This window comes from Astyanax mexicanus, chromosome 14 (assembly GCF_023375975.1).
Source record: "Astyanax mexicanus isolate ESR-SI-001 chromosome 14, AstMex3_surface, whole genome shotgun sequence".
Taxonomy (NCBI): Eukaryota; Metazoa; Chordata; class Actinopteri; order Characiformes; family Acestrorhamphidae; genus Astyanax; species Astyanax mexicanus.
The window spans coordinates 34,927,717-35,071,895 of record NC_064421.1 but is presented as its reverse complement, the minus strand read 5'-3'; the positions used below and the strand labels follow the sequence as shown (position 1 = coordinate 35,071,895).

Here is a 144,179-nt window from a genome sequence, read left to right as displayed (position 1 = left end):
TGAATTCATCTCAAACCCCCACTCTAAATGAGTTAATCTCAAACCCCCACTCTGAATGAGTTCATCTTAAACCCCACTTTGAATGAGTTAATCTAAAATCCCCACTCTAAATGAGTTCATCTCAATCGCCCACTCTAAATGAATTAATCTCAAACCCCCACTCTAAATAAATTTATCTCAAACCCACACTCTAAATGAATTAATCTCAAACCCCCACTCTAAATAAATTTATCTCAAACCCACACTCTAAATGAGTTAATCTTAAACCCCCGCTCTAAATGAATTCATCTCAACCCCCCACTCTGAATGAATTAACCTAAAACCCCCACTCTGAATGAGTTAACCTAAAACCCCCACTCTAAATGAATTCATCTCAAACCCCCACTCGGAATGAGTTCATCTCAAACCCCCACTTTGAATGAGTTAATCTAAAACCCCCACTTTAAATGAGTTCATCTCAAACCCCCACTCTAAATGAATTAATCTCAAACCCCCACTCTAAATGAATTAATCTCAAACCCCCACTCTAAATGAGTTAATCTCAAACCCCCACTCTAAATGAATTAATCTCAAACCCCCACTCTAAAAGAGTTAATCTCAAACCCCCACTCTAAATGAGTTCATCTCAAACCCCCACTCTAAATGAATTAATCTCAAACCCCCACTGTAAGTGAGTTAATCTCAAACCCCCACTCTGAATGATTTCATCTCAAACCCCCACTCTAAATGAATTAATCTCAAACCCCCACTCTAAATGAATTAATCTCAAACCACCACTCTAAATGAATTAATCTCAAACCTCCACTCTGAATAAATTCATCTCAAACCCCCACTCTGAAGTAGTTCATCTTAAACCCCCACTCTAAATGAGTTAATCTCAAACCCCCACTCTAAATGAGTTAATCTCAAACCTCCACTCTGAATGAATTAATCTCAAACCCACACTCTAAATGATTTCGTCTTAAACCCCACTCTAAATGGATTAATCTCAAACCCCCACTCTAAATGAATTAATCTCAAACCCCCACTCTAAATGAATTAATCTCAAACCCCCACTCTAAATGAATTAATCTCAAACCTCACTCTAAATGAGTTAATCTCAAACACCCACTCTAAATGAATTAATCTCAAACCCCCACTCTAAATGAATTAATCTCAAACCCCCACTCTAAATGAATTAATCTCAAACCCCCACTGTAAGTGAGTTAATCTCAAACCCCCACTCTGAATGATTTCATCTCAAACCCCCACTCTAAATGAATTAATCTCAAACCCCCACTCTAAATGAATTAATCTCAAACCACCACTCTAAATGTATTAATCTCAAACCCAGACTCTAAATGAATTAATCTCAAACCTCCACTCTGAATAAATTCATCTCAAACCCCCACTCTGAAGTAGTTCATCTTAAACCCCCACTCTAAATTAGTTAATCTCAAACCCCCACTCTAAATGAGTTAATCTCAGACCCCCACTCTAAATGAGTTAATCTCAAACCTCCACTCTGAATGAATTAATCTCAAACCCACACTCTTAATGATTTCGTCTCAAACCCCACTCTAAATGGATTAATCTCAAACCCCCACTCTAAATGAATTAATCTCAAACCCCCACTCTAAATGAATTAATCTCAAACCCCCACTCTAAATGAATTAATCTCAAACCCCCACTCTAAATGAATTAATCTCAAACCCCCACTCTAAATGAATTAATCTCAAACCCCCACTCTAAATGAATTAATCTCAAACACCCACTCTAAATGAATTAATCTAAAACCCCCACTCTAAATGAGTTCATCTCAAACCCCCACTCTAAATGAGTTAATCTCAAACACCCACTCTAAATGAATTAATCTAAAACCCCCACTCTAAATGAGTTCATCTCAAACCCCCACTCTAAATGAATTAATCTCAAACCCCCACTCTAAATGAGTTAATCTCAAACCCCCACTCTAAATGAATTAATCTCAAACCCCCACTCTGAATTAGTTCATCTCAAACCCGCACTCTAAATGAGTTAATCTCAAACCCCCACTCTAAATGAGTTCATCTCAAACCCCCACTCTAAATGAATTAATCTCAAACCCCCACTCTAAATGAATTAATCTCAAACCCCCACTGTAAGTGAGTTAATCTCAAACCCCCACTCTGAATGATTTCATCTCAAACCCCCACTCTAAATGAATTAATCTCAAACCCCCACTCTAAATGAATTAATCTCAAACCACCACTCTAAATGAATTAATCTCAAACCCCGACTCTAAATGAATTAATCTCAAACCTCCACTCTGAATAAATTCATCTCAAACCCCCACTCTGAAGTAGTTCATCTTAAACCCCCACTCTAAATGAGTTAATCTCAAACCCCCACTCTAAATGAGTTAATCTCAGACCCCCACTCTAAATGAGTTAACCTCAAACCCACACTCTGAATGAATTAATCTCAAACCCACACGCTTAATGATTTCGTCTCAAACCCCACTCTAAATGGATTAATCTCAAACCCCCACTCTAAATGAATTAATCTCAAACCCCCACTCTAAATGAATTAATCTCAAACCCCCACTCTAAATGAATTAATCTCAAACCTCACTCTAAATGAATTAATCTGAAACCTCCACTCTGAATAAATTCATCTCAAACCCCCACTCTGAAGTAGTTCATCTTAAACCCCCACTCTAAATTAGTTAATCTCAAACCCCCACTCTAAATGAGTTAATCTCAAACCTCCACTCTGAATGAATTAATCTCAAACCCACACTCTTAATGATTTCGTCTCAAACCCCACTCTAAATGGATTAATCTCAAACCCCCACTCTAAATGAATTAATCTCAAACCCCCACTCTAAATGAATTAATCTCAAACCCCCACTCTAAATGAATTAATCTCAAACCCCCACTCTAAATGAATTAATCTCAAACCCCCACTCTAAATGAATTAATCTCAAACCTCACTCTAAATGAGTTAATCTCAAACACCCACTCTAAATGAATTAATCTAAAACCCCCACTCTAAATGAGTTCATCTCAAACCCCCACTCTAAATGAATTAATCTCAAACCCCCACTCTAAATGAGTTAATCTCAAACCCCCACTCTAAATGAATTAATCTCAAACCCCCACTCTGAATTAGTTCATCTCAAACCCGCACTCTAAATGAGTTAATCTCAAACCCCCACTCTAAATGAGTTCATCTCAAACCCCCACTCTAAATGAATTAATCTCAAACCCCCACTCTAAATGAATTAATCTCAAACCCCCACTCTAAATGAATTAATCTCAAACCCCCACTCTGAATGATTTCATCTCAAACCCCCACTCTAAATAAATTCATCACAAACCCACACTCTAAATGAATTAATCTCAAACCTCCACTCTGAATAAATTCATCTCAAACCCCCACTCTAAATGAATTAATCTCAAACCCCCACTCTAAATGGATTAATCTCAAACCCCCATTTTAAATGAATTAATCTCAAACCCCCACTCTAAATGAATTAATCTCAAACCCCCACTCTAAATGAATTAATCTCAAACCCCCACTCTAAATGAGTTAATCTCAAACCCCCACTCTAAATGAGTTCATCTCAAACCCCCACTCTAAATGAGTTAATCTCAAACCCCCACTCTAAATGAGTTAATCTCAAACCCCCACTCTAAATGAATTAATCTCAAACCCCCACTCTAAATACATTTATCTCACACATTGTGTTACAAATGTAGACAATTTGATGATGCATCTCCCCTTTAGCTCCCGTTTCATTTAGTGAATTGCCATCTTATATAGAAAATAATTAAAATAGGACTAACCAATATGTTTTAAATTTACCTCACATTTGAGGAAACAGATACATGCTCGTATATTTCCTTCCTGTATGTGGTATCTGTAGGTTTTAAAGAGTCATATTTGAATGTTCATCCATTACATGGAAAATGATAAATCAGTGATGAGCTGACATCTGCGGTGCCTTAAAATATTTCTCTAATGACAATTAATCATGGTTAATAATAGCTGTGTGTGTGTAAATGTGAAGAGCACACCCACACCACAACTCATTCCACCTGTAAAAAGGAGAAGAACATACCTTCCCTGAGGGTATCATCATGGGAGGAGTGCAGCTCCAGAGACGGATGGAGGGATGGAATGGTGTTGTTTTGTAATGCTGTTTATACTTATTGGCTTTCAGGTTGAGAGTAACAGCAGCGATAAATAAATACAATAATCAAAATATATCAAATGCATTGCCAATATTTACTTGTGCAAATATTGTCTTGTCATCTTTGATCATGAAGGTTTTTTAAGAATGCTGAGGTTGTATCATGCTGTGTTTGCCTCCTAATACCTGGAAACTCGGGGCATGGATCAGAATATAAAACACAATCTGTGTTTCCATGCATACAGACAATTCAAAGAAGAGCATAACGGCTGAAGCACTGCTGTTAACCCTTTCATTCATAGTAGGAGGAAACGGGTAAAAGAAATGGAGTAGAGGGGGAAAAAAAATGAGGTTGTTTCTGTTCAGCGATTAAACATTTCTCATTTGCAATGTGTCTTATGGCAGTGCATGTATGCATTTTTTTTGTGTAAGGAACTGCTCAATAAAAATATACATATAAAAAAAACCCTTTCAATCCTGGGTTATGTTTTAGTGATGGAAAAATATAAAAAGCTTTTTTGTATACCTGTAATGCACACAAAATAAGAAAGTAATACCATAAAATAAAGTCTAGTTAAATTTAATTAACTAAAATATATATTTGTTTTAATTGTCTTTGTCAATTGCCTGTGAAGCCTGTGTTTTACATTTTTATTTTATTTTTGATATTGACTTTGATTTTTATGTCACAGAGTATTCCTAAACTGTAAACATCTTTAAATTGTCTAAATCACATAAAATGCGTAAAAATGAGCTTTTTTTACTTTGCCTCGTTGGCTTTGGAGTGCTGCCACTCTCTAACGCCTGAGCTACCGTTTTTATCCAGTAAGGTGGGCGGGGCTAAGCTACTGTTTCATGGGCTAGTAAACTTATTTAATGGCTGGTTCATGCTCTAGTTTGATAGAAACTTGAAATAGAAATGTTAGTCTCTATTAGTGTTATATGCAACACAACATTAAAATAAAGGAAATATATGATGTAGGGTTTGAAAGGGTTAAGCGATGCCAGTGCTTATCCTAATCCTAATCATTTTAGTACAGAAAAATGGTCCTCGAAAGTCTAAACATGTGATATAAATATATAATATAAAGAACCTACCCAAACTTTTAGTTAAGTTTTAAAACCTTAATATTTTAGAAAATGTCTAGGTTAGTGATCAGTTACCTGTGGTGTGCTTAAACAGGAACAAAAACCTTTAACAATCAGATGATTTCATTTCCAAATACCATGGAGGGGAATTCATTCATGCCCTCACACATTTATTTTGTGTCCATGTTTAAAAGCTGCAGAGAGTTTTTTTTTTTTCAACAAACTCTGCAACACGTTTTCTCCAATTATATCTTGTTCATTGTGGCAAAAAATGTGAAAACACTAAACTCTTTTTATCACTTTCAATTTTATCACTACAAAATTCACTACACTGAATTTTGTAGTGATCATTTTGTAATGATTTTCTACAAAGATTGTATTAGTGCAGGTGTCGGTGCACAGTAGAAATTGGCACCACAACTCAAGAATGTCCATTATATTTGATATTTGAGTGTGAATTCCCTCCGCATAAACTAATATGAATGCTAACACACACACACACACCCCTGGGAATTTTACTGTCATAATGAATTTCCTGTAGATGTGGTGTGCTGTTTTATGTCACGCTTCCCTGGGACATTCCTGTCCTGCTGAACCTTTACTGCCATTTTCAGCCTTTACTGAGCTTCAGCTAGTCAACATGACTTAGGCTAATGAGTTATGCTGAACATTCCTATAACTGTACTGAATGTTATTGTTTTCTAGGTGCAGACCAAACACTAGATGTCATTACTTTCACAAACAATGCTGAACTCAGCAACAAACACACCATGCGTGCATTTAATAAATATAATATATATATATAGAGGTGCATAAATTTGGGCACTCCAACAGAAAAATTACATCAATATTTAGTAGATCCTCATTTTGCAGAAATAACAGCCTCTAAATGCTTCCTATAGCTTCCAGTGAGAGTCTGACTTCTGGTTGAAGGTATTTTGGACCATTCTTCTTTACAAAACATCTCCAGTTCAGTCAGGTTTGACGGTATCTTAGCATAAACAGCCTGCTTTAAGAATCTGTTGATATTGACTGGAATCCATGCAACCCTCAACTTTAGTAAGATTCCCAGTACCTGCAAGTGTTTATCATGGAATGATGTGTTATTTTTCCTTCATGCATACCGTCCTCCAAATAACTAGTTTTTGGATTTATCAGTCCACAGAACCTTATTCTTTCTTATTCACCTTAAAAATAAAGCTGTCTTGTCTAATTGTGTTTTAGCATACCTCAAGCGACTCAAAAAAAGGCTTCTTCTGCATTACTCTCCCATACAGCCTCTCCTTGTGTAAAGTGCGCTAAATAGCTAAAAGATGCACAGTGACTCATCTGCAGCAAAATGATGATGTAGATCTTTGGGATCCGTGGGTTGACTGTGACTGTGACTTCAGTCCTTAACTAGAACTGTGCCTGTGATTTCCTCACTATGTTCCTCACAGTGGAAACTGCAGCTGAAATCTCTGAAAGAGCTTTTTATTTTCTTCCACTAAACCATGATGTTGAACAATCTTTGTTTTCAGGTCATTTGAGAGTTGTGTTTTGAGGCTCACATGTTGCCACTCAGAGAAGATGCAAAGAGTTAAATTGCAATTGGTTCCTTAACACTTTCTCATAATTTGATTCACCTGTGTATGTAGGTTAAGGGTCAATGAGCTTACCAAACACATTTTCTGTTCAATAATTAGCGATAATTTATTTGAATCAATAAAACGACAAGGGTGCCTAAATTTATGCACCTGCCTAATTTAGTTTAAAGAATTATTGCACATTCTCTGTAAGTTGCATAAACTTCATTTTACTTCTCAAATATCTTTATCCTCATTTGCTTTATGATATATTTAACTGAAATTGAAAAAAGCACTAAAGCTAAAGAGGCCTATCAAAATACCAAATTTGTACTATTTGTATGTCATTTAGAGCACTTTTTTAGCATGTTTATTTTAGTGTTTAGGGATGGCTTGTGAACAGAAAAGGTGATCATCAAATCCAAAATAAAAATGTTAAGCACAGGCTTCCAATCCAATAGACATAAAAACTGTTACTTATTTTAGTAAACTGGATTTAATGTTAATATAGGTTTTATAATATAATTTTAGAGTCTTTCTTTGTGTGCACTGCGGACAGAAATGATTATTATTAATATTTAATATATAACACTGGCACATAATTCAGCACTGAAAGGGATATAGTAGGCATAAGGTGAATAGTCAGCTCTCTGAAGTTGATGTGTAAAAGCATACGAATCTGAAACACTTTGACAACATCCAAACTGTGATGTTCTAGAAGACTGGATCAGAATGTATGCAGTGGTCATTTTCTACCAAACATTCTCCAAGGAACAACAACCAGTAATCTGGTGATTATAAGGCTCATTGATACTCATGGAGGCTCCGCCCATCTCAAAGCTTACACGCCTTTACCGGGTCAGAGCTGTCATGGTGGCACGAGGGGCTAATACAAAATTTTGTGGAGACCCCTTTTACTGAATGCATTGAGCTGAGGAGCAGTGGAACTGTGTTCTCTGGAATGACGGAGCTCCATCCAGTACTTTGGAATGAGGTGCACTCTAAGAAATATAAGAACAGATTCGTACTTAAAAGAGTACAAAGCTTGTCGCTGGGGCTGTACCTTATATTGAGGTACAAAAAGTACCTTTCAGTGAAAGTCCTTTTTTGTACCCCTGGTTTTTGTGCCAGTAAAGATTATAAAGATTATAAACATTATCATCAACTAAATATGGCTCAAAAACTTGATGATCCAAAATTGTCTGGCTTTTTAAAAAAAATGGGCAATTAAAAAATATATTGTTTATTAGTGCAGTGATACAGAATACTGAATGTACCTTTTGGCCGAATAAATGGTACAATTTTGTACTTATTGCTGTTAGGAATGACTTTGTACAACAAAATCTGACCCTGTAAAGACCGATATTGTACCTTTGAGGGTACAATTATGAAGAGTGTACCCTTGACTACAAAAAAGTACTCATATCGTACCTCTGTTTTTTAGAGTGTGGGGTGGTGATCACCTAACATCCTGATCTCATTAATGCTTTTGTTGCTGAATGCAATCAACTCTCACAGCAATGCTCCAAAATCTAGTATAAAGCTTTTCCTCCACAGCAGAGCCAGATACTTACAAACAGAATAAACTATTTTCAAATTCCCCTAATATCAAAAGAAACAATAAATAATCATGTGTCAGTGAAATGTTTACCTAAACGTAACATTTACTGAATAAAACTCAGGTTTCTATGCTGGAACTGTTTAATGAAAATGTTTATTATGCAGCAGTGAGAAAATTTGGCTGCTTTCCATAAGGACTCAATAAGTTCTTTTTCTCCATAACCACAGCTTTTTTCACTAGTTTCTCTCTTTCTGTGTGTGTGTGTGTGTGTGTGTGTGTGAGTGTGTGAGTGTGTGTGTGTGTGTGTGTGTGTGAGTGTGTGTGTGAGTGAGTGTGTGTGTGTGTCTCACAGGGTCACTTATGAATGTAGTTGACAGGCCTGTTCTGGCCCACCCGCTCCACCTTGCTGTCTCTGCTGTGATTCACTGCGTTTCCGGATGAAGCTTTTGGTACCTCAGGCTGTGAGGAGCTCCAGTTCCCTCAGGTATTCCTTTATGGAAGTTTTACTAACTGTAATCCAGTCTATTCAAACTCTAACATTAACTCTATCAACCTACTGCTCAGGACTCTGTCCACTACTGTCATCCTCTACAGTGACCTTCGTGACCTTTATAGTATGCTGGTAAAATGTCCACTCAGCGTATATTGCAAAACCTACTTCTACAATACGACTGAACGAGCTGAATCAATAAAGCAAGAGTAACTAGTAATTACTTCGTTCACCATGTACGTTAAAAGTCAAATATAGCAAATTATGTTTAGGTTTAGATAATGTTTACATTATGTGCCCTTAAAATTATTTGATTTTTCCATCAGTGCGCCTTATATTCCAGTGCGCCTTATGCAGGAATTCTACTGTCAGGTTGTAAGGAGCAGTAAAGCCACTCAGTTGAAGTACAGCTTTATACAGGAGTTTCAGTGAAGTTTCTCCAGGCTGGAGCAGTTTAAACATTAGCTGCTAGCTCTATCGCTGTTTAGAGGCTATCATATCGGACTGTAATCTGTGTGTTTACCGTGTTAAAACAAGCTATGTGAGACAAACAGCTAGCTGATAGCGCCCTGAATTACTAGAGCACTCATCGCTCCTCAGTGATGTGCTGCTGAGCAGCATTAACTAGTGCTAAGCGCTGCTAACCTGTGCAGTTGAAAATATTAGAAATCTCTGTAGATTAACATCCAGTGTTTTTTTTTATAATTACAGTTTAATAATAATAATAATAATAATAATAATAATAATAATAAATATGGTATATCAAAAAGTAAAAAAATACAAAATTATATAAACGCTATTAGAAGTACCATAACATGATCTGGTTCCAGTTACTCCTGTCAGTGGGTGAATATATATTAGGCAGCGAATTTTAGTTTTTAAGGTTTTTTTTTAAGCTGATGTGTTAAAACAAGGCAAATGGAAAACTTTAAGAATCTGATATATTGAGCAATCACCTGGGATACCACAGCAACCACCTCCACAGCATATTGTCCAGTGGTAAAGTTAACAGTTTGCAATGTACTGATACATCAGCACTTGGAATCCACGTGGAATACTATTACAACCCCTAACAACCATTAAGCAACATTCTAGCAACCACCTTAAGAGACCTTAAGAGCCAATATTGCAAAGGCAGTGTAACCAAGGAAACCCCTAGCAATCATGACAGGTACCAGAGCAACCACAAAAAACATCCTAACCACCACAACAAAAGCTGAAATTGGCTTCCATGCAGGAAGTTTAATATAAACTATTGGGACACATCTCTTAATCATTGCACAAATCATTGTTTGGGGTTTCATTCAGCCCTGTTGAGATCACAGGTGTATTAAATCCAACCCCTAGTCATGCAGTCTGCCTTCACAAACATCACTGAAAGACTGGATGGTTGCAACAAGTCGGATATAGTAGTGAGTATAGTAAAAACCCCAGCAACGTCCGGTGTGTCCGAGTGCTGAGGAGTATAGTGCAGAAAAGTTCAGAAAAGTTTTTATTCAACACTCTTATGAATCAATAACTGCAGAGATCCACACCTGCACATACTTCACATTAATGCTTCTGGGTTCATCCTGCATTAAAATTATTTCTGAAGTCAGATTTCAGAGATGGAAAATTACCACCCACCTCCCATCTAGTTAAAACTTCTGATAATTTCACACTATTTTTAAACATGAAAAAAAGGGTTTTGATTTTAGCATTGTCCCAGATCCCAGCATTGTAAAATATACAGGTAATAACAACAAATTATTTTGTATTTTGCACATCCAAACTCCATAAAAAACATGTTTTAATTAGACACAAACATATAAAACTTAATAACATACTGTATGATAAAAGTTGATGACATAGTTATTGGGACAGGCCTTATTACAGTTACATTTCCTGCTTGAAACCTGGAAATTCCAACATCCGTGTTTCTTAATAAATGCTCCTGTAGGTGAAATGTAAGTGTGCCCAGAACTATAGAGTGTATATAGTCTTGGAAGCATTACAATATTTGATTGGGATTTCAGGGTTCAGGAGTGTCTCGTAAGACCTTTAGACCTGATTCCTGTATACATATATATATGCGTGCATGTGAGCGGGAGGGACATGCTTCATTTGAGAACTACAACACGGCTCTGTAACTCCAAGCAGGAGAATCATACAATCTCCATGCTTGACCTGTTCCTTCATTGAGGCTTTGTGTATATGTATGTGTGTATGTGTGCATGCCAGTCAGTCAAGTCTCCAGTCTCATCTAGCTATCTGTCTCTGTTTCTGTGCACAGATGTCATATTTCCTGTGTGTGTGTGTGTTTGTGTGTGTGTGTGTGTGGGTGGTAGTGATTGAACCCCTTCTCCAGAGGAATGCTAGAACGTTACTGGGGAAGTGAGCACATATCTGACAAACAGGTTTTTGAGAAAGGCACACAAGTGCTGTGGTCCATCATAAAGAAGGAATGTGTGAACGTTAGCGGCCGAGCGACACTGAGAGCTCCACACTTTTGTTCTCTCATCTTTCCCCGTCACAATCACGACAATCACAACAGTGGTGTACATTATTATGGACTATATTAGGATTATTATGGATTATATTATTATTATTATTGGTTATACTATTACATTATTATAATTAACTATATTATTTTATGGACTATATAATTATAATGTATTATAATATACAGGTTTTATTATTAATTTTATTATTAATATTATGGAATTAATTAATTATTTTGTACTGCATTCTTATATGGATTATATTATTGTATGGTCTATACTATTCTTATATTTATATTTATATTTATTTTTATATAAACTGTACTTTTTTACTAACCGTATTATTATTATAGACTATAGTATGTAGCTACTGTACTGTTATTTAATTTAGATTCTTTTTTTTCTATATTATTTTGTAAAAGTGTTTTAAGACATTGAAAACATTGCAATTCCATATTGATGGGTCTGATGGTGTTCTTGTATTCAGCTTTTTGACTGGACACACAGTTTTCACCAGGCAACACACTTTTTCCCTGGCTGGGATGCAAAGGTAAGTTAAATGTATTATTATTATTATTATTATTATTATTATTATTATTATTATTATTATTATTATTATTATTATTAGTAGTAGTAGTAGTAGTAGTAGTAGTAGTAGTAACAAGTCCCACTATTGTCTCCATAAAAAAGCATGCTTATAATGGAGCTCTGTGGATGTACAGAATCTTCCCCTCTCTCCATCAAGTGAAGGTTCTTTTGATTTTTAAAGGTTCTCACACTCACACATCTATTTTCACCATATAACCTTTTAAGACACATTTCTTCTTGAGCCTTTGAATCCTAAATATAAGTATAATAATCCAATAATTATCAAGAAAATTCCGATATTTAAACTTTCTTAAAAATTGATTTAATTTATTATTATTTTTTTTTAATTTCCCATATATTTATGACAATGTGTATATATTATATTTATATAATTATTTGAAATAATTCATTATTTAATCATAAAACTGATGTGTTAAAGTTTATAGTTTGCAGTTGTTGTTTTTTTATTATAACCATATACAGGATTTTTACCTGGAGAAAGAAATCCATGTATTTCTAAAAAAAAAAAAAAAAAAAAAAAAACATTTTTACATTTAAACAGTGATTTTACATGTCACTGTTCACTCTAAAAACAGAGGTACGATATGAGTACTTTTTTGTACTCAAAGGTACACTCTTCATAATTGTACCCTCAATGGTACAATATTGGTCTTTACAGGATCAGATTTGTTCCCTCTGAAGTACAAAGTCATTTCTAACAGCAATAAGTACAGATTTGTACCATTTAACCAGCCAAAGGGTACATTCAGTATTCTGTATCACTGTACTAATAAACAATATATATTTTAATTGCACATTTTTTTACTTGAAAGCCAAACGATTTTGGATCATCAAGTTTTTGAGCCATATTTAGTTGATGATAATGTTTATAATCTTTATAATATTTACTGGCACAAAAACCATGGGTACAAAAAAGATTTTCACTAAAAGGTACTTTTTTGTATCTCAATAAAAGGTACAACCCCAGCGACAAGCTTTGTACTCTTTTAAGTACAAATCTGTTCTTACTTTTCTTAGTGTGTTCTATATACTGTGGGATATGCAGTCTGTGTAAGCTGTATTTGTTAGTGTAAGTTACGTGAGTAAAAGATGACCTGATTTCCAGAAGGCATACAGTTAATAATGAAACATTCATTTTTTATTTAAGCAATGTAAATTTATATTATCATCTTGTACAGTTTCTAGATTTGGGATTCAAGAGTTTGTCACATGCACAGTGAAACAGGCAGCAACACGTGGTTGGTGTGGCACAGTGGATAACACCACTACCTGCTAGTGGGTTACCACCTCATTTGGGAGACTGGGGTTTAATTCCTGGTCTGGGTGACTATGCTGTGCTATACCAATACGAGTCCTTGGGCAAGAATCCTAACACTACATTGGCCTCTGTAATAGGAATAACCTTATAAGTCAATTTGACTAAAAGTATCGGCTAAGTACCATAAAAGTAATGTAATACACCTTACATACAGAGAAACTATGACATTTGACAGTACACAGTATTATGCTACAGTAGATGCATAATTACAACTGAATTAAGTTAAAGAGTAATTAATATATAAGAGACAGACATAAGAACATAATGGTAACACTTTACATTAAGTGTTGCCTAACTAACATGAATTAATGCATTCGTTTCCATAAATAAGACATGCATAGGTAATACATTAACAATGCTTAGGTAATGTTAATTAAACACGGAACAACAGCATTAATTAATGTTACTTTCACATTAAAAGTGGATCATTTGTTAAGATGAACAATACATCATATACTTTATTATCATATACTTTACTTAAGCTAGGTGAACAAGTAACAACTGCATTAGTTCATCTTGTCATTTGCTTGTGTTCTGCAGTTATGCATACGGTAATCGTTTAATATTTATTAAGTAAATATTAGTCTGGATGGTGCTTATGCTTCATTTCATCATATGTATGTGTGTGTGAGTGCGCAAGCTGCCTTTTTGGTTGGAATTCAACTTTGTGAATATTGTGAATACAAACCATGATTAACCAATAATGCCTTTTTCAGGCATTGTTAACATCTGTTAAATGTTACTAAGAATTCATACAGCTCTGTTCAGTAAAATAAATGTACCTGATTTAAAGTGAAAGTAAAATAATTTTATATACTATTATACAGTTAACGAATATTAGTAAATAAAACAAGTTACTGGCTACCACAGCATGAGTGTTATCACAGTCCATTATATTTATAACTAATATTTAATTGATAAATATTTAACAATGACAGTGTGCATAGCTGTGGCACAGAAGCAAATGACAAGAAGAGCAGTTGTTACTTGTTTACCGAACATTAGTTAACATTATTAATGAAGTGGATGATTTATTGTTCATTTTAAGATATGCTTCACTTCTAACGTTAGTCCATCTACATATCATGTGAAAATAATATTAATTAATGCTGTAGTTCCGTGTTTAATTAACCTTACATAAGCATTGTCAATATATTACCTCATGTCTTATTCATGGTAACTAATGCATTAATTCATGTTAGTTAGTCAACACTGAATGTAAAGTGTTACCGACATGATATATATATATATAGTCAGAATAAAAGTCATAATAAACCTGTAAACATTGCTCTTGGGTGTGAAAAGAACATGTTGTAGCTCCATAATAGTCATAAACTGTACTATGTTTTATTGCAACAGTACAAGGTAGCAGCAATAAATGCTGCTGCAATAAATTTCAAAATAATGAAAGGTTGGACACTGCAACACAGCTGTGAGTGATTAATTATCTTTAAAAAGTGGAAACAAAGTGTCTGACCTTGTAAAGTTACAGAGCGGCGTGTCCAAGTGCTGATGAGCACAGTGCAGAAAAACACTCAAACACTGCATCAGTAACTGCAGAGCTCCACAGCTGCAGAGTGGGACTTCACATTAATGCCACATTAATGGGTTTTGGATGGAATATAATTATAAAAGCTGCTATAGGTGTTTGTATCATATAAATAATATAATAAATAGGGAAAGTTTTGGACACTATGAAGGTGATATTAGTGTAGGTTTCACTGCACAGTAGAATAGTTCTCACTCTGGAGTCTGATCAGTCTTGCTGAAGCTCCAATGTAATTTATTTGGGGGAAATTTTTTATATAAAATGTTTACACACTAAATTATAATATATTTATGTTTGTTGCGTTTGAACTAGGGCGCCGCTATGTTGCCCGTGCAGCACCGGTGACGTCACGAGGTTGGTTGGTTGAAGAGTCCAGGTATAAAGCTAGAGGAAAAGAGCTTGTTGTTTGTGGAGATTATGGATGAAGACGAAGCTGAACTAGGCTAACGTGGAGCATTTACTCAGAGATCTTTCCTGTTTAAACCTGAGCAGAACTTTTTAGATGCTTTTCTGAGAGCAAGACATTTTGGAGGTGTCTATTCTCTCTCTACTGGAGGTCCGTGCAGGAAGCCTGCAGCCTGTCAACAGCAGGTACTGCCATCTCGTTAACTAGCTTGTTTATATAACTTACATTTAGCTATTTAGCATGTAATGTCCAGAGTTCATTAGGACTGAATGAAACATAACGTTACATGATTAAAGTGGATATTGAAACACCCAGGCACTGTTTTGTTAATTAACCGTTCAGTTTAGAAGTTAGAAGGCTTGCTGGGTAGCTAGCTTCATCTAGTTAGCGTAAGTTAGTTAGCTAGCGTTGGCTAGCTATGGTAAGATAGCTAGATAAGTAGCTAACGCTAGCTATGTTATCTTTTAACTGTCAGCTTATGTAGACTTTGGGTAAAGTTAACTCTCGCTGCTCTGCTGGGTGAGCGCATTGTTTGGCTCGTACAGTTGCTGCTTTCATAAGAACGTTACCCTTAGTCGGGTGGTCTGTACATCCCAGTTGTACAGAGGAAAAATTAAAACGAAGGATACGCAAAAACGGGTACTCAAAGTATTGAGACCACTTTACATTTTTACTCTTTGTTTCATTGCAGCCATTTGCTAAAATAAAAAAAGTTGATTTTATTTCTCATTCTCATGTCCACTCATCTCCTCATCAATTTTTGCAAATTTATTTAAAAAGAAAAGCTGAAGTATCATGTGGTAATAAGTATTCAGACCCTTTGCTGTGACACTCATATTTAACTCACATGCTGTCCATTTCATCTGATCCTTCTTGAGATGGTTCTACTCATTTATTGGAGTCCAGCTGTGTTTAATTAAACTGATTGGACTTGATTAGGAAAGGAACACACCTGTCTATATAAGACCTCACAGCTCACAGTGCAGTCAGAGCAAATGAGAATCATGAGGTCGAACAAACTGACCAAGGAGCTCAGAGACAGAACTGTGGTAAGGCACAGATCTTACATGGTGAAACATGGTGGTGGCAGCATCATGCTGAAGGTTCAACTTCCAACAAGATAATGAAAATAAGCACACAGCTAAAACAACAAAGGACTCACCACTACCAATGTGATTCACATCTGATCTCAAAAACACTAAAACAGTAAAACTATTAGAACATGAACATGATGTTAAATTAAAAAGCAGTTACTGCAAATAGAAATAAAACACTGTTTCATTCCTTCATCCAACCGTTTTTAGAAATGATATGGTGATGAAATGTAAAATGCTGATTCAAAAGGCAGAAGGTTGATTCAATGTTAAAATTTCAACGTTATCACAACCATTGAACATTAAATGTTGATTTTCAACGTTGACTTTAGTCATATTTCAACCACTTTTCAACGTTGAAGGTCGGTTGTGTTCCAGCTGGGCTAATAGTAATAATAATAGTGTATCGTGTTTGGTTAGCTACAGAGACTTTGTTGTATTTCTTAATAAAAACAAAAGACAGAATGAATCATTTGGCCAGGGGTGCAGAGACGTTTTGGCACATAGCATTGTTCTGAAACAGTGCAGGGTTGTATGAATGAAATGTGGAATATAAATAACCCCAGGTTTCTGGTGACACCTGATTTTTCAGGATGGAATGCGGGTTCGTTATGGGGCTGTGGCTCGGCATGCTGCTCCTAATCCAAACCACAAGCCTGGACCCGCCCAGCTCCGAGGTCAGGATTATATCGGCATTCATCCGCAGGGTGACAGGCGACAGCGACACTGTTGGATGAAATGGAGGTGAACGCTCGTGGGCGAGAGTTAGCATAGCGTGGTGCTGACTCAGTTCAGTACAGTGCAGGTTATTATAGCAGGAGGGGGTGTGAGCGCTCCTTTAAAGAAAGATCAATTCAACTTTCACTGAAAGAACTGTGTCGAAATCAAATCACAGTCGGAACACCTCGCCATATGTTTGATTACGTAAAATGGAAACTTGAGTTTGGCACCGACACAAAACACCAAATAAACAACAAAACACAATTCATGAGGGATTAAACCAATGCCTGTACAGACACATGCCTTATATATAGCCACTGGATTAAACACAGTGAATAGAAATGAATAGACAATTTAAATATTAAATTGGATAAAAAAAACTTTTTTAAACATCTTTTTCAAGCATATATTTGATATATGTAAAATTGTTCAAGGATTACACACTGCCTGGCCAAAAAAAAATAAAGTCACCATCTTTATTTAAGTAAGTTAATGCTGAAGTTGATCAGGTGTAGTGTATGTGCTAAAAGAATGAAGTCAGCTGACTACTGAATATACTGAAGATAGCATGATCCAGCATGATAATGACCCCAACACACCTCTAGGAGGCTGTGCGTAAAGGTGATGGACTGGCCAAGCATGTCTCCAGACCTAAACCCAATAAAAAATTTTCGGGGCATCCTCAAGCGGAAGGTGGAGGAGCTCAAAGTCATTAATATCCGCCAGCTCCGTGATGTCATCATGGAGGAGTGGAAAATCATTCCAGTGGAACCTGTGAAGCTCTGGTAAACTCCATGCCCAGGAGAGTTAAGGCAGTTCTGGAAAATAATTAACACAAAGTATTGACACTTCAGGAACTTTCACTAAGGGGTGTACTCACTTTTGTTGCCGGTGGTTTAGACATTAATGGCTGTATATTAAGGTATTTTAAGGGAAGAATAAATGTACACTGTTATATAAGCTGCACACAGACTACTTTCCATTGTGTTATAGTGTAATTTTGTCAGTGTTTTTACCTACCTTTAAGTGTGTTTAATAATTGCCCATGTCTTTTAAAAAATTGTTTGAACATATATTTGTTAAATTGGCAATACTCATCCCAAAAGCTTCAGATTTTATATTCCTCAAGCCCATACCTGGAATAAGTTTTATGTTTATCTATTCCACAGAGTCCTATTCTATTGGCAGTACTTCTCTACAGTGGCTTGTTCAAATTTATGCACCTGTCTAAATTAGTTTAAAGAGTTATTTCACACATTCTGTAAATCCTATAAACTTCATTTCACTTCTCAAATATCACTGTGTTCATCTGCTATATGATATATTATTATGAAATCGCTGATCTGAACAACCAGTGATTTATAAAGGAAAATCATGAAAATGATCAGGGGTACCCAAACCTTTTTATACCACTGTATAGAGCAATGGGGAAATCAATTTTACGCCTTTTTGTGGGCAAAACCCAGTGTCTAATCAGAACTGTAATCATTTACATGCAACTGCAACCTGTGCTGCCATAATGCCCGAGTCCACAGGGTTGATCACAGCAAAACACAATGAAAACACTAGTTTTGTGTTTGCAAGTGACTTGCTGCTTTGGAATTTTAACAAAGAATCCAGTAAAGGAATACGCTCTGACTCCTGCAGTGTTCAGATGCCTTCTCTGCATAGCTGTGAGGTGTAATTTTAGCAGATCTTCTGCTTTCTGCTAAACAGCTGCAACCTGAGCTGCTGTGTTTATGTGGAGATTATAACAGTAACCTCTCAGCACAGCTCGTACCGCTGGGAGCTGATGTGTTGTATTCGTCTGTAAGATGGATGCTAGGAGTAGACTGTGCATTTCCTAAAGGTAGAGTCAGATTTCATGAATGATGTCTGTTAAAAATAAGCCAATCCAATAAGCCAAAATCTAATTACCTATACCAAATATTCTGTTGATCTAAAAGAAAGGCCCATGGTCCGTGGAGATCCTAATCATTTAAATCCTGTAAAAGCCAATTAATTGATCCTTAATCTACATACACAGGTGAATCCAGTTATAAAAAAGAGTTTGCAATTGCAAGTTTTTCTCCTCTTTGCCTCTTCTCTAAAGAGCAGTAACATGGAATCCTCAAAACACAACTCTCAAATGACCTAAAAACAAAGATTGTTCAACATCATGGTTTAGAGGAAGAATACAAAAATCTCATATCTCAGAGATTTCAGCTGTCAGTTGCCACTGTGAGGACCATGGTGAGGAAATGGAAGACCACAGGCACAGTTCTAGTTAAGGTATGAAGTGGCAGAACAAGAAAAATCTCAGATAATCAGAGGAGAAGGATGGTGAGAACAGTTATAGTCGACCCACAGATCAGCTTGAAAGACCTACATCATCATCCTGCTGCAGATGGAGTCACTGTGCATCGTTCAACTATTTAGCTCACTTTACACAAGGAGAGGCTGTATGGGAGAGTAATGCAGAAGAAGCCTTTTCTGAGCCACAAACAGAGTCACTTAAGGTATGCTACAGCTAAAACACATTTGGACAAAACAGTTTCATTTTGGAATAAGGTGCTGTAGACTGATGATGTGGACTGATGTGTCTCTGTGATCTGTGACACAGATTAAACCCACTGCATAAACTGCAGCTGTGTTAGTGAGTTAGCTTAACTTTAGCTTGAATTAGCTAGATAGGGAGTCAAGATTTAAGAAACAAAACTATATATATAATGTTCAACTTGCCCTGTACCTGATCAGCTAATCACTATTTCATTAATTTAGGATTGCAGGACTTACTATAAGCTACAATGAAGGACAATTTGTTTAGCTAACTAGTTTGCTAAGGCTGAATGTAGAGGATAGCCAGAATTTTAAGCTAAAATTGTGTGTTTTCCAACAGATTTGACTGACCAGCTAATAAACAATTAACTGATTTCACCTGTTAAAATCCCTTAGCCCCTTATTAAGCCTAAGTCAATCGTTATCTTTTTCATGCCACCGTAAATGAAATAATCAACATGACTTTTATATAAAACAAGATCTGTCTGTATGTATTGTACTGCTCGACAAAGGGTTTTCAGTGTAACCGTTTACCCATTCGTTTCTACCAGTTATTGCTGGGTGTCAGTTCTTGATACAGTGCCTCTGAGGGATCAGAGATCATGCAAGTTCCATCCTATGATCATCTCTCTTCCTCAGATTACACTCACCTTTTCATAATTATAAGACTATAACTGCCCCTGTCCCAACTTCTTATGATGTGTTGCAGGCCTGAAAGGTGTAGGAATAGATGTATACAGTACCAGTCAAAAGTTTCTCATTTAGTGTGTTTTCTTTCTTTTTATGATTGTTTACATTGTAAATGTAATATTAAAGAGTAAAACTCTACAGTAACACATGCATAATTATTCTGTAAATAAAAGTGTCAAACAAAGCAGAACATGCTTTATAATTTAGATTCTTCTAAGTAGAACATTGCTCTTTGAGGACAGATCTGCACACTCTTGGTATTTTAATCTCAGTGTCTTCATAAGGGAGAGTCACCTGGAATAGTTTTCTCAGCGTCTTGAAGGAGATCCTGGAGGTGATGGACAATAGTTGCTGCTTTTCCTCCAGCTCCAGCTTTTTTGTAACACTTTTTTTACTGTCTACTACGTAATTCCATATGTGTCCCTTAATTGTCTTTAATATTAAACCACAATGTAGAAAGTAAAAAAGTAAATAAGAAAGTAGAAAATACATAATAAAATACAGAATGAAAATTGTGTTCAAACAAAGTTGTTCAGTCTGCAGTTAAATAAAAGTCAAATAAAGATAAATGGGTTTTTTTTCTGGGGTTGTACTTTAACCTGGTAACACATTTAACTGCCCACTCTGCCTGAGGTATTCACTGTTACTTAAGTAAGAAAAGCGTGACGTTTGTGCTGTACTGGGATGTTCAGAGCGTGTGAGTTCATATCAGTGTGCAAATGACTCATCATGGGTTTTCCTCCTCAGACACGTGAAAATGCCTTCTGTGGGCTGTTGCAAGACACAGCACTGATTCGTTCTTAGATGATGATGATGGATTAAAGTAGCAGATTTTGTGTGACACAAGTCACAGTGAGCTCACTTTGAGGTCACACTGCTAAAAATGAACACAGCGTAATGCACTGACAGTGGAATTAACATAGTATAAAAATGTGGAGTGTAGGTCAACATGATGAGCCTGTAACTGATTCCAGAGCAGTTTTTTTCAGTTACCCCAAATTAGTTTAGTCAAAACTTATCCCAAAAGATATGTTTACCTTTGCATCTGAGTTTGGTCTTAAAAGCAATAGTTACTAAGCTGCAACTGAAACTGAATTAACATGTGCAAATAAAGTTCCTTCTTACACCCTGCACACATCTACATTGATGGGTGTGGTGGTCTCAAAAAGAGGTGTGTTCAGGTAATTTTCTGGTGTTTTGTTATCTTGGCTAAGGGAAACACAGGTGCTCCACTGACCCAATACAACCTAGACAAACGGCACCCATCAGACAATCATTGCTGTCTTGGCATTGCAGTCAATCCTGCTTGTTACACACATATAGACATGCAGCAGTTTTTAAACCCAATTTTTACATCAACAAAAAACATAATACAAAATAAAAAAACAATGCTGTTCCCTTAAATGGCGCTGCGCCATTAAAATACCCATTTACCAAAGTCAGAGCACACCTGGCTCTTAAAGGGAATGGCAAGTGACACACTGATTGGTTTATTTCATGTTACACCCAAAACACAGCTACGATTCATTAAGACAATTAGTAAATTCCTTTTGCATATTTTAAGCCACGCAAGGCAGACTTTTCTTGTAACTGTGATCGCAAAAACACACTGATCAAGCTGCACAATTCACAGTTTCCGGCTCATCTGTAGATCAATAAAATTCACGTAAAGAAATGCCGTCCTGTTTACTGTACACACTAAGAAAAGTAAGTACAGATTTGTACTTAAAAGAGTACAAAGCTTGTCGCTGGAGCTGTACCTTATATTGAGGTACAAAAAGTACCTTTCAGTGAAAGTCCTTTTTTGTACCCCTGGGTTTTGTGCCAGTAAAGATCATAAAGATTATAAACATTATCATCAACTAAATATGGCTCAAAAACTTGATGATCCAAAATTGTCTGGCTTTCAAATAAAAAATGTGCAATTAAAATATATATACTGTTCATTAGTACAGTGATATAGAATACTGAATGTACCCTTTGGCTGGTTAAATGGTACAAATTTGTACTTATTGCTGTTAGAAATTACTTTGTACTTCAGAGGGAACAAATCTGACCCTGTAAAGACCAATATTGTACCTCTGAGTAAAAAAAAAAAGTACTTATATCGTACCTCTGTTTTTTAGAGTGTACAAATAAAAAAAAAAAAAATTACGGCAATTTTCTGTACTAGATTTTGGAGTTTAAGGCCTACTTAAAATAAAGACATATAGAAATTCTTTGTTTAGTTAATTTATCTTGTTCAGATCACTTATCTTACACATGAACTGTAAAACAATCTTACCAACTAAGAAAATCATATTGATTAAGAATAATAATTCCTCTAGTTCCTCATATTCCATCATTTCTTATATACTTGGCTAATATTAACTATCCTTTTCTCTCAAAACAAGCAGGCAGTTAGACAGTTGCACCACCTGTTATCTGTCAAACTATGCACATTTCTAACATCGTTATCTGGACATAATAAGCTCATCCTCGTCAGTATGACTCAGGTCTTCATGGTGCTGATTTCCCCATATCCACTGTGTTGAATAAAGGAGAAATTTACTCAGAGCTAAGTTTTTCTGAGACTCTATTCTATGCCTGGCTGACAGTCGAACCGCTGCTCATCAAGTGTAATCAAGTCAAAAGTTTACAATATAAGTCACAAGAGTAAATAATGTAAATACTAACTTTACAGTCTGACCCTTTTCTTCTCCTGCATCAAATCTACACTGTAGCACAACATGCACTTCCCACTATACGTGAGTCTGTATGAAACATATAAAACAAAACCTGTAAGAATTTTGTTGTCAAGAAATTGTTACTGAAAACTGTATAAGGGGCCGTTCCACTGAATGGGTGCCATTTTGGTCCCCTGGAAATTACATGTATAAATGTGCACACAAAATATTTTTAAAATACATTTTATTGGTGGTACATTGACCTAATGGCAAAAGTAAGATATGTAATTAAAAATATTAATAAAAACTACTTAAAAGACAAAAAATAGCATTTGTTACCTGTCCCCACTCTCTAACTATAAACTTTACCATGAAATATAGTTATTAAAATCCTTCAGAGATGTAATGTTTTTGCATTGTTGTGTGACTCCAAATCCCGTCTATGCTTTAAAAATATATTTTTACATGATAAATCCATAATATTTAATTTAAAAAACACATTTTAGTTGTGTCCCTCATTCCTGTTACTGTAACACATTACCCTGATCATCTGAAACATCTGGAACATTCTACAACAAGTCACATCTACAACAGGAAGTGACATCAGTTGGGTCTTCTGAAGATCATGAGAAGACCAATATTTCCCTCATTTGTTTTTCTGTATATTGATCTTATTGTAACTATTACTGAGGTGCTCAACACTCTCTCCTGTTTCCTAATTTAATTCTTAGAGCTTATTTATTTTTAAAATACACATTTTGGGAAAATGCTATTAGCTATTAGCATAGCCGCCATTTAGCTATTTTTCATGTTTTTGCAAATTCTATGCTAAAACCTCCTGTTACTTTCATTTCTTCTACTCAATACATAAAAAGTAACAGGAGTGAGTGCCAGTAACAGAAATGAGTGTCATTAATACTAATCAGTACCAGTAACAAGAATGAGTGCTAGTAACAGGAGTGAATTCCAGTAACAGGAATGAGTGCCAGTAACAGGAGTATTTTTTTGTCATAAATATCAATTATTTGAACATGCAGTCAATCATTTCTTTAAAATAAAGACTCTCTTGAAAAAAAGGAATTAGTGGACTTGCTTTTAAACATGCTTTTGAAATGCCAAATGAGTTTTGTAACCATCTTCAGCTTAGAAACATTGTATAAAATGAAGTGAAGCTGCCTGAGATTGAGCAGTACATGTTTTGAATAGTTAAATATATGTGTTATTAGATTCAGAGTTAAAAAAATATTAATGCCATAATGCCTGCAAAGCAATAATGCTAGAAATTAATCGCCCCCTCTAACAGAACCGCTGGCCCTACACTGCCCCCAGTTGAAATGGTCTAGAACTGCTACTGTGCTCCACTGTTTAAGGCCTCCCAGTCTTTTAACAGTGATGGGGTGCTCTATCCCTGACAGCAGATGACTCTGATCACAGTCACCTCAGGTTTTCTAATTTGGCCTGGATACAATACAGATAAATCTGTTACATATTAAATTGTTTTTCTCTTTTCCCTTTGCCCAGAATATAGAGGAAAAATATCTTAATATCTTAATAAAGCTTTAAAGCATACTTTTTGATTGACCTTAGGTTTTATTGCAAATACAATAAACATGACATTAGAAACTATATTTAACTTTGTAATTTATAGTAATATAGACACTAATTTTGCTGGAAGGACAAAATAAGGGGGGGGAAAGGGAAAGAGTTCCCCCCAAAAGCGAGGAAAATTAGCAGCTATTGTCCATGCAAGCTGTATTTTTAAAAGGATATTTTACATTACATTACATTACATTACATTTGGCAGACACTTTTGTCCAAAGTGACTTAGTCAAAATAAGTCAAAATAGTCGAAATAGTCATATTTATTAATTTGCTAAAGAAACAACACATGTGTAGCTAGCTGCACATTTTTACACTGAGAATTTGTTAGTTAGCTAAAGTGTTAATGCTAACAAACAAGCTAACTAGCTGTAGCATACAACAGCAGGCAAGGAAAATAGCACAGACACACAAGCACTTATTTACAGGAGCACTGTGTGTAATTTACTTTTTAAAACAGTTTATTATAGTGTTTTTTATCAATTACCCAATTTAAGTCATTTGTTGTCCTTCTTTTATTTGATTCAACTAATTGACTGGCAAGGGTTTTCTCACTTAAGCAATTTGCTAACTACACTAAAACGAGTTTACCCCACACACACGCACACGCACACACACACACACATACAGTCTAGAAAAGCCTTTATTATATACATGTATTTTTGTTCAACATTAAATATTTCTTAACATAACATGTTTGCTTCTGGAGTCGTAATAGTCATAATAGTCCCAAATTCAGATCAGATGTGCAAAATATACCTGTTCTGGTTTGGGCCCTTTATGTAAAAAAAAAAGAAAGAAAAGAAAACAGATGTTTTTACTGGTCTGGGCCAGCTTAGGATCAGAGTAAATTTGCTATCAGGGATTTTACAGATTGCAACAAATACTACAGACTAAGCATCTTACACAATATTAAATCAGTTTCCTGTAGCCCATTCCTGGTATTATATATGGTGCCAGTGAAAGGTTCATGTTTATCTGCTCCAGAGAGTCTATTCTCTAGAGATTATATTCTCCTAGCAGCACTTCTCTACAGGGAAATTGTGCATTTGCACATCTCTGTCAGCAAGAGGTGTGACTTAAAGTATATATAATAGTTTATATAATACTTGGCAGATGGAGTGTATGTAAAATAAGGTCATATTTGCATTGGACTGACTTTTTTTTACCTGACTATTTCTTTTACAAGGCCTGGTTTAGAGGGGCTTGGTGGCAGCTCCTTCATATTTTCAGCACCCCGTAATCAGTTTTGTTAGTTTTTGTTTCAGGTTAAACCTGTTGAGTTACCGCAGCACTCCCCCCCTTCCGTGCTCCACTCCTCCTCCTTCTCCTTCAGCCTCTTTCTCCTCATCCTGCACTCCTTTTCTTTTCATTTGCAGATTTGTTTTACGGACTGCTGAAGTCAGAATGACAGCTCTGTCTCTGAGGCAATAACCCCCTCCCTGCTTTACTGCCACCCTACTTCCTGCTCTCTCTCTCTCTCTCTCTCTCTGTCTGTCTGTCTTTTCTCCTCAGCAGCAGGTGTTTTCTTTGGGCTGATGGGAGGAACAGGTGCATTCCTTCACAGAAAGAGTCTCTCAGCCCAAATCCCCTAAAGCTGCGTCTGTTTTTAATTGTCTTAGTGTTATCTCTGCCCTCAGCCGGTTTGGGTGAAGTGTGCCTTTAGGCCTTTAGTGTTCTTTAACTAAAGAGTAAAATCTCAGACTAACTAGTTATTGTACTGATATACTGTGTATTACACACTGCCTGGACAAAAAAAGTCTCCACCTGGATTTAAATAAGCAAAAGATCTGGAGTTGCTGCAGTTGGTTAGGTCACACATGGATTGTTCACCACAGAGTCCCTGGACAGTAGAGACTTTTTAGAATTTTCTTTTTACTCTGCCATCATGGGATAACTTAACCCCTTTAAGAAAGTGTCTTAATACTGTTTTATTTTTAAGGGACTAAAGACACTTGCTGCATGTTTAGCAATAATAATCTAAATATACACACAGTGTATTACAGGGTGAGGAAAATAACAGACAATTAACATGGATGAGATCTGGAACACTTTTTTCAGTTTCCAGGATGCTGCTGAGAGTCCAATATAATCTGAGCTGGTAAAAAGTAAAGTGTGAAACAACTGCACCATAAATATAAGTACCTTATATCAGTTTATAGCAGCCTGGTGGCCACTCTTCATTAATTGCACATTGCACCAGTAAGAGCAGAGTGTGAAGGTTCAATTAGCAGGGTAAGAGCACAGTTCTGCTCTAAATATTGCAATGCACACAACATTATGGGTGACATACCAGAGTTCAAAAGAGGCCAAATTGTTGGTGCACGTTTTGCTGGCGCATCTGTGACCAAGACAGCAAGTCTTTGTGATGTATCAAGAGTCACGGTCTCCAGGCTAATGTCAGCATACCACCAAGAAAGACAAACCACATCTAACAGGATTAACTGTGGATGCAAGAGGATGTTCGGGTGCTAACTGTGATTGTATTAAAAAAACATAAAACCACGGATGCTCAAATCACATCAGAGTTCAATGTGCACCTCAACTCTCCTGTTTCCACCAGAACTGTCCGTCAAACCAGGTTTAAAACCAGGTGTTTCAGTTTCATTGTCCAACCCCTGTGTGTATGTATATATATATATATATATATATATATATATATATATATATATATATATATATATATATATACTGTACTGATTTTTAGAGAGTGATGAAGTTAGATAGAGATGTAGCTGCAGTGAAAAGAAGTTGCTTTACACCATTAAAGCATTAACTCTGCCAAAACAAGCACAGGGAAAGAAACACCATAACATATCATGCCTCCATCAGTGTCCCTGGCAGCATAGTGGCAACAGGGTCTGTTATTTGTGTTATTCAGTATGTGTGGTGTGGTCCTTTTTGTGTATTATTTAGCTAGTCCAATTGCCCCACTCATTCAGCTGTATATCACCATCACAGGTGATACCACAAGACAAGGAGGGTGAAGGCTAGCACATGCCACATTTGAATTCAGACTTTGTCTCTTTTCAAACTGCTGATGATGCAACATTGCCGAGTAGCATCACAGTGTGCTTGGAGGAAAGCGCAGCGACTCTGTTTCGATACATCAGCTCACAGACGCTCTGATCGACATCACCTTAAAAGTGATACGATGAAAAGTGTGCCATTTGCTGTACCCACCCAGGAAGAGCAAGGTAAATTGTGCTCTCTTGGGGCTCCAGCAGCTGATGGGATTTGAACCAGCAATCTCCCAAACATAGTGGCAGCGCTTTAGACTGCTGGACCACTCGGAGCCTGAATAACCTGCATATTTAAGAAAATATATGTATGTATGTATGAGTATTATGACAAACCAGCACACTGAACACTAAAAAACACAAGCTAGTAGTGTTTTCAGTTTATTTCATCAGTGTGTAGTTGTGGTATATTAAAAGCTGTTAATTTGATTGATGTGTGTAGAGTTTGGATTCAAAAATAGAATTTAAGTAAAAGTTTTCAGAGGTTTGGGTAAAGTGTTCAGCATGTTGTGTATGTGGAGTGCTCAGCTGTGTGTTAAGTTTGGACAAGAAAACAGACAGTTCCAGAAATCGAGCCTTTAAAAAAAATGTAAACTTAAAAAACTGTCATATGTATCACATTGTTTAATTACATACTGAGGTAAAAATTAAGCTGTCCACCACTTGATAGTAAAATATTAAGTAATTAAAATATTTTTAGAAAATTAAAATGTATCACTGAAACAGAACAAGCTCAAAAAGAACAATTTAAAATGTTTGCAACATTAGGCCAGTTATGATAAAAGTGATGAAAGTGATTTTGATAAAACGCTAAAATGAATGAATTTGCACTAATATTGTCCATCCTGACCTGCGGCTTCTCATTACAGGATGGGTGCTGTAGACTAGAAATCTTAAAATCTTTTTTTTTAGTTTTAAAGACCAAAAGGCACCGTATTCTGATAGTGACCCACCTGCTGCCTTTTGCTATAGTCAAGTCAAGAGGCTTTTATTGTCATTACATCAGAGTACAGGTACACAATTTAATAAAATGACGTTCCTCCAGAACCATGGGGCAACAGGGAGACAAACATAAAGTACAAAAGTGTAACAAATGTGCAACATAAAACTATAACACTACAATAAATACTGTAAATACAACAGACAAGACAATTTAACAGACAGAACAGTGCAGTGCCGATAAGGTACAATAAAATGTTTATGGTGAGAGTAAGGTGCAGAGATATGTAACATACTGTAACATTGTTTAGTACTTGACAATAGATGTGTAACAGTGGCGGATGCTGGTCTTTCAAGGAGGGGAAGCTCAATTTCGGCCTACATCTTAACATATGTAGTTTTATTTATACGTAAATTCTACTCTGCCTCTGTTTTTTTGTAAACAAAAGGCATTATTTTCAAGTTTTCACTACACAACAAAAAGGTACCCATTCTTTACATTGAACAATTACATAAAAAAGACACTATGACATGAATAAACATAAAATGATCATTAAAAAAACATTACGCAAAATCTTGTAAAGTTGGTAAAGGAAAAAATGCAGGTAAATTTATTTCCTTTTTGGACAGTTTTAATTTCCTTAAATAATCTCTTTATTAATGTCAATTATTTAAATTATTTTTAATGATAACACAATACTTACTACTTGCCCCTGTTCATTTATGTCCTGAGATAGTTTCATCAAGAGGAATGGCCATCAGTACATTTTATTTGTTACAGCACTTCCAGTCAGCCAGCTCACTTTATCATACCAGAACAGCTGAAAAGACCTGTTACTTTTCCCCACCTTTTACACTAACTTTGCTCCGCTATTGAAGTCTGTGGACTCTCAGCGTCCGCACTGTTTAAAGCAGCGCTGTGAAGCTGTGGGAATGAGTGAGAGGAAAGTCGCGGCGTTACCAGTGATAAGAAGCTGATTCTGAACTAAGTTCAGCGCGTTGTAGCGCATATTTAATCAGCGACATATACACACAACAGTATATATTTAATCACTTATTTTTTTACATTTTAGGGGAAGCTGAGCTTCCCTTGCAGTCTTAGAGCAATCACCACTGATGTGTAACCATTACACAACAATGCCGTTTTTGATTTAAATACACTACATAACTGTTCCCAGGGTTATGCTACACCTATGTCAAAAAGGCACTACATATTGTCACTGTTTAATGCTTAAAGGGCAGAAGGGAACACATTGATTATCACCCATTAGCCAGTAGGAAACCTTGTCATATTTTTGCCACTTTTGGGCTTGGAGGCAGTAGGCCTTTAATTGTTGCATATTTTTCTGACTATGACAGAAACTGTAGAGTTACAGTTGATCAGATGGTTATTTAGATTTACAGATAACTACATTTACATTTGATTAGATCTGATTCAGACCTGTAGTTCAGATTCAGACAAACTGAGATCTGCAGGAATCTTCATTCATTTCCGAGAGACTGATGTAATACTGAATATTTCTCAATACGACTGCACTGTGGAAAGATGATGAATGTGAGGGACACTAATGAAACACACACTCACACACACACTTCTGGCCATGTTCCAGTGTTCTGAGAGAGTTTCTCCTACAAGCTGGGACATGCAGACTGAAACTGGGTGCAAGTGTGTGTCTGCAGAACACGCGAGAGAGATAATGAGTGTGTGTGTGTGTGTGTGTTTGATTGATTGATTATGTGTCTTAAAGAACAACGAAGGTTTGATGGGGTGGTGGGTGGTTGTGTGTGTGTGTGTGTGTGTGTGTGTTTGAAAAGACATAAGTGTCACTCTGATTATTTTCTGTGTGTGTGTGTGTGTGTGTGTGCGGCTGAAAGTGTGTGAGGTGGTCCAGACATGTTACTCTCAATGTAGAAACACAACCTGGAAAACGATGGAGTCTTCCGATCCCACGGGAACATCCCAACTCATCCAGAAAAAAAGAGAGAGAGAGAGAGAGAGAGAGAGAGAGAGAGAGAGGGTGAGGTGGGAAAATAAAGCAGATGACTATCATCTGAGAAGAGAGGAGGAGAATATGAATGACTTTAACACACAAACAGACACACACACTTGGTTTTATACCATGTCAGGGCATGGGGTCATTCACAGTGCCTTAAAGACTCCATGCCCCTTGAACTTTACAACATTTTTCATGTTCTATGCAGAAAATTGTAAAAAATAATTATTAGGATTTTATTTGATAGAACAACAATGTTTTTCAACAATAAAAATCTGGAAAATGTGGCATGCATTTGTATTTAGTCACCCTATTTCAATACTTCATAATACAATCTTTCGCTGTAATTACAGCTACCAGTCTTTTGGGGTATGTCTCTATCAGCTTTGAGTGTCACTTGCACAGCAATTTTCAAGTCTTTTCACAGAATCACAAGGTGATTTATGTCAGACTTTGAGTGTGACGTTCTAATATTATTTGATCTAAACCATTCCTCTGTAGCTTGTTTGTTTAGGGTCATTGTCTTGTTGGAAGGTCTCATGTCTTTTTGTAACCAGGATTGCCCTGTATTTAGCTCAAGCCATTTCCCATCAACTCTGACCATCTTCCCTGTTCCTGCTTAAGAAAAGCATCCCCACAGCACAATGCTGCCACCACCATGTTTCACAGATGGAGTTGGTGTTCAGGGGCCACACATGGTGTTTAGCATTTAGACCAAAGCCTTGGTTTTTAATTTGATGTTCATCCACATGTTTGCTGTGTCCACTCCATGGCTTGTGACAATACTGTAAACTGGACCTCTCACGAGTTCTTTTTAAAAATAGCTTACTTTTTATTACTCTTTTATAAATGCCAAATTTGTGAAGTAGGTAATTAATAGTACTCCTGTGGACAGATTCTTCCAGAGTGACCATGAGTCTCCTGAATCCTTCTCTAGTTAGCACTTCTCTTGTCTGGGCTGTTAGTTTGGGTAAACATACAGTTATATATGATATAATATATGTTACACAGCAACACAAAGAGCATGTGTAGCCTAGGGTATAGGGTATGTGGCTACACAGAGAGCATGTATAGGCAGAATACATTTAACAAAGAAATATAAATTGGCATTCAGAGTTCAGTGCCTCCCTCTTCTTTTTGAATAATGTTTCCTGCAAGTGAGAAAACGTACCATTAAGGAAGCAGAAAAGGGCTGTGAACTGAACTGTAGCACTCAAAGATCAAAGGGCACCAAGAAATGAGATTAGACATGAGCCCTTCCAACAAATCAGTGAAAATATTTACTTTTAATATATTTAGCAGGTGTTTTAGTGTATTGTGCTGGTAGGAGTGTATCAGAAGCATTGCTGCTGGAGTTTTTAAACAGCTCATCACAGATCATCTGCACTGTGGAACTGTGTTCTTTGGAATGATGGTGCTCTATCTAATACTTTTGGGATGAGCTGGGGTACTGGAGATAAGGTTGGGCATGTAATGTAAGTTTCTTTTTTTTTTTTTATTAATCAGTGTGACCTTGGAATAGCCCTGTGGGAAAAGTGTGTATTTGTGTAGATGTATGTGTGTGTGTGTGTGTGTTAGTGTGTGTATGCATGCTTTGCCTCAGAGCCCCTATGACCAGGCCTGCAGGGTGTTTCCCTGAAGCATTCAGGAAACAGTGAGTGTACTCAGTGTTACATTACATTACCGTCTTAGTCTGACAAAAAGAAAAACACACCATGCATGGAAACATGAGACAAATGTTACTTACAGGAACGTGTTTGTTACAGTGAATGTGTTTCTTTCTGTGTGTATGTGTGTGTGTGTGTCATCCTTATTTCTATAGAGGTACACTGCCTGGCCAAAAAAAAGGTCAAACACTCTAAAATTTGGTTGGACCGCCTTTAGCTTCGATTGCATCATGCATTCACTGTGACATTGTTTCAATAAGCTTCTGCAATGTCACAAGATTTATCTCAATCCAGTGTTGCATTAATGTTTTTCCAAGATCTTGCAGCAGCATTGATAATGGTAGAGTCTGACCACTGCACAAAGCCTCTCTTCTCCATCCAGCACATCCCAAAGATTCTCAGTGGAGTTAAGGTCTGGTCTCTGCGGTGAACTCTCTCAATCCATGTGTGAAAATAATGATATCATGCTCAAAATCCATTGATGGAATAACCTGGTCTATATTCAGTATATTTAGATAGTCAGCTGACCTCATTCTTTCAGCACATACTGTTGCTGAACCTAGACCTCCAGACCAACTGCTGCATCATTAACCCCACATAATTTACTTAAATCCAGGTGGAGACTTTGATTTGGCCGGGTGGTGTAATATGTGTGTCATTCTGTGTCTATTGTTTTGTATTTTGTGGGCTAGAAGGGTATAAAGGTTGTGTGTGTGTGTGTGTGTGTGTGTGTGTGTGTGTGTGTATAGAATGTACAGTCAGGCACATACGTATTGTATTTGAAATAAAGCACTAAGGACATCTGAACTGTTAGCCTTAGTAAAAGGGGTTTAAAAAATAGCATATTAGACATAGCTATAACATTAACTCTCCTGTTTAATATTGTGTAGGCCCCGCACTTGCCACAAAAAAACCCAGCTCTGAACCACTCAGGGCATGGACTCTACAAGACCTCTGATTTGTCTTGGCATTCAGACAAATGTTCCTACAAATCCAAGTTCTGTAAATTGTGAGATGAGTGAAGTCTTTTTTGGAAGATACTAACCACTGCATACCAGTAACCCCACCCTCACACATAACCTGCCGGATGTTTTAATGTTGTGACCCAGACTTCTAGCACATCACAGTTCTTCTCAAAGTGTCTCAGATTTACCAACATACCCATTTTTCCTGCTTTAATGCATCAACTTCACTGACAGTTCAGAAGAATTCACTGTTCACTCGCTGTTCTAATAGATCCCACCTCCTGACAACTGATCACTTTACCTGCCAGAAGCTTTTATTTTATAATCTTTACAGGGTGTCTTAAAAATACAGTCTTGAAATAAAGCAGAGGTTCTATGAACCTGTGTATAACCGGTAGAAATAGTATATAGTTGTTACACAAAGGTGCTCGCACATGCCTCATAAATGTATAACCAGTCAGCCAGACATTATATAATAACAAGTATACGTGTGTGTTAAAGGACGTTGAGTTATTTCACACAGCCCTGGGGGAACTGTTAAAGGGAATGTAAACTGAAAATGAAAATAACTTTAAAGTTAGTGTGTGTGTGTGTGTGTGTTTGTTTTTATTACATGGAGGTATGTGTGTGTGTGTGTGTGTGTGTGTGTGTGTGTGTGTGTGTGTAAGTGTGTGTGAAACTAGAGCTGTAAAACAATGGAAGATCTTCAGGGTGGCACCCATTTTTCTTCCCTTCATCTTACCATCACAATGTAGTGTTCCTTACACTCTCGCTGTGTATGTGTGTATGTGTGTATGCGTGTATGCATGTGTGTGTATGTGTGTGTATGTGTTTCAATGCTTTCAGATGAAAGAGTTTTTATTTCCTGTCTCATATTTGTTCATATAAGTGAATCCTGTCTCGTGATCATCTCTGAGGCTCTGTATGAAGGGATGTGATAAACACTATGTTCAAATGTTATCCAAGTATTTGTGGGCAGCCCTTTTATTAAATGCATTCAGCTGTGAAATTGACTTGGACTGTAGTGAAACAAATTTTTCCTCCTCCCTTCCATGGAAATCCATTTCCAAGGAATAAATTTTGCTGTCCCAGAGAACCACTACAAAGTGGCTTGTTTTAATATCAGGGCTCTCTGAATTTTACCAATGAAATGTAGAGATACTTTGAGCTTGTTAACGGTCTAAAAATAGAGATTTCTTTGGGAGCAGAGGACCTGTGTTCTCCGGAATGATGTTACTTTATCCAGTACTTTTGGATGAGATGAGATGTTCATAAAAAAATTACCTCACTAATGCTGCACTTGTGGCTGAATGCAATCAAATCCCATGTATAAATAATAAAATAAACATTGTCAATTCGTATCCTCATGTCATATCAATCAAGCTTTATTTAAGCTTACATATGTGTGTTTTATATATATATGTTTTATATATATATATGATCCTTCATAAGTATTGGCTCCCCTGGTTAAAAAGAAGTGTCCTTTTGCTTTTAATAAATTATTTTTTCAAAAATAATATAGGACAACAATGCAAAAAATAAGAAAGATCTAAGCTTTAACCCTTTATTTGGTGAGGAAAAGATCACCCATTAAGAAATAAATATTTTAAATAAAATCATGTGTGCCACAATTATTGGCACTTTGTACTTTGTACAGCCTCCTTTTAGCAACAAGGCAGCACTTTATATTTTTCTTTATAAGATGGGAAAATACAGAAAGAGGGATCTTTGACCATTCCTCTTTACACAACCTAAATCCTCTCTAAGTCCTGGATCTTCTCCTCTGCTCTCTCTTCTTCAGCTCACCTCTCAGCTTTTCTATTGGGTTGAGGTCTGGGGACTGAGATGTCTATGAGAGGAGCTTTATTTTGTGCTTTGTGAAGCATTTTTCAGTAGATTTTGACACATGCTTAGGGTCATTATCTTGCTGGAAGACCCAGTGGTGACTCATCTTTAGCTTTCAGTCAGAGGCCACCAGATTCTGATTTAAAATGTCCTGATTTTTCAAAGAGCTCATGATCCCATGTATCTTTACAAGGTTCCCAGATCCTTTGGAGGAGAAACAGGTTAAAACAGGAGAAAAATCTTGGTCTCATCTGACCAAAACACACGGTCCCAGTTAATACCCCAGTACCGCTTGTTAAACTCCACCCGTTTAGGCTTCTGATTGTACTCTGATTGAACTCAGATAAGGCTTTCTCTGTGCTGCATGATTCCCAAACAGCAGGGACGTGCACAGGAATCTTGAAGGGCATTTGCTCTAACCTGAAGAAAGGGCACCCCCCCCCCCCCCCCCCAAAAAAAAAGAAAAAAGAGTCTCTCTCTCTCCTGTATTCGTCTCTTTTCCGTGGGCATTTCGAATTTTCTGCATTAACACAACGTGCATGAGAATAATTTGAATAGTGCTTTTTGTCCGTCCTTCATCTTGCTTGATAAAATGAAATGTTATCAGCTCTATGTAACTTAGTTTGGTTAGCCTCCCACAAAACAACCTGAGCCATGTAAAACATTGGCTGCAAGCTAGCTGACTGTCGGGGAGTTTTTGCTACCTAAACATGGCACAGTAGGTGGCTGTCAGATTATTTAGGATCACTAAACGTCCTAAACTCGACGACATTGGATTTTATTGTGATCATGTCTTGTAATACTGTGAAGGCTACATGTCAAGCTCACCTTCAGGGCAGTCGCTCTACTCCCACGGCATCTTCAAATTCCTCTCTGCTAGTCGGCTGAAGCGCCACTCGGTCGTGTGCTGCACTTTTTTTTTTTTTGCGTGTCCCCCGCTACGCCCGAGCCCCTCTCTTTAGCCTCTCTCTCGAGGTGTCTGAATCTGAATGATTGACTCTGAAAACTTTGTTTTACGAAACTTCAATCAAAATGACGAATTATAAAGAAAATCTTGTTGAAATATGAAATCATATTTGCCTATATTATTTTTTCCCCTCCCTCAGAAAGGCAATATCAGCCAAGGATGGCAAAAGGGCAGTTGCCCAAGCACATTCGGCCATAGCGTCTGCACGTCACTGCCAAACAGCTTGTTGGTATGTAGATAAAGCCTGATGGTTGTTTGGGAGACATGTAACCCCAAGATGCTTCATTTAATTTAATTCTCTTACAGTGAGCTTTGGAGAACTTTTTGCTTCTCTTACCCTCCTTCTCACTCTGGTGGTGGCAAGATACACTTGCATCCTCTTCCAGGCCTGTTTGTCACTGTTTCAGATGTTTTAAACTTTTTGATGATTGCTCTGACTGTAGAAAAAGTTAGTCAGTAACATTTTTCAATTGCTTTCACCATTAATTCAAGAAGGTTTGTAAGTTTATTTGTCCACACAGGGACTGCCATTTGAACTGGTGGATATTCTGCCAGCTATTGGTACTGCTCTGCTAGTTCTAATACTAGCTACACTGCACAAGGACGGAGAAATGTTGGAGAAGTGCAACTGTCTTAGCTAGTAAGCATATCATTACCAAATTTACATTCGTATAGATTTTATCTGGTGAGATGGAGTTTCTAACCTCATTAGGTTACTGTAGGAGTAACATTACTCAATAAACAAAAAAAAATGAACATATACATTATTCCAACATCCCATTACATAAGAATATACATCCTGCACAGAGTTACTGTATTGCATATGTCAGCCATCATGAAGACCCACTTTGCAGTATGGAAAATAGTAACTTGTTCTCATGGTCTTCAACACTGTGGCCAAGCAGTCACTATTATATAAAATATATCTGAATATGAAAGGAAAGGTAGCCCTGGTGGGCAAGACTACAAACTGATGGTGAGTGATGTTTGGGGCATGTCTATTATGCCTATAAAAATTAAACCAGAATAAAGTATGAAAAATTTACCTTTGTGTACATTACTAAGAAATGTTGCAATTAACTAAGAAAAATAAGTTCAGATCAATATATGTTTAAAACTACTGCTTTCTTTATATATAAGTGATGCTTTTTATTTTTTTTAATAAGATGCACAATGTAAGAAAATATCAATGTCCCTTGCATTGCAGCTGATTTGTCAATATCTGTTGCTATTTGCAGTTAGTTACTGTTATTAGGAAACTTTTACATGGTGGGGTGCTGTATTTACAGAAGTGTTCTGTATTTGATTAAAACAGAACATTACTGTTATAATTTCCCTGGAAAATTGCATCAATTTGTTAACGTGTAATCTTATTTCCTTAGTTAGACTTCACCAATTTCCATAGTTACAGGTAATCCAGGCTAATTCAGCGCTTGTTTGAGTTTAATAATGAGATTCAGTGAGGGGTAAAGCTGATAATGAGCACTAATAACGCTCTGTGTGTGTACTGCTGCTGCTGTGGTCTGAGACTGAGCGGTCAGTGCTCTCACTCTGAGCTCCAGGCTGTCGGATTAAGAGCTTCTACAGCTTCTCTACAACACAAGGTTAAAGGTCAAGTGATCCCTGGCTGATAACTTGTCTGTGTGTGTGTGTGTGTGTGCTCTCAGGTGTGCAGGTATTCAGGGGTAATCTGCAGTCTTTACTGAACAGGTGCACACATTTCAGTTCAGACTGGGGGTTTCAATCCTTAGTTTTTATTACAGTATTGTATTATTATAGCATATATTAATGGTTTAATGCTATAATAATACAATACTGTAATAACACAAATAAATGATAGCTACATAAAATAATAATGAAAAGACTCCGACCTAGAAACTACTACTTCTATTTTTCTTCTTCTAATTATTACTTTTATTATTATTATTATTATTATTATTATTATTATTATTATTATTATTATTATTATTATTATTATTATTATTATTATTATTAAAGTTATTATTATAAAAAAAAGCATATTTTTTTAATTATAAAACAAACTGTAACATCATGCAAAGATAACCTGAGTAAATTGACCATCCAAGTAAAGTATTACCAAAACAAAAAGCAGTAATAAATGATGATTTTATTTATTATGGTAAAAAAAGCAATTCAAACCAACCTGTCCCTTTGTGAAAAGGTACTTTTTTGGAAATCTAAGTTAAATTTCATCAGGCACAACCAGGTTTGATTACTGCTGGACTTAAGGATTAGAAAATCACTTAAATAGAACTTGTCTGACAACATGAAGCAGCTAAAAGATCTCAAAAAGAAACACATTATGCTGTGATTTGAAGAAATTCAAAAACAAATGAGAAAACAAAGTCATTGATAATCTATCAGCCTGGAACAGGTTATAACTTCATTTTTAAAGGGGACTCCATAGGACCACAGTGAGAGCCATTATTCACTAATAGAAAAAACATGGAACACTGGTAAACCTTCCCAGGTGTGGCCAACCAACTAAAGAATTGTCAACATTAATAATTGAATAATAAGATAAAAAACACTGCTGACCAAAAAAGAACAAAACGGCTCATCTCATTCACCAACAACATCTTAAAGATCCCCAGGAACTTGGGTAGATATTATTTGGACTGACGTGACAATATTGGAACTTTTTGAGAGGTGTGTCCCGTTACATCTGGTGTAAAACTAACATCTAATTTCAGAAAAAGATCATCATTCTGAATGTAAAACATGGTGGTGGTAATGTGATGGTCTGGGGTCTGTTTTTCTGCTTCAGGATCTGAACAACTTGCTGTTACTGATAAAATCAGGAATTCTGCTGTTTACCAGACAGTCCTGAAGACGAATATCCAGGCCATCTGTTTGTGACCTCAAGCTCAGGTGTCACCTTGGAATGGCACAAAAAATAAAGGTTTTGGAGTGGCCTAGTAAAAGTCTGATTGACTTGATCTTAAACAGGATGTTCAAAATCCTTCAAATGTGTCTGAATTAAATTCTGTAAAGAAGAGTGGGACAAAATCCCTTCACAGAGCTTTTTATATTTACTCAGGATATATTTGTCTTATGTCAAAATGTGTTTGTTAATTGTAAAAATTGAAGTATGAAAAAAATCTGTAGGGAGAAAATAGGTTTTTTTTCACAACACCATATCCTGGATCCAGTAAATATAAGAAAATTAAAATTTAAATGTATTTTTTTAAGCCATGTGAAAATCAGACACAGTTCTTAGATAAGTATAACAGTTTAAAATGTATGAAACTGAAATGGAGCTGAGTAAAGATGAACACTGATCAGATGCTAATCGTATAAAACTGAGTTTGGTTGTGACAGTTAACAGCGTGAGAGGTGTAACTCGTAGAGATGCTGAATGAAAAGAGATTTTAGTTGTGTGTTTAGAGGCTTGTCTGCTGTTTTGTCTATTTGGTGAGTTTCGTCACTCCATCATTGTCCGCAGGGCGGAGAGCTTTAGGCTTGTTTTCTCTTCTTCTGTTGGACGAGTGAGGAAAGGGATGAGCAAAGAGAGCGAGAGAGGGAAAGCCAGAAAGAGAAAACGATACAGGGGTGAGGGGTGAAAAGAGCTGTTGAGAGAAATCCTCAACGTCCTCACCTCTAAACACACACACGCACGCATGCACGCACACACACACGCACACACACACACCCCCACACACACACACATACACACACACACACACATATATGCCTAGGCCCTAAAGAAATCAGTTTAAGCCTAAAAGGCTTAGGGTTAATTTGACCTGTTTTGCAAGACCTAATTACATTTTTATGTAATTAATTACATAATTATTTACATAATCACTTTTAGTTTAGAAATGCATTAACGTATAAAAGGTTTGTTTTTGATACAAATAATAAAACAGCTAATTGTATTCAGTTATTTATTTATTTGTTTATTTATTCATTTATTATTTCAGAATTGTTTTAGATTTTTTTTGTTTTGTTTTATTTCATATTAATATTTTTCTAATTACAAACTTCAATATCAGACAAAGATAACCTGAGTAAATAAAAATAACTTTTTAAATGATATTTTATGAGATTTATGTTATTTATTAAAGAAAAAAATATCCGAACTGGCCCTGTGTGAAAAAGTATTTGTCTCCTAAATCTAATAACTTGGTTGTGCAACCCTTGGCGGTAAAAACTGAAATCAAGCTTTACTGATAACTGAAAACGAGTCTTTCTCATCTCTGTGGAGGATTTTTTCCCACTTTTCTTTACAGAATTGTTTTAATTCAGACACATTGTAGGATGAGCATGAACTGCCAGTTTAAGATCAGCCTCAGCATCTTAATCAAACTCTAAAACCTTCTGAAGCTTAGACATTTCTAATAATTTAAACTGGAAGTTCTTTATATTGTATAATAATTTAATAAAGAATGGACCTTTGGAAATGCTCCAAAAATATTTATACACTGACTTCCATTATTAGATAAGAAGGATTTTGTGGCAGTGATGATATAGAGTAATAATTATATAATAAATTCAGATATATAAACACTAAAATTCTGTATGACATTGATGTGAGATGTTGGGATGTGTATATATTATATATACTGCTGATGGTAACTGTTATTTCAGTCAGTTGTGTGTGTGTGTGTGTGTGTGTGTGTGTGTTTATGTGTGTGTGTGTGTGTGTGTGTGCGCACACATGGTGGTTTCTAGGTGGGACTGCGAGTGTTTCTCAGGGAGTCTCTCTCCTTTTGGCATTCACACTCTCGCTGAACTCTGGCTCATTATCACCTCCGGCCTCTGATCTGATAAAGTGTTCACACATTCAGATTCAAATCCAGATGCAGATTCAGTAATAAGTAACAAGTTGTAAAGAACTGAAAATGGTAATTTGTTGTGAATCTCCGGAGGTTCTCAATAGGGTTGAGGTCAGAGGAGGATGGGGGCCACACCATGAGTTTTTCCTCTTTTATGCCCATAGCAGCCAATGATAGAGAGGTATTCTCTGCAGCATGAGATGGTGCATTGTCCTGCATAAAGATGATTTTGCTCCGGAAGATTCGGTTCTACTTTTTGTACCATGGAAGAAAGTGATTCTTTAGGGACCCTAAAGGGCCTACCAGCTCTCTCTCCATGATTCCGGCCCAAAACATGACTCCTTACTAACGTCACAGCCTTGTTGGGATGTGGTGGTCATCCACCAACCATCCACTACTCCATCCATCTGGACCATTCAGGTTTGCAGGACACTCATCAGTAAACAAAACTGAAACAAGAAAATGAGTCTTTATGTATGTCTGGGTCACTGCAGCCTTTTCTGCTTGTGAGCTCTGGTTAGGGATGAATAGTAGGTTTGTGCACCACAGCAGGCCTTTGAAGGATTCTACACCTTGAGGTTTTCGGGACTCCAGAGGCACCAGCAGCTTCAAATACCTGTTTGCGGGTTGTTATGGCATAATTCCTAATTTATAATTATTCGCCCTTTGTAGGTCACTAATATTGATCTACAATGTAGAAAAAAATAAATATGGAAATAAAGAAAAACATTGAAGGTGTGTCCAAACTTTTGACTGGTATTGAATGTCAGAGGAATTCGAATAATTTAGGTCCACTTGTTTTATTAAAACCATCTACAGATTCTCAGGATATACTGAAACACACTTAAGCATTTTGTGAGCAGATAAGATGGTAATAGAACTGTTATGCATATAAACACATGCTGCTCTGTTTTCATTGTTTAATAATTTTTAGCTCTGTACTTTATTGAGTTTTGACATGTTTTACCTTATCAGAGAAAAATGTTTATTAGAAACATCACAAAAAAGGCACGCAGATTTTTAACTGTTATGTTTAGAATTGCTGATATTCAACTTAAGAGTGCTTGAGAAAGGGCTAGATACCATTATGGTATATTTAGTAAAACATAACTGACTGCAAAAGAGGTCCTTTCCTCTCTCTCAGGGCCCTGTGTGTAGGTGTGTGTTTATGAATTTGGTGTATGAAGACCACACACACAAACCGACACCCACACACATCTGCAGATCTGAAAATCTGAAAATCCTCATTTCTGTAATCAGGACTGATTGTGTAATCTGGTCTCTTATTTTTTTTTCCAGAGCTGTGTATTATTATTATTATTATTATTATTATTATTATTATTATTATTATTACCTTTTTCATATCAATATTAATGGATTTATGGATGATCTTCTTTTTCATAGTCAGTTTAGGATGAGCAGATTAGATTAGATCATTTTATATATTTAACTGTGACTTTGTCATCTCATCTCATTTTATATACAGTAAACTCCATGCAAACATTTCAGCAGCTAATAATAGGCATTAGTCTGAATAAATTACTATTAAAGTCAGGTGTTCATTTTAGCAAATGTAGAGATTTACTCTTAAATAATAAAACAAAATAAATGAGTTATATTACCACACTATCAAATTTCAAATGCAAATTTATAATGTGTTTATTAATAAATTTGCTTACACAGTGCACTTTTAGATAACTGTAGATGCTGCGCATTCTTTCATATACACTCCATTCCATCTAAATATACTAGTTAAACTGATTTTAAATTAGAATAGTTAAAAAGAGAGAAAATAAAGTCTTCTACATTAAGTTAGATCATGGTTTTGTTTCTTCTATATCATTATATCACTACAGTTCATAAATGTATATATCCTGCATTTACAAACTACCTAATAAAAAAACTGTTTTAATACAAAAATATAAAAGAGAAATGAAACCGGCTCCAGAACTCTTCCACTGGCCATAAACCTTTAGTTTTACTGGCAGAGACCAAAACCTCTGAGTGTTTGATCCAGTGTCAGATCCACACGATGATACCAGGCCTTCATTAGCATAATAAAGGGCCGCTCTCTCAGCCTGCCTTTAGTTTCTGACTGTAAATAACACTCACTTCACACCTGCCTGGATAAAACTCAGCCTTTTATTACATGTGTTAATTTCTCACACTCACACACACACACACACACTCTCAAACACACACCTGCCCGAGTTTCTCCCCAGCACAGCGAGGGTTACTGCCAGCCTATCCACCTGTACCATCACACACCTGTCCCGGCTTCTGTTGGCCAATCAGATGCGAGTGTGCGAAACGCTTACCTGTGCCTGGGTATTTAAATGTGCAAGTAGCTGCAGGTTCCAAATCAAACCCTCTTCACTCAGCGGGATACACACACATACACTCACACACACATCTGGCTCTCAGCTGTAACCACACGAGGGGAGCGCAAAGAACGGATTTTATTTCTGCCGCCTCTCAGGGAAGAAATGACCAAAGAGATTGAGTAAGTTTTGACTTAATTTGTTTGTCAGCATTATTGTAGTTTATAGCATCTAACATATGTAATACGTATAAATGTAATGTTATACAAACTTGAAAACCTAAAAAACTTTAAAATGAGTTTTAAATTTAGAATTTTCAACATTTCTTTTTTACATGTGATAATTGACATAAATCTTAATAGCATACAAATCATTTTAAAATAGTTACATTTATATAGTTATATAACGCAATCTCAACTGTCAAATGTAATTTGTGCTTGTCAGTTTGTTCACTAGAGTTTTAGAGAGTTAACTCCAGACAGTTTGTGGGTTCTCATTAAATTACTTTTAAATAAATAGTAACAATAATAATAATAATATTCTCTAAATCTTAATTCAGAATGTAATGAACTTCTAACACTGCAGTTGTTTACAGTAAATATAAGATCAAATCTAAATATAAGGGCAAAAATCTAATTTGATTACTGTATCAGTTCTCAAATTACAATTTCTTATTTCAATTTCTTAATATTTCACTGGTTTATTTCCATCATTATATCAAAATAAATGGACCAACAGAGAATTATTTGTAACAAAATCACTTTTATATTGGCTTAACATTGAAAGTATGTACATTGAAATGAATTAATGAAGATAAAAAAATACATAATTATTGTTTAAGAAGAAAGGTTTGCAATATACTTTTATAATTTTTTAGGACTGGTCCTTTAGCTAAAAAATCTAGATTTTCGAATAACCTTTTATAATCAATATAATATTTTATTCATCATGTGTATTTTATTTATCATGAAATTCTCATACAATATAAAATGCCACATATATCATAACCTGAAGTGATAAATGTGTGTGACAGCGATGGTATACAGTATTTTTTGTATTATTTCAGCTCATCCGTGTGACTGGGAGTGTGTGTTTACATCTCAGCACGTCGGCTGGAGTTTCGCTGCTCTAAGCTCTGACACCCCATCCCGTTTCTGTCAGAAAGAGTACATGGGGATGGCTTTTAGAGATAGCTGACACCCTACACACACACACACACACACACACACACACACGGTGACACTGAAACACACACACACACACATTCTCTCACAGACACGCACAGTGCAGTGTTCTGTGTAAGAGAGAATAATTATAGTAGGTGTCTGTCAGTGTCTGCTGACAGAGGGGCTTCTGCACACAAAGGCCGGTCTGCTGCTTACTGTAACAAAGATACTCAATACAGCCATTCACAAATCCCGTCTTCCCCAACCTAAACATCCAGAGATACAGAACAGTTATAACATGTTACACTATGTGGACAAAAATATTGGTACACCTGATCATTTGTGGTAGATCTCAGATCGCATTGTTGATTTTTCAACATTGTTTATTTCCATATCAATCAGCAACAAGATAAGCATTCGTGAGGGTTCTACTGCCCCACAGCCCTGATAGCCCACACTTGCATTAGACATGGAGCCAGCAGGTTTATGTTTGATCTGCTCCAGAGAATCCTAATATATTGGCAGTTATTTTTTTCTCTACAGTGCCCTAAATAAACTCTGTGTAAGTGTCAGCATAGGGGGCTTAACCCAAGCTGAAAGTGCATTCATCAGAAGGGGTGTCCGCTCCACAAACATTTGGGCAGCTTAGAAAGGAAAGAAACAGGAAGGGTCTAGAAGTTCCACTGTAAAAAGGAACGTGTTGTTGCTTTGCTGAAGTAAATCTAAAGCTAAAGTGTGGAGAGCTCAGCTGATAAAGCACTAGCTGTGTGGTGCAAACCCAATGTTTGCTTGCTAGCCGCTAATCCAGGGGGGGCAAGGGAGTGAAAGGTCCCCTCAAACAAATCCCACTTAGGCCCTGTTTGAGGAGTAAGTGATCCCTCCCTAATGCCTGGCTTTGGGTTTGTTTTCTCCTCGACAAACTGACTTTGCGCAGCACAAGCTGGCCTAAGAACAGCGTAAACAAAAATACAGTGAGTTAACTAAACGAGCAATCTCAGTCGCTGACAGTGGTTTTACTCTCACTTCACCCCCGCAGGACAGGACTGCCGAGGGTAGCCGTGTTTCAGCAGGTTTGATGTGTGACAGTGATGTAAACAAAGAGTCTCCAGATTTGTGTTTTTGCAATCGAAACTGCTGGCAGCCTCGGGGCGAAACTCAGCAGGAGCAGGAGCGGAGTATGGCTATTACAGTTAGACGAGCGCTGCCACATGTTCTGCTCTGCTTTTGAGAATTGTGACTATCAGCGTATACATCTTACCTGCTTTGGAAGGTTTTCAGGACTTCCTGGAAAACGGTACATTTGGAAAAATGAAGGATGCAATGTCTAATATTACTAATCTCGCTCTATCACTGCAGGGCGCTGATGATTTTGCAGAACGAGAATTTTAACTACCCGCGCTACCCTGACAGTTACCTCATGGATTCTTGGAGCTACCTGGACAGTGTCGACATCAAGACCAAACCCAAGCTGTCCACTGAAGACGACCTCTCCAGCATCCCCCTTTACTTTGACACTTGCAAGGTAAATTCTATACCAGTTGGACTATTGTACCAGCATTTAAAAACCAACAAATAGTGGTTTATACTCATCTAACGCTACTGTGGTGCTGGATGATCAGCATATCCATATCCAAAACTCAACAGTTACTGGTTTACAGTATCCTGGTTGAGTGAGGTGGTACCAGCATGTTTAGAATAGTCTAAACCCAACTAATACTAGTTTATACTGCTGGTCAATATATACATTTCTATTCATAACCCAAACCTACCGAACCAATGCTGATTGTACTGGTCTGAGCTGATTATTTTTTAACAGAATTAAAGTTTGATTAAATGACTAACTGATTACTGTGTCAATCTTTCCAGACTCCAAAAGAGCAGAAGATGACCTCCTGTTCTCGTGCTGGCACTTTGTTCAAACCCCTGGAGAGGTAAAACCCAGCTCAATCAATCATGTCTGATCTTATTCACTGTATGAATTAATTCACACCCTCCCCATTAAAAGCAAAGCCTCATGAGTTTTTCTCACACAGACACAGAGTGAGAAGGGCAGGGGTGTGTACCTGTCCGACCACAAGGACAGACAAGAGGGACAGGTGTACAAAACCCAGCATAGGTGTTTCTCACAAGCTAACCTTTATTTCGGTGTGTGTGGAGAGAGGGCTAGCAGGATTACCTCAGGTTTAGTTGAGGTCAGGTTTGGTTTAAGATGCTAATCCTCTTCCCCATCCCACCCCAGAGAGGACTGAGTCAGCGGCTTTTGTCCTGTTGAAAAATGGCAGGCGATTGGGAGCTGTGTGGTTTTCCCTTGTGTTGGAATCTGAGAGAAAGGCAAACAGCAGCAGAGATGTGGATTAGGCTGCAAACAGCTCCCACCCAGCTTTATGTGCACTCTCCTCAAACAGTGCTGAGATTGAGAGTCACTGCTGTTGACTTTAACACTTTGTACATTGTACACGGCTTGTTCTTTACTAGCGTTAGTGTTTGTACGAGTGACGAGTGAGAACATTATACAATCACAGTTAGATCGGTATCACTGTTTGGTCATTTTTCTTAGCAGCAGCATAGACCTTCCTGCAGTCTGCAACCCATACAATTCATATATATATAAATATATAAATATAATATAAATGTTTACACTTTTTAAATGTTTTTCTCAAGAACATCCAACGGTTCCTCCCCTGAGCTGACCACTCTGGAGAACTCCCACATCATGAAGCTGCTTTCCGAGAACATTTCCGCCAGCCAATCACAAGTCACAAAGCAGGTGTCACCAGGCAACAGCAGCTACATTCAGACCATGGCCGGAGACACCTACGACAAGCAGGTCATCAACAACATTGTCGAATCCCTTTTGCTGACAACACAACCAAAACCATGGCATTCAGACACCACTTACCCAGACAACAGCAGTGAAGTACGTTTTTTTTTTTTTTTCAGTTTTTCTGTGTTCTTATTGTATTTGTGTGTTTATTCAACATACGTGAATCATTTTATACACGTTAATATAATTCATTAAAATTTGCCTAGACAAACAAACTAAAAATAAACAAAAAAACAATCCAAATGTAAATGCGGTGCTGTAAATGAATTAAATGGTTGCAAAAAAATTCAGTCATTTCATCATGAAGCGATTAATTCATACAAAATGATTCAGGATTTACTTCAGAATAATAAATAATGTTGTTTATCTTCTTCTTTTCTATCACAGCAGCCCCTAGGCTACACCAGTGAATTTGTGGGACACCCCAGCCCCGTTTACTCTGACTCCTACTCCAACTCGCCTCCAGAGAGATACAGGTGAGTCTGGCTTTAATCACAAACCTGCTCTTCACAATGTCAGTCATTTGTCTCTGTTATTGGGCACCTCTAAGACTCTGACCTTTGACCCATGCCAGGATTACAGTGCTGCAGGGACGAGGCTATTTGGTTGACCTTCTGTGGCTTAAAGCCTCAGGAGTCTGGACCTGTTTGTTTAAATATAATGACTAAAGTGCATTTTAATTACTTAGACTATGTGAAGAATTCCAGGAGTCCAGTTCAGCATTTTTGCTCTGTTTGTTTACTGAGTAAATCTGTAAAGTCACAAATAATTCAGATAAAGTAGTTGAATATGTTTTGACTTGAGTTTTTGGGTTATGTTTTGTAGCAGGAATGATTTTCAGTTCATTCTTGGCGCCCCACAAGCCTCCCAGAACAAAAACACTGAGGTGCCCATGGTCTACCTCAACAAGGGTCAGTTCTACCCCATCACCCTGCAGGGAGTGGACAGCAGCGCCGGAGTGTCCTGCAGCAAAGTGAAGGTGAGCTAACTTTATAGCGTCTCTTAGTGTTGGTGTCAATACCTCACAGTACACATACAGCTCTGGGAAAAAAATAAGAGACCACTTAAAAAAAGTTGGATGATCACAAATCATCAAACCAAGCTAAACTGCTTGAATGTTTGTACCAGGAGTGGCATAAAGTTATACAAAAGCAGTGTGTAAGACTGGTGGAGGACATGCCAAGATACATGAAAACTGTGATTAAAAACCAGGGTTATTCCACTAAATATTGATTTCTGAACTTTATGAATATGAATTTGTTTTCTTTGCATTGTTTGAGGTCTGAAAGCTCTGCATCTTTTTTGGTATTTCAGCCATTTCTTATATTCTGCAAATGAATGCTCTAAATGACAATATTTTTATTTGGAATTTAGGAGAAATGTTGTCCGTAGTTTGTAGAATAAAACAACAATTTTCATTTTTCTTAAACATAGACATATAGAAACTGAAGTGGTCTCTTAATTTTTTCAAGAGCTGTACATATAAATACTATATGTACACAACTTTTCTAATTAATGCAGTTCATCTATTCAGCTATTTTAAGATGTACCCATTGTTGTTCAGAGTGTCCCTTTTATCTTCCTCATCCATTTAGAGAAGCAGATGAATATAAACATGTTATTGTCACTATGTTTAATGCCAGGCATACACTTACTTTGCAATACCTTAGAAATCAGAGAAAGATGAATGAATGAACAGGTGTCTCAATATTTTTGTCATATACTGTACCTAGAGAAAAACATCAATATGGATATAATAGAGATACAAGACATTAGTGGGGCATTGTTAATTGTTAGAATCTCTTTCTATATATAGAGATTGTTACATAAATAATGAATTATGTATAATATGCAGTTAAAAACAGCAGTTAAATAAAAAATGGCACCTGAGAGCGATATAGGCTCTCATAAATTATTATTTTGGGCCTGGGGAAAGAAGCTGACAGTTGGCCTTTAAAGCTGTTGTTCTGGATCGTTCTGAGACTGATTGATGCGAGCGCTAAAGGCTAAACGCACTAACTGTGCTAATTTTGAGAAAGATCATTTAATATTCAGCACTGAAAAGATGTGGGTCATTACAGAGAGAATGATTCTGGTTACATTATTCATGATTTAGCTCTTACCGGTAGTTTTCCAGTGAGTTTCCAGCAGGAAATGTGGAATAACCTGTCCTGGTTCAGCAGTGTGTCTCAGGGAGTAGATTTTTGTATTTTTCACTAATGAATGTTAACAATGACGTAAAAACCACCCCGTCCCTCCTGATTAGAAGTTAAAGCTCTTCTTTTAAAGCTGTATTCTTGTAGTGGAGTGTGATTGACGTGTGTGAGGTGTGTGACGGCATCAGGCCTAAGGAGCAAATGCTGCCTTTGGAAGAGCCCAACACAAACCTGTGCGTGCAAACCCGGCCGGGCTGTGCCCCACAGCCTTTAGCGCACAGCCAGCGGTGACTAAAGCCTCAGAGATGGGGAGAGAGGGGTGTGACACACTGGGTTTTGTCACAAGGCATCCCAATTTGCGCACACACACACACACAAACACACACACACACACACACACACATAAGAGCTAAGAGTCTCTGACAAAAGCGGTAAACACAGGTATTAACTCGATGAGAAATCATAGCATTGGAGCTGTCACGAATTAGCACTGAGAAAAGGTGACCATTTCCTCAAGCATTTGTTTGTTTCTTGGGTTCTTTTTATGTTAAAATGGTATTATAATATAATATGACATGTATTTTTCTATAATTAAAATGTCATTCCAAAATAAATTTGACACAATAAATGTATTGATGAGTATATTGCTTGTCAATGTCAAAATACTTCAATTAATTGCTTAATCTTTACTTCAATTAATTGCTTAAAATTTTGTCCATTTTATAAATTGGAAAAAAAAATCGATATTTTTTTCAATATATGAAAATAGCAAAACAATATTTTTAAAAATGGAGTTAAATGTATTTTTAAATATTTATTTTTGGAAAATATACAATATAATTGACCAATATATATATTTTACAATAAGTATTTTACAATATACTGTATATCAAATGATCCAGTTGCATCTTTAATGTGTATCCGTATACATTAATGTTTTATTGTTATTCACATACATAACTTTAAGGCTACATATTTTTCCTTGGTATATTGCTTCATACATTTTAAAATAAATGTTAATATATTGACTATGTATGCAATATATTCTGGAATACATTTTATGGTGGGAATATATTTTGGAATATGTATAAATATATGTATAAATATTCATCTCAATATATTTTACCGCTTTTTATGGGTGAATGCTAATAATCTCTAATATATCTATCTTTTTCTTCCTCTCTTATTGTATCAGACTGTAATCATGGCAGTGTTTGAGAATGATAAGAGTGCGGAGATGCAGCTGAAGTGTTGGAATCACTGGCACTCGCGGCAGCCGACGGCTAAGCAGAGGGTCATCGACATTGGTATGTTAACACACTAAAACAAACTAAACAAAGCAAACAAACAGAACAGAATAAAACACAACCCCAGCTGAAGGTTATAAGATGTATTTTGACATTGACAAGGAATATATTAATTAATACAAGTCTGCCCATATGAAAATTCCCAACATTGGTCCTAAACTATCTGTCTACCTAATAAACTCTGCTTTACACTTCCCCCTTTGATCTGAATTCTTACTTATTTAACATATCTATCCCTACACTGGAGATATGAGATAAAAGCACTGTAAACGTATACCTCAGGAATTAGCACCTATCACAGGGCAACCAACTCTTTCCTTTTCCTCCAAAACAATGCACTGATAAATAACTGATAAACTGATAAATATTAAAATTTGACACGATTGATGATTTACTATTTATCCTTTATTCCACAGCTGACTATAAAGAAGTGTTCAGTGGAATCAGCAATGTGGAGGAGGTCGCGTTCAATGCCTTATCCTTCATCTGGAACATTAATGAAGAAGCTAAGGTACAAATGTGTGTGTGTGTGTGTGTGTATGTGTGTCTGTGTCAGAAAGCCAAAGGAATTCTTGGCATGTCACCACTCTAGGCACCTGTCACGACAACAGGGAAGGAGGGAGGGAGATAGAAAGACATAAAGAGAAAGAGAGAGAATATCCTGAGGCAGTTTAGGGCGGGACGGCGAAACCAAGAACAGGTGGAGGAGTGAAAGATCACCAATAAGAAAATAAAAAAATAAAAAAACAACACACCTGCTAATTATCCAAAAACAACAAAGGAATTAAAGACATGAGAATATGAAAATGAAATGAAAAGTATTGTATAATAGTTAAATAGTAATATTATATATATATAATAGTACTGTATAATCAGGCAATATTATACATCCTGTCTATATATTTTTTTTATAAATATAATGTTGGTGATGGTGGGCTACATTATCTGGACCTCACAGCAGTGCTCCATAATCTAGTATAAAGTCCTCCCTTGACAGTAGAGACAGTTATTCCATCTTGTTTTTTATACAGTATATGTAATATACAAATGGCAAAATATAATTATCATCCATTATTGTTGTACATTCACTAGCACTGATCTCAGAACAGTTTCTATATGCTTACATAAATGCATTACCGGGCCTAGTCTAGTAGGTATTATCCTCTAAGTTGTTTAAGCTTTTCTTTCTTTATCGGCTATGGTTCTAGACGTGTTCCGTCACGCTCTGTTTGTCCCTCTTTCAATCCACACCTTTTCCTTTTAAAAGCAAAAAAAAAAGTGCTACGTAATCACCGCCCACACCACCAGACGGTCCTTCTCTCACACAGGACCAGGCTGGGTCATCCCTGATATAATCTGCTCTTCTCTAACAGAAGTTCATAAGTGACAGATTACATCTCTCTATGGTGTGATTGCAGCAAACAGACAGAGGGTCATGACCTTTCACAGGTGAATCAGGAACATTGTCAAGTCCTGATCTAATGGTGCAATAATGGCTAACAATAATCTCTGCAATGTTCACCAGTATTGTTGAGCCTCATAATATGTCTGGTCCTGAAATAATAGAATAATAGAAATAATTACAATCTGTCAGGATGAGCCTGCAGATCATGTAAACATTATGGAGCATTATAAAGTGCCCTCTTCATTTCCTGTTGTCTATTACAATCTGTCAAAATTAACAAATTGGTTATATAAATATTAAAGCATACCTTAAAGTTAGATTCTAACCTGAGTATGTTTTTTTTTTTTTTTACAGGTGTACATTGGCATTAATTCCCTCAGCACAGACTTTTCCTCTCAGAAAGGCGTGAAGGGTCTCCCTCTGAACTTACAGATTGACACCTATGACTTCAGCTCCGGCTCCAACCACCTCATCCACAGAGCTGCCTGCCAGATCAAGATATTCTGTGATAAGGTGCGCTTAGCTTTTCTCTTATATCTGATTACGTTTATGAAGTAGCTAAAAAAATTAAGAGTTGAGTTGAGTGTGTTAGAGCAGGTAAGCAGGTCCTCCATTCTTCATGTAACTGAATTGAGGCATTTCAAGAACATCAACTTTTCATTCTTGAAGGGAAATTCTATCACTAGTATTAGTGATAGATTTTTGTAATTATTATTTCAGTAGATCAGTGGAAACCTTTGCGATAAGAAATAAAAGGAGAGTTTTTTCTGATGGAAAGAATAAAAACACTGCGCTAATAGCATGCTCTTCAGATGCATTAGCATTGATCCCATTGTTCTTCTGTAATCTGATAAAGTTTTTCATGCCCACATATTCTCTTTATCTCCTTTATCTGATGCCCCGCCGGGGCCACCGCCACCTTTAGCCATGCTTATAGTGGTAGGAAGGAAAGACTAGCCTTAGAGATACTAGTGTCAGACTGGTTTAGCCTGTGCATCTCCACAAAAAGAGAAACCAGCCTGTTTTCATCAGATGGAGCGGAAAGCTTAACTTTTACGTGTTTTGTTGAGAAGCTACAAATCACTGACGTCAGTCAGATTGTGATCACAGTTAATTAAACCGAAAGGAGCCAAAGGTCCTTTTCAATGTCAGCAGCTCTTAAGGTTCACTTTCAAAATAAATACATAAATATATATTTAAGCTAGTATGAGAAGAAAAACACAACATATTGCTAAAGCCTCTAATCTGTATTAACCTAGCTGGTCTGGTGAATTTGCACTCCCAGCTAGTTTGCTGAATCTGATATAGTCTATTAATATTTATAAATGTTTAAAGTGAACAATTAATGTCATTGTTTTAATAAATAGATGATTTAATGTTCAGTTCTGAATTTCTCTCACAATGTAAACTGATTTGTTGTTTTGTCTGACAGGGAGCAGAAAGGAAGATGAGGGATGAAGAGCGGAAAAGAATAAAGAGGCGGACCAAAACCAGCGCAGACTCCACTAATAACAGTGAGTGCCAATCACACCCATCAGCCAATTACACAATTACACAGCACCATGCTTACTGTCACACAACCAATTACAGATTCCAGTAAAGGCTTTAGTATACGCCCAGCAACAAAACACTGCATTACTGAGAACTACCAACAGGCTAGAGCTGCCAAGGCTGTCAAAAGAAGCCTAGACTGAGAAAAGACTAAAACATTTCATTATTACTGTAAAACTTGAGCAAAATGAGACTTTTTCTCCTTACCCCAGTGTAGGCAACCAGCTATGTCATGTTTAGTGTCTGAAGCATGCTTCTTTAGTTTTACTTTAGCGCCACAAAGCTATCGTAGCTAACAAGCTTGAACAACAGAACAAGCTTGTAAAATAGTAACTAGCAAATTGCTAATAATCACACACACGCACGCAATACTGTATCTACAAACATGGACTGGTGTGTGCTAGGAGCCATTCCTTAGTTGCCTTGTCTGCGTGTTTCAGGTCATTGTCATGTTGGAAGATCCAGCCAAGTCCCATCCTTAATGCTTCTTCTTCCTCCAAACACAGGAGTGGGGTTGATAGCTCTGTGTGTTTTGTTGTCATGTTCTAGATCATTTGAGAACCACGTTTGTTTCCTGTTTTTTAGACGCCAGTAAAATTGTATCCAGCTCTATCGGGAAAGATTGTACCTTCTTTAAAACACTGGACGACCACGTCACTCAGCCTGTGCTGTTCATCCCCGAAACACACTACAGCAACATGCAGCGCCTGGTAGGTTCCTGACACACACACACAAACACACACACACTGTGAATGTATATTCCATATATACCACATATGCATATTATTACATGGCATATTCCTCGGGAACATTTTTTTCCATAGTTCGCACACCTCCACATACACACACACACACACACATATACACACACACACACACGTGAGACACCTCCAGGAATCCCAGGATCTGTGGTTAGCCTCAGCGCTGTTGAGTCATGTTCCATAACGCCTGGAGCTCAGAGACCGCAGGAAAAGTGTGGGAAAAAATGTAGTGGGCTGGGAAAAGCGAGAGCGAAAGTGTGTGTGATTGGCACATTATGGAGTTTACACGACAGCAAACGAAACTCACCTAAAGAGCCACGCTGACTGACATTCAGGATTACCCTTACTCTCTCTCTCTCTCACACACACACACACACACATACACAGATTTACACAGTTGAGTGGAAAAGGGAAACACACTGTGTTCTGACAGGGTCTCTTTCCCACAGTCTCAGGGAGAGGTGTGTGTGAATGTAATTCACCGGTTAGATAATATACACACACACGTGTTAACACACTAAAACATACTAAAACATATATACAGTACATATATTTATTTGTAGTGGGGAAAATAAATGTTTCATACACTGCCAATTTTGCATGTTTTTCCACATGCAAAGAATGGAGAGGTACATGTCAACTGTTCTAAAGAATCTAAAAAAATCGAGAACATCACCATTATTAAATAATTGATTTGCATTGTAATTAATTGCAACTGCAGATGTCAGATGTTTTCTGTAGTTTTTGATCAGCTTTGCACACACACCAACTGGAATTTGCATCCCATTCCTTCAAACAGATCTTCTCCAGATCTTTCAGGTTTCGGTTCTGTTGCTGGGCAACACTGAGTTTTAGGTCCATTCAAAGATTTTCTGTCAGGTTCAGGTCTGGAGACTGGCTAGGCCACTCCAGGACTTTGAAATGCTTCTTAACGAGCTACTGCTTAGTTGTCCTCGCTGTGTGTTTTGGGTCATTGTCATGTTGTCATCCTCCGTTTAATAAGGTCAAGTCGTCCCAGTGTTCCCCTTTACAGAAAATCCCCTCAAAATATGACGTTTCCACCCCCATGTTTCATGGTTAGGACAGTGTTCTTGGAAGGTTGTACTCATCCTTCTTCTACCTTCAAAAAAATCCAACAGGATTCTGGTTGCTTGGTAGTTGATCAAATACTTATTTCATACAAAAAAAGCAAATTAATTATTAAAGATCATATAGTGTAAATTTCACACAGTTAAAGTGTATCTATAATAAATATAACAGACCCCATCCATTCTTTGCAGGTGGATAAACTTGCAAAATTGGCAAATACTTATTTTTTCCACTGTATTTATACAGCAAAATGTGTGCTGATTGTAAATCATGACAGTACGATTCAAACTAAATCCAATTAAATCACTGTTACAAATACACCCCTAGCATGTGTATAAGAACATGAGAATGAAGCCTCTGATCCGGCGGTTAGATACACACTGCTGGAAGAGTGTGTTTGTGTCGTTATGTATTGCTAGGCTGCACCTGTACAGGTGAGATAACGATAAGATCGTCTGGACCACCGCGCTCCAGAGCGACAGGGGAAACGAGAGCGCTCTTACGTGGCCTGTTCAGTTTCTCTGGTGCTGATGCTGATTTTATCTGCTTCCCACAGGCTCCCCCTCTTTCCAGTGTGGAGGAGAACGAGAGGAGCTCGCTGAAGCGCATGGCCGGCTACGACTCGGGGGAGAGCAGCCCACCAGCCAGCAAACAGCCACGCAGAGAACAACAACAACAACAACAACAACAACAACAGAGAGGTAAACAACACCACAACACTGCATATTCACTCACTCACATTAACTCACACAGGGGTACAGACTGCTAAACACAACACAGTAATAGGGGTAGTGGAATGGTATGGATGGTATGAATTGTTATATGTATAGTGATTGGTGTGCATGAGTGTGATGTAAGTACTGGGATGGATATTGGTGGGTATAGGTGTTGGGGTGGACAGGATTATTGGTATATGGTTGCACAACACAACACTACGGAATCCAACAGAACGCACGTCAGAAGTTAAGGTTAATGTTGTTGGTTTGTTTTTGTTTATGTTTGCAGTGCTGCTGTACGTCAGGCAGGAGACGGAGGAGGTTTTTGACGCCCTCATGCTCAACTCGCCCACCCTGAAGGGCCTGCAGCAAGCGGTCAGTTCAGACTCTCTTTATCTCCTTTTCTGTACTTCTTTCTTTGTGTGCTATTATTTTGTTAACTTTTCCCCAGATGAGCCTTTTGTTTTTGTTTTCATACTCTACCCTTTATCAGAAATATTTGCCTGTTTCTTATCCTTTTTTATCCTGCTATCCATCGCTTTCATTTATTTTACTTCAATTCTTTCCTGCAGTCTCTCTGCAATCAAATGTTCTGCCTCTTTGTTGTTTCTAAGTTATTATCATTGTGTGTTTTTTCCCCTTCTTTCTCACACTTCTGAAGATGTTGAAATGTGTGAAATGGGTGTGATACTTATCTCATTTCTTTCTTCTCGCTCTCAGATTTCAGAAAAGTATGGGCTGCAAGAAGACACCATTGGGAAAATCTTCAAGAAATGTAAAAGAGGGTGAGTAACATTTTTCTCTAAATTGTAAATTAGCGAGAAAAACAAAGGGAATCAGATGCAGACGAGATGTCTCTGAGGAGTGGGGTAGGTTGTGCCGGCTGGCGCTAATGACAGAGCGGGTGCAGGAGATAAAGGAAGGCTGGGACGTGTTGAAATGCCCTCTCAGAGGTGAGGCGAGTGGTTTTTGGGTTTTCCGTCAGCTCCTTGGAAGCTAAGCAGACGGACCGGGCCGACGAGAAGCCTTGTGGTATTTAGGAATGTCATAATTGCTGCTCGCTTTACAGGAAAGAAAGACTTTAGAACAAGAACAAAAGGAAGAGGAGCGAGCGGAGGACGGCGTGGTGTTTAATGTGTTCCGCCGTGCCCGCGGCACGGAGCAGATTACTGTACTGATAGGGACGAGGAAGAGAAAGATGAGGGTTCGATGAAGGTTTAGAAGGGTAGGCGTTTGATTGCGTAAGAGCAAAGAGCATGCAGTAATTAGGAGAACTGGAGAATTGCATTTGAGAACAGGCACTAGATAACTCTGCAACTGTTTATTAACTGAGACATAAAGTAAAGAGAAACTCCTGAGCTAAAGTTTGCTTTTTCATTGAATTGTTGGAGCTATAAGGCTGATGTATAAATAAGCAGCTGGTTATGTAGTTTCTGACAGTGTTTCTCATTTTAAATATACACATGGATTATCTCTGTATGAAATACTGTGATTTATGCGTGCTGTCCGCCCCGTGTTAATATCAGTCATCCGCTGCCTTAAGCAACTTAGCTGACCTGTCTCCTGATCTCAGGACTGTGTGATTGAGGGTCACTGACCTGTTCCGTCACCAGTCTGTCCTAAACAGTAAAACAAAACTGCACCGTTCACCATGATTGTGTTTTATGGCTGAGAGGGAGCCGGCCCCGGGCTGTAGACCCTCATCCACCCGCATGATGATAGCTGAGTTTAGAAGAGCAGGACAGGTTAGGTCACATTCTCTCTCGCTTTCCCCACCTCACGTCTTTAATCTGATGTATGCCGTGCCCTCGGGCTCAGCACACACACACACACGGGTAGAGAGTATCTGTGATTTATAACAGGTCTGCAGGTGCAGTGTTGCAGTGCAGCTCAAAATCTCAGCCTTTCAGTTTTTTCAATCTTTAAATAAAAAAAACATTAAATAAAAAGAAAGCTATATCCAATAAAAATGCATGAAGAATCTATGAATTAAGTTCAAATAAAATGACTATAATCACGTTTAAATTGACATACAAAAAAAGATACAATTAATGTTAATTTGTTACATTTTTTTTACTTTTACTATTATCTATTTCCTTATTTTATATTTTACTTTTTATGTGTTAAATTTTTTTAATGATATTTTAGAATTTTCTGTTTTACATATATATTAAATATATTAAATGTTAATTTTAAATAAGTACTTCTTTTATTTTTGTTTTATTTTTTACTATTTTATTTCTTATTATTTCTAAATTATTATTAAATGTGTTTAATCCCTTTTGCTGTTATAAAGGCTCAGCAACATTGTAAATGAGGGTCACCCTCAATGTTTTTTCCTGAGTGAAAATAAAGATTGATTGAAATTAAACATATATGGATAAGTTATGTGGAATGTAAAAAGGTTATTGCACATTTAAAATGTTTTATACTTTTAAGCGTCTAAAATGGCTAAATGTGTAAAACAAATGTCATGTTAGCAGAAGCCTATTGAGTATATAACTGTAAAAGCACATTCTTATATGCAAGACAATTTTAGTTTATTTATATAAATAATATGTATTATTTATTATAATTGTGTTTTTATATATATTGTCCATTATGCTAAGTAACTATAAATTGCTATAGATTAATAAAAGCAAATACATTATATCTGTATTATAAATCTGTATTCTATTATATTGTATATTTAATTAAATTGATTGAATTAAATACTTTATTAGCTATCCTGATCATCATTAACTCTTCTGTCTTATTTTTGTCTTTTTTAGGATTTTCGTAAACATGGATGACAACATCATTGAACATTACAGCAACCAATCAGCTTTCCTCATCGACATCTCCGAGGTCATGGTCAATCACTACCACGTGACATTAATGGAGTTATGAGTGACACTCTGATACAAGCTCCGCCCCTCCCTCCTGGATGTGTTCTCCCCCAACCTGCCAATTAAAAAGCACTGCTGGATACAGATTTGACTGGGCCATCGTTTTGTTGCCAAGGCAACAGTAGAACTCTGCATCCCAATGACATCTTCACATGTGTACAGTTACAGTTTATCCTTCGTTGATCATAAATATTTTATTGATTTATGACTTTTAATATGTTGCGAGCATCAAAAAATCGGGGCAAATAGTTTGCGTTGTAAATATAAAATTGTAAATAGAAATGAATATGGTAAATGAGAGAAGAGTATGTTTCAGTGAGCGTGATTGATGTATGTTGTGCTAATGTTTCAGTGATAGTCTTGCAAAGTCTGCCTGTTTTAAATCCCTCATCATTTCCGTGGGAGGAGTAAGAAATACGGTTATGGTATTGCTCACGCGTGCTGTTTGTTTGTGTTCGTCAGATTGTTTGTTGTTTTTATAATGCATGTTATTTAGCTGCCCAGACACTTTTGGTCAAGACACTGTAGCTTCACACCAGCCTGCCTGTTTCACAAGCCCCCAGAGGCCAGTTTCAGACCCCCAACCGCCGCACATTTCTGCCTTCATGTCCTGCGTTTCCATCAACCCACCAGATAGTACCACCCGTCACCGTTCCTCGGCTCCTCACATTTCGTCCTCCCACATTTAATTGAGTAATGAGTCCAAAAGAACCACTATGAAAATTTTATTCTCCCAACCCCCCCTCCCTTTCAAATTTCGTGGACATTTGTATGGAATTTTGCTTCACCGTAGTTTTATAACATTTCAACTGCTTTGAGCTTCTGCTCTGTATCGCTGATGTTTTACATCCTTATTTCCTTTTGTATTTCAGCTGATTTTATAAAATAAAAAAATAAAAGCAAAAATACAAAAACATTCTGAAAACATTCTGTTGATATTCTACACTTTACATGGTTCTAAATTCACCCTGAGTTTGATTTTGATACTTTCATATGAAAGAGATAAGGGGTTTCTAATAAAGTGGCCATTAAGTGAAAGTATAAATAGAAAGGGGTGTTTCTAATAAAGTGGCCATTGAGTGAAAGTATAAATAGAAAGGGGTGTTTCTAATAAAATGGCCATTGAGTGAAAGTATAAATAGAAAGGGGTGTTTCTAATAAAGTGGCCATTGAGCGAAAGTATAAATAGAAAGGGCTGTTTCTAATAAAATGGCCATTGAGTGAAAGTATAAATAGAAAGATGTGTTTCTAATAAAATGGCCACTGAGCGAAAGTATAAATAAAAAGGGGTGTTTCTAATAAAATGGCCACTGAGCGAAAGTATAAATAAAAAGGGGTGTTTCTAATAAAATGGCCACTGAGCGAAAGTATAAATAAAAAGGGGTGTTTCTAATAAAATGGCCACTGAGCGAAAGTATAAATAAAAAGGGGTGTTTCTAATAAAATGGCCACTGAGCGAAAGTATAAATAAAAAGGGGTGTTTCTAATAAAATGGCCACTGAGCGAAAGTATAAATAAAAAGGGGTGTTTCTAATAAAATGGCCACTGAGCGAAAGTATAAATAAAAAGGGGTGTTTCTAATAAAATGGCCACTGAGCGAAAGTATAAATAAAAAGGGGTGTTTCTAATAAAGTGGGTTGTTTTAAAAACATTTAAATATACCATTCTCATTATTATATGCCAAAGGAAATATGGAGTATTTTGGGGTGGAAAAATTCTGAAATACGAAAGATAAAAGAGAAAGATAAAAAGAGTAAACAAGCCCTGCCCTATCATGACTTCATTTCTCTCTCTTTCTCTCTGTCTCTCTCTCTCTCTGGGGTCTGTCGAAAACAGCAGGAAGGTTAAAAATAGCCTGAATTGAAAAATAACAAGATAGAAGTGAGGAAGCAGAGAGGGGAAGGTAAAATGAGGGGAGAGAGAGAGAGAGGGAGAGAGAGAGAGAGAGAGAGAGAGAGAGGGAACTGAAATAGAAGAAGATTGTAAGAGAGAAAAAGCAAGAGACAGAGGAGAGAGTGGACGAAAGAGTGAGAGTAGAGTGTGAGACAGAGATGGAGGAATAAATAAAGCAAAGATGGGAATGGAGAGGGGAAAAAAAGAGAGGATGAAAGTAAGGGAGAGCAAGGAGGAGACAGGGAGAGAGGTGGATTGAGAGAAAGGGTGCGAGAAAGAAGTGTGGGTGTATTTTGTTCCTTTAATAATTCCTTCTGGCGTCATGAGTTAGTCATGAGTACATGCGCACACACACACACACACACACACACACACACTCTGAACACTCAAAAACATCAGACTTACACAAACAAACAAAAACACATCTAACCCTGTTATGATTATATCTTTGGAACCATCACTTTATCTGTTAACATACACACACACACATACATACACACACACACACACATACTGGTGTACTTGAGGCATTTTAGTCTGACTGACTGACAAGTTTTTTTTTTTTCTGAAGATGTCACGCCAACTCTGAGCAAAAATATAAAGTAGTCATGGGACAGAAGTATGTACTGTAAATACCCACACCTGTATAAGTAAGGAGGAGTCATCTGGTGAGTGATGCTAAACTTTTGCCAGCATGCTAGTTATATGATCTATCAGAGTTAAAGTGAGGCCTGATAGTGGGTGTTCAGAGGAATGGAACATCCATTTCTGAAGTTATGATATATTTACCTGATCAGTAATATCAGGTAAATATATCATAGAGCAGATGAACACAGTGATATTTAAGAAGTGAAATGAAGTTTATAGGTTTTACAGAAAGTGTGCAATAATAACAGCCTCCAAACACGTCCTATAGCTTCCAATGAGCTTCTGGTATCTTGGACCAATCTTCTTTATAAAACATATCAGTTCAGACAGGTGTTCAGTCAGTGTTTGTCTTGATAGGCTGTGTTATTTTTTCACCATGCATACCGTCCTCCAACTAACTCAAGTTTAGTTCAGTCCACAGCACCTTATTCCAAAAAGAAGCTGACTTGTCTAAATGTGCTTTAGGGTACCTTAAGCGACTCTGTTTGAGGCTTCTTCTGCATTACTCTCCCATACAGCCTCTCCTTGTGTAAAGTGTGCTGAATAGTTGAACGATGCACAGTGACTCCATCTGCAGGAAGATGATGATGTAGGTCTGTGGAGCTGCTCTGCAGCAAACATAGAGGGGGTACTTCATAATGCTCCATAATGTACATAGGATCCACATACTCATTTTAGCAGACTGTAACACACTACGAGAAGTGTAGGGTGTGTGATTTTTTTACTTAACATGTCTACTGCACTAGCACAGATCTCCACATTGAAGGGGACCTTCTCTACTAGCATGCTGCCCCTGCATTATTCACAGTGTATTCAGCAAGCTGATTGGCTCTTTTTGTCTTGAAAGGATGCCGGGTTGAGCTTTATGAGAACACGCAGTCGTATTTCCGTAAGTGGTCTCCTCATTAATAACATCTCAAATAATATTCATATGATCTACAGACTCATTCTGACACGACAAGAAGCATGCTCTGCTCTATAATGCTTGATAATGTTCTGTGATCCACAGTAATTCTGACAGCACTACATGAAGTGTAGTGGTTGCTCTGTAATGCCTTATAATGTGCTTTTGACAGACTAAAAGAGCAAGTACTGTATAGATTTTCTTAGGTAGCTGCTTCCTCATCTATTGCCTTGGCCTCAGCTCGTTATCCAGTACAGAAAGCATATGGTGTATTGAATAACGCAGTGTGATGTGCTGTGTGGGTGTAGAATCCATAAATTCCTTCCTTGTCAGTGTCAGCTGAACCCACAGGACGGGTTTTACTGACGGTCTGATCTAATGAGCATAAGTGTGTAAACACAAGTAATTAACATCCTGTGCGTTGCAGGCTCTGCGTGTTTGTTGCTGGGTTGTCATGGCGCTGTGTGTCTGTGGTTAAGGCTTTGCTTTATTCTTGCTTTACTGATGTTGCTGCACACCAGCAGTGATGAGGTGACTTTTCTATGCTGTTCTAATGGAAATGTCACATTCTGTTACATCAATCAGCAGCAGATAGGCAGGTGTATGTATGTGTAAATACTGCAGTGCTCCACCCTGACCTTAACCTCAGCAACCAAAAGATCAGAATAAGCCTCCTTTACTTTTACATTACATATACAGCACCAGTCAAAAGTTCAGACAAAGTTTAGAATGTATTTTATATCATTCAGATTCAAAATAGGCAATTTGTACATCTTGGCTGGATTTTCTCAGTCAGATTTATGAGGTAGAGTCACCTGGAATTCAGGCTTTCAGTTAACAGCTGTGCTGAACTCATCAAGAGTTAATAACTTGAATTTCTTGCCTCTTAATGTGTTTGAGAGCATCAGTTGTACAGTTGTGAAGAGGTAGCGTTACAGGTATACAGTGAATAGCTCTATTTAAATAATGTTCTAATCTATATTATGGCAACTAAGCAAATAAAACAAAAAGAAATTAAGTTCAGTCAGTCTGAACTCTGCATCAAAAATGATGTTATGATGAAACTGGCTCTCATCAGGTCTGTCCTAAAAAAAAGACCAAGAGTTACTGTTACCCTGCTGCATACTCTCAAGCTGCCCTGCTCTGCAGCATTCGGTGTCAATCAGAGGGGTGTGGGTTCCTTTTACTGAGTGTGGGTTCCTCCCAAAGTTCCTTCCTTTTAATTTGAGGTAGTTTTTAGTCTTATGATGTTTTATGATGAAGTGTGGTTTGGTGTAATATGACTTGTTGCAGTGTGGTACGGTATGGTAGAATGGTAAAATATGTGAGCGGTACAGTTGGAGACAATGTAGTATGGTACGAGGATGTATGTTACAGTTCGGTACTGTAGGATATGATAAACACGGTACAGTGCGGTATGGTGTGATAACCGGTACAAAAGTACAGCAGCTCTGTTTTGTTGAAGTGTTTGTCTATCCTAAATTGCATGTTCTATTCTGACATCCCTTTCAGAGGTTCGTCATCGTCCCTTGTTCATTGCTTCATCTACAAAGATGGTAGAGGTTATGAAGAACATGCAATCCATCAAAATTTAATAAATTGTCTGATTTCTGTCAATTTCCTCACAGTAACCCTCCTGTCCTTGGCTTTCAGCAGAGCCAAATTTTACTCATTTGCTTGCAAGACTGTGTGTTTAAATGTGTGTGTGTGTGTGTGTGTGTGTGTGTGAGACATCAGATTGTTTTGTCTGTCTCTGTGGGACACAATCTGTTTCAGAATTCAGAACACACACTCTCTGTCACACACACACACACACACATGCACACACTCAAGGCTTCTACCTCTATTGCACAAAACCAAGGTCAGTCTGTCTCGCTGCCCCAACTGATAAAGCCTGGATAAGCAAGGACACTTACACACACACTTACACACCCACTTATACTTACACACACACACACACACACACACACTTGCAACTGAAAGCTCTAAATGTGTCAGCAAGAGCGCTGCCAAAAGATCGTCCAGCTTACTGTCTCTTAGCAACAGGCAGAAATTCAGCTCCACTCTCCCGGTTGCCAGGGGCGACGGTGGATGCTTGAAGCCATTCTGTATGTAAGCTCGGAGCGGAGACGGACTGCTGGAGACGTGCACCCACAGCCCCGAACACTTCAACAGCGTGCCGGACAGACTCCAAACAGAAGACATGGAATAATTCCCTCTCAAGTGCTTGCAGACGCTGGTCTGGACTCTGTGCGCTTGTGCTGGAATCTTCTCTTTACACGAGTGTGAGGAATCCTCTCTTCATCGTGAAGGACGCTGTTTTTTCTCATCATTATTCAGATGGTGCATTGTTTTTCTCGAATGGCAGGATATAGAACTCGTAAAGACCTTTTTTGCTGAACTCTTTTCCTCTGAAGGAGCACATTAATCTTCTGTGTGATAATATTTACTTTCTATTTTGAGCATAACATCCCAGCATCACCCACCTGTAAGAAGAGCTCCATTTCCGTTCTCCATTACCACAAGCAGACGAGGATATGTAAATTCGAAGAACATTGCCACCTGATTGTTCCTTCTCTGGGTGACTAGAAGTACTCATTAGAAGAGCAGAATGCTTTAAACTGGACTATTTTTTCCCAATCAGTGTTGTTGTTTTTAGACCTGCAAGACTGGAAGTCAGGAGACCAGTAGAATCCAGGTAACTATTTCTTATCCTGCTTCTGGGGAAATGTTTAAAGATTTAAAGTTTAAAGAGCAGGGAACTGTTCTGAATCAAGTTCCCTACTCACATTTATGTTTATTTAACTATATTACTCAAAGACTCTAAATCCAAAATCTGCCTTTTAGAAAGATTTACCTTAGCCTTAATCTGTATTAAGAGTATGATTATGAACTCTAAATCTGTTTCCTCTTTTGCTAACGGGTTTTATCACAGTATCCAAATCAGCATTCTGACCTAGTTGTCCTTTTTTAGAACACAGCATTACTGCATCACCCTCCTGTATGAGGAGCTCTATTTCTGTGAATATTGCTGCACACATCAATGCTCTATTTCTCGGCAAATAGCAGTCCTGTATAGACCTACCAGTCAGAATAGCAGGCACCAGAAATATCTAGGTAATCCTTTTATATTGCACAATAACATATGAACAGCTGAACTGTTTTCACTAATCTATGTCATCCAAAGAGCAGGGTACTCTTCTGAAGCAATTTTTTACTGTGCTTTTAGGACTTAGCAGTCCTTTTTTAGGAAAACAATATTACTGCATCACCCACCTGTATAAAAAGTTACATTTCCAATTTCAAAGAGCAGGATACGAATAAGATAATGTTCTTAACATTTCTTTTCTGAACTGCTATTTTAACATCCTCAAAAGCAGGATGCTGTAAACAAGATAATTTATCTCCAGTCAGTTTTTAATGAGTCTGTCATACCTTAAAACTGTCCTGAATCTGAATCTTTACATAGATATTTTTTTCCTGAAGGTACTGGATTTAAACCTGCTTTATTGTCGAAGGATTTACAATACCTGTGACCTGCAGTAAGACTGTTGATGATGAACTCTTTTCTAGAAAACTATTGCTTCTTGCTCAAAGGATTTATGACAGTTACAAGAAATCCAAATATGCATTCTGGCCCAGCAGTCCTTTTCTAAGGAACCACATCACCCACAATGCACACTCCAGCCTCCATGGTGACAGGCATCGTCTTTGCCCCGTTGGGACTGGTGCTGGTGTTCACAGCAGCTATCACGCCTCAGTGGAGGGAAGGTGAAGCTCGACTAGGTGGAGTCGGAAGGGCTGTGGGCCAGGGAAAAGCAGCAGACCTCCTCCTGCTTCGTTCTGATGGATTGTGGGAAAGCTGTGTGCAGGTGGAGCACTCTGAGCTCAGGGAATGCTGGCCAGTGTCTGGACCGTACCAGGTGAGAAGTATTGAAGTGTTTTGCATCAGATTGTTTTATAAACAGCCATAAATTAACCAAACTAATCTTTAATCAAAAATCAACAACTCTGATGATAAATTCTAATTATTATGATTATTCCCAGCGTGATTCCCGTGTCCGAGCTGCCCAGGGTCTCGTCCTTTCTTCCCTCTTCCTGTGTGGAGCTGGGATCGTTTTGGCCAGTATTGGCTTGCGTTGCTGGACGGACACTCCACTCAGAAACGTTGCAGCAAGTGGCGGCTTGCTGGTGGCACTAGCAGGTGTGCTGAGTATGGCTGCTCTTGGCATTTATACTCATCATTTGCCAGACTTGGAGGTGGAACTGGCATCAACCATGTCTGAATTCCAGGAGCTCAACATTCACAAGCTGCCCAGCCTGACCCTACGGCCAGCTGGGTCTCTCTATTTTGGCTGGCTAGGGTCTTGGGTGCAGGTATTGGGGGGTGTGGCTTTGCTATTTGGGTTTAGACGCCCGCACTGCCCATCCTGCCCCAAGCAGGCAAACATGGAGAGCATAGAGGTATATGATGTGAGCTGCTAAATGGAAACGTTCTTATCGATTTTGTGTTTACGACTCAAATATTCCAGTATTCCATGTATACCTTGAGAAGACGGGGTATAAATAGGGACGATGCTGATCCAACACCTAGTATTTGGACAGAATGGGTTCGACATTTGCAGAATCTTCTGGAACTGGATATTAGACTCTGTACCAAATTTGATCTAAAATCTCACAGAACTGAAGTAACTTTAAACAAAGGAGGCCAGAAGATAAAAGCCACATGTAGCCTAACGTTAAGAAAAAGAAACAATAGGTGGCACACTTGTACTGTAAGTGATTATTTTGTTCAGTTTGCTGATCTGTATCAGTACTGTGTCATTTCTCTGTTCTCGAGAAGCTGATGTAAGAATCGTGTCCTGGTGTACAAATACTTTTGCAACCTACGTGATTAGACACTTTTCTTCGCAGAAACAATAGGTTCTGACACCACATTTGACACCACTGTAAACTTAAATACCTTAAAACTGATGTAACCTGAATTCTGCCCACACTAAAGTTTGTTCTCTACACTTTTTCTTGTAAAAGGTTGGATATTCCAATTTTCTGTGATGTCTATAAGAGACAGAATTTAAACTTTTTGATGTATAAAAAGAGACACTACTGTAACCAATTTGGCTGTGCCAATCTGCCTACAGAGGTATAAAAGCTAAAGACTAATTTATATGGTATTGTTTACATACCAATGAGACAAACCAATAAGAGTAGGCCAGAAAACATAAACAATAGCCAAGAAGAACCCAGAGCTCCCAAAGAGCATGAGATAGAACCACTGATAAGAAACCAACACTCAAACAGAGAATCTTTCAAAGAGCCTGAGGAAACAAAACAGCACTAAAAGAAAGCAATGAGAGAGTTGAAAAGTGTTAAAAGGAGAACCTGTCAAAGAGCATGAAAAGATCCCCTGAAAAAATTAAGACTGAAACTGAGATCATCTCAAAGAAGATAAGCAAGGAAGAAGCAATGGACAATAGAGAAGAACCTCCCAAAGAACACGAGGTAGAACCAATAGAGGAACCAAGACTCAAAAAGAACCAAGACTCAAAAAGAAAACTCTTCTTCCTCTGAGCTGCACCAGATTAGTTTATTACAGCAGTGTTTTTACTCGTTGCTTCGTTACAAAATATCCAACATTAATTGCTTTAATTTAAACTAGAACCTAAAAAGAAATATGTCATCTGATAAATTATTATCTTCTCTTTTAATGATGAAACACTTGGAGGCACCTGACTGTTCAAAACAAAATCATGTTTTAGTAGATGAACATGAAATGAATGTACTCTTTTGATTCTCAGTAACATAATCCAAACATATAACAAAAGTCAAACATATAACATAAGCCAAAGCAGCCATATTTAGAGGAGTCGGTGTATAACATTTCTCACATCCATAATTGTGAATGTATATTTTTAACAACTGTTATTTTGTTTACACATCCGCTATACAGTATACACAGACATGTTAAACGCCACGAGACAGAAGTGTGAAAATAGATCATGAAATAATACACTGCCTAGCCAAAAATAAATGTTGCCACCTGGATTTAAGTAAGTAAATGATTGGTAAATTGGTAAAAAATTGATTGGTAAATTGGTCTGCAGGTCTAGGTTCAGCAACAGTATGTGCTGAAAGAATGAGGTCAGCTGACTACCTGAATGTACTGAATATAGACCAGGTTATTCCATCAATGGATTTTTTTCTTCCCTAATGACACAGTCATATTCCAAGATGAACAATGGCAGGATTCATGGAGCTGGAATTATGAAAGAGTGATTCAGGGAGCATGAGATCATCATTTTCACACAGATTGTTCACCACAGAGTCCAGACCTTAATCTTATTGAGAATCTTTGGGATGTGCTGGAGAAGACTTTATGCAGTGGTCAGACTCTATCGTCATCAATGCTGCTGCAAGATCATGGTGAAAAATTAGTGCAACACTGGATTGAGATAAATCTTGTGACTTTGCAGAAGCTTATTGAAACAGTGCCACAGTGAATGCATACCGCAATTAAAGCTAAAGGCGGTCCTATTAAATAGAGTGTGATTTTTTTTTGGCCTGGCAGTGTAACTCACATGTTAGTGTATGAACATCCACACCTGTATAATATGTGAGGTGTTATCTTGTGAGTGTGGTTAAACACTGGCCAGTATGCTCATACTGTAGCAAAGCAACATGAATTATGGGAGGGAAGTTAGAGTTAGGCCTGATAGTAGATACCAGATTTATGGAACATTGATGGAATTTTGAAGTAGGTTGGACTTTTAACATTCCTTGATCCAGTGCAATGTCTCATATGTACTGGGAATACATTGTAGAAGGCATTACCACCAGATACCAACAGATAAGTCTGGTAGAAATCAAAACATTATTTAATGCACAAAACCCCTCACACATGTCCACCGGTCACTACAGGGTTCTTTAGCTTCCATGGAACACGATGAATAAAGAATTAGGGAGCATCCAAATAGGATACATTAATTAACACAACATATGCGAGAATGTCTTAATTAATTTTTCATTTACACTAGTTAAGACATTATTAATGGTTTTAAGATTAACTAATTGAACAATGAACAATACAGCTCTAAAAAATAAGACCTCTTAAAAATGTTGACTTTCTTTGATTTTACCAAATTGAAAATTTCTGGAATATAATCAAGAGGAAGATGGATGATTCAAAAGCAGTGTGTAAGACTGATGGAGGAGAACATGCCAATATGCATGAAAACTGTGATTAAAAACCAGGGTTATTCCACCAAATATTGATTTCTGAACTCTTAAAACTTTATAAATATGAACTTTTATACATTTTCTTTGCATTATTTAAGGTCTGAAAGCATCTTTTTTAATTTTATTAATTTCTCATTTTCTGCAAATAAATGCTCTAACTGACAATATTTTTATTTGGAATTTGAGAGAAACGTGTTGTTTGTAGTTCATAGAATAAAACAACTTTGTTTATTTCACTCAAACATAAACCTATAAATAGCAAAATCAGAGAAACTAAAGTGGTCTTGTGACGATGCTCGCCGAACTCCCGTGTAGGGAGACACGAAGTCACCGGGTAGTGCAGACCAGCAGTGGGTGTATGGGAACAGGAACCAAGCTGAAGCAGCAGATCCAATCCATGCAGTGAAACTTTTATTTACACGTGCAAAAAAATATATATATATAAAAAAAAACAGTATATACAAAAACAAAACGGATTAAATGGTTGCCTGACTAAAAGCAGTAGGCTACATTTCTCACAGCTCTAACTCAATGATCTGTGCTTCTGCTGCAGCAACAGGTGAGTACCTCAGAGCCCCCCAGCAACCCCTTTCCCGCCCTTCTTATGGGTCTCGCCCCACCCCCTATGTGGACCAAACCATCCTCAAGGTGAGCTAACCCATTTAGGTGGGTCAAAGTGAGTTTCTTTTTTTAAAAAATCAGCTGATAACATTATAAACCGGTTAAACTTAAATATGTACACTTACAAGCTTATGCTTTCAAAATAGGATTCCTGGACTCCCCCCCCCCAAGCAGAATAAGCCGTGGGCCCTACGGCCTACCCCCCGAAGTGAGCCATCCCATTACAGGTAAGTATTACAGACAGATAATAAAAGGTACGCATTACACTGCTACTGGTGATGAGCATTCTATGCTAGCCTCATCACACACCCCCCCCCCCCCCCTTTCCGGTCGTCACTACTCATTGTGACGAGACAAAAAGTCAGCCGTAGTGTTATGCACCCCCTTCCGGTACCGTATCTGAAACCTGAAAGGCTGTAAAGATAAATACCACCTCGCTATTCGAGCATTAGTATCTCTCATTTTCGACATCCACTGTAAGGACCGATGGTCAGTCTCTAAAACAAAGTCAGTGTCAATCAAATAGTAACGGAGTGAGTCCAACGCCCACTTCACCGCCAGTGCTTCCTTCTCCACAGTGGAGTAGTTTAGCTCTCTAGGGAATAACTTACGGCTGATGTACAGTATGGGCTTCAAGTCCCCCCCCAAATCTTGCAACAAAACAGCCCCAAGACCACAGCCTGAAGCATCTGTTTGCACTACAAACTGCCTATCGAAGTCCGGGCTGTGCAACACTGGTTCAGTGCACAGGCAGTTCTTGAGGTCCTGAAATGCCAACTCACATTCAGTGGTCCATTTCACCTTGTTTGGCATGTCTTTCTTTACCAAGTCTGTTAAAACTGCCGCTCTACTTGAAAAGTTGGGAATAAAACGGCGATACCAGCCAACTAAACCCAAGAAGGATCGCACCCTCCGTTTAGTGTTAGGAGCTGGACTGTTCCTCACCGCCTCCACCTTGTCAACCTGTGGGCGAATGACTCCACCGCCCAAAACATATCCCAGGTATGAAACAGAGTCTTTGGCCAGGTGACATTTGGTTGCATTGACCGTAAGCCCCGCCTTGCTGATTCTCATAAGAACGTCGTGGACATGACGTACATGCTCCCCCCACGATGCACTGAACACCACCACATCGTCAATGTAAGCTGCAGCAAACTCTTCCGTACCCTTTAGTAATCCATCCATGAGCCTCTGGAATGTTGCCGCAGCACCATGCAAACCAAAAGGCATCACAGAGAAATGATACAAGCCGGAAGGTACACGAAAAGCTGTGAGCTCTTTGGCCTTCGGATCCAAAGGAACTTGCCAATAACCCTTGCACAGGTCGATGGTGGTGAGGTACTTAGCTTTTCCCAGCCTCTCAATCAATTCATCCGCCCTGGGCATAGGGTAAGGGTCGAACGCAGAAACAGAGTTCAGTTTAGAAAAATCTATACAGAATCGAAGACTCCCATCTTTCTTGGGGACCAGAACTACGGGGCTGCACCACTCGCTTGTTGAAGGTTCGATGATGCCAGCCTGCAACATCATCTCCACCTCTGTCTTCAGTTGTGGGATCAGACGTGCTGGTACTCTACAGTTAGTCTGGCGGATTGGATCACTCTTCAGCAGCCGTATGTTGTGCTGAATCAGCTCAGTTCTACCAGGTTCTACACTAAAGAGTCCGGCAGGAATGATGCTCTTCAACTCCTCGCGCTGTCTCTCATGCAGGTGGAACAAGTCAGGAGCTGAACCGGGTCCGCCGGCTGTCGGGAAGTACAGCTCTCCAGTGTCGTCCTCATCATGTACGGCCCGCACCCACAGCTGCTCTGACTCACCGTGGTCCGTCTCCCTCCATTCTTTAAGCATGTTAATGTGGAATGTCTGCGTCTTCTTCCTCCTATCAGGCAGTGAAAGTTCGTAGGTTGTTCGATCGGCTCTCCGGAGCACTTCATATGGTCCATGCCACTTGGCTAAAAGACTGGTGTCGGAGGTAGGCAACAGGACCAGAGCTTTCTGTCCAGGCTTCAGCTCCCTATCCCTCGCCTTACGGTCATACCACGTCTTCTGCTTCAACTGAGCCTTTGTCATGCTCCCTCGAGCAAGTTCCGTGATCTTTGCCATCTTCTCTCTCATTTTCAGCACATGAGAAAGAACATTCAGTCTGTGTTCAGAGTCTCTCTCTTCCCATGCTTCTTTTAAGACGTCAAGGGGGCCACGCACCTCACGGCCGTAGAGGAGCTGGAATGGTGAAAAGCCTGTGGATGCTTGAGGCACTTCCCTGTACGCAAACAGTACGTACGGTAGCCATGTGTCCCAGTCTGACCCAGTGTCAGCGATGAAACGGCGCAACATGGTCTTCAAAGTCTGGATGAACCGTTCGGTCAGCCCGTCAGACTGTGGATGGAATGGAGTGGTCCTAATGCCCCTAACCCCTAGTAGCCTGAACACATCTTTAAGTAAGCCCGAGGTAAAGTTAGTGCCCTGATCAGTTATCACCTCTTTTGGTATCCCTACCCTAGAGATAAGCTGAATAAAGCAGTTAACGATTTGTCTTGCTTTGATTTTCTTCAACGGAAAGGCCTCAGGATACCTGGTTGCATAATCACACACTACCAAGATATAGCGATTTCCTCCGCGACTAGTTGGGAGCGGTCCCGCTATGTCCATGGCTATGCGCGAGAATGGTACGTCAACTATGGACAGAGTAATTAAAGGGACCTTGCTTGCAATTTTACGTGGTGCGGTCAATTGGCATTCGGGACATGCCTTGCAAAAATCAACCACATCCTGATATTGGCGTGGCCAGTAAAACCTACTCGCCACCCTACTCAACGTTTTGGCTACGCCCATATGCCCTGCCCATGGCTCTGAGTGTCCAAGTTTTAACACTTGATGCCTAAGGTTTATTGGCACAACAAGCTGCTCATAGTCACCTTTTATTCTATACAAGAGGTTATCTTTAACGAGAAACTGCTTGTCACCTTCGTCCTTACCTTCAGTGCATTTTAAGAATACAGGCTTCAACGTGGGGTCTTGTGCCTGCTGCCGGGCCACGTCAAGTTTTAACTCCTCTGAGTCTAAGTCAACAGGCTTAATTTTTTCCACCAAGGGTGTACCCCTGACTTTCTCTTGCCTCCTGACTGCCTTCGTTTTACGCCCCTTATGAGTTTCCCCATATGGCAGTTCTTTCAATAGTGCTACATTTTCCTGTACCGCAGCGCCAGACTGTGCCCGAGTCACTAACATAGCTTCTGCTGAGTTGCGTTTGTCAGCTAAAAGATCTAATAAAACTGGTACATCCCTGCCAAGGATTACAGCGTAAGGTGCTTTCCGCATTATGCCTACATTGAGTAAGTACATCTGACCATTAACCTCAATGTGAACTTCTGCAGTGGGATAAACCTGCTCGTCGCCATGGATACATTTAACTCTGAGCTCACCAGTATGTTTTAACTGCGTCTCTGAGATACAGTCGGTTAGCACTAACGTTTGACTTGCCCCGGTGTCCAGCAATGCTGTACATTTTTTCCCAGCTATTTTAACAGTTAAAGTTACATCCTCAGTACTTTCCCGGAGTTTAAAACTTCCTCCCTCCCTAGGAATGTAACAGAGCTGACTTGTGCTACTACCAATTTTAGGGCATGTGTTGGCTTTATGACCGCGCTGATTACAATTAAAACATCTGATAAAATTATCAGGGCTAGGTCTACTGCTGCTGCTGCTTTTGGTTTTATCATCACCTGCACTATACCAGCGACTTTGGGTAGAAGTTTTAAAAACTTTAGGCCTAGGACCACAACCATACCCATCCCCAGACTTACCGGGTTCAGCGTGATGTTGCTTGCGACGATCCCCCAGCCTGAAGTCTACCTCAGTCTGTCTGGCAGAGATGAACGCCTCTGCGAGGGTCACTGCTTGTTCTGTGGATGCTGGACTGCGTTCGATAATCCAGCTGCGTAGCTCCGGGTTGACCATCTTCAGGTACTGTTCCATGATTATGACGTCGCCAACCTGCTCTTTGGTCTTTTCACGCGGCGTCATCCACTTCTCATACAGCCCCTTTAATCTGGTGTACAACTCCCTGGGTGACTCCTCAGCTCGAATGTCCAAATCTCGAAAGCGCTGTCTGTATGTTTCCTTGTTGATTTCAAATTTCATCAACACTGCACTTTTAATTTTCCAATAGTCACAAGCATCATCAGCGTCCATAGCAACATAAGCTGCTCTAGCTTTACCCTCTAGCAACGGGATAAGATGAAATCCCCAAGTCTCCACTGGCCACTGTGCAGCTTGTGCTAAGCGCTCAAAAGTGGTTAAAAAATGTTCAATATCATCAGTCTCTTTAAAAACAGGCATTCTTGGTGCTGGCCATACCATTTGTGCTGAGAGCCGCTCCTGTGGCTGCCGTGGTTGTGCCGTGGCTGCAGACTGCGAACTCCTTAAAATTCTCATCTGTGGTTGCCGCTCCTGCCCTTCAGCTCCAGCGTCCGTAGTTTCAGCCACGACTTGGGTCTTTTGAACTACTCCTTGCAGCAGCCCGAACTGGTGCTGGAGAGACTTCCAACGCTGGTCCTGCCGAGCCAATTCGCGCTGCATTGTCTCATCCTTGCTCCTCTGCTCACTCATAAACGTCTGGAGTAACTCACAAACACGTTCAATGTCCGATGGGGAACCTGTGGCGCTGGAATCCGCAAACGCCGCCGTCTGCCGGCTTCCCTCGCCCGCACATTCCTGCTGCGCCATCCCCGCCTTCTTCGCAGGCATATCTATCCACAGTATGCCGCGCCAAATGCCTTTCAGTCTCTTAATTCCTACCGCCGTAGGACACGCTCCACACACGCTCACACGCCGGCTTGAGATGGCGTCCTCCGCGTGCTCCGCCGTCCGTCACTGCGCATGCGCCGCGGCCATCTTTGGAAGGTCCCACCTAAGCCAGCCCCGCCGCCCTCGGTGTCCTCAGACCTCACGTGTGACTTGCGACGCCGCAGCCGCTCTTCCCTTGAATCGCCGCTTTCAGCCTTTACTTGGAACCACTGCCACCATTTTGTGACGATGCTCGCCGAACTCCCGTGTAGGGAGACACGAAGTCACCGGGTAGTGCAGACCAGCAGTGGGTGTATGGGAACAGGAACCAAGCTGAAGCAGCAGATCCAATCCATGCAGTGAAACTTTTATTTACACGTGCAAAAAAAATATATATATATAAAAAAAAACAGTATATACAAAAACAAAACGGATTAAATGGTTGCCTGACTAAAAGCAGTAGGCTACATTTCTCACAGCTCTAACTCAATGATCTGTGCTTCTGCTGCAGCAACAGGTGAGTACCTCAGAGCCCCCCAGCAACCCCTTTCCCGCCCTTCTTATGGGTCTCGCCCCACCCCCTATGTGGACCAAACCATCCTCAAGGTGAGCTAACCCATTTAGGTGGGTCAAAGTGAGTTTCTTTTTTTAAAAAATCAGCTGATAACATTATAAACCGGTTAAACTTAAATATGTACACTTACAAGCTTATGCTTTCAAAATAGGATTCCTGGACTCCCCCCCCCCCCCCCCAAGCAGAATAAGCCGTGGGCCCTACGGCCTACCCCCCGAAGTGAGCCATCCCATTACAGGTAAGTATTACAGACAGATAATAAAAGGTACGCATTACACTGCTACTGGTGATGAGCATTCTATGCTAGCCTCATCACAGGTCTCTTTATTTTTTTTTAGAGCTGTATTGTTCCACATCTCATCACACATCTGGAACAATATTAGAAAAACTGATAGGTAACTATGCAAGAACTATTTAGTATTTAGATTCAGTACATAGTTTACTAACCTGCCAAACCCAAACTATTGCAATTGGTATGTAATATATTTCTTATAGTTTTAGTGTGTAGTGCACAATTGGGACACAGCCAGCTAATCTAAGAAAAATAATGCCACAAGTATTTATTTATGACAACAATACCAACAGTAAAAATAGGAATAGTGATCAGTGTATGTGTTTAAATTCACAGATAAATATATATATATATATATATATATATATATATATATATATATATATATATATATATATATATATATATATATTAATAATTAATTATTCTAAATAAAGATGTTTATGCTTTTATATGTATATAATAAGAATATATTTAAAACACATTTATATAAGCCAAAGTTGGATGAATGTATTTAATTGTATACAATGTTTTACGAGGTTAAACAATGTTGATGTTTATGTAGCTCAAAATTAGAGCTGTATTTATTCATTGTTTTGTATTACTTTATTTTGTCCACATGACAGCTGTTCATGTTCAGTGTTGCTGATTTAATAATGTGTATAAGGTACTGTTTTCTGTTTTAGAAATACCACAAGCATAATAACAAAATTATTAATAGTATTATTAATTAATAAACATGATAAGCAAAACAGCAAGTTATGTAGTTAAGTACACCAATAAACAGTGCCTTGATTCAGATGTGTAGATTAATTGTGTATGAACACAGTCTTGCCTTTCAGGGTTTATTCACTGCTAACTGTCTCTTTACAGCTCTGTTTTATTCAGTGTAGTTCAGCAGTTACAGGCTTTTGCCTGCGTGTGAAAGGTGGTCCTGAAAAACTGACAAATTCATGAATGTGTTCAGTGTGTAAATAGGGTGTCTATGACATGTATAGATTATTATGGCTCTTCTGATGAATGACTGTTTATTTGTACTGTATCTGTCATTGGTTATGTCGTATCAGTGGATTAAAAGAATAATATATACAAAATAAAAGTCTATTGTTTATAAATATTGGAACTGTCTGTAACTGTTCTATTATGTATTTGCTGTTTGGGTTCAAATGCCTACATGTATGTGGATAGTTTTTTTCTCATTTCTCATTTTTCTCATCCCTTTTTCTCCCCAACTTAATGGGCCAATTATCCAACTCACTCATTAGGACTCTCACTAGAGCTTAGATCGAGCCCAAAATATCCAGCCCGACCCACCCCATACACTGCCAGGAGTCTATATACAGTATACTATATATGTCTGTCACTATCAGTACAGTGATGGCGGTGCCCGGAGCTGAATCAGTGGTTTTTAATAAGCTTCTTGTGCACTTTTTCAGTTATTAATATCTTGATTTACATGTCAGGGTTTTTCGGAATCTACCAAGGAGGTGTGGAGCTACTTTGAGCCTGGATAACGGTTACTTGTGATTATCACATAGCTTTATATAAAATAAAAATAGCATTAAAAAAACTATGGCTTCGTCACTGACCATTTTCTTGAGCCTGACCCAACCCAGCCTGAAGAAAGTGGTGGGAAATCTTGGCCTGACCTGGCCCTATACAACAAAATATATGATTGATATATTAGATCTCTATTCTGGAGATTTCTAACCATTTCTAACCTACTGCTCTGAATAAACATAGCACTATACTTCTCCTGATTAGAAGTATACACGCTGCAAATACACACTGATTTGAGACTCTTAATAAACATGAGTGTGAATAAAGAAGACATTTCAGCATTTCTTTAGCACTTTCAACTGTCAGATCTAAAAAAAATCATCTCTAGCCTTGCCATTTACTGTTCCATCATTAAACATATTTATTAACATGCAGAATAAGCATAACATAAAAAAATGCTCTGGGAAAAAATAAGAGACCACTTAATATTGATGAGTTTCTTTGATTTTACCAAATTAAAAAACTCTGGAATATAATCAAGAGGAAAATGGATGATCACAAGCCATCAATCCAAACTGAACTACTTGAATTTTTGCACCAGGAGTGCAGACATAATGTTATCCAAAAGCAGTGTGTAAGACTGGTGGAGGAGAACATGCCAAGATTCATGAAAACTGTGATTAAAACCATTATTCCACCAAATATTGATTTCTGAACTCTTAAAACTTTATAAATATGAACTTGTTTTCTTTGCATTATTTGGGATCTGAAAGCTCTGCAATTTTTTTCTCATTTACTACAAATAAATTCTGTGAGTTACTATTTTTATTTGTTGTCCGTAGTTTATAGAATAAAACAACAATGTTCATTTTACTCAAACATATACTTATACATAGCTAAATCAGAGAAACAGATTTAGAAACTAAAGTGGTCTCTTATTTTTTTTCAGAGCTGTATATTTAAAAAATGAAGATATCAGATATAGATCTGATATTTAGAGTAATATTAGCAGCAGATCCATCCATAGTTGTGGGACCTCCATCATCAGTGAGCTTTAGAGGCACATGACCTTGTCACTGGTTCTTTTGGTAGGGACTGACCAAAAACTGACTGTTCACTTGCTGCCTAATATATGTAATTCTTGACAGGAAAACCTTGAACCAAATAATCAATGTTAGACTGTACTCTAGTGTCCTCTATAGAATCAGCCTATAAATATTTAATTTATGAAAATATCTATTTCAGATGTGTGTGAAAGGTCACACCATGAGTAACAGGAGCTCTAGTCATCAAGCTTCTCCTGGCAGAACATTGATCCAAATGTAAAAGCTCTCAGTTTTCAGGGTAGAGCTGACCTATATGACTTTAAATCAATATCAAGCTAAATTTAACATTATAGCTTGAATGTAGAGTATATTGATAAATATACTGTAACAGACTTTAATGCAGACCAGGCTAAAAATGTGTATAAGCATCTCCTCACAAACAACCTCAACTTTTATTTCTACTGCAACCCCAAAGGTACATTTACTGCTCATACACATGCATTAAAGGTCTGCTTGTTCTTTGTGAAAAACAGTAGGTCTCTGAGTTGTATCTGCATGCTGTATATGAAACTGTTCTTCAACCTCCATTGTCTGCAGTAGATAAGAAAAGAAAATACTCAGAAACACGACTGGATCAGAAAAAGCACACAGGTCTACATCTACCCATAAAATAGTTACGTTGCCGCCCTTGGCTCTGGATCGCCCACAGACAGAGCTGAAGCAAGGCTGCAGCAGATTGGACACTGTCTCGTCAGATAAAGAGCTTACTGCTCTGTTTACACCAGCTAGTTAACCTTAGCTAACGTGTGTACATAACTATAGGTTTACAACCTATCTCCAGTGGATTCTGCATTATACCAAGGCAGGTAGCGTTCTCTGCTGCAGTGCTGTTAGCCAATCAGAGGCGATACGTTTGCATGTATGAATATTCAAGACCAAGAGCTGAAATCCTGTGTTTCTTCAATAAAAAAACACTGCCTTTTTATTTAGTACAACCTGCTCGAGTTGCTTAGTTGTCTCAGGCACAGTTGTCTGTGACCCAATTGCGAACTAAACACTAATACTGTAAGTATTAGACTATATACTAATTTTAATAAAGTGTTGGCAGGTAGTATACAAAATAATAACATACCCATTTTATACTAACAGGACCTAATGGCGCATGAAGTGATCTCCAGCAGGTTATTTTCTTTATTATTAATAAATTCATAAATTCAAATTTTTTCCCCTATATACAGCACCAGTGTAAAGAAAAATATATAATTATTTATTAAACAAAGAATATGTTTTATATTTTAGATTCTTCAAACTATGCACCTCTTGCTTAGATGAAAGTTTTGCACATCTCTGCTGGATTTTCTCAGTCAGATTTATGAGGTAGAGTCACCTGGAATTCAGGCTTTCAGTTACCAGCTGTGCTGAACTCATTAAGAGTTAATTGCTTGAATTTCTTGTTTCTAAATGTGTTTGAGAGCATCAGTTGTAAAGCTGTAAAGAGGTAGAGTTACAGGTATACAGGTATAGCTCTAGTTGAGAAATGTTTTAATCCATATTAAAGCAAGAACTACTCAACTAAATAAAGAAAAAATACTTTTTCAAGTTCAGAATTTCAGTCAATTCTAAACATTTTAAGAACTTTTGAAAGTATCCTCAGGTGCAGTCAAAAAGACCATCAAAATGTTATGATGAAACTGGCTCTCATCAGGACCACCCCACGAAGGGAGGAGCAAGAGTTTCCTTTGTTGCCAAGGAAAGATTATCAGATTTACCAGAACCCCACATAAGAGCACCTAAATGCTTCAAAGAGTATCATATTTTTTGCACTATAAGGCGCACCACATTATAAGGCGCACTATCAATAAAAATATCTATTTTCTGGTTTATTTTCATAAATAAGGTGCACTGGATTATAAGGCGCATAATGCGACACTAGTAACTAGAAACTAGTAGTAGGAACAGGGATTTCTCCACCTGTAAAGTTAAGCTAAGTAAACAAAACTGTATTTAGTCAAACAAGCGCTGGATGTTAATCTACAAAGATTTTGTGCCTGAAAACTGTTTATTTGGGTGAGAAAAGCACTTCCATTTATTACAGCAAGGTTAGATTTACAGATTTCCACTAAAGCTAGAGCATTACCATTTGCCGCTAACTGCTAGTGGCCAGCTGACAGCGCTACACTGAGGAACCCTGAGTATTCCGGTAAACCAGGGTGATATTACCGAGCGGTTTGTCCCACGTAGCTTGTTTTAACATGGTAAACACACAGACTACAGTATGTGGTTAGTGGCTAATGCTAATGAAGGTCCAGCAGTGCTAGCTGGGGTTAGCAGCAGGCTACAAGCTGATAATACTTAACTCTGAGTGAGTTACCTCAGCTAGCTCTTAGCGCGGTTAGCAGCTAATGCTAATACTGCTGGAGAACTAAACTGAAACTCCTGTATAATGCTGTACTTCAGCAGAGTGGCTTTACTGCTCCTTAGTACCTGACTGGTAGAATTCATGCATCATAGCAGATTATAAAACGCACTGACGATTTTGGGGAAACTTTGGGGGAAAATTAAAGGAAGTGCGTTTTACTGTGCAAAAAAATACATTGTTTTTGGTTTCCTTAAAACTTTACTACATGATTCATTATATGTTTATTTCTAGTTCCTAATTCATTTACAATGTAGGAAAACTGTACAATGTACTGTACCGTATTTTTCGGACTATAAGGCGCACTTAAAAACTTTTAATTTTCACAAAAATTGACAGTGCGTCTTATAATACGGTGCGCCTTTTGTATGGAATTTACTCGTCAGGTTGTAAGGAGCAGTAAACACACACTCCGTGCAGCGTTATAGAGAGTTTCAGTGCTATACAGAGTCCAGAGCCGTGCAGCTCCGAGGCTGAGCAGCAATAGCATTAGCTAGATGCTAACCGCTAAGCTAGCTAGCTTATTCACTGAGATCAGTATTATCTAAATTTTACTCGTCAGGTTGTAAGGAGCAGTAAACACACACTCCGTGCAGCGTTATACAGAGTTTCAGTGCTATACAGAGTCCAGAGCCGTGCAGCTCCGAGGCTGGAGCAGCAAATAGCATTAGCTAGCTTATTCACTGTTCAGAGATCAGTATTATCTAAATTTTACCCGTCAGGTGTAAGGAGCAGTAAACACACACTCCGTGCAGAGCAGCAATAGCATTAGCTAGATGCTAACCGCTTAGCTAGCTAGCTTTTTCACTGTTCAGAGATCAGTATTTTCTAAATTTAGCACTTTTAATACTGCTGGAGCAGTATTATTAGAGTTAGATGCTAATCGCTAAGCGTTCACCGTTCAGAGGTGAGTTATCGGCCTGTAAGTCTGTGCTGCTTTGCCTGGCTAGCATTAGCTAGATGCTAAGCGCTAACTCTCTCAGAGGTGAGTTTTATCAGCCTGTAATCTGCTTGTTTACAGTGTTAAAACAAGCTACGGGGGACGAATCGCTAGCTAATATCTCACTGTCTTACCAGAACATGCAGGATTACTCAGTGTAACGCTGTCGTTTAAGTTTGGGTTAACTTTACTAGTTTAGGTGACTAGCTAGCATGCTAGCGGATAGCTATGCTAACGCTGGTGCAGCAAGCCTTAGTGGACATCTGGAAATCTAAGCTTACTGTAAATAAACTGAAGCACGTTACTCACCCAAATAAACAGTTTTCAGGAGAGGAATCTGTGTAGATTAATATCCAGCACTCGTTTGACTTTGAAAGAGCTAACGTTAGATTTGTATACTGAGACGCTCCACCGGCAAGCGACCACCCCCGGTGGGGGAAGGGAAACATGGCGCCACCCCTGTTCACTTTGATATAGGCACCCTTTCTAGTGTCACTTAACGCGCCTTATAATGCGATGCGCCCTATGTATGGAAAAATAGCAGAAAATAGGCGTTCTTTGATAGTGCGTCTTATAATACGGTGCGCCTTATAGTCCGAAAAATACGGTATTTGTTTGCTGTATGCTGCACTTAATTGTAATTAACTGCTGCGTTATTGCCCAAATTTTTGTTTCCAGATGTGAGTAGCTGCTCTCTTTTCTGTTTGCATTGCATTGTGAATCTTATCTATCCTAACCACACTAAAAAAAAACAACCATCTCTGAGTATGTATTGTGTATTTTTGAGTATACTCAACTTTAAAACTTACTCTGAAACTAGCATTAGTAACTAATATGAAATTGAAAGGCAACCTGAATATTTGAGTTCTCCTCTGTGTTGTTTCCTTTGGGACAGTCTAAAAAGGGCAGAGTTGAGTGACTGCAAACGCAATAGTATGTTTTTAGGGGTCAGTACATGAATAGTCAGTGGGCAAAGTTTTAACACAATAAAATAATCAATTTCTAGAAAATCTCAATTTATTGCCCTGCCATAATCCCAAAATAACAATAAGAATCATCAAGAAACGTCTAACTTGAGAGCTGGCTGCAAAATGCTTTGTACTGACTTCAACTGAAGAACAGACTGAACCATGAAGTGTTTCTTTTAGTGGTGATATGAGTCAGTTTTTCTTAAAGACATGGGTTAGTTAGGGTTGGGCCTGTGTAGAACCGTTCTAATGAACTTTAAGGGTGTTTCCATGTTTGGACCTGGATTCAGTGTTTCAAATGATCTCAGAAAACGGAACATGAGTCATGGTTTCTATTTAATGTGTAAATCTACCCTCAACTCTATTTTTTAATAATACTTTTTTTATAATACAATTAGTTTGGGACTTCAAAAAAGACAGAGGCCCCAGGCCACCTCATGTTGTGCTTCATGGTTAAAGAACTTATAGGCTTATAGTTCCGTAAGACTGGACAATATGGGCAAATTTACATCCCATCATTTTTCTTAATTTCGTTCAAGGCAATATAATTCTGATATTGACATGAACAATAAAAAAATCCCCAAGCCCTAAGCCCAACTTCTGAAAAATAAACTTGCTGTAGTGAACATCCAACAGTGATAGATGTAAATAATTTATATTAAAATAATGGACATTTTAAAATAACTTATTATTGTTATTGAAACTATTTGTGCCCTATTGTAGCACCCTATAGGTGAGCTGTGAACCATGCAGCTTGATTTATGGCATGTCAGTGTATCTTTGTACCAAGTAATAAAATAGGAATATATAAATATAATGCATAATATTTAATAAAGTATATGTAATAAAATATTAGCAGACCTAAGTGTACTTTTGTTGGATACTGTAAGTGGAACGTGTAGGTTTACGATATATACTACTACTACTACTACTACTGCTAATTTAATGTATTTTATTTAAATGTATACATCATCTACTATCCTCCTAACTCTTTTTCTTTTCCTTTCTCAACAGTAAAATGATTTAAACACAGGAAAAAAATAAAACATTATAAACCTTTATTTAGATTTAGACCTGAATTAATGACATTCATACTGAGGGAATTGCTACACTGTCTATGTAATACTAGGAACATATTAATCACATAATTTTTGTCTAGATTTTTTTGGCATACAAGGCAGTTACATATTAAATATTTATTTATTTTTAACGTCTAAGCTCTTGATCATTACAGGGTATGTTTTGTTTGATGGTTTATCTCTTAAGATCTCATGGCACTAGATCTCCTCACACTCCTGTCAATCAGTATGACCAGAATTAAATGTAACATTGAATGTGCTAAAAAAAGAGCCAAGTACCCAGCATCTTACCAGTATGTAGTAATTCTCTATGTAGTAAATCTGGATGACCAGATTTCAACCATCTTAACCAGACCAGCTTAGATCATCTGAACCATCAGATCATCAGTGTGTCAGCACCTGATTTTCATTTTTTTATGTGGAACTTCACACCAAACATCAAGTTAAGAAGTACTTAGTAAGTCACAAAAGAGTTGGAATTCTCTTAAGTTACTTAACAGGTGTAAATACTACATTTGTTACAAAGATTTTTGGAAAATGCTTGTCATTTTAATAATGTGCTTTAGAGTTATGAGGCTTTGAAGTGCTTAGTGCTACAATCATTTTGGAAACCCACCTCTTATTTATACAATATGAAGCCCTTGAACCACATTATCCATAATTCAGACCTCATCGCTGCCGAAGAAAACCCAAAACAAAATTGAATTCACTTTAGAGTTCACTTTTTGTATAGTGTAAACACAAACAGCACTGCAGTCAATTCAAGCCAATTCACTTTCAGATTAATGTGAAATAAACTGAGGTTGGTTGATTTGATTCTATGAAGCTTTGATAAGTCCTGGTCTCTGGTTGAACTGTGGTGGATGGATGTACCAAAAAAGGACTAAGTGAACTGGTTTAAATCTGATTTTCTCACTAAATCGGGTATTTTTAAACTGTTCACAGTGTTCATTGCTGTTATGTGACCTAGATTAAACATTCGCCTGAACAGTTCAAGCTCAAACTTACATGCAGGTATAAAAAAAGCAATAATTCACATGACACTTCAGGGCATATATATATTAGTATTGATGAAAAAGTCACATAAATACCGATCTGCTGTTCAGACTGAGTTACTTTGCAATGAATTCAGATATCAGAGATTAGATTTTAATACCACATATGAAAATGGCCCAAATCAGAATAAAAATGTCAGATTTATTTTGTTTCTTTGCAGTTTTTTGCACATTCATACTGATAACATGATTTGGGCCGCTTTTACCCGCTGGGTGTGAACACAGATCCAGCTGAATACAGGCTGCTAAAATAAAGACTTGGATTCCTCTCCAGTGATGGCTAACAATGTTCCATCCATATATATTTATGTATCATCAGAAACATGGTGGTGCTTCTTCTGCACATGTCCAGCATTTCTGACTCGTGTTAAGGTTCATTGTATCTCTGATGCAATGAAAAACTCATCCATTGTGTGTTCATACTGCTCCATAGTAGCTCAGAAGAGTCAAAGTTATTATATTTCAATAACTCCAGTGTTATTTATTTCAGAATAATCTGTAAAACATATATTTACAAACTCGCAGTGTTACCCACAAGCTCCACTTGAAAAGCGAAGACAATAAAACAACCACAACTCACTGAAAATGAGCTGCTGTGATTAGCTAGCCAATCAAGCCATCTTAGAAATACATATAACATATGTTGCTTAGCAACACTGATGTCAATTATTCCTCAAAAGAGGCTGGAAAATGGAAACATCCGGCTCTGAACAGAGGAAGGGTGGAGGAACACCTCGTTGGCCAGCAGACGTTGTGCTGGGCTCAGATGTAGAAGAAATTTTCAGAGGATTTGCTATCTCCTCTTTCATCGGCCGGCTCTTCCGAAAGGGACTCCTGGGCAGATTTTCCATCGTTATGTGGCTCAGCATCCACCAGCTGTTCTCCATCGCTCAGACTGCCGGCCTCGCTGGTTGTCTTAGCCGGGGTCTTTTCGGGGGTCTTCTTTGGGGTTGATTCTGCATGTTTCTTTCTTTTTTCAGCAGCAAGTTTCTCAATCTCTTGGTGAAGGTCCTCGTTTCTCTGTTTCCACTGTCTGAACTTCTGCGGCGTCATTTCTGAATCCTCCAGAAGCTTGTTTAAGAGCACTAACTCCGTTTCTTTTGCCTGTGAGACACAAACAGACAATTAGTGGTATGGAAATTAAAAGACAATTAAACAATTACATTTATGTCCCCTGAATCAAACATAAACCTCAAAACACTTAAACAGTCAATCTAAATAACTTAACTTGCATTAAACAATCGTATATAGACTGTAGCACTAACACTTCAACCCTAAAGACTGGTTTACTTATCATAACTTCTCTAACACCTCTGCAAGCTATAAAAAATAATTTTGTGATTTTGTGGCAGATTTAGCAGTATGTCACATCAGAACATTCACTCCTTTGTGTTAATTTAAACTTGTTTGGTCAAACATTTCAGCTTGTTCTGCAAAGGTTCAAAGGTCAATCTGAATACCACTTTGTGAACATTCCGGTTGAAGCCACCTGATCAATACCAATAACATGTAGACACCTTTTGACTAGTTCTAACTCACTTAATGAATATCCTACAAAGTTCACTAGATTTACATGTGAATTTAAGCACTGATCAGGTTGAAAGGCCTCTGCTCAACATTAATAACAGGTGAAAAACTTGATAATTTCTAAATGTGACAGGGCATCTCCAATCATATTAGACATTCTTACACATCACCATTCAATGCTCCAGTAGGCACCATTGTGCAAGTTGGTGCTTGAACCCGATGATTGCCGCTTGCGGCTATATTTATTATTATTATTATTATTTGGATGGTGGGTCTAATGTTGTTGCATTTAATGGTCAACAGTTCCTCAAATGCCCTAAAGTAGGGTGTCCAAACTACGATCCGCAGGCCATTTGCGGCCCGTTTCCTTTTTTGGAGTGGCCCGTGAGGTATTTTAGAAATAGAATGAAAGTTGTTAAGCAGGTTTTTATAATGTGCTAGCGTATCTAGTTCTAGCGCCGAAAAACGGGCCAAAGAGTCTAAATGCAGAGAGAGTGCGCAATTGTAGCGCAGAAAAACGGGCTAAAGCGTCTAAAAGCGGAGAGAGTGTTCAGTTGTAGCGCAGAAAAACGAACCAAAGAGTCTAAAAGCGGAGAGAGTGCGCAATTGTAGCGCAGAAAAATAGGCCAAAGAGTCTAAAAGCGGAGAGAGTGCACAGTTGCAGCGCAGAAAAACGGGCCAAAGAGTCTAAAAGCGGAGAGAGTGCTCAGTTGCAGCGCAGAAAAATGGGCCAAAGAGTCTAAAAGCGGAGAGAGTGCTCAGTTGCAGCGCAGAAAAACGAACCAAAGAGTCTAAAAGCGGAGAGAGTGTTCAGTTGTAGCGCAGAAAAACGGGCCAAAGAGTCTAAAAGCGGAGAGAGTGCGCAGTTGTAGCGCAGAAAAACGGGCCAAAGGGTCTAAAAGCAGAGAGAGTGCTCAGTTGTAGCGCAGAAAAAAGGGCCAAAGAGTCTAAAAGCAGAGAGAGTGCGCAGTTGTAGCGCAGAAAAACGGGCCAAAGAGTCTAAAAGCGGAGAGAGTGTTCAGTTGTAGCGCAGAAAAATGGGCCAAAGAGTCTAAAAGCGGAGAGAGTGTTCAGTTGTAGCGCAGAAAAATGGGCCAAAGAGTCTAAAAGCGGAGAGAGTGTTCAGTTGTAGCGCAGAAAAATGGGCCAAAGAGTCTAAAAGCGGAGAGTGTGCTCAGTTGTAGCGCAGAAATACATCTGTATGGAATTCATGTTGTAATCATATGTAATATGTACTGTAAAGCTGTACTGTTACATATACCTTAATTATGTGTTACAAATTTATTCTAATTTTTAATGGAAATCCAATTAAACTTCCTGCAGTTCTAATTCCTAATTCAAATTCAATAAATGTATTGGAATTTAGGGGTTATTCTCCATTAAATTCTGAATTTTGTACAACCCTTGTAATTATAGAGCTTAAAAAATGTCCGCCCAGCTGAGATGAGCAATTGCCAAATAAGTTATAATTATATGCATATGCATGATGGTTGCAAAAGCCAACAAAACCTTAAGAAACTTAATTTATTAACTTCATTAAAGTTCAATAAATCCGAATAAATTAATCTGCCAGTGTTACTGTCCATCATTCCACTGTGAAATGACATGCAGTTGGTCGGTTCATGGAAGTCTTTACATCAGCCAGGTTGTTTCTTTGTTTCCAGTCATTTTTGTATCCGTGTATTTGCATCCACCTCCACGTCTCATCCTTGCTTACACTGACAGAAGAACAAACCACTTTGCTAGAAACAAATAAAGGTACAAATACACACAGACCAGGAAACAGGAAACACCTGGGTACAGGCAACGAGGGGGCGGACCTAAAAATGACAGACAAGGGAGATCGACAGATAGTAAAACATGAAGACAGATAGGGGAGGACACAAGAATTTGACAGGAATCTCAGGGCATCTGAGGATACAATACTATCACATATTATCACATATATGTTGCCCAAAAAACAATAATATATCATGATGCTCGATATATATCAAAAAACATTTCTCTATGATATTGCACGGCATCTGTATTAGCGAAGAGGATAAAATGCTCCTAAATAATCAAATACTAGAATTACAGGTTTATTGCTGTCAGTTTCACAGAATCTGACAGCTCGTATTCTTCACTGACATTTTGTCTCTATAGCTATTAAAATGCTGATCCAAATACCTACTTTCACAAAATTGTGAAAGAATTTATGTCAGCTTCATTTTGAACAACCAGACCAAACATCTATAATCTCAGTAATGCATAATGCAACACCCTGCAGTTATGCTTTCAAAGTGAGCTGTTTTAATGCAATTGTTAAGATGTTAAAAGAAGCGTCTCGACTATTCTGAAGGAAAACAAGCAGATTCCAGTGATACGGCGGCACTTGGCGAGAACTCCAGGCTCAAATCGTGTGTTTTGAGGAGCAATCCAACCGGCATCTGTTTCAATAATACACCACTCCACTGCTGGGAGCGAGGTCCTTCTCTTAAGTGAAGGCTCATTCCCAATCAACATCCCTCTCATGCAGTCACAAGCACTCAATAACTGTTGATTACTTAAGTCATTTTGTGCATGCTGAAATAGAATTGCCTCCGCGGAATACCAAACGCGCTCGCCACCGCGCCGGAAAAGCTTCAGAAAACAAAGGAGGGGTGAAAGTTACAAAGGCGAGAAAATCCCAGCGCTCCCGTCCCCCAGAGCCCGGGTCCACCAGCAGAATGAGATCAACTCATATTCGGAGAGATTACGAGAGGGGTTAAAGATGTTAATGTGCTGATTGATGAGCAAAGGCCCTGCCAATGGATGTCAGTAAACACAAGGCATCTTTGATGGATATTCCAAAGCTCGCTCTGCCCATCCTTCATTTAGGCTGACAGGAGGAACAGGGTTGAAAGAACAGAAGAGGTGGTGCTGGAAACACAAAGACAACCGCGAGAGGCCTAACAAGGGGCGGAGCTTGCCGTCTGAGAACATGGCTATGAGCAAGAATGCCTGGGATAGGTGGAAACTGCTACAGAAATGATAAAATAACCATCTTGCTATATAAAAAAAAAAACTTGTACAACTTGTAAAAAGCTGTACAGGGACGAGGATTTGAGGATGAAGATCTCAGCAAACACATAGGAGAGTATTCTAAATATGGGCAATGAATTATCTTAAGGAGCCACATTTTATACAACCTGTGACTGTTTTGGAGAGACAGACTAACAGCCTGATGTCTATTTGGCTCAAGTTAATTTAGTTAATTTAATGTGTTTAAATAGTACAGTAATTATTTGGTTTTGATAAGCAGATAATAGTAAGAGTAGATGCTACAATAAGACAGTAAGAAAATGTAAAGCAGGCATAGGTGAAAACACCATTATTATACTATTATTTAATCAACATTTTCATTTAAAAAAAGTGGAAAAAAAAATGTTAGAGCCTTATTTTATTGATCTATGGGTGAGCTGTAAACTGCACACCATGCAGCTCAATTTTGGTAATGTCAGTGTGTCTACGCTATCGTAGTGACTGGAAAAGCACTTGTGCAGCCTGAAACCTTCAAGAGGCATGTATTAATTATCTTATATAATCATGGTTGTGTTTTGGGTGTGACATGCACTATTCACACTAATCAGTGTGTCACTTGCCATTCCCTTTAAAAGCCAGGTGTGCTCTGACTTTGGCAGATTGCTATTTTAACAGCGCAGCTACCTAGATGTGTCCAAAGCTTCCCAGCAGAGGAAACTGAGCTGCTCGTTTATGCTGTGAAAGTGTGCGAGCAAGTTATTTACGGGAACATAAATGCTATTTTATTTTGTATTCTGTTTATTGTATTATGTAAATGTTGGGTTTGTGGACTGCTGTATGTCCTTTTGTACGTGTTACAAGTGGAGGTAGGAGTCTATGTGTGTTAGGCGTACAGAAAACACCTGCTTTGCCAAGATATCAATGAATGTCTGACTGTTGATGTTTAGGATGTTTAGGTTGTATTCAGTCAGTGGAGCAACTGTGTTTTTCAATGCCAAGATAGCAATACACCAGAACCTGAACACGCCTCAGATTTTAACAAACAATATTTTTCACTGCAGGTTTAGTCTGTTCATTTGATTAGCAATAATCAACTAAGTTATTAAGCAACTTTAGTAAGTCTAATTGGAGGTTGGCACACCTTTGATTCAATAACAATATTATTATTTGACGCAATGTATTGACAATGTATTGAAAATGTATTAAAATGAAAACAATCCTCATATACAGTTTTTATTTTGAATAATATAAGCTATATATATATATATATATATATATATATATATATATATATATATATATATATATATATATATTACTCTATCTATTCTTTTTTAATCTGCTTCCATGTATACAGAAATACAAGGCATCTACTGTATTATACATATAGTAGCACTGCATTGAACTAGCATATTAGCCTGATGCTAGTTTGTTAGTACCGAGCTAAGAAGAACCTGGAGATGAATATTCAATATTTGCTACATACACGAATATGCCCAAACTCATGGGATAGCAGGCTATAAACAGATTATAAAGTGTTACACCTTAAAAGATGGATTTAAATATCTCCAAACCTGTAAAAGTGAGAAAGAACACTGGTCAATGTGCTCATGGCAAGGCAACATTAATTATGGGAGGTTGGAGTGAGGATTGATAGTTGGTGCAGGTGGATGAGACCTTCCATTTCTGAAGTTTGGAAGGGTGGTCCCTTAACATTTCTCCACCCCCAATTTTATGTGTGCCGGAATACAATGTAAAATGTTCATGACTAATAAATTGTTACATCCATATTAAATGCACAAGGCATCACACACACACACACACACACACACACATATCCCACAGGTCCGTGGAGTGTTCTTTAGCTGGTGTGGTTGATACTCGTCCCATATCTCATGCCGTTTGGCATTTGTTAGTGTGGGTAAGCTAGCTGCTTGTTTGGAATCAGTGTCTGGTCATTAAATAATGTACAATAAAAATCTCTGAATGGGGAATAATGGCAGAAATAGTTCCAAAGTGTCTATTATTGGTAAACAGCATCCAGAGCATCCACTGAAGTTTAGCTACAGAGCTTAACCCAGTTATTCCATATGCTGGCGTAGAAACACGGGGATTGGCCTCCTGCACGTGGAGGGGTCAGCCTCATCACTCATGTCAGCAGTGGCTAAAAATCACTTTTGCTGCCAAGCTGCAATTTTCATAATGCACAGACGCTCGGTTTAGGCCGGGCGCCGGGCCGTGGGCTGCAGGAGAGGAGCGGATGGGGCTTCGCTGGACGGACGTCGGCATTAAAAGCCATTCCTCGCTTTCCTCCATCTGCCTTTGCCGTTATACACCGGCTAGGAATAACCGCGACGGAGGCCGGCCAAGCGGCCATAAACGTAATGATGATGACGAGCATATGGACGAGCCTGGACAGCCATCCGCCATGCTGCTCCGCTGCCGAGAGGACCTCGCTGCTTTGGAATATGCAGCTTCACACACTTACACAAATGATAATGTGTCCAAACACTATGATTCTTGCCATGTTTGACATTTCTTGAGATCAAAAGGACGGACAAAAGTTGGATGGACAGCCTCAAACCTGTCCACCATAAAGAGTAACACTTTATTTGTAGATGATTTCCTGTCTAGGGGTACACTTCCCATCTAGAAGATAAACTCTACTCTTTTCTACGATATTTTGCTACTGTACCAAGACTCTCTTGGGATTTTTTTCTAACATAAATTTGTTTGTTGCAGTGAAACAGCTTTAATTTGATTTAAATTAGATTTTTGTTGTCTTTTTGTGGGTATGTCAAATCCCAAACCCTTTTCAAATTAGATTTAAGGGACTTTAAAACCGGAATCATGCGCTTAATGCTGTTACTAATAGAGGCAACATGCCTACAGTACATGGATCAATGTGTGTATGTGTGTTTCAGAAACAGATTTGTTAACATTACATTAAGTTTCTAAATAGTTATAAGATAACCAAAATCCTATATGAGCACATTTTGAATTTGATTAATAAAGCTTTTAATATGACATATACACTATTGGTTAAAAGTTTTAGTTTTACTGACATCTAAGCACTTTAGGGTCCAACTTATATATATTAATATATACACACTCAGGGGTTGGACAATGACCACAATAATTTATCGTGGTGACGGACAGTTCTGGTGGAAACAGGAGAGTTGAGGTGCACATTGAATTCTGCTGTGATTTGGGCAGCCATGGTTTTATGTTTTTTGGATACAATCTGGGTTAGCACATGAACATCCCTTTCAGTCAGCTTCCTCTTACAGCGTCCACAGTTAATCCTGTTGGATGTGGTTTGTTCTTCTTGGTGGTATACTGACATTACCCTGGATACCTTGGCTCTTGATACATCAGAAAGACTTGCTGTCTTGGTCAAAGATGCGAAAACAAGACGTGCACCAACAATTTGTCCTCTTTTGAACTCTGGTCTTGTGTGCATTGCAATATTTTGAGCAAAACTGTGCTCTTACCCTGCTAATTAAACCTTCACACTCTGCTCTTACTGGTGCAATGTGCAATTAATGAAGATTGGCTCCCACACTAAAATTACAGGTGGTTCAGCTTCATTGTCCAACCCCTGTATATATAGTGTAACTGGATTTAACTATATCTGTAGTAGCTATCTGTCCATGATGAGGGAAAAAAGTATTTTGGCATTTAATAATATAACATAAAAGACCTACATAAAAACATAGCACATAAACAAAACACCAAATGCAGTGTCCTGCAGTGTGTTTCAGTGTGTCTGCCTCAAAAAGAGAATAAAACAATACAGAGACAGAAAGAGACAGACAGACAGACTGAAGGAATAAGAGAAAGAAAATGAAGAAGGAAAGAGATGGACAAAGAGAGAGAGGCAGATAGAGAGGGACAGAGAGTGAGAGAGAGAGAGAGAGAGAGAGAGAGAGAGAGGCAGACAGAGCGATAGAGCTGAACAAAGACAACCAGTTGACAAAAGAGTTAATTCCTTACAGACTTATTTCATCAAACAGTCGGCATGGAGTTTCCTTTGTTTCGCCTCCCTCCTTCCTCAGGTATATCAAAAGTGTCACTAATCATTTTAAAGTATGCACTTTTATGTTTCCTCTGGATCTCTTAGCTTTCTCCCCTTCTGTTCTTTGATATAACAAGGACAGTTTGAGACAAGGCTTCAGTTCGGCGCTGAGAAGCCTAAAGATCTGCCGGAGAGGAGAGCAGGCAAACGTGTGGTATTTAAAATTTATACTTCCTCATGTCTTTGTTTTGAACTTGAAAGTGATTATAGTAGGAGACTTCAACATTCATTAAAAAAAAATTGATGATCCATTAAAAAAGGCAAAAAGTCACAATATTTTCTTTTGGAATTTGGGAGAAATGTTGTCTGTAGTTTATAGAATAAAACAACAATGTTCATTTTACTCAAACATATACCTATAAATAGCAAAATCAGAGAAACTGACTCAAAAAATAAAGTGGTACATTCAGTAACACCTTTTACAGCCCAACAACTTACTGATAAACTTCCCGATTTGTGAACCATAGTGTACTGGATGGTAGAACCACCAGAACTAGATAAACTAACAAATGTTTAGACAAAACATTTCAGTCTACTTTAGAAGGTGTACCACTTAAATACAATAACAAGCTAATTTAAGTATATAAAAAAAACTGTCCAGGCTTTCTACCAGATTTAATAGGACTACAGATTGCATTCAGCATTATATAAGAGCAATAATGTTGTCAATGTTGGAGGATCAACACCCCACCCCCCCTCATCCCCAACCACAACTCCTCCACCACAGTTGCTCAGATCAAAATTGGCTTGGCTCTTGAAGCATTAGATGGCTCTGTGTAATGTGAACAAATCTGTCCCTGAAACGTCTCACATGCACACATAGATACGTGTATAAACGTCGCCTTCTTCACCAACAAAAAAAAAATTCAAATTTGAGAGACGACTCGTAGCTTCATAAAGGAGAAAAAAGGCCAGGCTGTTTGCTTTTGCTGTTTTTGCAGTTATAGCTGCACAGCTGCACCAAGAGATGTGTGAGTACGAGAGAGAAGCATGTAGCGCTAATCTTAATGCGTAAAAGCAAAAAGACACATAATTTTCTATTTGACCATTCACATTCATGAGTCAGATAGGTATCTAATTTAGGACCACATATGAAAGTGACTCAAATCTGATTTGAAAAAATTGGATTTGGCTTGTTCACACAGCCATGAAAAAATCAGTTCTGGGCCACATTGAGCGAAAAACCAGATGAGTCACTTTAGCCTGGTAATGTGAACGTAGCCATAGTGTCAGAAATCCGGTTAGCATGCTGCCCGTGTAATAGACGTTTAATGTGACAAAAGTGTTATGTGTGTGTGTCTCACCTTTAGTGTACTGTGCAAGGCGCGGAGTGTGTGGACCTTTTCATTAATAACAGGGTTTTTGTTACGACGGATAAAGGACCTCCTTAGCTGGTCATGAGTGGTTGGCTGATTCTGACCAATCAGAGACACTCCTCCCTCTTTCAGCTTATTAAACAGCTCGCCCATCTCGTCCGGAGCTCCTGAGAGCGAGAGAGTCCATAAATAATTCAAATTTAATCTAAAATTAATTCTTAATCAATAAATTACAAAATTCAGTAACAAATCTGCATCCCTGCAGTCAGAGTGAGAGCCTGCAGTTTCAGTAGAGTGGATAACAGTACCTGCAGTTTTAGTGCCCCCTGCTGGTGAAGTTGTTACTCCAGTGCCACCTGCTGCTTTATTCTTTCTCCCTAGTGTTCGAGGGAGGGTATTGGACTGGGCCTTTTACCGTAAACACACACACACACACACACACACACACACACACACACACACACAGAAAGAGAGTAGCAGATCTTAAATTTAGAATGCTTACATGTGTAGTCAGGCTGTAACTCTGTAACTCTAATTTTAACCTAACCATATTCTACCACTAAACCTAATCTTAATCCTAAAACCTAATCTAAAACTAACACTAACCAAATCTAACCTTAACCTAACTTTAACCCTAACCCTAACCCCTGACCCCTAACCCCATTCTAATCAGACATTAACCCTAGTGTAAGATACAGTCATATGAAAAAGTTTGGGCACCCCTATTAATCTTAATCATTTTTAGTTCTAAATATTTGGGTGTTTGCAACAGCCATTTCAGTTTGATATATCTAATAACTGATGGACACAGTAATATTTCAGGATTGAAATGAGGTTTATTAACAGAAAATGTGCAATATGCATTCAACCAAAATTTGACCGGTGCAAAAGTATGGGCACCCTTTTTTTTTTTTACAATTTTATTGATTTGAATACTCCTAACTACTTTTTACTGACTTACTGAAGCACAAAATTGGTTTGGTAACCTCATTGAGCTTTGAACTTCATAGCCAGGTGTATCCAATCATGAGAAAAGGTATTTAAGGTGGCCAATAGCAAGTTGTTCTCCTATTTGAATCTCCTCTGAAGAGTGGCATCATGGGCTCATCAAAACAACTCTCAAATGATCTAAAAACAAAGATTGTTCAACATAGTTGTTAAGGGGAAGGATACAAAAAGTTGTCTCAGAGATTTAACCTGTCAGTTTCCACTGTGAGGAACATAGTAAGGAAATGGAAGACCACAGGGACAGTTCTTGTTCAGCCCAGAAGTGACAGGCCAAGAAAAATATCAGAAAGGCAGAGAAGAAGAATGGTGAGAACAGTCAAGGACAATCCACAGCCCACCTCCAAAGAGCTGCAGCATTATCTTGCTGCAGATGGTGTCACTGTGCATCGGTCAACAATACAGCGCACTTTGCACAAGGAGAAGCTGTATGAAGAGTGATGCGAAAGAAGCCATTTCTGCAAGCACGCCACAAACAGAGTTGCCTGAGGTGTGCTTTTGCATTTGCTTTTTCTCACCATTCTACAATAAACCTCATTTCAATCCTGAAATATTACTGTGTCCATCAGTTATTAGATATATTAAACTGAAATGGCTGTTGCAAACACCCAAATATGTAGAACTAAAAATAATTAAGATTAATAGGGGTGCCCAAACTTTTTCATATGACTGTATGTTAGCTACAGTCCCATAGACCTTAAACTTCTATAATAATATGTGTAACTGTAATAACACATTAAGCTGCTTGTATTTGCTCTTTTAGCCTTTACCTTTAACATGTTTGTCTATAATTTTCTTTCTAATCCCTCTCTAATCTCTCTAATCAACTCTTTCCTTAGATTTCTGTGGTCCATGTTTCAAGTTTAGCATGTGTTAATTATTTTTCAAAAAATCCTTTCAATTGGTACTATCATTTTTATACAGACCTGTTTCATTATTTTTGTTCAATTATTCTTTTGAACCACTGTTCAAAAGAAATGTCAAATTTTTATTACATGATTTTTAGCAAATTTTATTTATTTATTACTTTTGTACTTTTAGTTATTTTAGTGACCAGTGTGAGATTTCTTTAACAAAGAGGTATCAACAATTTTATACATGTGTGTAAACAAACCACAGAAACATGCATGAAGTGGCACAAAAGCCATGATTTGCAGACAAGCAGTGATGTCTTCAGTGAGCATTGAAGCAGCGCACTGAATATGGCAGCATGGTGGCTTTGTGGTGAGCACATTCACCTTTTGGCACTTGAGTCTTGGGTTTAAGTCCCTGTCTGGGTGTAATTTCCAATAGTAGTGTGTGTGTGTTCTAGAAAGGTGCAATCTAAGCTTGACTGTATTCTCCTTCATGTTGCTGCAGATGGCTGCACGATGCAGGATTACATGCACAAAAACAATATCTACAACTGGCAGTGGATCATCTTTATTGATGAGTTCTGCTTTTGTCTTTTTGGAAACAACCAATAAATCCGTGTGTGGAGGCAATAAATAATATCTGTGTGTATCTGTGTGTCTGTGCTCACCGTAGAGACTTTTTTCTTTATAATTCGGGGTGAGTTTGACCCATCCTCCTCTGACTCCGTCTCACTGTAACACTCTGTCCACACACATGAAAACAAACAAACCAATCAGTAAACTGCACCATATCCATGTAACCAATCAGCAGCAATTTCAATAAACAATGTTACATATATTAATCTCTAAATCCAAATGGATGATCACTAATGACAGCACCTTACTTTACTGAACAGAAAACAAAAATAAAAACATAAAAACCTTATAAAAATGTATAATTCTGAATAATAATATTAAACTTTAACTTTAATGACAGTTCAGAATGAAATCAGAAAGGGGTCACAGGTCACATACCGGCCTCAGTGTCTGGAGGGTTCTGCTGGAGTTTTTTGTATTTCTGAATGGCCGTTATGAGACAGTTTATCCACCTGTTAGACACAGACACTATCAGTTTTACAGACACCATCATTTTCTGTAGCTCAGTTTACCTAATTCAACTGTGTGTTTTATGCATATAATGTCTATTGGACTATTCATAATAAAATTCTGAAACTATATGGGTCATTTTGAGTAACAGGTTAGAAAGTAACAGGAATAAGTTTTGAGCACAGTATTAGCAAAAATAATGAAAAATAGCTAAATGGCGGCTATGCTAATAGCATGGGGATATTGAGCACATTCTAGTGATTTTTTTTTTAATTGTACTTTAAAAATAAACAAGTAATATCTAAGAATTAATTTAAATAACAGGAGAGAGTGTTGAGATTGAGCATCTCAATCACAGTTACAATTACAAAGTTACAGAAAAACTTATGAGGGAACTTGATTTTCCCATGATCTTCAGAAGAACCAGCTGATGTCACTTCCTGTTGTAGATGTGACTTGTTGTAGAATGTTCCAGATGTTTCAGATGATCAGGGTAATGTGTTACGGTAACAGGAATTAGTGAAACACAGGGAAACAACTAAAATGTGTTTTTTAACTTAAATATTTTGGATTTCTTATGAAAAAAATTAAAGCATAGACAGGATTTGGAGTCACAGAACAATGCAAAAAAATGACATCTCTGAAGGATTTTAATAATTATATTTCATGGTAAAGTTAGTAGTTTTTATTTTTTAGTAGTTTTTTAATTACATATCTTACTTTTGCAATTAGGTCAATGTACAAGACACTATGCCTACTAAAATTTTGTGTGCACATTTATACATGTAAGTTCCTGATAGAATGGCCCATATGCATATAGCATACAGTATACAAAAAAGCATGCAAAATATTATATTTAGTACTTATATATTGCTTTAAGAATACATGTATCCCACGGGAAAAGTACCAAAAATACAGAGTAAGAATTTTAATGTACAGTGCAACTGCTTGTTTCTCTGTGCATATAATAAAACTAAGCTCTTCAATCTAGAATCTCAAGTTTGAACCCAGTCAGTAACAGGTAACAGCCAGCAGGGGGCACACTAGGCTATAATTTAGATACACTGCAGAAGTGAAAGCTTTTTGTCCTGTAATCAGAATGGTGCTAAGTGCATGCCTTAGCATGCCAGTAATCTCTAGCAGACTTGCTTCTGGGGGTTCTGACTCTGTATACTGTATTATCCAGAGCACAGACTGAAACACAGAGCAGCACAGACTTTCTCTCTGTTGTTGTCGATGTTTGTTTGTGTTCATGTTTAACTCACTTGCTCATGTCGGTAACATTGTCAGCAGCGAAGAAGAAGTTCTGAAAGCGTGGGTGGAACATTTTAAAGACACTGAAGAGAGAGAGAGAGAGAGGTATAGAAGATTAACTCTGACGAACACATTAATCTAAAATTGTGTTTAATTGAAATCATTAATCATGTGTGTGTGTGTGTGTGTGTGCATGAAAGGACTTACTATTTTCTTTTGTGCTCTCCTGCGCTCTCTATGCTGTAGCTCCCAATCTTCACCAGACCTACAGCTTTCTCTTCCTGAAAACACCACAGTAACCATACTGTCAGTATAGTACAGTTTCTGTTTTTTTAGTTCGATTATGACACAGTACCTAGTCTTTCACTATAGTACAGTTTCTGCTCTTTTTAAGTGCAATTAAAAATCCTATAATTTTCACAAAAATTGTCAGTGCACCGTATAATCCAGTGCACCTTATGTATGAATTTTACCAGTCATGCTATAAGGAGCAGTAAAGTCACTCCACTGAAGTACAGCATTATACAGAAGTTTCAGTTTAGTTCTCCAGCAGTATTAAAATTAGCCGTTAACCACGATAAGCGCTTTCACCGTTCAGAGTTAAATATCTCAAACTGTAGCCTGCTCCTAACCCCGCCTAGCACTGCTGGAACCGCATTAGCAATAGCCGCTAACTGCTCTAAGGACTACCCACCAGCTAATATCTCCCTGGGTTACCAGAACACTGAGGGTTCCTCAGTGTAGCCCTGTTGGGCGACATTAGCCGCTTGCACTACCGGTTAGCTGCTAATGATAATATTGCTGCACCCAGCCTTAGTGGAAATCTGGAAATCTAAGCTTACTGTAAAAAATTGAAAAACTTTACTCACAGAAATAAACAGTTTTCAGGAGAGAAATCTCCTAAATATTACTATAATATTATTATATTATTTCTATAATTAGATTGTAAGTCAGTAGCTGTAGATTGTAATACAGAACCTGTTCTGTCCTTATAGTACAGTTTCTGCACTTTGTTTTGAGTTTAATTGTGATTAAAGTATTCCTATTTCCTATTTAAACACCTTTAGTTGAGTTAGACTTTGATTACCTGAAATTTTATAAAAGTACAATTTCAGCTATTTTAATTAAGTTGTGATTTAATTGGGTTGTGATACAGTATTAACACCTGCACTACAGCACATTTTCTGCTCTTTCTGCTCTTTGGATTGTGGTACAGTGCCTCCGTTACTAACCTGTTGACTGGTGTACCAGTACATGGTTACTCCTTTGAGGACGAACCAGAATCTCTGCCATTTCTGAGTCGTGAACACATTCGTGTCTTTTCTTTTCTTCCACAGCCACCCATCACAGTCTGGCCGGCCCAGCTCTCGACAGGACACCCGCCTGCGACTCATCGCTGTCCGTGTGCCTGCGGGGTCCAGAATCTTAATAAAATATTCCGCTTTTAATAAAAGATAAAACATGTAAATTAAGTATTAAAATATTATATATTAGTCACAAAATCTAAATATCATGATTGATTTCGGAGCCCATATTTAGTTAATCACTGGACTGCCCCCAGTTTCTGTAAACACGCCCCCAATAGCTTAATTTATTTACCTTTATGGTAATTTTACACCTACCCTGTTTGGTCTACAATAAACTAGCAGATGTGAAAGGTGCCATGAACAAAGAATCAAAATTTGGTATGTCGAAATAAGGTGGTCTAAGATATGGATCAACTTAACCCAGTTTGTGTGCAGTGGGAAAACACTTTTTGCAAATTTCTTACTTTCTAACTAAGCACAGAAGGCAGGCTGCTGACACTTTAACAATTTAACAGTAGCAATAAAGGACCACGCTGATGGCTGCTGTATCTACTGTAACTCTCTCCCCTCTCCCCCCTCCCTTCAGGACTTACAGTCCTGAAGCTCCCGCCTCACATGAAAAGCCCTCCGTCTGGCAGGAGATCCCTCCCACCCACTACACAGCTTCTTCAGCCTGCTGCCATCAGGGAGGAGACTGCGGAGTCTCGGGGCAAGGACCAGCAGACTGCGAGACAGCCCCTTCCATCAGGCTGTGAGGATGCTGAACTCTCTTCCTGCTCTACCCCCCATCCCAATCCTGCCCCAGCACACACCCACTCCTGACCCCCCACCCCCCACCAATACAGTACTGAAACTCTGCACTACAATACACAAAGTACAGGTCCCTTCCAACGGACTTGCACTACACACCCAATACCTGCACTACTGCTATACTTGCACTGTCAATACACACTTGTATTCCCCAAAAACTGTGAACTTTAAGTACTTTATGCACTCATTCACTTTACCAGCCTTAAGCTATATACCATATTTGCACTACTGTTATACGGGTTCTATTTATACTGTCATTCCATCTCAATCACCACTCACTCTGCTGTGTGATATGAGTGCATTGTAAGGGAGTCAGATTCTTGCAGAGGCAGAATTCAGTACAATAACTGTAAAGGCAACAGAGAATAATGAGAGGATGTAGTAAAGTTCTTTTATGTGTCACTAAACTGCAGAGTGGAACCAAAACTAACCACAACGAACACAATGTAACAAACACATCAATTTTGGTTAGGACTTTGGCCTGGACTTAGAGGTATACAATACAAAGCAGAATGGATATTTCCTATTTCAAATTGGATGTACATTATCAATCTTGTAACATCCTGTGTTATAGTGCTATTCCAGTTATAGATAGGAGCATAGTGTGTGAAGTGATAGCACAGACTGAGGTAAAGGTGGGTCAGTTTCACCACCGTTCAGCATCGATAAGAATTTTGTGTTAAAACAACATCCATTTACCACATTAATAAAGACCTAGAGGACTTTTCAGATATAGGCTAAGAGACAAGTTATGGGTTTGTTAGCAATGTCCTGTTCTTTGAACTGCTCTAGTTTTCACTATTTTAGCTGATAGATTGAGGCTGTACCTTTGGTGGAGCACTTCTTGGTCTCCTTCTCCTCCTGCAGGGGGTGAGCAGAACACACAAACTCAGTAAGAGCTTTTCATATTATCTTAATTTCATTTAAAGCCCACAACTGTGGGTGTGTGTGTGTGTGTTTTCCTGCTGTAACTCACCACACTGCCCCTCATCTCGGGGCAGGAGCCGACCCTGGACCTGTTGGAGTCCAGACTGAGGGAAGACGGACTCCTTGTTACACCAAGCGATGCCCCCTCTAACACTGGAGAGAAAGAGCGAGAGAGAGAGAGAGAGAGAGAGAGAGAAGCTTGATACATTAACCCTGTTTGGTGCTGTATGGTGTTTGTGATCAAAACGTAGGTACATAGAAAGTACCATGTTGTTGTTATAACACCAATAGGAGAATGGCATCGCTAAAAATCCACCAACAGGTGAAATGCATCGCTAAAAGTCTAGTGAAAGGAGAATTACATGGCTATAATCTACCATTAGGAGAACAGCATGGCTAAAATCTACCAACAGGTGATAGGTATCGTTAAAATTCCAACAGTAAAAAAATTACATGGTTATAAAGCCACCAACAGGAAAATTGCAAGGCTGAATATTACCCAATACGTGAAAGGTATACGAGAATGGCATGGATAGAATCCATCAATGTGAAAATGACATGGATATGAACCCACCAATAGGAGGATGGCAAGGCTAAAAATCTATCAATAGGTGAAAGGCATCACTAAATGTACAGCAATTGGGAAATAGCATGATAGAAGTCCATCAATGTGAAAATTGCATGGCTACAAATTCACCAAGAGGAGAATAGCACGGATAGCAGTCTATCAGTGTAAAAATTACATGGCTATAAATTCACCAGTAGGAGAATGGCAAGGCTGAAAATCCATCTATAGGTGAAAGGCATTACTAAAAGTTCAGGATTCAAAGAATAACATGAATAGAAGTCCATCTATGTGAAAAGTACATTGCATTAAAATCCCACCAATATGAGGATGAAATGGCTAAATATCATAAGAGAACAGCACAGGTAAAAACCTGCTAACATTAAAATGCTACAGCTAAACATAAAATTCACAGAATGGAATTACTGTGAAGATTTCAGTGTGACTCACCCGCCCCCTGCTGGTGGAGAAGTGCAGGGTGTGTTCCATCAAAGCTGCTGTCACTAAACAGGTCTGAGTCTTCCTGTGTCGTCACCTGCTGACCATCAGGGGGCGAAACTGAGATCCTACACCACACACACACACACACACACACACACACACACACACACACACGTCATAAGTGCATGAACACATAGTGTCAATTACATAAATCATTCCACCACTAACCCTGGCTTACAGTTTCACCACTGAGCACCAGAGCAGAACAATCCTGACCCACACACTCAGCCGCTCTGCACAAGAGAGAACAATACACTAATCCAGATCTACCCGCTAAACAAAGGAAACCACAATGTTCAGATTATCAGGCTTAGTCCAGAGAATTACTCCAACATACACTCATACTGACCGGAACACCCGCATACATACTATATACCATTTATATATACAGTAATTACACAAATAGTACAGTAGACTCTCATAATGTCTAACACTGTGTATAACATAAAAACAGTGTCTAATACAGTGTATACAGTACCTACAACTTCAACACAATATATTAAATATTAATACACCATCTAATACAGTGTTTACCTTACCAAAACATCAGTACAATATCTAAAACAGTGTACACACCACCTAGAACATAAATTTAACATATATACCATAAATACATCATTTTAATATAGTGTTTAGATCCTCTATACTATCGATGCATCATCTAGTACAGTTTATACACCATCTATTATATTAGAACAATATCTAATACAGTGTTTACATTACTAAAACATCAGTACAATACTTAAAACCACCTAGAACATCAATACACCATATACACTATAAGTGCATCATTCTAATATAGCGTTTACACAATCTAACCTATTAATGCACCATCTAGTACAGTTAATACACTGTCTATTACATTAGAACACCATCTAATACAGCGCATCCTATGAATACATCTTTCTAATATAGCATTTACACCATCTATCCTATCAAGGCACCATCTAGTACAGTTTAGACACCATCTATTATGTTACAGTGCATATTATCACATCATATTATTATCATGTTATTATTATAACACATATCATATTATTATATTTATTGTATTACAGTGCATACACCATCTATTACCTCATCTAATACAGTGTGTACACTGTCTATAACATCAAAAAACATCTATAACATAATATTGATTATTCTTACACTGTGTATACATCATCCATATCACCGCACCATTTAATACAGTGTATACAAACAATGTATACATTACTTTCAGTAATATCTACATAACACAAAACTGTATTTTAGTACTTGAGTAGTAAAATGTACAATAAACAACTTGTAAAACTTAATTACAAAAAAATAAAATACTTTAGTACTTCCATTTAGGTGTGGAGCTTAAAGAACACTTCATCTTCTCTCCAAGTCACTTTTTGATACAGCACTTACTTTTACTAAAGTCTGGGTCTTTAGGACATCAATACAAATACCTACATTTGGATGGGGCATCTTCACTTACCTAAGGATAGAAAGCATTCTGGCTACAGCAGGGCAGCATGTGTGTGTGTGTGTGTGTGTGTGTGTGTGTGTTTGTGTGTGTGTTTGTGTGTGTGTAAATGCAGATGTTCTAACCTGGACACGGTGGAGCGGACAGATGAAGCCACTCTCTCAAAGACAGAGCCCCTGCTCCTCCGGTCTTCCTCCTCTTCCTCTTCCCTCTGAAAACAATGCAGGAGGGGAGTTTCCATTAATTCATCTACACCGACATAAAACAACCACATACACGGACCACTTCTGCTTCTGACAGAGCGTGTCTGTGTGTGTGTGTGTCTCGGTGTGTATGAGGGGGGGGGAGAGTGCAGGTAAACACTTCAGTGTGCATGTATGAGAATTATATACAGTGAGTCCAAGAAGTATTTGATCCCTTGCTGATTTTCTTTGTTTGCCCACTAATAAAGACACTATCCTTCTGCACTTTAACATGGAGAGACAGAATATCAAGACAAAAATCCAGAATATAATTTTAAAGAATATATTTTAATTAATTTATATTTCAATGAGGAAAATAAGTATTTGATCCCTCTTGCCAAACACACTCAATACTTAGTGGCAAAGCCTTTGTTTGCAAGCACAGCGGTGAGACGTTTGTTGTAGTTAACCACAAGTTTAGCACACACACCAGGGGGAATTTTGGCCCACTCTTCTTTGCAGATCCTCTCTAAATCATGAAGGTTGGTGGGCTGTCGCTTGGCAACTCTGACCTTCAGCTCCCTCCATAGATTTTCGATCGGATTGAGGTCTGGCGACTGGCTGGGCCACTCCATGACCTTAATGTGATTTTTCTTGAGCCAATCCTTTGTTGCCTTTGCTGTATGTTTAGGGTTGTTATCATGTTGGAAGACCCAACCACGGCCCATTTTCAGATCCCTGGCAGAGGGGAGGAGGTTTTCCCTCAGGATTGTGTGGTACATGGCTCCATCCATCTTCCCAGTGATGCGGTGAAGTAGCCCTGTACCCTTGGCAGAGAAACACCCCCAAAACATTATGCTTCCACCTCCATGCTCCATGAAGGTGGGCACAGTGTTCTTGGGGTCATAGGCAGCATTTTTCTTCCTCCACACATGGCGGGTGGAGTTGAGGCCAAAAAGTTCAATTTTGGTCTCGTCTGACCACAAAACCTTCTCCCAATAACTTGGTTCATCTTTCAAATGATCATTGGCATACTTGAGGCGCGCCTCCACATGTGCTCTCTTCAGCAGGGGTACCTTTCGGGCACTGCAGGATGTGAATCCATTGTTGCGCAGTGTTACCAATTGTTTCCTTGCAAACTGTGGTCCCAGCTGCCTTCAGGTCATTTGCTAACTCCTGCCGAGTGGTTGCAGGACGATTTCTGACCGTTCTCAGCATCATTGCCACCCCACGAGGCGAAATCTTCTTTGGAGCACCGGGCCGAGGTCTGTTGATTGTAATGTTATACTCTTTAAACTTTCTGATAATTGCACCAATAGTTGTTACTTTCACATCCAACACCTTACTAATCTTTTTGTAGCCCATTCCAGCTTTGTGAAGGTCAACAATTCTGACTCTGAGGTCCTGTGACAGCTCTTTGGTTTTACCCATGTTGGAGACTTGAAATCTGTGTGATCTGACTGATTCTGTGGACAGGTGTTTTTCACACAAGTGATTAGTGAGAACAGGTGGCTTCAGGTCAGGTAACAAGTTGATTGGGAGTGTCTAACTGGTCTGTAAAAGCCAGAACTACTAATGAATACTAAGGGATCAAATACTTATTTCACTCCATGAAATACAAATCAATTAATATATATTCCTTAGATTTATTTTCTGGATTTTCTTTTTAATATTCTGTCTCCCCATGTAAGAATACATCTACCATTAAAAGTATAGAATGATCATGTCTTTATTAGTGGGCCAACGAAGAAAATCAGCAAGGGATCAAATACTTCTTGGACTCACTGTATATATATATATATATATATATTCCAAAAAATGCTGCACAATTAAACCATTCCTAAACAAATGCACACCCATCGATTGGCACTTACAATGGCTGACTAAGAGCCCCCTGCAAGCCTTAAGGTAATTTCGTAATGGTACAGAAGATACAAGTTTAAACATTATCTGAAAATCATCAGAATGGCTCAGGTCTTACAGAAAACATACAGTGGCATGAAAAAGTATTTGCCCCCCTACAGATTTATTTCGTTTTTGTTATGTTTTGTCATACTGATATTTTTCTGATTATCAAACAAACATTAATATCAGACAAAGATAACCTCGGTAAATATAAGATGCACTTTTTAAATGATGATTTTTAAAAATGTATTAAAGGAAAAAAATATCCAAACCAATCCAGCCCTGTGTGAAAAAAAAGTATTTGCCCCCTCAACCTAAATTTTTAAATTTGTTGTGCAACACGTTTTGCTTTTTGAGATTTCTGCTTTATATTGTCAGACAGGTTCTATTTAATTGATGTCTTGATTCTACAGGTTTGGCAGTAATTAGGCCTAATTATGGCTAGTGAAATTAAACTTGGCTTTCCATTAATTTATTAATCACGGTTAATTTATGGGGGGAGGGAGGGTATGGTAGTAATGTGAGATGGAAAATGCCATCAACCTATGCTTAAAGAGCAAGTTAAGAGCACGTTAAGAGCAAGAGCAAGTGCACTGTTAGTGCATCCTTTTACATACTGCATCTTAAACTGGCTATGAATGTGAGTGTATGTGTTTGTGTGTGTGTATGTGTGTGTGTGTGTGTGTGTGTGAGTGGACAGTGAAATGTTGTGCCACTGTGTCTCATTTAGTTTTTCTAAAACCTAACAGACTGTAATGTTTCCCCACACAAAGAACATTCACACACACACACACACACACACCTAAAAACCTTAAAAAAAAGGCTATGTAATTGCACTCCATTCACAATCCTGAGCGTGTGTGTCACAGCACTTAGGGAGATGGTATCACTGTCGTCATAGCAACTATCCCCATTGGAGAGAAACTATGGTAGTAGTTTCTACAGTACAGGTATACCTCCCATCCTCCTAGACACAAATACATAACAGACTCTGTGTGTGGGTGAGTTAGGTGTTGGGGGGGTTAGAAGCTTGGGCGGTGTTCCTGATGTCACAAAGAGGAAGTGAGTAAAACAGTTAAGCTACAACTACAAAAGCTGAAGTCACTTCTACACAAATTCAGAACTGGAATGAACCACCCATCTGGCACCCACTATCAGACCTCACGCCAGCTCCTCTAATTCACCTTGCAATGAGCACAAAGACCAGCGTGTAACCTTACTCACAATTTTAACACGGGGTTTAAAGATGTTAGGAAAACCCATATTGGGTATTTGGTTGTGTGTGTATTTAACACAGAGAGCTGAGACAGTGATCAGACTTTGATCAGACTCACCTCACCAGAGACGACAGACTCTTGGTGCTTGTCCTTATTTGACCGAGTGAGAGATTCTGTTTTCTCCTTCCGTCTGAGAGACACTGGAACTCGTTTCAGCAGTAAAGTCACTCCATTTGGGTTCTCTTGAAGCTTTGCCACCAGATTCTTCCTACTCCAGCCAACCTAGAAAACAGTACAGGGAGAAGAGTTACAGATAACATAACTCACACTGTGGTGAAAAGCTAGGCTAAAAAAGCTAGCAACTGATTTTTTTAAAGAGACTAACTGTTATTTCTTAAAGGAGACATCTGGTGTGAATTGGACTTAGATTGTAGTGAAACATACTGAAATACTGCGCTTTTAGCCAATGCTTCCAATAGGGTATCAAGTACAGTGCTAGTGATAGGGATATAGTGTTGCCCGTGAAAAGAAATCACCATTTTTACACCATTAACAAGCTCAAAGTTCTCAAAATAGCTTCTCACCTTAATGGTGCACTAAAAGCAACAAAAGAGAACTGAAAGTGCACAGGTAGTTTGTTACAGACTGTTTATACACACAGAACTTTGCTCTCTGTGTGCCGCCATCTTGAAATTAATTCATGATAATTCAACTAAAGAATGCACAGATAGGATTGGGGAATAGACTTCAAAGTTAATTCCATGGAAATGCATAAATATTATAGAGATATTTTAAGCAACAACTGGAATTCATGCATTTCCACAGAATTTTGCAATCTGTTCCCTCATCCTACTAATTTATCCGTGCTCAACAGTCAACTTATCGTCAACTAGCTACTTAGTGTAAAAATAGTGATTTCTTTGCATGGGCAACACTATGGCCCTATCACGAGCATTGTAAGCATGTTGAAAGCATGGGCTAAAAGCACTGTGTTTCACAATTATTCCCACGCACTGTACTGTCCACTGTGGATGGTAATGCCTTCTATGAAATATTCACAGTATTTTTGACACTGTAAATCGAGGAATGTTATTTACCAGCCTTATTTCAGAAATGGAATGTCCCATCCATATGACCCCCACAATCAGCCATTACTTAGACTCCCAAAATTGTATGCTGATTTACATGCTACTGTCCCATGACATTTGGCATGCCAGTGCATGTTGTGCTTAAGTTTGTAAAAAGTCCCTGCAAACTAATTGATGACATAGTGTATGATGTATGATGTCATCACTACCCTCACCTCCTCCTCCTCATTACCAGCCTGAATCTGTAACAGTTATTGTGAAATTAGAGGGCTTTAATATCACTATTAGTTTAATGACAGTAATCTGCTGTAATTGAGTTTGCTCACCACAATCTGGTCATTGACCTGAATGACCTCGTCTCCTGCCAAGATCTTCTCGGAGAACTCTGCTGGAGACTGCGCTCGAGCCAGAAGAGAAACACAGCATGTGTTATTCATTTATATTCAATCACAATTACATACAGTGCAGACAACGCATACAAAGAATTCATAACTATTACAACAAAGCAGTTCTAACCATTCTAATCTCAGTTATTACTGTATTTTTCACTTGTATACATTACTTTATGCGTCACTAAAAAAACAACATACAAAAAAAGGCATTAGGAAAATGATAATCATTTAGATCATCATTAACTGTCATTCATATAAACAGCAGAATGTGGTTTTTACAGGCTCAATAAGGCAGGAACTGCTTTTTACACTGACATTTCTTGAAAGGTTTTTAATACCATACATTAAAACATTAACATTTTTAGAAACCTTAGCCTCAGCTGACCATTCAAAAACATATATTCTAATAAACTAATTAATACTAAATATTTAAATATGAATAAAATATGTTATATAAGAATATGCATAGAACAAAAAAAAAATTACTTGCATATATTAGCATAAGAAAGCTGTGGAAAAGGGCTTGTTATGAGTGGATGTATTATAGAATTAGGAGAAATAGCTGTTTAGTGAACTAAATATTATTGTTTGTATTATTATTTAAAAGTCGTATTGATCTCAGGCAGTACTGCTAATAGACATTGAGAAATGTTCAAAGTTAGAAGCAGAAGATTTCTAGAGGGGTCTTGTAAACGTTTAAACAGAGTGGATTCTTTAAGTCCTGTAAATTGTGAGGTGGGCAGAGCCTTAATGAGTCTTGGGCAGCTATGACCCTGTCGTCAGTTTGCTGACTAAACTTCTGTGGAGCTTTTTGTGGTAGGTACTGACCACTGCATACTGTAAACATGTGACAATACCTGACTTATGTATAAAAGATCCAGTTCTGATCTAGTCACCACAGTTTGGATCTTGCTGAAGTGTCTTAAATTCTCATGTTTGTGCATTTTTTTCTGCTTCAACACTTCAGCCCTATCCTATAATCTCCATAAGGCATGTCTCAATGCTCATTGCTATCTTATACCCTGTGAACAGTCCATTCCACGCCTTCTGCCTGCGTTTTTAAATATGGCAGCGTAAAACACAGACGCACCACTGACTGATTAAAACCTAGACAACTGTCAACTGTCAGACGTTCATTGCTTGGTAACGCAAGCATGCTGCATGCACTTAATGCATGTACACCCCTGCTTGTTACACAGACACAAGAATACACAGCAGCATAAAAACACAACTTTATCATCAACAATAAAACAGAACACAAAATAAAATCAGAAGTGTGAACGCACAGGTCAGTTTACTCTGCCGAGAGGTGCAGAAATAACAATCCGCTCAATTTAGAGCGCAGTTGGCGGCTCGCCTATAGGTCACTAAAATATGGCCCATCAACTTCAAGAACTGAATGTTCACTTGCCACCTAATACAGTATATCTACCCATAGACAGATGATACTGTAACAGTGCTTTTTACATAATTAGTAAACAGTATAACCCTGACTAATGTTCCGATTTTTTACTATAGAGGTGTGTGCGTGGTTGTAAGTGTAGGTGCATGTGATTCTTGGAGGATACACAGTTTCAGGCTTCATTTCCCTAACTGCTCACACACACACAACACACACACACACACACACACCCTCTCTTCTTTCTCTTTCACTCCCCTCTCTTTATCTCTTTTCTCTCTCTCCACTCTCACACCCCGTTTCTCTTTTTCTTTCTCTCCTTTAAATTATTAAGATTCTAAATCTACTCTTTTTCTTTTTTCTTTCAGCTCCAGTAAAGTATTTTATTTGTGTATAGATCTAAGTATAAACACTGATCACATGATTGTAGTGCTATTCAGAAGGTAGATACAGGTATCACAACATGCCAGACATCTCAACACTGAGTTGTAATTGTTCCTAAGGGTGTCCTGTGCTAATCATTCCCATTTATCTTAAATGTTCTCCTGCAGTTTGTGCAGGTTTTGTAGGGTTGATAGCTCTTGAGATCACAGTATGTGGACTACCAGTGTCCTGTTGGAATAGAAAAGGTAGGACCACTGGTGCAAGAATTCATTAACATGACGATGATAAAAGAGACTTTCTTTCTTTCTTTCTCTCTCTCTCCCTCTCTCTCTCTCTCTCTCTCTCTGTCCAGGGCTCTAGAGTGCAACCTAATTACCCAATGGTGCGAGAAAAGAAATCTGAGGTTGCACTGGTGCAGAAAAAATGTACATCCAACATACCATGCGAGCAAATTGTCTATTCTGATTGGTCAGAGCTGTCTCTTGTGGGAGCAATAAAGTAAATATAGGTAGAAGGTTTCGTGTTTCACTGTTTTAACACTGAATGCAGATAATATGTGTTTTCAATGGGTTGCGCTGCGTCCACGCAGTTGCGTCAGTGTGAGCAGCGATTAACTAACATCTGAAGTACGACCGTTTCCCAAAACCGCTGGACTTTGTTGTTACCAAAATGATGTGTGATGTCTGATGTTGATTTTAATCACAGGAGTCTGAACTTGGGTGTTTCCAGGTGTGTACAGTCAGACTTTCCCATGAGAAATTGTGATAGAAATCATGTTATTAAGGTATTATTTAGGCGATTTGTATTATCATTCCCATCAGCCCTCACTATAATACCAATATAGAATAATAACAGTAATTATTTTTATGCAATTCTTAAAAAATATATATTAATATTATAATATTAGGCAAGACTTTTATTAAAATAAGATTTATTTGCAATTCTACTGCATTTAAAAGCACTATCTATTAAACGTAGTTAAAATAATAATGTATTAAATTAAACACTTAAGCCCGTACCCGTGGGATAAACGTGTGAAAGCAGACATATGGAGATGGGGTTTCTGGTGTGCACACTCAAAGTTTTAAAGCTTACTCAAAACTCACTTGAAATTATGCTCTCAGGGATTAAGAACTGATTCATTAAAACACTGATTTTTTTTTTCACAGATCTAGAATCCCAAGTGGGAAAAAATATATATGCACCTTTACAGTACAGAGAACCCTGCTGTCTGTCCTTCCTTCTCCCTAAACTCTGTTTTCTTCTGCTCTCTCCTTATTTCTCTCTCTCTCCTTTTCTCTCTCACCCTGCTCATTCCCTCTCTTTTTCTGCATGTTCTATTTTTGTTCTCCCCTTCCCCACTTTCACTCCACCGTTTCTCTCTCTTCCTGTTGCCCTCTCTCCTCCTTTCACTCCTCCTCTCTCTACCCCGCCCCTCCCTGGTCTGTGCAGTGGTATCAGTATCAGTGTAGAGCTGGTGGTGTGTCCGGGGGCTGTGCTGGGTGGGGTGTGGGGGGATGGACGGGTGATCTGAGGTGTGTACAGTGTTTCTGCTCCTGACTGAGAGCTCAGTGAATAAAGGGGAGAGTTTCTGTACCTCAGCTGCTGTTCCGGAGATGAAGTGATGGCTGGAGGCAGTGGACGTGATCTCGATACCCTGAAACACACACACACACACACACACACACTGTATCACACTGCAGTCTGTAAACACCCAGCATTCCTCTCAAATCAAAGCTATTAGCATGGTGTTCATCCCTTTAGATCAGGGGTCGGCAATTAAGTTTGGCCGTGGGCCAGATATTTTCCGAGTCATTACGTGACGGGCCACAAAAAAAATCTGTTTTGGAAAATGAAGTGTAATAAGAAGGAGTGCTACAGACTAGTAGCTCTCCAGCCCAGGGGGTTGTTAAACCCAATTGCAGAACAGTTGATCTCAAAGCAGGTAAATAGAAGAAAGAAAAAAAATAAATATATAAACACACCGCTCCTCACGTGGGATTGAACCCGTGTCGTCAGGGTCGCGGTCTAATACACTATCGCTGCCTTGGCTAGTGAATTGAGACATGGCCGGGACAAACGCTCTTAAAAGGAGATGAGAACAGTCGGAAACTAAAGTCACACCGAGCGCGACAGAGAGACGGGGAGGACATAACAGTGTAAGCAACTGTCAGGTCAGGTTCTAAAATGTGATGAAGGCTTTGTTCTGCCACCTCAGCTCATCCCAAAGATACTAGATGGAGCTCCATCATCACTCCAGCATTATTCTCCTATAGATCACACTCAGCATTGGGGACATTGACCTTAGGGGTCATATGATCATGGTTGCTCCAGAGAGTCTCACTCTTTTGGTCAGTGCATTTCTTTAGAGATTATGCTACAAGCTGTAAGCGAACACCAGGGTCAGACAGCTTAAAGCAGCTTTCTGGTTACATTTGGACACATAATGCAGAATTCCTTTTTTTGATGGAATTTTACGTAACTCAAAAATAATTTTCCTAATCTGTCTGCTGCAACAAACCGCCTGAAATCTAATCAGCTTGATTTTGTAATGAGGTCTGGCAATCAGAGAAAAAACACTGGAGAAACGAGAGAGAGAGAGAAAGAGACTTTTAAATTATCTGAAACCCTAAGAGTGTACTGGTCTGGTCTTCAACAACTAGAGTGCCAGTGAGATCAATATGTTGGATGATCATCACCTCACCTCATCTCCAGCTCATCCCAAAAGTATAGATGGAGCGCCATTATGCAATCATTCCATAGAACACAGTACAACTGAATCACAGCTCAGTGCTCAAGAGCTTTATAACCCTCTAGCCCAGCGTCACATTATGCATGGGGACGATAATATATTATTATTAACATGCTTCAGAGAGTCCTATTCTATGGCTAGTGCTTAAAGTAGATGAGTGTAGCATATTTATAAGAAGCGAGAGGGAGAGAGAGAGAGTGTGAGAGAAAAGGAGAGATATGAAGGGGTTTTAGTACCAGTTGTTCTCCAGGAGAGATGGGCACCAGGTCTACATTGTGCAGCTGAGCACTGTGGGCAAGCACAGCCTCTGGAACACTGGTGAGAATTTCATCACAGATCGCCACCAACTGACGAGACTAAAAAAGAGACAGTCAAATAAGTTCATTCAAAGTATTTTTTTAAACTTATTTGCTTTTTTTGCTTTTTAATCATTTGTTTTTATTTTTATATTAACCATGTATTATTTAAGGTAATTGCAGACAGTATAAACACAAGACGTGTTTACCTTATTTCTGTCACATCTTAGCCTGTGTCTTTCTTGTGTTTTTCCTGTTTTTTTGGTCCTTCCTGCTCCTGTCCTCTGTTCTCTTGTTTTGTGCTTCACATGGCTCTGTTTTGTTTTTGGTTTTGTCTCTGCCTTAGCCCCGCCCTGTTATCTGTAACCCCTTCTTTCTCATTTGTAACCCCATCTTAATAGACCCAGTCTTTGTTTGCTTTTTTGCTTGTTTACTGTTTGTTTTTACTTCCCTAGTGTTTGTTCTTTGTTTATTATTTGAGAGATGGAAAATAAACAAGACATGCATTTGGATCCTGCCCCCACCGTGTTAAAATTTTATTTGTTAATATACATCCATTTCTGCATTTCAGGCTGCAACTAATAAAAAAAATTGACTTTGCGATTCATTCAAACTTCAAACATGCTTTTGCACTGAGAATACCCAATGATAAAATATTTCAGGTGTTATTTTGCAGGTGTTCTTCAATTCTTCCTGCAAACACCTCCTAAGTTGTGTAACACAGTATGGGGATGTCAGTACATTTTTGGTTAAAAAATTCTTCATATATTCTCTATTGGGGGACAGGTCAGGAGTGCAGGAAGGCCATTGCAGTAGCCATGTGCTCTTCTTCCACAGCCATGTCTTTGCAATGTGTGCAGCATATGGTTTTGCATTGTCTTGTTAAACACACATGGAAAGTCGTGAAAGCAGCATATGTTGCTCTAAGATCTCTAAGTACTTTTTTACATTAATTCTGCATCACAGAAGTGTACTCACACAACCCCATACCATGCCAAACCTTTGCTTTTGAACTTGCTGATAAGATTTTGCATGGTCTTTTTTGGAATACTGATTTATCTGAACACAATACACATTTTCACTGCATGATGGTCCATCCACAAACCTCAAAACCTAGACAATTCATTACTGCTTCTGTTTTAAAGCGGTATCAGTCAATTAAACTCTGTATTTTAGCGCTTGACAAAGGTTTGCTAAAGTAATCGCTTGTCTTGTTCTATTAGATATTGCTAAATTACAGTTGCTAATCCAGTGCCATCTAAAGAATCATGGTTTACAGGTGTTCAGCTCAGGCTCTTGCCCTAGCCCTGAAATTTCTCCAGACTGGTTAAATGGTTTTGACCTAACCTTTACTAACCCTAATTTGCCCCTGTCCCAACCTCTTTGAAATATATTCTTAGGCCTAAAATATTATATATCATTTTATATCAAATGTATATTAACAAATGCACAAATGAAATTAAGTTGACCAGAAAAAACATGAAATTCATAAGATTCAAACTGTCTGCAATCAAATAAAAGTAAATGTAAAAAACTCATTAAACTCATTTAAATTCTATGTTTGAATCTTATTTATAAATATTCAGCTTTAAAAGGTCAGCTGTAATCAGAATTTAACCAGAATGTCTTTACACATTTAGTAAGGCGGGTCCAAACCTGTCACTGATTGTTCTACAGTACTGTATCACTCAGTCACTGGATTACAGACAGGAAGGAGGAGTCACACATGCCTCCTACTCACACACTCAAACCCTCTAACTACAAAAACCACCCACAACTGAACCGACCTTTGTTTTGATTAATACTTAAGTAATTAGTAATAATCCTACTATTAGCGGAGTTTAGTGTAAGTTTAATACTGCATAATTATTGTGATATGTTCTGTAATATTGCCTACAGGTCATACATACAGCCTGCAACTCAAACAACAGGTGAAGGTAAACAGGTGATTATATTATTTGGCTGATGATAAAAAAAGAAAAAACAGACTAAAAGTATGAACAAAAAGAAAAGCTAATGCTAAATACTGTATTTCTGCATAACAGCCATTATTAACATGGAATATGATACAAATACAACATTATATGTTTTAAATTAACATTAGTGATATACACTGACCTGCCTCCTGACTGCTACTGTGTCCCATGACTTTTGCCATGTCTCATGGGAGCTAAAGAACACTGCGGTAACCTGCGTAATATGTGTGTAGGTCATCCTGTATTAATGTGGATGTGACTTTTTGTCAGAGATGTTTGGACAATTCTAGCCAGACACCACCGGTCACAATCATTCTGATCTGATCTGTGAATGTAAATATCTCATCTATCTGGCACAAACTATCAGGCCTCGCTTCTACTCCCACAAATTACACCACCCTGCCATGATGCTGCTGACCAGTGTTCAACCAAGATAACAAGATAACACCTCATAACTTATACTGATGTAACATAGTACTGCCCGATGACTTTTGGAATGCCAGTGTATTTAAGTGTAAGTGAATGAGTAAATGTTTATTTATTGATGAAGATTAAAATAATATAACCTCATATTAATCACCCCAAATCACTATTGTACTATTGTCTTCTGTCTTACGTATGTCTATTTGTGTATTGTACATATAGTGTCTCCCATTTTTTATATTATATATCTTATTTTCACCCCATCACTGTCGCACTATTGTCTCTGTCTCACACATGTCTACTGTGTCCTTGCTGTAATGTACATATAGTGTCTCCCATTCTTTTATATCATATATATATTTTCTGTATTTGCTGTAATTTTTGTACAGGAGAGTAACGTAATTTCAATTCTCTGTATGTCCTGTCCTGTATTGTCCAGTATTGACAATAAAACTACTTGACTTGACTTGACTTGACTATAAGTAAAGTATTTTAGAGATATTTAACCCCTTCCTACACTCTCACAGAAACAGCCAAGACCCACGACAACAAAATCCTAACCACAACAGCTGCCTGTGTGTCCCCAGTGCATCCTTTAAATATGGTCACCTTACTTAATTAATCCCATCAGAATAAAGTTTTCATTTTCACTGTATTTTAAAACTTTAAACATTTTACCCAATATGACAGGAGTAATTATCAACTTTTACAGAAAGTAGAAAAATACTTACAGTCGCTATGATGTCCTTCTCCTTCTCAAAGACTGTGACGTCCTACAAACCCAGTGGAGAGAACAGCAGGCATCAGTATAATATCACACACTCGTGCATACATGCATACACACATTTAAACACAGGCTCACACACAAACACACACATACTTCAAACAGTCAGTCGGCTGGCTGCTGTGTTCTCGTTTGAGAGGCTTTAGTAGCTGTGCCTGAAGTTAGCCTGACATTTCTTCCAGAGAAACACAACTCCTCCTTAATCCTTACCGTTGACTCAGCTAACTCGGGCTACTCATTAATACCCCAAACACACACACACACACACACACACACACACGCTCTCCCTGTTGTTAACTACCTGAGCTTATATTCAGGCCGTGCCCTCAATCTCTTCCCCCTCTTTCAGTCTTGGCTGCTGAAGTCTCTGTTACGCAACACTAATACACGCCTAGCATACCTTCCATGCACCTCACACACACACACACACACACACTGCTAGAAGTCTTTAACTTGATTCAAATGTAGAAGTACTTTGGAGTTCTATAATTACAGACTATAGTCACTCTGTTTAAAAAATTAAAAAATGTTAACAATGGTCAGGACCTTCACAGAGCAGCTATTATTACAAGGGTAATGGGTCAATCTCAGCACAACAGTAACAAAAACCTCTTGGTGATGTATGAGGTGTTAGTGTGTGTTGTGCTGGTACAAGTGATTCAGACACAGCAGTGCTGCTGGTGTTTTTAAACACTGTCCTTCCTAGCTGCTCCACTGTATAGATCCAAAGTCAGTCTGTTGCTGTACAGTTTGTGTGGGACATTCTCTTGCCATTCATCAGCTGCTCACTGGGCGCTGCTGGCTGGATTTTTCTGCTTGGTGGCTGTTCTCAGTCTAGCGGTGACTGTTTCACCGAAAGAACTCTGCTTCTTGAACCAGTTCCGTTCAGCCTTACAAGAACTGCGGTGCTTTCCAGCTTTTCCAGCTCATGTTTCCACCAGTTTTAGTGGAACCGTCAAAACGTCTCATCATACAACATCAACAGAGGGCGTTGCACAACAGCGGTGAACAGAAGTGGTCACGGTTTGTGCTGAAGAACCTAGTATTCTTTAGTTCCTGCTGTAGACAAACCTTGTTTTGGAACCTACTTTTCTTGGTTGGAATGCAGCGAACAGTTTAAAGGGTTCAAAATTAGGTTTGCAAACCAGATTGATTGTAATGCTTTCTATGACGCATTTTAAGCCTGTCAAACCTCGCTCCAAATCCTGTAATTTACTTCAGCTTGCCACCAGCAGTCTTGCTAATGTTTTACAGTGCTTACTCACAACATAAAGGTAGATTTAATGAAATGGCCAGTTGTTGTATATCTCGCAAACAGAAGCGTTGTCTAAAACCAGTAAAATGAAAAAGCTGGCTTTGCCCCGGTGGTAAGCTAAATGCTAATGCTAAGACAACTGTGGAAGTTTGTGTGCACTGGCATTTTTGTTCAGGACCACCACCAACAGAGGGCCATTTTATAGATTTTGTGTAGATTTGCCCAAGCTCACACTACCTACAGTCAGTCAGACCTCAGAGGTCCACATTCTGTGTGGGCTAGCCCAGAGAGTCCCCTTGTGGATTTTGCATTTATTTAACTGACTGCAGACAGTCTGTAGTGCTGATTTTCTTGTAGGACTGCATTGTCAACAGTTAGCTATGGTGTGCGAGCACAGTGTCCATGAGCGGTTGGTTCTTCTGGGTTTTGTGAGAGATTGTTCAAATTTCACAACTTTGATTTTTAAGTTTTGCCCAAGCCTACACTGCACAAGGTCAGTAATAATGTCTGAGCCTATTGTGGGTTAACTAATGGTTAACTAATGGAGGAACCTTGTGGCTGTTTGTGAGATTTTACCCAAGTGCACACTCACTATCAGCCTTTACTGGGTCACATTCTAGAACTGTGGCCTGGTCTCACTGTGGTTTTTGTAAGGGTTTTACCCACTTCCCTACCAAATGTCTTCACTGCAATATTCAGACAGAACCTATATAAATGGAGCGCTGAGCGTACAGTCTTAAAGTTTAGGATTAGCTTTATTTATGCAACTTAATCCCCAATTCCACTAAACACCTCTCCCTCATATCTTACTCCTGCACATAAACAAGATTAACTTTACCCTACTGACCACACTCACACACACAGATATAAATAGACAGGCTTTGTGGTGTTTTGTTTCTTAAACAGGGTTAAAGGGTTCTTTAGTGAATGTAGTGGTTCTACATTATATAGAACTATTTATTTAATTTCATTACAGTTTGGGTTCTTGACCTTGTTCCAGCTTATAGGCAGTAGAACCCTAGAACCAGCCAAGCTTATCTCTACAACACTGATTGGTTCTACCAGCATAAAGAAAGCTCAACAATCAACCAAAGAAACGGTTAATTGTACACTTCGACTGGTAAAAAAATGCAATTTTCTGACCAACTGGGTGTAGTTCTAGGTTAGTAAATAAAATAAGAACTAAATAACTAAATCTACTGAACTAAATAAGTTCAGTAGATGACACTGGAACCAAATAGTGCTGGGCGATAAAACGATATCGATATGTATCAAGTTATATATTTTCTTCGATAACTATGATAAGGCGGACGATAGAATTCAATAAACTTTATTTTCTATATCCTGTTTAAGTAGCACTGTGAACAGACACAGCTTGAGATCAGGCAGCGCACTGAAATGCATGCTCAGCCAAGTACCATTTGCCACACTCAGTCTGAACCTCACAAAGCTGATCCACACAGCGGCTCCTTCTCTCCCATTTATACGATAAGTTCATCTGCTCTACAGTGGAAAACTCCACTCCTAAATATGAGGCATGCGTCTCGTCCCCAAGATATTTAGAGAGGTGAGCTTGTTCAGATTTCTGAAGGCAGGTAACACTGCTCTGTTTGTTAGGATAGGTTAGCTTGTCTGAGTTCAGAGTTAGCGACGTTTTAGGTGTAAAAGGGATCTGTGCAATCTGTCATCATTAGCTAAGGTGCCTTCACTGCTTTTTACACTCTAATAAACTAATGGGTAACGCACGTTAGCCGTGTTAATCCACTTTCCGTGTAAATTAACGTTAACTTTAGCACGAGTGATGGTTTAGCATATAAACACACAGAAAATAAGCACTTTCCGTTAAATAACTCTCACTGTTTCTGTTAGAAAACCCTGAGTGCAGAATTCTCCTCTGTCTTTGTGTTTTTAGTTTTTAATAGAGAGTCTGTTGTGCTGGATATTTTACTAAATACAGAAGATTATAAAATCTGTGTAGCTGCATTTAATCGGAGCTAAACATTGCTGTTACTGAACTGGATGAGTTTTAAATACACTTGTTTAGTAATGTAAGTCTAGTCTACTGAAAGCCCAGTAATGTTAGTATAAATCTGTACTGCAGAAGAAGTGCATCATTTCAGAAACTTGACTTTATTCCTCCCACCTCCATTACAGGAAACTTATTTTAATAAACATTAGCAGTAAATAATCTCAAAATAACAACAAATCTAAAATAGAAAAACAGGAAAACATATGTAATACCTACTTTTTAAATGACCAAAATATATTGGACTAAAACTAGACTAAAATGTGACTAAAACTGATAATATCCGATAGACTAAAATGTAACTAAAACTATTATACATTTTAGTGAAAAGACTAAGACTAAACTGTATCAAAATCACCTGTTAAAATAAACACTGTGATATACTATTGTATTTTTCTTTATGTAGTTGCCTGCATTCAGGGAGAGGAATAATCCTTTGATTAAATATAATTTTATAAAAAATCCAAGTGCTATTGCAATTTAATTTAAACAGACAACAAATGTAAAGGGTCTGAATTTGTTTTAAGGGCCAAACATGTGGGGGGGGGGGGGTTCCGGACATGTGTGGATGTATAATGACTTTTTAAAATTAATTTAAAAGCTGTCTTAGCACCTTTTACCCACCTGGTAAGATATGAAAATCCTAGTGTCTGTCCACAAGGCTCTGAGCCTGCTTATAATTTTGGCCATAATGCCCTTATTCTGTCACTTATGAGTAAAAAGAAACCCTTAAGTGTAACAGAAAGTGAGTTGATTTATATCATGATACATATCGATATCGGCTATAAAACTATATCGTGATAAGATTTTTTTCCATATCGCCCAGCCCTAGTACCAAACTGAGTCCAAAAGTTAAGTCTATAATCTGGTTAATTCAGGCTTTAAGACACATATGGACAAATATATTCTATAACCCACAGACAGGCAGAGGAATAATAGACGTCAAGTGTAGCAAGTGTAGTGGGAGTGAGGTGTGTTCAGGTAAACTTCTGGCATATGGCTACCCTGGCAGAGGAAAACACAGGTGTGCTACTGACTGAAGTTAAAATAGAAAACGTCACACATCAGGCGTTCATTGCTATCTTGACAATGCAGATGTGCCACGCATCAACAATGTTTTCTATCCATGTCAAAGAACATCAAAAAACAGCCACAACACACAAATACACAGCTACTGTGATGTACACTGTGGAGCTACAGCCTCACACTAACAGTAACAGTAGCTATTAAAGGACACCTTAGTGGGTGGAGCTTGGTTTAAATTAAATTCTTTTCATTCACAAAATGTTATGACAAACAGCTCCTGCCTCCTCTGTGTTTGTGTTTAAGTGTGTGTGTGTGTGCATGTGTTTGTGTGTGTGCGTGAGTGACAATGATGGATCACTTCTCATTAAATAGCTTTGTTACTTCCTTCATGGCCACACACCCACACACATACACACACACACTCACAAACACATACTCACACACACACACACACACTTCCAGACGCATACATAAAACACGCACACACACACACACAGGTAACACTTGCACTCTGACAGTCTCTCTGACAGTGAATGGCAATGAGAGTACAGAAATGGCCTGAGATGAACTAGGCCTAGGGGCTCAGTTTTCCTCACTTTTTGACTTACTAAACATTAATACCACTAAAGTGTCAAAACATACCATCCAGTCCACCTTCCCAAAAAACATTTTTACTTTTGTTCATAATGTGAATCTTTTTTATATTTTATCAGAATAATTATGATTAATGGACCAAAATAAATGCTCCAAAATTACTTGCAAGATTACTTTCAGCATTGACTGGAGTTAAGAAGTCCTTGCCCTGTAAAGTTGCTGTTTTGTACAACAGCAATGATGTGCTATATGAACAGTAACACTGGACCTGGTAAGGATGTATGTAAGTAGGGAGGCAGGTAGGTAGGTAGTTTGGTTGGTAGTAATGTAATAATAAGTACATACGTAGGTAGGTAAATAGGTAGATAGTTAGGTAATGTGGATGGTAAGGATGTCAGTAAGTATGTAGGTAGATGGGTAGGGATGGAGGTAGGTAGTTTGGTTGGTAGGGATATAGGTGGGTATGTAGACAGGGATGTAGGTGGATGGTTACGTAGTTTGGTAGGGTTTCAGTAAGCAGATAGCTAGTAAACCTCAAAATAACTCAATATACAGCCATTCATGTCTAAACCACCAGCAACAAAAGTGAAAGTTTTAATATTTTGTGTGGCCATTATTGCTATCACCATGTTGCTTAATGGTGATAATAGAACTGTATGCTACATTATGAGATACTGGCACTGGTGTACTAAGCTGTACTTGGCCTGCAGTCTCTTGCATATGACCACAGTTCACCAATGCAAATATCTCACATTACAGCACCAACCTCCAGTGTATCAATGCTTAAACACATTATAATAATAGCATTTAATATTTAATATATGTACAGAAAAACAGGACAACATAAAATACTAGAATTACAAACAGGATAATTAGGTGCTTTAATTATTCATGCAGAGTTCTATTAAAAGGACGATAAAGATAAAGATAAAGATAAAGATGAAGATAAGGGTGAAGCTCAGTGCTGCTCTGCAGAGCTGCTTCAGGAGCAGCGGTTTTAATTGGCACTTTTATCTGTTGTCGTGGAAACGGATGTAAATGTCCATGTGGGCGGACTGCAGCGCTGTTTTGTTCATGAATAAAGAGAAACACGTGCGGACAAGGACACACACAAACACACACACACACACACACACACACACACACACACTTTTGCGTGATTGAACTTGATGACTCTAAACAATAGAATTCCATTCAGAGTAAACAACGTTATCTCTACGCCACACATGTGTGAGTGAGACTTTTCTTCCTCTCTCTCTCTTCTTACTCTATCTGCTTTCGCACTCTCTCTCTGTCTCACTGGTATATACACACTTACTGACAAAAACATTCACCCTGTATAGCTGCAAAACTCGACATGCAGTTATGTTTCAGGCAGATATGTAAATGATTGCTTTGATTAGGTGCTGGGTTATGCCACAAGAGGGCATATAAGTCCTTTCCCCCACTGCCCTACAAAAAAAACAGTCAGGGGCTACTTTTGGGTAGTGTACCTCTTGGTGAGAGATTGTTGACTGCTAGACACTGCCTCTACGATGCACTTAAGAACATGTATCTTTGCACTGAGAAAAACAGAGTGGATATTTCTTTTTTATATTTCTATTTTTTTCCTCATTTTCTCCTCAATTTACACAGCTAATTAACCAACCCAATTTTAGGACTCCCCCTATCACTGGTGATAACACACCATGAGGTTGAAGACTAGGACATGCCTCCTCCAATACATGTTAAGTCATCCACTGGCTCTTTTCAAACTGCTGCTGATGCAGCATTGCCGAGTAGCATCACAGCGCACTCAGAGGAAAGCGCAACGACTCGGTTCCAATACATCAGCTCACAGACGACTTGTGCTGAGCGAGATCACCCTTTGACGTGATGTGGGCTGAGAGCGCCATCTACTGTACCCAGTCAGAGAGAGCAAGGCCAATTATGCTATATGTACAGGATTTGAACCAGATATCCTGAACATAGTGGCAGCGCTTAGCCCCCTGGACCACTTGGAGCCCCAAGAGTGGTAATTTCTAGGAATAGCCTGTCACTGTCATCTTGTCGTGAAAGAGAAACCTGGCTTTCACCCTGCCCTTCCTATGGAGCGACACACTGTCCCGACTGCTGGTGTGATAATCTGAGGAGCCATCGCATGCGAAAGTTGGTCACCCCTAGTACTGAAATGAGGCACTCTAATAGCTCAGCAATATGTGTGGGACATCTCATTTTCATCAGGATAATGCTTACCCACACACAGCAACGATTTCCCAGGAATTTCTTTTTTTCAGATTGCAACATTTTCCATGGCCTTTTCTTTCTACCCTAGCTTGTGTCCCCCCTCTGTACCCAAGCTCTTTTCTTTCTCTCTCTCTCTCTCTCTCTCTCTCTCTCTCTTTCTCTCTCCCCCTTTCATTCAGTCACTCTCTCACTTTTTTAGAAAGGTGATCAGTGTGGTCAGTGTCAGTAACTCAGCTGATCTGCATGCTATAAAAAGTTGCTGGACATTCCTCTGGGTCGTCTTACACACACACACACACACACACAAACACACACACACAAACAGACGTCAGAATCAAGAAATGATTTGTGGGTTTAAAGTGTTCAGATAAGTAAGCGAGCCGTTTGTGAACTCTGAACACAAACATGTTAAAAACACACCTGGATTTTTACCTACAGTGAGCAGAGTGAACCTTTACCCTATTATATACACATATCATATACACTCCCCATAGAGTACAAAACAGACTACACTCACATAATATACATATGACATACAGTGTATGTACATCACATTTACAGTATATATACTCATTTATGCAGCGTATGTATATGGTATATATTTTTTTACACAATGTACACACACAGTATATGCAGTACATATACATTAAAATAACAGTATATACGCACATATTAAGTACATATATACACAGTACATACAGTACATTTAAGTAATAAAGATAATCGTATATAAGTGTCCTTATATATGTTCTATAGAAGTTCAAACAAGTAAACAAGAACATTAAACTTTTGTTTAAAATGTAGAAAACAGTACCTGTATTTGAGGAACACAAGAGCGTAGAGTAGCTTAAGTGAACAGTTCTAACTTCTCTTTCCCTCTCTCTCTCTCTCTCTCTCTCTCTCTCTCTCTTCCTCACTCTTCTCTCTCTTCAGCTCCTGAACTTCCTCTATTTCTCTAAATGTAACCTGTATTATATACCACACTCTACACTCCTCTCTCACCTCCTCTCCTGCTTCATTAACATCTCTCTCACCCTTTTTCTCTCTGTCTTGCTGGGTCTCTCTTTCCTTACCTCTAACACAATCACTCTCTTTCTCTCTCTTTTAAATTGAGAAAGTTATCACCTGATTGCCAACCACAACTGCGCCTCTGGTGAAATCACACAAATACACTCTCTCTCCCTCTCTCTCTCTCTAAATCTCTCTCTCACTTTCTCTCTCTATCTCTCTTTCAATACAAAAACTCTTTATGTGTGTGTCTTTGAGCCCCAGAGATATAGGACACTTCCTCCAGTGTTCTTCACAAGAATCCATTCACTGATTCACATTCATCAACACATCACACACACTCACTCTCTCTCTCTCTCTCTTTCTCTCTCTCTCTCTCACACACACATACACACTAATCCAACATCCCAGAACCAATACAAACCATCAGAAACAGCTGTAGCTTTTAAATTCTCCCCTACTGAAAAAACTCTAGAAATTCCAGCTAGGGTGCTCGATTTAAAGACAACAGAACTTCACAACTACCCACTAATACAGATCATTAGTGGAACTGATAGTTTAAATGCTCACTTCTATCATCAGCATTAAGCCACTGAGCACCAAAAACCAACAAAAGGCAGGTGTAAAGCCCTTAAGCAGCAAGAACCAGTAGGAGGCTGTTATTAACCACAAACCACAGAGAACAATCTGAGGTTCTAAGCTCCCAATCTTCCCGGTTCAAAGAGCCAACAAAACACAGAAGACCAGTGCTTAGTCCCTGTGCCATGAGAACCAGCAGAACACCAGTGCTAAGCCCCTGAGCCCTGAGAACCAGCAGAACACCAGTGCTAAGCCCCTGAGCCTGAGAACCAGCAGAACACCAGTGCTAAGCCCCTGAGCCTGAGAACCAGCAGAACACCAGTGCTAAGCCCCTGAGCCCTGAGAACCAGCAGAACACCAGTGCTAAGCCCCTGAGCCCTGAGAACCAGCAGAGAATAAATGCTAAGCCCCTGAGCCCTGAGAACCAGCAGAAGACCAGTGCTAAGTTATTGAGCCATGAAAACCAGCAGAAGACCAGTGCTAAGCCCATGAGCCCTGAGAACCAGCAGAGAGCTCATGATAAACCCCTGAGCCCTAAGAACCAGCAGAAGACCATTGCTAAAAAATAACCAGCAGAAGACCAGTGCTAAGATGAACCAGCAGAAGACCATTGCTAAAAAAGAACCAGCAGAAGAAGAGTGCTAAGAAGAACTAGAAGAACCAGGTGAAGACCAGTGCTAAACCCCAAGCCCTAAAAACAATTAAAAGACTGGTGCTGAGCCTCTGACCCCTGAGGATAACTACAGGCTGAAGCTAAATCCCTAAATCTTACCAACCAGGAAATTTCTGGTACAAAGCTGAGAATCAATGAAAGGTCCAACACATGACATCACAGACCAAAACATTAGAGCTTTTCAGGAGCCTGAATGTCAGTCTGAACTGAGAAGAAATGCTCAGTGACCTCACAGAGCCACCTGTGTCCTAACACCTATCCACAGGTGCTCACCTGAAGGTCAGAAGGAGCCTTTCGCCGTGTTCCAGGAGGCTTTAACAAAAAGCAGAGTGATGTAGACAGTGACCCCTACGTCCCCCTGACCTTTCACACACACTCTTACACACGCAAACACAGGGGTCAAGCAAAGGTCACATAAGATCTAATGCTCCACACTGACAGAGCTGACCTTCTTACAAAATGTCTGAGAAGCTGCTCTGAAAAACACAAAGTCCTGTAACCGTCACTTTTTTGGCAGCACACACACATACACACACCTTGGTTTGATTTCACAGAAGGAAAATGGCAAGTAGTCCAAAACGTGTCACAGCAAACAACATAAACATAAACAGGAGCAAGAAAGTAAACACCAGAAGGTCCAGTGTTCTGGACTAGCATGTTTATTTGTGCAATGTAAAGCTGATTTAACACTAAATGTGGAAAATTCATATCCAAAATAGTTTTAGGTTTATGTAGGTAAACAGAGTTGCACAGGTGTGCTGCACATACACTTTCAGTGTAAAAACTGCATAGCATGGAGCAGCAGCAGAGACAGTTAGATCATAGCTGTTATAATTATAATAAATCAGGTTAAACTGCCCCTCAACAGCTTTTTGGATCAAAAGAAAATACTCCTCAAGCACCTCTTGTGCTTCTTGTGCAGCACTGGTTTGGACCAAATTAACTAGGGTCTGGTTCATTTACAGTGTGAAATCAATTTTAGATGGTTTAGATTTTGAGGCCAATTAAAGGAATTACAAATGCATCACACATCCACAGATTACGCTGTAAATCTACAATGACTGGAGATGAACCCTTATTTATATACAGAAATAAAAGGAATCCAATGATAATTTGTCACTCGAAGGAAGTCAGATTCTGGCAGGAAGGAAGAATTCTGCACAACATCTAAAAAGGCCATTCGCCAAACTGACGATGTTCAACACACGCACTTCTCCATACAAACTGATGTACGAAGAATAAAAAACACAGCCCACATAAGTGATGATGTAAAGTTCTTTAGTCTGCTCCCTAAACAGTATTAAAACAAAATGAATAAATGTATTAAAGTCATACACCTACACTTTGGTTCAGACTTTGGACTTTCAGGTGTGAAAACTTAAATTCTAACTTCTTGCTTTACTTTTACTTCTTGCTTTTTTTTTACTACCTCTCTCTGTTTTTAACCCTCTCTCTTTCTCATTTCCTTCCTTCCTCCTTTTCGTTGTTAACTGGTGTTTCACCTCCTTTCTGACTCACACTACTCATTCTACATCTTTAAACATGCCTGCATACACACAAACACACACACACACACACACACATACATACACACACAAACACACACACACACACACACATACACACACATACACACACATGAAGGTGATGAGAAACAATGCTGATACACTGATTTTAAAGATAATAGAACAGGTTTCAATGTTATGAAACTGAATTCTGTGTGTGTGTGTGTGTGTGTGTGTGTGTGTGTGTGTGTGTGTGTGTGTGTGTGTGTGTAAATTAGTTACTATTCCCAAAAGCAGCAAGTTTTTAGACTAAGCTAAAGAAACAGAGAGAGAGAGAGATATTATTAAGTACTACTAAGTGTAAAGAGCAAAAACTGTTACTTACTGTTACCAAAGTTCAAATCCAATATAAACTCTCTTGATGAGTGTGTGCGTGTGTGTTTGTGTGCGAGAGAGAGCAAGAGTTTAAAGGATCGTATCCCACCTCCTCCCTCTGCCCCACTTATCCGCCCATTCTTCTGTTACCTCCTCCGTGCTGAAACAAGCCACTTTCTCCCAACACTTCTCATATTACTCTCTCTCTCTTTTACTGCTGCTCTATAAACACTCATTCCAAAAAAAATCAGGCCAAACATCTCCTCAACACTCTTCTTTACATCTGCTCAACATCTGCCCAAAATTTACTCCAAATATCTGCTCAAAATTCAGTCCAAATCTCTGTTCAACACTTAGGTTACATTAAATGCCTGCTCAAAATTCTGTCCAAACATCTGCCCAACACTCTGCCCAAAGCAGCTTAATCTTCAGTCCAACCACTTGTTGCAACCATTTGCTTAACACTCCAAACCACTGCTCAACCACAGTCCACACAATTGCCCAAAACAAATCAAACCATCTGCCCAACACTTTATTAAAGCCAGTCTCAGTCCAACCACTCATTCCAAAAACACCTAACACTCAATCCAACCACCCATACCAAGCATCTGCCCAACATTTTATTAAAGCCTGTCTCAGTCCAACCACCCATTCCAAGCATCTGCCCAACACTCAATCCAAGCACTTGTTCCAAAAACACCCAACACTCAATCCAACGAGACATTTCAAGCATCTGCCCAACACTCAATCCAAGCACTTGTTCCAAAAACACCCAACACTTAATCACTTATTCCAAGCATCGGCACAACACTCAATACTATCACTTATTCCAAGCATCTGCCCAACACTCAATCCAACCACCCATACCAAGCATCTGCCCAACACTCAATCCCACCACCCATACCAAGCATCTGCCCAACACTCAGTCCAAACATGTGCTCAAAACTCAGCCTAACCACTCTTTCCTAAGAACTGCCCAACAGTCCAATCACTTAACACAAAAAATCTGATTTCATATCAACACTGACCTTGTGGACGATGGTGCCCAACTCCGTGCACAGAGTAATGATGTTCTTATTGGAACTGTATCCCGTAAACTCGTTGCACTGATACCTGTATACACACAAACACAAGCAATGTAAACATGCAGTTTAATATTAAGTACAGCAAGAATATATAGAAATAAATATTGTTATGACATAACACTGACAAAACCATACCACAAACATGTGCGGCAGATGGGGATCTATATGTGCTGCTTCATTATATCATTGTTTATGCGGGTGTTTAACAGATTAATAGAGGCTTGTTTACAGAGATGAGAGATTGGTGACAGTTCATGTCCAGTGTTTGTTAGCAACTTTAGCCTAGCATCTCTCACTGTAAACTGATGAAGCACATGTCAGAAACCCAAACGTGTCTCAGCTGATTGATTAAAGTTAATAAATTAAATTAAACTGTGTAACACAGAGCAAATAGACAGATCATCCGTAGATCATCTGCAGAACCTTCACACGGCTCTGTGCCGTTCTGTCTAAAAGCAACAAAAGACCCAAAATACTCTTAAATGCAGTATTTCCCTGAGTTCTGGGAAACACTTAACTTTACTGTTCTCATGACCTGACTCCACCAAAGTGCTTTAATCTGAACACACACACACACACGGCATGTGACAGAGAGGGTGATTTCACTTGTGTAACACTTGTGTTTTAAATGGCACAAGAGGAGAAAGAGAAGCAATATGAGTGTAAATGACATTGATTACAATGTGTACACTACACTGTATGTCCACCCCTTGCAGTCAGCTATGTTGCACCCAAGTAGCACACCTCGCTGACACAGAAAAAAAAAAAAAACACACACACACACACAGCTTGTTCAAGAACTGCCAATAAAACAGCACTTTATATGGGGCTTAAAGTGGTCCAGCAGGCAAAGCGCCAGGGCTTCGAATCCTGTTCATGTAGCTTGCCAACGATTACCAATTGGCCTTGCTCTCTCTGGGTGGGTAGATGGCGCTCTCTTCCAAAATCACTCCAAAGAGTGATGTCAATCAGCACAAGACGTCTGTGAGCTGATGTATCAGAACCGAGTTGTTGCGCCTTCCTCCAAGCTCGATGTGATGCTACTCGGCAATGCTGCATCAGCAGCAGTTCAAAGAGAGGTGGCTGATTTACATGTATCAGAGAAAGCATGTGTTAGTCTTCATCCTTCTGGTGTTGGGGAATCACTAGTGATAGGGGGAGTCCTAATGTGTGTGTTGGGTAATTGGCCGTGTATATTGGGGAGAAAAAGTGAAAATATTATTTAATAATTATTAACATTAACCTCTTGGCATCATGAATAATACCAGGCATGGGCTAGAAGATTATAAAGCCCACCAGCACTTTGTTGTGGAGAAGTGGAACTGTGTTCTCTGGAATGACGGTGTTTTATTCAATATTTTTGGGATTAGTTGGGGGGATTTGGGGATCAGGTAGGGTGGTGATCTTCCAACATTCTGTCCTCACTAACGCTCTTGTGGCTGAATGCAATCAAATCCTCACAGCAATGCTACAAAATTTCTTAGAAAGCCTTCACTGGACAGTAGAGACAGTAACTCCCATAAAAGCCAGATACATTATTTTTAATACCTTTGACTTTAGGCATGTGTCCCATTAAATAGTGTGCAGACAGTAGTGTGTGTGTGACAGTGTTTACCTTTCTAACATGTAGAACAGTCCTTTAGATGCAGTGATGAGATCCACCACCACCTGCAGTACCTGAGGAGACAGCTGGGTGTTGCTCTGCCCATCATAAGTGTTTACACGCCAGCGGCCCTGAACTCCCATCTGCAGAGAGTGAGCGACCGCCCGCAGCTTCTCTGTTACACTGCGCAGGGTCTCCCCACATGCACCGTACGTCTGCAATCACATTCACACACATATACACAAACAGTTATTTATTATATACAGACACAAACTGTGAAGATATGATTTTCACAACCTATGTATGCTTTTTATTTCTATATGTTATAGCATATAGCATATATCACATAGCACACAGACAAGACATCAGCAGGATAAAATATTTCAAAAAGCAGCATATCATGTTTTAATCTAAAGAAATTCAAGAACAAAATGAAAAAAAAAACAAAGTCATTGACATGAGTCAGTGTGAAAAATTCTGAATGTCATTTCTAAGGTTTTGGAACTGCAGCGGAACACAGTGAGAGCTATTATTATTCATAAATGGAGAAAACATGGACACTGGTAAACCTCCCTAGGAGTGGCCGACAGGCCAACATTACTCAAAAAAGACATGGATCACTCATCAAGGAGGTCACAAAAGAACACAAAACAACATTTAAAGAACTGCAGGTCTCACTCGCCTAATTTAAGGTCAGTGTTAATAATTCAATAATAAGAAAGAGACTGGGCAAAATTGAAAAGTTCCAAGGCAAAAAACACTGCTGACCATAAAGAGCTCAACGGCCCCTCTCACATTTACCAAGAAACATCTTGATGATGCCTAGAATATTCTGTGGACTGAGAAAAAAGTAGATCTTTTTGGAAGGTGTGTGTCCCATTCATAGACTGTATACTTATATACAATCTATGGTCCCGTTACATCTGGCATGCAGTATTACACAGCATTTCAGAAAAAGACCTTTACACTGAAAGTCAAACATAGTGGTGGTAGTGTGATGGTCTTGGGCCGGACGACTTTAATTGATGGAACCGCAAATTCCTTCAGGAAATCCTGATGGAGAGTCATTAGTTTGGGACTTTAAGCTCAGGCGTACTTGGGTTCTGCAGCAGGACAATGATCTGAAGCACACCAGCAAGTTCATATCTTAATGGCTCAAAAACTAAATGACGGTTTTGGAGTGGCCTAATTAAAGACTGATTGAGTTGCGGTGGAATGATCTGAAACAGGCCGTTCAAGTTTGAAAACTGAAAATAAATCTGCAAAGAAGAGAGCGACAAATTCCTCCACAGTGCTGTGAAACACTCGTTGGAAGTTATCGTAAAAGCTTGCCAAGAGTGGCACAGTTTATTTGGTCTAGGAGGCAAACATTTTTCACATGGTTTGGATGGTTTGAATATTTTTCCCCTAATAAGTAAAATCATCATATAAAAATGGCAAAAAAAAAATTCACAACACTGTATATGCATATATTATATATAAGTCATGCAAAGATTGGCCACACCTGGACTAATTCATAGAGATTAGTGATGCTGTGGGTGTAAATAAATTATACAGTTACATAGGGGCTTCACAATGTTTTTGGTGTTTCACACTACAGAACAATCTATCCTACTTTAACTCAATCTAAAAGACAATTAAATTAAATGTTTTATATGCTATTAAATATTTAAATGTAAAACATCGTTGTCATTAATATACATTTTTTGTAACCCAAATGTGTCCCTGATTTTCAATGCTCCGGAGACTAAGCTGAAGAAAACCAGTGCATGCCTCCTCTGATACATGCAATAGACTCTCATACATCAGCAGTAGATGTCTGTTCTAGTCAACTCCACAACGGCAGGGGGTTTAATCTACCCACCCAGAGAGAGCAAAGTCAACTGTAGCTAATAGTGAAGCAGCATGATCTGGGATTTGAACTTGCGATGCTCTTAGTCTGTTAAGTACGGTGGCCCTGAAGTTTTTTTGTAATTTACAAAAAAAAATTACAAAAAATAAAACAAATTCACATACGAAAAATAATTACACTCAAGAAAACAAATTTACCAAAGAAAAACACTTTTTTCCATGGAAAAAAAACATTACACATCAGAAAAACAAATTTACAAAAATTAAACCAAATTTACAAGACGCAAAACACTTTTACCAACTGCAAACTTAGCTACAGTACAGTACAGGACAGTAGCTGAGCACCACGGGGCATTTACTGCTGCTGCTAAAATACGTGCCACAAAACATAGTTTAGTGTCCATAACTCCACTCTCTCATCGTGAAGCAGCTTGACTGACAAGGAGGGTCTGCAACAAGCACTTCCTGTGTGTTAGACCCTCCCTTTCCATCAGAAATCGCAGTTTGTAAAAGTGTTTCGCGTCTTGTAAATTTGTTTTAATTTTTGTAAATTTGTTTTTCTGAAATGTGATGTTTTTTTTTTGCCCATGTAAAATAGTGTTTTTCTTTGTTAATTTTGTTTTCTTGAATGTAATTGTTTTTCGTATGCAAATTTGTTTTATTTTATGTTATTTTGTTTTGTTAATTTGTTTTGCACTTAAAGCACATGTAGACGGAGCTGTTGGAATGGAAATAAAATTTAGTTTGTTAATGTAATGATAAATAAGTGAATACAATATAAAAGCAAATGTGCAATTGAAAGGAGGCTTTATTACACAGTTGGGCCGCCTCTAGTCTGGATCCAAAATAAGACACGGTTTGGCATGGAGGCACACAGGTTTCACATGGCATCTCCTACTTATTTTGCTCACAGATGTTACAGCTGGGCATGTACAGTAGATCAGAGACTCGTTGCCAAACATGATGTTCCAGCTGGAACTATAAATACTTGATTGGCGACAAATCTGGTAAGTGGGCAGGCCAAGAAAGTGTTGCATTATGGGGGAGACATTTCTGGGAAACCCTTGCTGTGTGTGGACGTCCTGCTATAAGAGATAAAATGTGGCCGTAGGATGTCCAGCACATATTGCTGAGCTGTGTGTTTCTCATACAGTATTACTACTAGGGTTGCAACGGTATGAGATTTTCTCGGTATGATAACCGTCTCAGAAAATACCGCGGTATCACGGTTATCACGGTATCACAGTTTGTTACATAAATTATTAAACTGACCCTAAAGAAATTACAACAAAGGTTTTTTGTTCAATTAACTTTTTATTGTAGAAACCTGGAACAATTATATAGATAATGTCTCCTTAAAAAAAATATAATATATATTAATATATAAATATATATATATACACACATACAAACACACGTTACACACATTACATGTCCTCTAAAAAGTAAAGATCCTGTATTTAAAATATTCAGTACAATTATTTAAGTTTAAATTATTTAATATCTGATAAACTGAGCCTGGGTCAGTGTCTGATCAACAACTGTTGTAAACGTCCGTTTTACTGCCAAGTTGTTATATAACCAGATACTGCAGAAAGAGGGGATTTATTTCTGACATGATCCTCACAATAGAGATTTCTATTTTAAGGCTTTCACTACTTAAAACCTTCAACATATGAAAAACAGGCACGTCAGAATTTGAAAATGAACGCATGTAAATGAATGGCGTCTTTCACATCCAGTCCGGCCAGGACCTTTACACGGACACGTGAATCCATCGTAGCAAGCACTTCACGCCTGTACCTGCGTGCCCAAATTTCGGATAACTCGGATGGAAGAACAGGTTTGACGTATGTTCACCTTTAGCTGTGACTTTACAGCCACATTGATTACAAATCGGATAACCATCCTCGGGTGCGTTCGGCGGGTCTCCGAAATAGTCCCACACTGCTGATTTTAGTTTAGCCTTTTTTTAGGCGGACGGAGATTTGTTTAGTCTGATGCACTTTCTGCCATTCTCACCGCTGTGTGCTGAGTAGCTGAAGCGGAGCAGAGTTGCGCATGCGCAGTTTAGTTTCTCCGCTGGCTTGCCTTTTACCGGTAATAAGCAAACACACACGGTATGATAACCGTGCATTTTAATACCATGGTATACCGTGAAACCGGTTACCGCTGCAAACCTAATTACTACTAAGGGTGACCCACCATTAGTCTGAACACTGCCAAATCCCAAATAGAACCAGGCCATAGCATTTCATGTTTCTCATTCACAACACCACTGTAATGAAAGGTGATGTTGGCTGTCTGTTTAATGGCCTTGATGGCAGGTGATTTGTCTAAATGGCCATAATGCTTCTCTCAGTCTAATGATACACCCCCTCTCAAATCAGAGAACTGGAAAAAAATGTCTTCAAGTGCATCATAGAGGAGTGTCAAACAGTGAACCATTTCTCACCAAGAGGTAGACTGCGAAAAAGTAGCCTCTTAAAGTCTTTTCATAGGACAGCGAAAGAAGGATTTTTTTACGCCCTCTTGTCAATAAGAATATTATTCTATTGAGATTTATGGGTGAGTAATATACAAATATTTAATTGATTCATGATAAATTCTGTCATTGATATATACAGTATACTGTGAGCATGTTATACAAATTTTAGAAATTGTCAGTGCTTAAAGAAATTTCATAACAGGAGGATAAATAATGCTGCTCAACAGGACGAAGTGCAGCATATTCTGAATACATTATCATTCTATTTAGTACAGGAAAACACAGCTCTGGAAAAAATAAGACCACTTAAAAATTATGTTTTTTTTTTTTTATTTTACCAAACTGAAAAACCTCTGGAATATAATCAAGAGGAAGATGGATGATCACAAGCCATCAAACCAAGCTGACCTGCTTTTGCACCAGGAGTAGCATAAAATTATCCAAAAGCAGTGTGTAAGACTGGTGGAGGAGAACATGATGCCAAGATGCATGAAAACTGTGATTAAAAACCAGGATTATTCCACCAAATATTAATTTTTAAACTCTTAAAACTTTATGAATATGAACTTGTTTTTTTTGCATTATTTAAGGTCTGAAAGCTCTGCACCTTTATTGTTATTTCAGTAATTTCTTCATTTTCTGCAAATAGATGCTCTAAATGAGAATATTTTTATTTGGAATTTGGGAGAAATGTTGTCTGTAGTTTATAGAATAAAACAACAATGTTCATTTTACTCAAACAAATATCTATAAATAGAGAAACTGATTCAGAAACTTAAGTGGTCCCTTAATTATTTCCTGAGCTGTATATAATATTGCCTGTATCATCCATACTGGTTATGATAATTAATGTTCTGTTGAAGTGTGTTCTGAGAGCAGCAGGTGTGCAGAGCTGAGAGAAGTTGGTGATGGTACTGATTTCAGGATCAGTAATGCTTTGAGCTCTCGTCCAGACGAGCCAGGGAATTCAAAACATGCAGGCAGGAATTTAATGTGATAGTTCAGCAAACGCAATTTCACCCATTTTTCCCATTTCCATCAATATACACCATCATAAAAAACACACACACACACACGTGACTTTAGAGCAGGTCATACCAGGCTGCAGAGCTTCTCTACTGCTTCTAGAATGAGCTCCTGATGTCCAATCTTGTGCACTCCGAGCTTCTCCAGTCGATTAGAAGATAACTGCAGCAGATCTGCTCCACTCAGCTTCCACTCTTCAAACGTATACTGCTGCAGAGACGCATCCAAACCTGAACACACAGACACACACTTTTAGACACACTTTTACACCTTGTTAGGACATATATATGCACGATGCACGATACACACATTTTCTGGAAAATGATTGTTTAAAAAATAACTGCTATAAGGAATATTACTGTCATGATAACAACATAATTACATAGTAATGCATTTTCATATTCATATCAGCAACTACCTTTTAATTAATAAGGGGATTCACACATTGGAGCATTGGTACATAGGCATAATATTAATATATATATCACTTCAGTCAATCATTCCAAAATATCCTTAATTGCAGTTACAACACACATACAAATAATCGTTTGTTTGATTTGGTGTAAAACATTTGGTGTAGATTTGGTGTAAAACATTCTAGGTAGTCAGTAGCTAACAGAGTTCTAAGAAGAGTTTGGTCTAAAACCCATTTAAAAAAAATCGCATATCATTGAAGTTTAATATTCGCAATATTGTGCAGCAAAAAATAGTACCTAAAGTAAACTGTGTTTGTTCAGATGTTCTGTTATTTACGGCATTATTTTAATTCCATAAAAATCTCAGAAGCCTTGTACAGAATGACTGATGGATTTGGATAGTAAATAAAATGTCTATATTTGTGGTTAGTATTGGGAATGCCTGTTACCCTTCACCACCACTGTGAAGAAATCTCAGTCATAGAACAATGCATAAAGTTTTTACTCCTATTGCTTCTTAGCTTGTATTAGTCATTATCACAATAGTGTGACCTTTGGCCTTCAAAACCTTAATAAACCTCATGGTTTTAGATTTATTATTTATTTGAATATTGTATCATATTTACACAAAAACTATATTTTCCCAGAATAATCAGTTTTTTTGTTTCCTGTAATATCTGCATCCACCCTGTATTAGCAAGCTGCATGACAAGGTGGACACTGACAGGGTTGAGACCGGGCCCGAACTGAATTACAACTAACTGAATTTTTCGTAGAGATCTTGTCCTGTTTCAGTGATACATGCTGATTTTCTAAAATATTCAATTATGGCAATATTTTAGACATTTAGCTTAAATGTTACCTCAGCTACATTATGAGAAATATTTAGAGAAAATAATATTATTAATGGCTGAAAATGCTGAAAGTACCTTCAGTTACTCAAGGTTTTGATGTCGCCGATGTCATTGGTTACTTGTTAAACGGGCGAAGTTATTCTAAGTTGACAGGGTGAACATGGAATTCTTGGACATTAAAACAGCTTAATTTTTTTTTCTTTTCTTTTTAATTTTTCCCCATTTCCTCCCCAATTTTGCTCAGCCGATTACCCAACCCACTCATTAGGAATTCCCTATCACTAGTGATGTAACATTACACCGTGCTTGAAGGAAAGTGCAGCAACTTGGTTCTGATACATCAGCTCACAGACGCCTTGTGTTGTGGAAGTCACCCTTTAGTGATTTTGGGATGAGAGCGCCATCTACCCACCCGGAAGGAGTGAGGCCAATTTTGCTCCCTCTGAGCGTCGGCAGCTGATGGTAAAGCTTTATGAGCGGGGCCTTGAACCAGAATAGCTTGATATTTTTATAAAAATAGCTGAAGGAATAACTCTTTTTTTATTCTTTAAAGAAACAATCAGTTATTAATGCAAGTGTGTGAAATGGCTACAGCAGTCCAATTTCCAAACATTGGATTGAGTTGTTTGCCCCACCTGATTCTCCCCAGATGCAAACCCTCACATGGGTTGCCAGATTGACACACAGTGGCAAGCTATGATGAGTTTTACTCTGTAGATAAACAGTGAATATTACTGCAGTCCAATGAAAACCAAGTATCTCCTAAACAGCAACTTTACAGGAGAGAGAAAAAACTTTAAACTTTCCGTGAAAATCAATGTAAAAAGAGTTTATTTAACGTAATTTAAAAGTATTTCGATTGGCCGTTTACCAAGAAAGTTTGGCAGAGTGTAAAGGACAGTTTTTCTGTTCAAATTACGTAAGAAACAAAAAATAGACAAAAATGGAGATACTTGTTTTTTATTGGACAGCAACGATACCTGTTCAGCAAAAAATAGCCAGTTTGCCCATTTCATGGCTGAAGCTCTGCTAACAAGAGCTGCTAGTGCTAAATGCATGTTTCTTTATTATATGATGATACATCCTGACCATGTTTTGAGTTTCTACAAAAAATATGATCCTTAAAGGTGCTTTAACCACTGATTTCTTAACATAACCATGCAGCACTGCAAACATGGCAAAGCACTTTAAAGCGAAGGATATAAATGCATCTTTATTTGTAATTATACGTTTATTCAGTGATTTTATTGTTTATTTGTTTTATTGTTACACTGTTTGAATACAATTTAAACAAATTCACTGTAAACACAAAACACCTGTTATACTGATTCTAAAGCTAATAAATCAACATGCATGTTTCAGCTGACTGGCTACATTTAAGCTCAGCAGGAGGGGAACTTGAGAAATGGTGTTCCGGTGCAGAATCTCACGAGAAATCCTGACAGCAGACGTGTGGAACTAATTCCTGGAAGCATCACATCACCACAACAGCAACACAAAACAACAAGCTAACGATAAACACACCAACTCAGCTTCAGTGCCAAGGGAGAACACACACACACACACACACACATTTCAGTGCAGCTGCATTTCCTTTTTCAGAGAAGCTGTAAGAGAATGAAAGGAAAGCATGCTTTGTGTTGCAGAGCCGACGGGGTTAAACATGACCCACTACCCTACTGCCTACACACACACACACACACCTGCTGCAGCGTGACAGGAAGTGTATGTTGTGGAACACATTCCCAGGTGTGTACAGTGAGCTGTGGATTGCAGAACATCATAAATCACTGTCAGCAGCCGCTGTGTTTCAACACTGATCTGACATCAGCCATCAGCTTCCCCACTGGTTTATAGAGATACTGTACACAGTCACAGCTGTGCTTAGGAATGAGTCAGTATGTACTATTGTTCAGCATGTGCTATAAATTGTTCATTATCCACTATGAAGTGTTAAACATCCATTAAAACATTGTTTAGCATCCACTTTAAATTTCTCAGTATTTACTATGAATTGTTCAGTTTCCACTATGAATTATTTAGAATTCACTATGAATTGTTCAGTATCTATTATGAATTATTCTGTATCCACTATAAATAGTTAAATATCCTTTATTTATGAATTTTTTAGAATTTATTATGAATTATTCTGTAATTACTATGAATTTATCAGTCTGTATTGTGAATGGTTTAGTAAACATTATTAATATTTCGGTGTTCATTATGAATTGTTTGGTATCCACTATGAATGGTCCGTGATCCACTATAAATTGTTTTGTATCCGGTATAAACTTTTCAGAATTTATTATGACTTGTTGAGCCTCCACTATAAATGATTTGGTACACTCTATGAACAATTAAGCATGAACTACCAAATGTTTACTATCCACAACGATTTAGGATTAATTACAAATGACTCAGTATCCATTATAAATTATTCTCTATCGACTATGATATTTTTAGGGTTAGTTGTAAATAAATCAGCCTCCGCTATGAATTGTTTGATATCCACTATCAATTATTCAGTACCTACTTTGCATATTTATGTGTAAAACACTTTGTAAATTTAGTTATATATGTTATGTAGTTGTGACAAAATGTAATGCAGGGGTTTATGACAGTAGCTGAGATATTTTAGGAGTATATCTTCATTTTAATACTGCTCTATAGTTTGAATGCCACCCTGACTAATAGAATTCATCAATCGGACGAATATAGGCTATGTAACGACAGTTAGAGGTAGATTATGCCTTCATATTCCATATTCTGTTATGAAACAGAGTGATTTTCTCTTATGCAAGGTGTGCTGGTGTTACTGAAGGCCTGTACGCTGCAGTGTAGTAGACGCAGGACTGTAAGGTGAAAGAGATTTCTGTAAAGCTCTGAATATTTCAGGCTCCCACAACTGCGAAGACGTGGGCTGCTCTTATCCAACAAACTATTTATAAGCTCAGAGCATTTTCCCATGCCATTAAAATATGCTCAGAATTTCACAAACACCACACCATCTCCAGTGTCCGATGGGGAAAAGCACGATCCTGAGATGTGATATGAATATGAATGCCTGATAAATCACAGGCCTGCTGGTTGGAAAGTGCCAGAAGAGCAGAAAGTAGGTCAGGATTATGGTCAGGCTGTGAAAAAAGTCATTTCCAAGTAATTTCAAATTCATTTTTCACTTTAATGTCCCTGTCTCTTCACTGTTTCAGTTTTTAATCATCGCAGTATGAGAAACCTCTGCATTCTTTACCACTGCAAACAATAGAATATCGATATGGAAATTATTTTATTATATTATTTTTATTCATGTTTGATGATCATTGTAGAAACTTCCATATTTGCACACAACTCTATTAATATTTCATTATCTACAAAGAATTACTTAATATCCACTATGAATTCTTCTTCAGTATCTACTGTAAAAAATATATATATATAAATTAATTTTAAAAATTCATATTTATTTAATTATTTATTAATGATTAATTAATTCAGTATCCACTATAAATTAGGTAGTAGGTAGTTTTGTTCAGTATGTCTTTTAATATGTTATATATCTGCTATGAATTAATCACAGTCACCTATAAATTACGTAATATATGTTATAAAGTATTCATTATCCATAATAAATTACCCTGTATTTACTATTAATGATTATGTGTTCACTATACATTATTAATATGAATTACATAGTAAAAAATAAATTGTATCCACAATGAATTATTCTCTATATTTACAATGAATTATTCTGTATTTACTGTACTGTGTACTGTATGGTGTTATTTACCAACTAGTATGAGTGACCCAGTATCTACACTACAAATTATGTAGTATCCACTATGAATTATTCTGTATTCATTCTACATTATTTAGCAACTAGTATGAGTGATTTAGTATCTAAACTATGAATGGTTCTGTATTTATTACCTGTATACATTATTTAGCCATTACGATTAGTGATTCAGAATCTACTATACATTATTCAGTATTCTTTATGTATTATTCAGTATATTTCATTATTTATTTAGTAACTACTATGAGTCATAAATAATTAAGTGTCTACTTTAAATTAGTATACAGCTCTGAAAAAGATAAGAGACCACTTCAGTTTCTAATTCAATTTATCTGATTTTGCTATTTATAGGTATAGATTTGAGTAAAATGAACATTGTTTTTTTACTCTATAAACTACAGACAACATTTTTCCCAAATTCCAAATAACAATATTGTCATTAAGAGCATTTATTTGCAGAATATGAAAAATGGCTGAAATAACAAAAAAAGATGCAGAGCTTTCAGACCTCAAATAATGCAAAAAATGCAAGTTCATATTCATAAAGTTTCAATAGTTCAGAAATCAATATTTGGTGGAATAACCCTGGTTTTAAATCAGTTTTCATGCATCTTGGCATGTTCTCCTCCACCAGTCTTACACACTGCTTTTTATGTCACTCCTGGTGTAAAAATTCAAGCAGTTCAGCTTGGTTTGATGGCTTGTGATCATCCATCTTCCTCTTGATTATATTCCAGAGGTTTTCAGAGCTGTATATTCATATTTATTATTTAGTATTTACTAAGAACTTTTAAGGACTGGCTTAATTAGAACTATTACGGACTGCCTATCTACTATTCTAGCTAACTACTATGACTAAGGCTACTCAGTATGTGCTATTAATTATTACATTATTACATTAATTATCCACATTTTTAAAATACAAATATTGACTGTATCTCTGTTCGAAATGAGGTATTGACTTCTTTTTTTAATCTAAATATAAGGTCATGTCTCTACAAGTCTTGAATAATGGTGTTTATCTGTGTTAAACAGATGTAGTGTCAGTGTGCTAAGCTAACTGATAACACTGTACTGAGTACAGTAACGCGGCTTCAGCATTCACACGGAGAGCTGCGGAGAACCAAAATCAGTCCTAAAATACTCTGCCTTTACTTAAAAACGTCAGAAAAGTGATTTTTAAACTTCCAGTGATGCAAAGTGGAGTATTAAAGCGATTTAAGCAGTAAAATAGTCACTGAGTGAAACTACACTGGCTCTGTACCTGACGGTCGAGTAAAAGTTACTTTAACGTTAACTTTAACCCTGAAAAGAGCTAAAAAGTGTTGATATTAGCCGCTGCCCGACTCTCCCATCTCTCTGAGTTGTAAACACAGCAGTTCTTCCACTTCCTCATTCCTGCTCTTTTCCATTCCTCAGGATTTTCTCTCCCCGTCTTGTTTTTCTCTTTCAGAACGTCGTAACCAGCGAGTCTCGCGCCACACAGGTGAGCCACAGCACGCGGCTCACCTGGCGCAGCTCACCTAAACGCTTACGAGCTCTTACCTCTGAACCACTTGCTGACTCGCGCGCAGCTCCAGCTCGAGACGGGTTCCATGGCTGGACACGCGGGGCTCCAACCCAACCCGCCGGACTGTCTCTCTCTCAGCCGCGAGGAGGGAGGGAAAGGTGCGCTGAAAGGGTGGAAAGGTGCGCTGCGGAGGCCACGCCTCTAACGCCCCAGGTAACTGGAAGAGTCAGTCGAGAGAGCCAATAATAGGACGAGGAGACGAGAGAGAGCCCAGAGTGCAGAAGGAGTGATTTACAGAAAAGTGTTTCATAACATTTAACAAATCAGCTCAACACAGAAACACTGAGACCTCAGGAAATTAACTATTACATCACCGAATTAACTTCTTCAGTATAGAATAAACACCTTCAGTTCAGAAATAACACCTACAGTTCAGAATAAACATCTACATTTCAGAATTAACACCTTCAGTTCAGAATAAACACCTAAAGTTCAGAATCAACACCTTCAGTTCTGAATTAACACCTACATTTCAGAATGAACACCTCCAGTTCAGAATAAACACCTAAACTGTTTGCAAGCTTTTTTGTGTACAGACTTCAGAAGAGGCAGCCCTCTGCGGTGACAGACCAATTTGATGTAGTGTGCGGCGTATGGTCTGAGCACTGACAGGCTGCCCTCCTCCTTAATCTCTGCTGCAATGCTGACAGCACACAGACTACCTTTCATTGTGTCAAAGTGGCACTTTGTCAGTGTTTCCCATTAAAGGTATACTTAAATATCTGCAGAAATGTATTTCTGTATTAACACCTGCAGTACTAAATTAACACATGCAATTCTGAATTATTACCTACAGTTCTGTATTAACACATGCAGAGCTCAATTATCACTTGCAGCTCTGTATTAACACATGCAGAGCTGAATTATCACCTGTA

At 38.2% G+C, this 144,179-nt stretch overlaps 3 protein-coding genes and 1 long non-coding RNA gene across 6 annotated transcripts; 3 read left to right on the top strand and 1 right to left on the bottom strand.

The window, feature by feature from the left end:
• Window positions 1-7,272: 7,272 nt before the first annotated feature.
• Window positions 7,273-17,963, top strand: LOC125781089 (uncharacterized). The gene is made up of 3 exons (XR_007424187.1): window positions 7,273-8,855; window positions 11,829-11,891; window positions 16,910-17,963. It is a non-coding gene; the product is annotated as an uncharacterized LOC125781089 (long non-coding RNA).
• Window positions 17,964-43,076: 25,113 nt separating this feature from the next.
• Window positions 43,077-59,824, top strand: grhl3 (grainyhead-like transcription factor 3). 2 transcript variants are annotated; one of them, XM_007240587.4, is made up of 15 exons: window positions 43,077-43,229; window positions 45,570-45,735; window positions 46,080-46,144; window positions 46,875-47,130; window positions 47,425-47,513; window positions 47,866-48,016; window positions 50,389-50,500; window positions 50,917-51,011; window positions 52,260-52,418; window positions 53,338-53,419; window positions 54,042-54,166; window positions 55,863-56,007; window positions 56,312-56,397; window positions 56,743-56,807; window positions 58,794-59,824. In XM_007240587.4, exons 1-15 carry the CDS (start codon window positions 43,213-43,215, stop codon window positions 58,909-58,911), a joined length of 1,731 nt encoding a protein of 576 aa, XP_007240649.3. In that variant the 5' UTR covers window positions 43,077-43,212; the 3' UTR covers window positions 58,912-59,824. The 2 variants fall into 2 exon arrangements, with proteins under 2 accessions (XP_007240649.3, XP_007240648.3); XM_007240586.4 differs by having other exon boundaries at window positions 43,078-43,229; window positions 47,863-48,016.
• Window positions 59,825-64,215: 4,391 nt separating this feature from the next.
• cldn23l (claudin 23-like) lies at window positions 64,216-67,574 on the top strand. 2 transcript variants are annotated; one of them, XM_049464091.1, is made up of 3 exons: window positions 64,216-65,053; window positions 65,929-66,278; window positions 66,403-67,574. In XM_049464091.1, the coding sequence occupies exons 2-3, from the start codon at window positions 66,030-66,032 to the stop codon at window positions 66,838-66,840; spliced, it is 687 nt and encodes a 228-aa protein (XP_049320048.1). In that variant the 5' UTR covers window positions 64,216-65,053; window positions 65,929-66,029; the 3' UTR covers window positions 66,841-67,574. The 2 variants fall into 2 exon arrangements, with proteins under 2 accessions (XP_049320048.1, XP_049320047.1); XM_049464090.1 differs by having other exon boundaries at window positions 65,842-66,278.
• Window positions 67,575-83,776: 16,202 nt separating this feature from the next.
• Window positions 83,777-143,485, bottom strand: cnksr1 (connector enhancer of kinase suppressor of Ras 1). Its single transcript, XM_022663733.2, has 21 exons — window positions 143,280-143,485; window positions 136,744-136,901; window positions 131,319-131,521; window positions 129,647-129,731; window positions 117,299-117,340; window positions 114,109-114,228; window positions 112,718-112,777; window positions 109,272-109,340; window positions 107,975-108,139; window positions 104,679-104,764; window positions 103,050-103,165; window positions 102,084-102,187; window positions 101,935-101,968; window positions 100,223-100,398; window positions 99,198-99,271; window positions 99,002-99,073; window positions 97,665-97,738; window positions 97,319-97,392; window positions 95,100-95,199; window positions 94,780-94,958; window positions 83,777-85,971 (listed from the first exon to the last, which is right to left on the bottom strand). Exons 1-21 carry the CDS (start codon window positions 143,329-143,331, stop codon window positions 85,630-85,632), a joined length of 2,385 nt encoding a protein of 794 aa, XP_022519454.2. The 5' UTR covers window positions 143,332-143,485; the 3' UTR covers window positions 83,777-85,629.
• Between the last annotated feature and the right edge of the window lie 694 nt (window positions 143,486-144,179).

What these genes read in the sequence shown, in the direction of transcription:
- cnksr1 (XM_022663733.2), bottom strand. Translation starts at nt 143,331, where the DNA reads ATGGAACCCGTCTCGAGCTGGAGCTGCGCGCGAGTCAGCAAGTGGTTC. An exon ending in AGTCAGCAAGTGGTTCAGAG is followed by an intron (nt 136,902 to 143,279) that starts GTAAGAGCTCGT and finishes CTGTGTGTTCAG; the next exon opens with GTTTGGATGCGTCTCTGCAG. An exon ending in AGAAGGACATCATAGCGACT is followed by an intron (nt 114,229 to 117,298) that starts GTAAGTATTTTT and finishes TCTCTTTTTTAG; the next exon opens with TCTCGTCAGTTGGTGGCGAT.
- grhl3 (XM_007240586.4), top strand. An exon ending in GCAGAGGGTCATCGACATTG is followed by an intron (nt 50,501 to 50,916) that starts GTATGTTAACAC and finishes TTTATTCCACAG; the next exon opens with CTGACTATAAAGAAGTGTTC. An exon ending in ACATTAATGAAGAAGCTAAG is followed by an intron (nt 51,012 to 52,259) that starts GTACAAATGTGT and finishes TTTTTTTTACAG; the next exon opens with GTGTACATTGGCATTAATTC.
- cldn23l (XM_049464091.1), top strand. Translation starts at nt 66,030, where the DNA reads ATGCACACTCCAGCCTCCATGGTGACAGGCATCGTCTTTGCCCCGTTG. An exon ending in CAGTGTCTGGACCGTACCAG is followed by an intron (nt 66,279 to 66,402) that starts GTGAGAAGTATT and finishes GATTATTCCCAG; the next exon opens with CGTGATTCCCGTGTCCGAGC.